Source organism: Artibeus jamaicensis, unplaced genomic scaffold (assembly GCF_021234435.1).
Source record: "Artibeus jamaicensis isolate MK-2021 breed Jamaican fruit bat unplaced genomic scaffold, CSHL_Jam_final contig_402, whole genome shotgun sequence".
NCBI classification, from domain to species: Eukaryota; Metazoa; Chordata; class Mammalia; order Chiroptera; family Phyllostomidae; genus Artibeus; species Artibeus jamaicensis.
The window spans coordinates 17,483,807-17,627,985 of record NW_026521818.1 but is presented as its reverse complement, the minus strand read 5'-3'; positions in this window follow the sequence as shown (position 1 = coordinate 17,627,985).

The following is a 144,179-nucleotide window of genomic DNA, read 5'->3' as shown; positions in this document are numbered from 1 at the left end:
TTCCAGTTATAGGAACTAAAAACATACTAAGCAGAGAAGCAGATTAAATAGGAAAAACTACACAACCTAATAGCCTACATGATACTACTCAGATACTAACTTTTCTATCATTTTATGAACTCAGACCTTACTTGAAAATAATAGCTTCCATAATAATTTGTCTTTTCATCAGGGTACAAATTCTTTCCCCAAAGATAACTTTATATGTTTTTATGGATGTATGAGAGTATGACAATGGAAAGAAATTTTGAAGGCTATACTCTAATACATGGTATTAAATTTCTTGGGTGGGTGTCAGAATGAGACTGGAAATTATACAGAAAAGAAAGACACACCAAAAAGTTTTGGATTGTATTCACCTTGATAACTATATTATAACATTAACTGGTGGACACTGTTGATTCAAATTTGTATACTTAGGGTCCATGAATACTTCCAGAAAGAAGAATATACTTTTAAAGTTAATATATTATTTAATTTAAAGTCTTATGTAAAAGAGGAGGAAAGTTGTCAAAATGGAGCAGTAATCCACTATGTCGAATTGGTTTTTTAAGGGAAACAGGTGAACCGGGCGTGATTAAACAAGAGAGGCCTTGGGACATCTATGTGGTTTTTAGCTTTGTGGAATTTCCTAAAGCAAAACTGTCAACCATTTTTTACTTGGGTTCTCTATGATTAAATGTTAATGACTAATTTATCAATAATCAGTATAACTTTTATTTTTAAGTATATTTTATTGATTATGCTATTGTAGTTGTCTCATTTTTTTCTCCCCTTTATTCTTCTCTGCCCTGTACCCCACCCCCCACCCCCCACCAGCATTCCACCACCTTAGTTCATATTCATGGGTCATATATATAAGTTCTTTGGCTTCAGCATTTCCCATGCTATTCTTAACCTCCCCCTGTCTATTTTGTACCTACCATTTATGCTTCTTATTTCCTGTGCTTTTTCCCTGATTCTCCCCCCACCCCTCCCCACTGATAACCCTCCATGTGATCTCCATTTCTGTGATTCTGTTCCTGTTCTAGTTGTTTGCTTAGTTGCCTTTTTTTTAAGGTTTATTTGTTGGTAGTTGTGTTTGTTGTCATTTTACAGTTCATAGTTTTGGTCTTCTCCTTTTTCTTAGATAAGACCCCTTAACATTTCCTATAATAAGGGCTTGGTGATGATGAACTCTTTGAACTTGACCTTCTCTGGGAAGCACTTTATCTGCCCTTCCACTCTAAATGAAAGCTTTGCTGGATAGAGTAATCTCAGATATAGGCCTGTGCCTTTCATGACTTGGAATACTTCTTTCCAGCCCCTTCTTGCCTGCAAGGTTTCTTTTGAGAAATCATCTATCAGTCTTATGGGAAATCCTTTATAGGTAACTGTCTCCTTTGCTCTTGCAACTTTTAAGATTCTCTCCTTATCTTTAATCATGGGTAATGTAATTATGATGTGCCTTGGTGTGTGTTTCCTTGAGTTCAACTTCTTTAAGATTCTCTGAGGTTTCTGGACTTCTAGAAATCTATCTCCTTTGCCAAATTGGGGAAAGTTCTCCTTCATTATGTTTTCAAATAAGTTTTAAATTTCTTGCTCTTCATCTTCTCCTTCTGGCACCCTTATCATCTGAATGTTGAAATGTTTAATGTTGTCCTGGATTTTCCTCAGCCTCTCCTCGTTTTTCTGAGTTCTTGTTTCTTCATTCTGTTCTGGTTGAATGTTTATTTCTTCTTTCTGCTCAAAAATGTTTATTTGAGTCCTGGTTTCCTTCCCTTCACTCTTGGTTCCCTGTATATTTTTCTTTATTTCACTTTGCATAGTCCACTTTTTCCTTTATTTTGCAACCATACTGAAGCATTTCTGTGAGCATCCTGATTACCAGTGTTTTGAACAATGCATCTGATAGGCTGGCTATCTCTTCATCTCTTAGTTCTTTTTCTAGAGTTTTGATCTGTTTTTTCATTTGGGGCATATTTCTTTGTCTCAGCATACCTAGTCACATTATAAGGGGTGGAGCCTTAGGTATTCACCAAGGTGGGGCAACTCATATCACTCTGTTATGGTGCTGTGGGGGCGGAGGGGTCAGAGAGGGAACAATGCCAGTTGCTTGGTCTCTGCCAGCTTTCAGTCACTTCCCCTGCTACCCACAAGCAAATTGGGCCCTTCTGATGCTGATTCCCAGGTGGTGGGTGGGTTTGTGTACATTCTAGGACCCTGTGGATCTGTCCAATGAACTCTCCTGTGAGGCTGGGAGTTTCTCCCACAGCTGCAACCCCTACGGAGTTTTACAGCCAGAGGTTTTGAGGCTTTCCTGTGCTGGAACCCTGGGTTGACTGGTCTGTCTTGCTCCCCAGTTGTTCTTCCTGGTTTATCTGCATGGAAATATGGAACTGCCAGTTGCTGTTTTGCCCACCCAGTCCTCTAGCTGCTGCCTTGTCACACATCCTCTTTGCCCCACTGCTTGTGTCTGCCCCTTGTACCAGTCTGGAGAAATGTTTCTTTTTTAAGTCCTTGCTTGTCAGACTTTCATACATTTCAATTTTCTGGCAGTTCTGGTTGTTTTTTTGTATTTAAATTTGTTGTTGTCCTTCTTTTGGTTGTGTGAGGAGGCAAACTATATCTACCTATGCCTCCATCTTGGCTAGAAGTCTAATCAGTATCCCTTTTTAACTCTTAAAAGTATGTTGTGGTGAACACCTTAAACAATGATTTAATCAGAGACCCATTGATGAGAGTACCACACACTCTCACAGTTAGTGGAGGCAGTTTGTGTAGGAGACCAGCTGTCCCAGATAGTGGGTAGATTGAGAATTTCATATGAGGATATTTAATGTTTCCATTAGTGTGTTTGCTTAATACCAGCAGTTTGCCCTAAAGTGCATCTTGTTCTCCATTCAACACAGCTTATTTGTTTGTCCTGTAGTATTTTTCACTTTCTTTTCCAAAGCCTTTCTCATTCTTTGATGTTCTCAGTCCATATTCATTGCCATATAATATATTATATTTGGTCATTTCTTGTATGTTGTATTAGCATTTCTCTGTCTGTTTCTCAAGGTAATGCCATTTGTTTGCTTCTTAAAATGTGTCAACCACTGATCATATAAATAAATGCTCAAATGTACATAATGTTTATTGATTAATATCACCTTTCAATCACATAGAATAGAGTTATATCATTTGCTTAGGTTAGGTGTTATAGCTGACACATAATGAAAAAATAATTTATAATAAAATTATTTTTGAAAAAGTTTTAAAATCACCCTTAAAATGCAGTGTATCTGGTGTTTTGTTTGGAAGAGACTGCTATTTTCTTGGCTGAGTTTAGCCACTGACTTAAATGACTTAAGTATTATAGATTTTGTGTGTGTGTGTGTGTGTATTCAATAGATATAGAATTATATGTAGCATCTATATTATACTTACTACATATACATATTCAAAAGGAGCTTACTTTATGGGAGACACTCAAGAACAACGGAGGCCGACTGAGAAGACAATCATGTTTCCTATCTAAAACTTACTCCTGGGCATGTGTCAGTGAGTGGAATGGATGGGAGTCAAACACACTATTTAACTGTCTTTCTGTGTGTGTTTTTCTCATTGATTGTGTTTCCATCCTTTCATTCTCCTGGATGCATAAAAATGCACATATGACATTCATACAAGGCAATTTACTTAGATAAAATTCTGAATTATTACATGTATTGAGTTTATTACAACATAAATAGCAAGATTTTTAATTTGGAGATTAACCTGGAGATCTCCAGACACAGAAATTTCAAGCTCATGTCCATATAGATGGAGTAAAGAAAACTCAGATACATAATTCTTAATCATCTGCATCCACATTTATACATGAATATGTGTACTTTTCATGTGGTTTTGGGACACCGACATATTTAGTATTTGATGCAATCGTCCAGGAATTACCTCCAAATGAATCTTGGAGAAACAAACATGGATGTTTTTATTTTCTGGAAGAGTTTGTAGAATTGATGTTATTTCTTCTTAAATATTTTGTAGAATTTGCCAGTACACAATCTGGACCTGAAATTTCTTTTTTTGGAAGGTTTTAAACCATGAATTTAATTTCTTTAATACTTTTAGAAATACTTAGGCTGTCTAGTTCATCAGTGATGAATTTTAATAGCTTGTGGTTTTTGGAGAATTGGAACTTTATCTTAGTTGTCAGGTTTATGTGCATAGCGTTGGTTGCAGTTTTCACTTGGTATTCTTTTAATGTCTGTGAGATCTACAATGATATGTTCTCTTTCATTCCTGATATTATTAATTCATGTCTTCTCTCTTTTTTTCTTTAGTGCTAGAGGTTTATCAATTTTACTGATGTTTTCAAAGAATGTCTCTTTTGGTTTATTGATATTTATTGTTTTTGTTTTCAAATTCATTCATTGCTGCTCCTATTTTTATGATTTTCTTGCTACTGTTTGATCTGAGTTTATTTTGATAATTTTTTGAAGTAGTAATATAGGTTATTATTTGAGATATTTCTTCTATTCTAGTACTAGGACTACTTATATAAATTTCATATGTGTACTGGTTTAACTGTATCTAACAAATTTTGATGTTATATTTTCATTATCCTTTGGTTGAAAATATTTTCTAATTTGTCTTGAGACATCAAATTTTTAAAAAAGATTTTATTATTTTTAGAGAGATGGGAAGGGGAGGAGAAAGGGAAAGAAACACCAATGTGTGGTTATAGTTCATGTGCCTCTCTACTGGGGGCCTGGCCCACACCCCAGTCATTCACCCTGGTTGGAAATCAAACCAGCGACCCTTTGGTTTACAGGCCTGTGCTTAATCTACTGAGCCACACCAGCCAGAGCAGACATCAAATTTTTAGGGAATAGTGAAAAGACAGCAAACTCACAGTTATTAACAACCACACCTAAAACAAAAGCAGACTAAGTGAACAGCTAGATCAGGAGTGGAAACATAGAAATGAAGATCACAAGGAGGGTTAGCAACAGGGGAGTGGGAGAAGAAGAAGGGGGGAGAAAGTACAGAGAATAAAGTAGCATAGATGGTAGGTAAAAAATAGATGGAGGGAGGGCAAGAATAGTATGGGAAATGTAAAAGCTAAAAAACTTAAGACACATGGACATGAACTAAAGGGGGGGAATGTGGGTAGGAAAGGGTGTGCAGGGTGGAGGGGAATGATGGGGGGGAATGGGACAACTGTAATAGCATAACCAATAAAATATATTAAAAAAAATTTTTAGGGAATATATATTTGGTAAAATAAAATGTATTTTTTATTTTTATTTATTTTTATTTTAAAGTATATTTTATAGATTATGCTATTACAGTTGTACCAATTTCACCCCCTTTGCTTTCTTCTGCCCCGAACTTCTCTTCCCTCCAGCAATCCCTCACCCCTTAGTTTGTGTCCATGGGCCATACCTGTAACTTTTGGGCATCTCCATTTCCTATACTATTCTTAATATCCCCATGTCTATTTTGTTCCTACAAATTATGCTTCTTAATCCCTGTACCATTTCCCCCATTCTCCTCTTCACCCCTTCCAGCCGATAACCCTACAAATGATCTCCATCCCTATGATTCTGTTCCTGTTCTGGTTGTTTGCTTAGTTTGTTTTCTTTTTTAGATTCAGTTGTTGATAGTTGTGAATTTGTTGCCTTTTTAATATTCATGGTTTTATTCTTCTTTCTTTTTCTTAAATAAATCCCTTTAACATTTCATGTAATAATGGTTTGGTGATTATGAACTCCTTTAGGGGTTCATAATTTTGTCTGGGAAGCACTTTGTCCTACCATTCTAAATCATAGCTTTGTTGGATAGAGTAATATAGGTTGTAGGTCCTTGCTTTTCACGACTTTGAATACTTCTTACTAATCTCTTCTTGCCTGTAAAATTACTTTTGAGATATCCACCAAGAGTCTTATGGAAACTCCTTTGTAGATAACTGTCTGCTTTTTTCTCACTGCTTTTAAGATTCTCTCCTTATCTTTAACCTTTGGCATTTCCATTGTGATGTGTGTTTGTGTGGCCCTCTTTGGGTCCAGCTTGTTTGGAACCCTCTCTGTTTCCTGGGCTTGTATGTGTATTTCCTTTGCCAAATTAGGAAAATTTTCTTTCATTAGTTTTTCAAATACATTTTCAAGTTTTTGCTCTCCTTCTTCTTCTTCTGGCATCCCTGTGATTCAGGTATCAGCACATTTAAAGTTGTCCCAGAGGTTTCTAAGCCTATCTTCTTTTTTAAAAAAATTCTTGTTTCTTTTTTATTTTCTGGTTGAATGTTTATTTCTATCTTATGTTCCAAATTGTTAATTTGAATCTGAGCTTCCTTTTCTTCACTGTTGGGTCCCTGTGGATTTTTCTTTATTTTACTTAATATAAGCTTCATTTCTCCCTTTATGTTTTTGCCAGACTCAGTGAGTTCTCTGAGTATCCTGATCATCAGTGTTTTGAACTCTGTACCTGATACATTGTCTATCTCCATTTTATTTAGTTCTTTTTCTGGGGTTTTGTTCTGTTCTTTCATTTGGGCCATATTTCTTTGTCTCCTCAATTTGGCATCCTCCCTTTGTTTGTTTCTGTGTATTAGGTAGAGCTGCTTTGACTCCCTCACTTAGTGAACCTGTTAAGTTGTATGGGGTGGAGCCTTAGGTGTTTGCCAGGGTGGGGAAACTGCTTCCCTGCTCTGTAGCTCTCTGTGTGGGGGGGACTGAATGAGGGGACAGTGCTGCTGCCTGGCTTCTGGAGGTTTGCCCAGCATTCACCCTGTTTCCAGTCATTATACCCACTTCCTGTATGTAACTGGTGTCCTTCCAGCTGATGCCCTGTTGGTGAAATCCAGAGCGGATGGGTTTGCATACACTCTAAGTCCTTGCAGGCCCTTTAAGTGGTCAAAATATGGCAGTTCCTTCTGTCTCCCCAACCCCTACTGGTTTTTACAGCCAGTGGTAATGGAGACTTATCTTCCCAGTGCTGGCACCCTGGACTATACAGTCTGGCCTGTGGCTGGGATTGCTTGCACGAAAGTATCCCTCCTGACTTTTATCCAGCACACATGAATGTGGGACCATCTGTTCCACCACTGCTATGGCCTCTTCTGCTACACCACATTGCTGGCCGTCTCCAGGACTCTCCCCTCCTATATGTCTGAATGAATGTGGCTTCTTTAAATCCTTGATTGTCCAGCTTCCATACAGCTCAATTTTCTGACAGTTCTGGGTGTTATTTGTTTTGATTTCTGATTGTAATTTTTTTCTGTGGTCGCAAGAGGAGGTGAAGCATGCCTGCTTGTGCCTCCATCTTGTCCAGAAGTCATAAAACATATTTTTTTTAGATATGTTGATCAATTTCTCTAAGAGTTTAGATATAGGGTTATGTTAATATGAATTAAAACATGGAATTGCATTTCTTGATTAAGTCTTCTGCCATCCTTACATTTTATGATTTTGCGTAAAATGGCCCCCTAAAAGAATTGCTGTATGGTATTAAACATTCTCTCCATAGGTGAAACTGCTCCACTCTTATGCAGATAGATTGCAAATTGCCTTTCTATTCATGATTCAAAAAAAGGCTGTTCAATTTGGTTTGTGAGAAACCATGTTGCAACTCATACACACTGTATTTAGAGAAATTGAATACTTTATTTATATAGAATATAAAATGAATATGAAACATGCCTCATTTTAGTAACATTATATAAAGTATTTTTGTCTATAAATAAAAATATTCTCTATTCACATGAAAAGTGAAATATTTTTCAAGCCACCTCAAATGTTTTTATAGAGAATAAGCATATGTGAGATCAAAGCCTCACTCTAAAAGTATGCCTCTTGATGGGGATATTATGTTTTTCCCTATTCTGGCATTCTTTCTTACCTTGTGGTTTGAAAATGCTATGTTAGCTATTTTTGCTTTCTAAACTAAAATAAAGCAATTTTACTGGTTAAAAAATGAAATAAATTTCTTGATTAAATCCCCACACATATCTTGACAGGTAAAATAATATTGAATTACCAAATGTGTCAGAGAAAAATGCTTTTTGTTATGGAATTTGTCTCATTTAAGATGTTGCACATTAGGGATTAAAGAATTCCTCTGGTCATGTAATAATTGTTTGAAGATATGAGGAATTTAATGTTGATGACTCTTTCCTGAAAGTTTTTATGATATACATTAGTACCATTTTTTTTTATTGTGAAAAATTCAGCAGCCTTAGTCTCTTCATAGAGGAAAAAGGTTGAGTATGTTACTATTGTATATTGTTTTTTCACTAGCATATTCAGCATAGATATCAACTCAGACTGTATATCTATATACTTAGAAAAATAAAAATGGTCAAAAGCTAAATTGTAGGTTATTTGCTTATTCAGTGCAATTCCTAGGTTTTGTCTTGGTCTCCATCACTGACTATACAGAAATGCAAAAACTCAATTTGAGGATCATTCTGTTGTTAGTTGAATAGAAATAGCAAACTTATGACCCACTTGTCAGTAGTAAGCTTCTTTTCTTTGTCCTAAAACAGATTTTTAAAAAGATTTTATTTATTTATCTTTAGAGGGGAAGGGAAAGAGAGAGGGAGAGAAATATCAATGTATGGTTGCCTCTCATGAGTCCCCTGCTGGGAACTGGCCTGCAACCCAGGCATGTGCCCTGACTGGGAATCAAACCTCAATCCTCTGGTTCGAAGGCCCATGCTCAGTCCACTGAGTTACACCAGCCAGGGCTAAAACATAGATTTTTAAAACTCACATTTATAAGTACATTTTTGTTAATTGGTTTCTTTCATACATTTGCTGAAGTCAGATTACTAAGCTTTAGAATTTTGTGACACTTTTAAAGTTTACTTAATTTTTAGTGGCTTTTAAGGTTATTCTTTAAGCAAAACCCATTTACCATTTGAAAATGGAATCATGCGTGAATAGGACACATGTAATATGTGTACTAAGTAGGTCTAGTATCTCTTATATGTTCAGTGATGACCTATTTATTTATTTACTTAAAATTTATTTTATTTATTTATTTTTAGGAAGAGGGGAAGGGAAGAAGAAAGAGTGGGAGCGAAATACCAATGTGTGATTGCCTCTCATGTGTCCCCTACTGGGGACCTGGCCTGCAACTCAGGCATGTGCCCTGACTGGGAATCGAACTGGCAACCCTTTGCTTCACAGGCCCATACTCAATCCACTGAGCTACACCAGCCAGGACCCTATTTATTTTTATGCAAAGAGAATCAGTGCATCTTCTTCCACCTAGTTTATAGAAAAACGTCATGCTGTGGCAGAAACAGATTTCCCCAGAGAAGGTAGTATATATCATAAATTTTACAACCTTACATAAACAGTAATCTTACCTTCTTCAGAGAGTAGAAGTTATATCTACAAAATGTTCAACTACCTGGATAAGAATAGGACATTCCATCCACTGTAAATTCACTATGGCTGTAGAGGCACCAGGCATATGGATATGGCAAGAACTAAAAGGTGAACACTAAGAATTTTCCCGTTGCTGAGATGGTGGTGTTGATAAAGATGAACCCAGATCATAGTCAGTTAGGAAGTGTGAAACAAAAAGAGCAAAGCCAGACAAGTATAACCGAGCATTCACGGACAGTAGACCATGACGAGGAAATCTGAAGTAACAAGCAAGACTGGGAATATTTTCCTATGCTCTTCTGTGTTGTGAGAGAGCTGTGGTGTTAGCGGTCGTGCAGTGGAACAGTGCTAAATGTCGACAGCAGCAGGTGCTCAGCCTCCGGAATTGAAGGTTGGATGAATATCACAGACAGTCCCTCTCTTTCCACTTTCAATTCAGAAAAATCATTTTTTGAGGGAAGTGCCAGCACCTCATGGGACACTTAGATTGTTAATATAATCTAGGCTTCCTTTATTATTTTTGGTCTGACCTGGCAGGTAAGGGAGGACGTAGCCTTTAATTTTGCTTTTAATTACAAGCTCTTGACTTTTATCTTCCTTCAAATTCTGAGACCCCAAACAGTGGCATTAGCTTTCTTGGTCTTATGTATTCTGTTTTCTTAATTGGATTTCAGAGAGTTCGAAAGGCACAGGATTGTGAAGACCTCTGGACAAGCATGGCATCAAGATTGCTTTAAAACACACACATACACATGTACACGCATGCACAGAAACAGATGGAAGTATGATATAAAATGAAAGTATAGGTAACTGAGCACTTCTAGTGGCTCCAAAATGCTGTAGAGCAGAAGGCAATAGCTAATGTTACCCAATGGTAGTGTAATTACAGGCGTGGACGACAGAGTGAAGCCCTTTGGGCTGGGATGTTTGAAGTATCAAAGTATTCTTCAGTACACTTCAGTATACTGAAGTATAATTTAAGGGTGCCCAAGAGTAAAAACACACACACAACATGACCAACAAACTTGGAGAGGGAGGAGCACGAAGAAGGAATAAACAGGAGACATTTAAACCAATTAGTCTCCCATCCCTCTGATGAAATGTGGGTGCCCCTAGCACGCCGGGATTCATGGGGTGAAACGGGACAGCCTGCCAGCAGCACTCACGGTTCAAGTGTTTCTTAAAACTGGCAGACGGTGCAATTGTACTGAGATGGTCTGGGGGGCAGTTTTCTCATCTGATCTGATATTTGGCATCCAAAGGGCCAATATGCTTGGAAATGAGAGTAGATTTCCCAGTTTAGGCGGTTTAACATGAGGTTTTGATGGAGCCAAAGTTTCCACCCTCAGTGGGATTCTCCGGGTGCTTGGGAAGCTGTGAGGTTAGATGACTGTGTTGCATGCACTCCGTGTTCCTCTGAGAGCCGGTGGAGGAAGACAGACTCTGGGGCAAAGTGGATAAAATTTGGTTAACCAAGAAGCCTTCATTTACATGTATCTCCCTGTTTAATATTTGACAAACTATAGCCTAACATTTTAAATTTTGGAATTGTAATGAATCTCATTATTAATGTACATATACTTAATGTGGTGCCATTTTTGTTTTCCTTAGAAAAACTGTTATCTTGAAATCCCACATATACAGTATACATAACTGAAAAATCCTTATGTACTCAGAGTTGTTGAAGGTGAACACAAATGTACTTCTGTTCTCCATAAGGATGTCTACTGTGTGGATTTTTCTGAATTTATGCAGTGAATGATTATTCTTCTTATACTTTTCTCAGAAAAAATATACTTCCTTGAGATTATAGAGAAAGAGAATGGCAGAGAGCAGAAATGAGACTCAGGTGTTTCTCATTAGGACGGTCCTATTCATAACAGGATCTCTCCTGCTCCTTGATTATGTTATTGGAGGCTGATCTTCTGTGATTTGGATACAAGCTGCTTGGGATCACTGTGTGTGGTGGATTACTGGGAAGGGGGTTTGCTGCACAAGAAGGATGGGACCTCCATGGTTAGGGACTTGTTATGACCATCTTCACGTGTTCCCTCAGTGAAGATGTGGTTTGCGAGATGGATATTTGGAGGAGGAGTTGAAGGAACAAGACCAAGGACAAGGAAGCAAGTCTAAGACTGTGTGCACCCTCAAGGGGACTGCCAGTGAAAGACTTCATGTTAAGCGAAAGACTTAACATTTTAAGGTTTTTTCCTTCACTAATAGAAATGATTTTTTCATTGTCTACATTTACGTTTCAATTATTATCTCTTTAGCAAAGTCTCCTTTATGTTCATTCACTCATGTATTGTGGTATTAGGAAGAACTCAAAGTGGTGTAGAGCAGGGAGGTAGATGTTCCACATTTCCCAAAGCTTTTCATATTGAGTCTGGAATGAGAAAAAGCAATGCCCTATTAGGCTACTTTAGCACCCTAGTTTAGTGATCAACAATGAAGTTAACACTGGCCCAAGTAAAACCAAGAGTCTTCAAAATATGAGATTTCAGCAAGCAGAATTATGAGACCATTTTGGACAGATGCCAAGAAGCGATTTCAGGACAAAGGCCTTGGCCGTCCTCTCTGGGAGTCTCCTGATACAGTGTTGCCACAGGCTGCCATTGCTTTACCCTTGTTTCCTTCTTCCAGTCAGAACCGAGATCTTTCTGAAAGCTCCAAATTGTTTCAATAACGACAATTGTAGTGTTGCCAGCGTTGGATCCAGGGGTGGAAGATGGACATTAGGGAGCCGCAGGAGAGGGAGGCACAGGGGAAGGCAGCAAGCAGGGTGGGTCATGATTGCTGTTGAGTAATTGTAGTGCAAGGCCATGCGAGGCCTCCCGAGACAGAAAGGTCTCCAGGAAATAGCACTCCAGGGACAGGTGAGGCAAATGAGGTTTGGAATTGAGAAATTAAAAGACACACTCGAAAGTGTGGCTATTTAGTGGAGTACTCAAGTTTCTGAGTCCTGGAAACTTTGGTGTTTCCGGCCTCTCCTATCATTGCCAGTCCAAAGCATTAATCACTTTTATCTAATCAAGGCATCAGTTTCTGGGAAGGAATTTTATCTGGAAACGTTGGTTAGGCTGAGTGTTATTTTGTACTCTCAGTGATGGGAAACATCATGTAATGTTTACACGGGTCTGTTCTTCAATCATGCTTGCTAGATTTCCTCATGTACCGAATATCTTAAACCATTACCTAAAATCTCTCAGACTGGCTGTCTCCATTTAATTATTCTACTAATAACAGCAAAGCACAGATTCTGTCAAATTCAGTACCATTTTGGAGAGCCAAGGTATCAAAACTCTATACGTGTGTGGAATCTTCTCACCCCCAAACTCCAGTATGTGACTCACTATAAAAGTTTTTTTTCTGTTTTTATTTATTTATTTTAATATATTTTATTGATTATCACTGTGAAAGTCTTTCCACACGGTTCTGATGCACAATGAGGATAGAGAATGGCTGATTTACTGAATTTGATGGGACACATTTCAGATATTCTAACCCAAAACAACTGACCTCCCAAAAGTTAGACTACTCAATATTTTAGGCTAACACATTTCTGAGGAAAACATATCTACTTAGAACATGTAAAATATACCGATGTTTTGGTTCTATAAATAATTCTAATCTGAGAGCCTTGAAGTGTTTAACCTTTGCCACAATTCTATGCAGAAGAAAGAGATATCAGAGAATTGCTTGACACGTCTGTGAGCCACAGGCTTGAGTGTTTTCTGTCTCAGTTCAGTACTTACTCTTACATAAAGAAAATACTTGTTGATATCCTTGGTATGTGTGTGTTTCTTCTGTTGTTTGTCTATTTGGTAAGACTTAAAATCATTCAATCGCCCTGACCAGTGTGGCCCAGTTGGTTGGAGCATGGCTTGTAACCAAAGGTTTGTGGGTCCAATTCCTGGTCAGGACACATACCTCATTTGCCAGTTGATCCCTGATTCCTGGTTTGCAAGAGTCCTGGAAACAACCAATCAGTGCTTCTTGCATCAATGTTTCTTGCTTGTCCCTTCTTCTCTCTCTAAAAGCAATGAAAAAATGTCCTCAGGTGAGGACAAAAAAAAAAAAATTTAAAAAGAAAAATAAAACCATTTAGCTGCTAAGAAATTCTGAGATATTTTAAAAAGTCGACATGATGAGCTTAAGTCATTCAACTTTAATTTTCTTTTTTCAGGCTTTACTGTGAATATGCAAGAGTGGGCAAAAGTAGGTTAATAATAATTAATATAATGTAATAATTAATAATATAAGAATAAACATTTGTGTACTCAAAACCATAAACCTACTTTTGCCCATGCCTGTATTTTATTCTTAGGTACCCAGTACATAAAGCAAATTCAACCTATCAGTCTAAATTCAATTAGGAGATGCTAGTCACATACTTAACTACAGTCTCTGAGTTGGTTATTTTCCTTGGAAAGGTGGTCCCTGCATGTACTGCCACGGTAGAAAATCATCTGCTTCGACAGGAGCCTTCATAGAAGCTGCCCCAGAGGTGTCAAAATAGAGAGATTCATTGACCAAATTAACACCTTGGAATCCAATTGTTTATTTAATTAGTTTCCAAAATGTAGCAAGAATTAAAGGCAAAGTGCAGGTATAGGTTTATATACTTAATAGTAGGGTGCATCCGGAGTGCCATAACACACCACCTGGCTGGTTTGTCCCACGCCACCCGGCCCCTCACCTTCCAGAGACTAAAGTTGCTTCACACCTTTACACTTTTTCTCTAAAAGACTGCATGTTTTCTATTGGCATTTTATCTACCATGCAAGGTATCCCCTATCGTCTGTCTTCCGTATCAAAGTCCTAAACACAGGTAACTCACACTATGCTTTACCTTTTCTAAGTTTTGAATTTCCTTTAGAATGTGTCAGCTTGTTTCATTCTTTAATGCCTTCAGGTAGTTATTTATTGGTGTTCTCTAGAATTTACAGTTAGCTCTGTAAGAGTAAGTCTGATGGACACTTACTCAGCTAAACTGTGAGTAATACTTGAGAGTTTAAATCTGTTCCTATGCAGTTTTCCAATCCCAAGGAAAGTACCCACTGAAAACTTGAGTATTTTTGTTAATTATAGATTCTAAATATAGATCTATAAATATTATAAATACATTATTTCTGAGTGAAGGCAAGTGCATTCAACCTTGGATATATAAAACTAATGACATAATCAACAGAGATTAGGACATAGAATGGAAGGAGTACAGATATGAACATTCTGTAGAAACATAATATCTTTATATTACAAAGGAACATTTAATCAATTGCAAATATATACAATCAAAATAAATTTGTCACTGCCACTTCCAAGGAACTGCCTTACAGACCTTAGTCTTCAAAGTGTGGGATGTTTAAATGGGCAAAATAGCCTTGGACTGGGCCAGACCAACATTGTATTTCAAAATACAATGTTTGCAAAGCTAACAGAAAAGTAAATATTCTGACTCCTGGACTAAAAGTTAAAGCCATTCTGTAGAACTATCTCAATTTTGTGTAGCCATAGAATAACTTAGACTTTTATACCTATAGAAATCTCTTCCTTGCACCAATAGAAATTCCTTTCTTCTTTTTAATTTCTATTTATTGTGAAAATGTCTTGGTTTTGACCGCCAATTGAAACAGTATTTGGGTTTCTGCCTGAATTAGTGCTTCCCGAATAGCTGTTCTGTTGTATCTCAAAATGCTTGGGCCTCTCACTTTGGCCTTTTAACACAATCTAAACAGAGAATAGTTGGTTTAAAGCAGATTGTTTTCTATTTGAGGAATGGATTCCATAAAATTAGAATGCTGAATGATGTTAATGATTAAATAAAAATGGATTTTTTTCTCCCAATAAGAAAGGCAGTGATAAAATTCATGGAAAGAAACTCATATATCTTATTTTATATGATGCTCCTCAAAATACAGTTCAATTTTGAGAAATAGCATGTAAGAAATGTTGAATACTATTTATCTTAGGAATATTTCAATAGAACAATTGTATATGCAACCATAGACAACTTAACTACTAGCTTATTATTAATTTTTGTGTATGATATTTACATGTTCCTGGTAATATAAACACTGGATGTTTTCAACTTTTAGAATCTAATTATAACTTTTAATAATAAAATTATTTTTATACTTCTAATTAGGCTGTTATTTTTTCCAATATATTTTATTGATTATGCCATTACAGTTGTTCTATTCCCCCCTTCATTCCCCTCCACCCTGCACACCCCTTCCCCCACCATTCTCCCCCCTTTAGTTTATAACCACATGTCTCAAGTTCTTTAGATTCTATATTTCCCATACTATTCTTACCCTCCCCCCTATTTTCTACCTACTGTCTATGCTAGTTGGTTTTTGTACCTTCTCCCCCCTTCTCCTCCTCCTACTCCCCTGTTGCTAACCCTCCATATGATCTTCATTTCTATGGTTCACTCCTGATCTAGCTGTCCTCTTAATTTGTTTTTGTTTTAGGTGTGGTTGTTAATAACTGTGAGTTTGCTGTCCTTTCACTGTTCATCTTTTTTATCTTCTTTTTCTTAGGTAAGTCCCTTTAATATTTCATATAATAAGGGCTTGGTGATGATGAACTCCTTGAATTTGACCTTATCTAAGAAGCACTTTATCTTCCCTTCCATTCTAAATGAAAGCTTTGCTGTATAGAGCAATCTTGGATGTAGGTCTTTGGATTTCATGACTTGGAATACTTCTTTGCAGCCCCTTCTTGCCTGTAAGGTCACTTTTGAGAGATCAGCTGACAGTCTGATGGAAACTCCTTTGTATGTGACTGTCCCCTTATCTCTTGCTGCTTCTAGGATTCTCTCTTTCATTTTAATCTTGGCTAATGTAATGATGATGTGCCTTGGTGTGTTCCTTCTTGGGTCCAACTTGTTTGGGACTCTCTGAGCTTTCCTGGATTTCCTGGAAGTCTATTTCCTTTGCCAGATTGGGGAAGTTATCTTTTGTTATTTGTTCAAATAAGTTTTCCACTTGTGGCTGTTTTCTTCCCCTTCTGGTACCCCTATAATTTGGATGTTGGAATGTTTAAAGATGTCCTGAGGGTTCCTAAGCCTCTCCTCCTTTTTTTGAATTCTTGTTTCTTCATCCTTTTCTGTTTGGTCATTTTTTTCCTCTTTCTGGTCCACTCCTTTGATTTGAGTCCCAGTTTTCTTTCCATTACTATTGGTTTCCTGTGCATTTCCCTTCATTTCAATTAGTTTAGCCTTCATATGTTCCTCTAATTTGTGACTAAAATCAACCAGTTCTGTGAGTATCCTGATCACCAGTGTTTTGAACTGTGCATCTGAAAGTTTGACTATTTCTTTGTCGCTTAGACTTATTGGCTCTGGGGCTCTGAGTTGTTCTTGAGCCATGTTTTGATCTGTTTGTGCCTGTTACATATGAGGAGCAGAGCCTTAGTTGTTCACCAGGGCGGGACCACCCAGGTCACTGGTTTGTGAAGCTGTATGTAGGGGTGGGGTTAGAGAGGGACAATGGTAGTTCTCTCTGCCACTTTCCACCACTGGGGCCTGCACGGTCTGTCTCACTGCTTGCTCCTTCACCAGTTTATTGGTTTGGCTGAGGGGTTCCTTCTTGTCAGACTTCCGTATAGTTCAATTTTCTGTGGTTTGGCTGCATTTTTGTTGCTAAAACTTTATTGTTTTTAAACTTGGTTGTGCGAGAGGGTGCAGTGTTTCCACCTATGCCTCCATCTTGGTGGAAGTCCTAACTAGGCTGTTCTTAACCTTGCAATAGATTAATAGAATCACAGTCCAAAGGAGAGAGAAGAAGAAAGAGAAAAGGAGAGGCGGAGTGCAAGATAGGAGTGTTTATAGCTTCACATGGCATCATGAGGATTCAGAGATACATAAGAGAACTTTCAAAAGTTGATGCAGTGATAAAATGAGATGAACACATTGACATATTCAAAACAATCATTAGAAGAACAAAATAATAACTCACAAACATTGGAAAGAAGAAACATGGCATGTGGGTAATGTAATATTGTATTTCAAAGCAGAGGTTCTGTTTATAATTTCTCAAATTTATGTCAGATAGTAGTGTCAATGCAATACTTTTTAGAGTCAGAAATGCATCCTTAAAAATCACCTAAATATCCAAAAAAGTTAAAAATAATTATTTTTAGAAAGCAGAACTCAGGGTATGAAGGGTAATGCATGAGTCACTCCTTTACATGAGGAACACAAGATTTTATTTTTAGAAATCTGTTTATGTTAAAAGGGAATGATAGGATTTTAAATTATGTAAGGAAATGGTAATATAAATACAACTGCAATTACTGCTCTTAGTTTACGATAGTCAATCAGGATCTACCACAGAGTTCCCCACACTATTACCCCGTCTGGTTTATTTATATGTTTCAGAATATTCCCAGCAAAATTTGGTATGGATGTGGCTTTTGGGAGAATCAGAGTTCCAAAGTCAGTCAAGTAGGATTTAAACTGCACACCCTAAATTTATTTTTCTCTTTCCATTGTGTTTAGTACCATCCTTTGCTGTACCACCCTGACTGAATGTGCCAGATCTCGTCTGTACCGAGAGTCATTTCATCATATTTTCATACCTAGTAAAAATTCATGAGACTTTGGAAGCAGACTCTTTATTAATCTTGATTCAACTAATTATTAGTTGTAGGGGTTTCTTTTTTACAGTTTTTCTGATTCTTAACATTTCCATTTATGAAAAGCAGGCTCTACTTTGAACTCCATGGGGATTTGCTCAGTATTAACCCAAACAGCACGTGTGCAAAGTGTTTGGCAGAGTGCAGATCCCTGTGCATAGTCTGTGCTTTCTGCTACACTTCTCTCATTCCTTTCTTCTCAACATTTCTTCTCTGAAGAAACACATTTTCATTTAACAGATACACTGGCCACAGAAAACATTGGAATAGTGCTGGAATTTCTAGGCTTAAAAGAAGTCAATGTACATTTCTGACCAAAAAGTGTATGATTCAAAGAAATGAATTGTCCAAAGAAATCATTATGCCAAATTACACTTAACTTCTCTCAGGATCAATGACTAGTTTAAGCTTTAACGGGAGTACTTGGTCTTTATGTTTTATTTGTCCTCATTGTTTCAACTTTATAATACAAACTTTTATTTCGTAACAAATGCAATCAATCCTAAAACACTTTTACGCTTATATATAAGTAAAAAAATACCCAAAATTGGATTTTCCACTAGCATATTTGGTGGTCTGTCTTTGCTGCTCTCGTGAGTTTTTAAAGAGATTCTTCTGGATAGTATTTGTAACTACTTCAGTAGTAAGAGTCGCCGGAATAACACAGCTGCTTTGTTAAAAGTGCTTGGTTCCCTTGACCCAGTTTCCCATTTCACGTCTCTTGTGAATCACCTCGGAGTGAACGTGACAACCATGTCGAGCGCGTGGATCTCAGATCTGGTTTAGGCGGATGAAGAAGAGTATCTCCCGCTAAGCTCTCCTAAGAAGCTCTACATTTCTTGCCCAATTAGGAGGCAAAGAACAGGAGACTTTTAATCTAATGCAGAACTTCATGTTTTAGCATTAACTATGCATTGGCTTATCATTTAAATAAAATAAGATTGTTGGTGGCCAAATATATTAGCAATTAAAAATATTGCCTAGTAGCATGAAGATTCATCTCAAATCACTTAGAAAGAAGGAAAATAAATATAAGTATTCATATAGGTAATGGATAACTGTGCCTCATAAAATAATACAAATATAAACATATAATCCCAACCTAATTTATAGTTTTTTTTCTCTGTATGGGAGCCTGACAACCTTTTGATTAAATGATTACTTGTCCAGTCAAGGTAGGCTAAATCCTAGTCACTAAAACTGCTTGCAGTGAATCAGAGGCAGCTGGTCAAATTCAAAGCTTAAAATGACATTTATGTCTGCTCACTGCTTTTATCTGTTTGACCATGAAATTGGAAATGGTCAACTCTTCTAGCTATGAGCATAGACACCCAAACACTTTTTATTTTCTTAAGAACTAAGTAGCCATTTAAATCTGTGTTTCCAATTCAAGTCAAGGAACTGTTTCCTTCATAGTATCAATAGTAGCTGTAAAATAACACTTAAATAGAGTTGACAAATTTGGTGAAACTCAGTTTTCACTAGATTAACCTAAATTTTTAGTTATGATGAAAATTATCTTTGGAAAGGAAATAGACAAATAGTCAAATCTTATGATACAGTACATCTTTGTAGCTCAATTAAACCATTTCCATAAAGCTAATGATAGTCTTAACCATGTGCAATTTCAAAAATGCACAATTTAAAAAAAGTAATACTGTGTGTTAGAAAGTAATAAAGGAGAGATTTTTGCTGAACAACAGCAAAGTAATTTTAAATAATTTAAAATAATTTAACTCTGAGTCGAATTTACTAGAGAAATTTCCTACTCACTGCTCTTGTTTTACTTCCTATAAGGAAAATGAAGATGGGTGGAGTCAGGGAGCTCTCCTCTCTGGAGAATCTGAAAAGAAGGTGCTTCAGGCTCAGAGATGGTAAGAATGGCAGGAGGGAAGGGTCAGGCACAGCAATGAAAAGGGGGCTTAAATGCAAGTCTGTAAGCACAACAATCAAACCCCAGCCTCCGCATTTCTGCCCCAGGCATGAATAACACCAGCAGCGGTTCTGTCTACTGAGCAAGATAGTAGAAATTCTTCCTCTAAAGAAAATAAAAGTCCAGAAAGAAAAATATCTTTATGTTGACACCTTGTGGTCCAAAAATAAAACTAGGTGACTTCCACCCACTCATTTTAATGGTAACAGAGTCAGGGTTGGGAAAAGAGAAACACAGAAAACACAAATCCAGAACGGCACAATGACTAATATTAGTATCAAATAAGGTGTACTTTACAACTAAAAGCAGCAAATAAAATACGGGTTTTTAAAAGGGAGTAGTATTCATAAATCTGTATCTAACAACTAACAAAGAAATTAAAACACATAAAATGTTAACCCCCCTGGAATATTGCTTTTATATCTAGGAAACAGAATGTATTTTCCTGGCTTCCCTTAAAAGCATTGGTGGGATGTAAGCAAAAATATTCAGGTGGGGTTTGAGGGAAAATTCTTTAAGGTAGGCCTACTCAGATGGCATGTACATTCTAAATCCATTTCTTGAATCCTCCTTCTTGACTGGAATGTGGGTGCGATGGCTGTAGCTCTAGCAGCTATCTTGTGGAAATGAGGTGACTCTGAGATTACCCTGAGAATGACAAGATGGCTGTGATGATGTGGTGACTCAGGAGATGAAAGCCATCTGCTAAAGATTTCAGTGTAGAAAGATAGAAGACACCAAGTTTCCCACTGATACATTGTACTGCTCTGCGTATTTTAGATCATAGGTCTGTGAGAAAAAATAAATGTATACCTTGCTCAAGCCTCTGTTATTCTGGTTCTCTGTTTCCAGAAGCTCAGTATAAATTTAACTGATATACAAGGAAATTTGATAAAATGGGAGGTTTTTAAAGCTCTCTGAAAATATAAACAGATATGGCTCAAACACACAAAATGCAATAATTATATGAAAAATCTGAATAAAATTAATTTAACATATATAAACTTCACTCAGCAATAAATGTGTATGTATTGTCAATGCATTGCTTTGAGCAGCAGGGCTTTTATTAAATCACGAACTTTATCTGATATCATATAATATTAAAATATTTGTGTATGCCATACGACCTATACTGAGCACATATAAGAGATTTTTTTAAATGATTTAAAAAAAAATTATCTTTAGAGGGGAAGGGAAGGAGAGAGGAGGACAACCATCAACGTATGGTTGCCTTTCATGTGTCCCCTGCTGGGAACTGGCCTGCAGGGAACTGGCCTGCAACCCAGGCATGTGCCCTGACTGGGAATCAAACCGCAGTTGTCTGGTTTGTAGGCCTGGGCTCAATCCGCTGAGCTACACCAGCCAGGGCACATATAAGAGATTTTTCATATTAATTTAAATTTACAGGACACTAGATATTGCTTGTTTGCTAGTAAAACTGTTCCTAAGTCTTTAGCATGTAATTGGTACTGACTTCCCAGTGTTAGGTCATGATATCTTTCAAGCAGCATTATATCAACTATTTCCAATGAAACATAATAACCCCAAATCAAATCTCAAACTCTTATAGTTCATGGTAAAGCACATTTTCTTGGGTTTTAATAATGGCAATAATGTTAAAAAGGTTTTGTGTGACATATTTGAAAATATTTTATATGATGTTAGGTAGATGACATGCAAAAATGATGAAACCTAAGTTAGTTTTAGCACTTATGATGTTAGGTGAAGTGCATAGAAGATACATTTTTCCTTGCCCTTTTGCTTTTTTTTTTTAAATCTGATTTTCACATAGATTTGTGTCTCATTGTGTCCTGAATATAATATAATTCAGAAGACATCTAGTGGTTGATAACCGGGCATCCATTAAAAGATTGGAGGCATTAAACAGTGTGAATGTACATGTTTGTAATAGCTGTCTGATGCTTTTTTCCCCTTTAGTAGACTAAGTCATACTGTATATTTTCCATCCCACTGAAATATTATGAATCACTTTTTAATATCTTTTTATCTGAATAAGAAAAAAATCATTTGTATTACAGACATGTAAATTTAACTTAAAACTACAAAACCTAGTTTGAGGCTTGATACTGGGGCCATAAATCATATACAATAACATTGTAAATGAGATAACTGTAACATTATATTCTCTGGGCAAGGTTAATAGATTCAGTTCAAGTCTAGCAAGAAATTGTAGCTGACATTTTCCCATTTCTTTCAGAAAAGCCTTTATAAATCCTCAACTTCTAAATTGGACTGGATTAGGTCCCAGTGGAGAAAATCCTAGATTTAGTGTTTTTAATTTCCTAAGTTACTGAGTAGGAACCAACTTTATAACTGTAGTCAAATATGGCTTGGGGACTTTAACAGTCAGGTTATTTTTGTTATTCCCACCCAGTTCCAATAATAAAATTAATCATATTAATAATAACAAAGGAAAAATAATGGTAAGAATAATAATAGTTCTAAATTTTTCAAAAAGCCTGTCGATTTGGTTAACCTGGGGTAACTGTGGAAAGACAGATAAATGAGAGTTCCATTCGAGCCTTCCCTGGGTGATTAAACAAAGCACATAAGGTCTGCTGCTTTCATTTTCAACTCGCGGCACTGCGCCCTGGTAACAGAATATTTACATTCTACCGCCCCATGTTTCTTGCTGCGGTCAAACCCTCCTCTGAAAACTGGTCCAGGGGGTGAGCTGAATCTCCTTCTGCCGTGGGAAGAAGTGTCTGCACCATGGTCCCCAGGCCCCGAGAGCTCAGCTGCCCCAGCCTGGGCAGGGAGAATTTCCGCAAATGCGATGTGGTCATTGGGCATTGGGTTATTCCGTCTTCGAGACACTCTTTCCTGAGATAGGTGAAACGTGAATGATCTTCAAGGTGGGGGAAAATCGTTGGTGTAGAATTCTCTATGACGTGATGTTTCTTCTCCTTTCCATTTGCCAGGACCTGGATTTGCTTTCTTATTCCCAGACACAAGATTATTTAAATGGTCTCTTTGCTGTTAAAGACTCTGTGCATTCATGTTTTCTCCTGTGCGTGTTGGACTGCCCTTCTCAGAACTCCGTTTCATCATTTCTCTTTGCTGCCCAAATCCTGCCAGGCCTCTTTGTCCTTCTGGGGTCAGGCGCATGCCTTGGTCCTTAAAGGCTTTCTCACGATGAGTCTACTTTAGCGATCTTCTGTTCTGCATTTATAGGTAACTCATTCCTGTCTTAACTGTGGCTCTTCGCGTAGCTTGGGCATCTGCGAAGTGAAACCACGCACTGTGCCATAGGGGGACATGTGATTAACACATGGCTCACAATCTAGTTGAAAATTCACCTGACCCCTGAGACTTGCTGTAGCTAATTCTATTCTACAATGACTTTCTCTTATTTTGAATTTCCCATTAGACATACAACGAGACTATATGTCACATTTAATTTCCTGAAAGTAGTGTTCCTGTCATTCCTTGAGGACTATTCATATTTCTTCAGCTAGGCTCCCAAGTTACTTCAGGTCAAGAATAACACCTTTTACCTCCTCTTGCAGATGTAGGTATATAGTAACTGATAATTGAATTTAATTTTTTTAGTAGGTCATAAGCCTTCTTCTTAAAACCTTAGCTGTTCTGAACATATTTCAACTAGAATATCTTGCCCCCTTGTCTGCCATAACCAGGTTATGTGTTAATACAGTAAATCTTTCACTTGTTCTTTAACTGACTGAATTACTTCTAAAACACCTTGGAACACTGTCGTATTGTTCTCTTAGGGTGATTTGGGAATCAGAGTGGTGCTATCTCAGAACATCCTTGCTTTCTTACCCAGCAATAATTGTCTTTCTGGGATGTGTCTCCAGCTCTGTGATTAAAGGAATATGTGTTCTCTCAGTCTTTGGTGCTGTTCATGGTATTTTGTTTTCTCTTATATTTGGTGACTCAAACACTGCCTGTTTTAAATTCTCAGCTCCTAAAGGGTAAAGATTATTTAGTCATAACTTTTACTATTTGAGCAGCACGAACAACACAATAAATGTGGGTATTTAATATTTCAGTCTCTGGTGCAGGGATTCCTGAGTTATAATTAGATACGTGATGCCCTGAACTCCTGGCACTTACTTCCACAAAAAATGTTGCTGAGAATGAAGGAGGATGTTAATATCCACCTTACAAAATAAAATGTCACCATCCATCTTTCCAAGATCAGGCTCCGAAAGTAAGGAGTATTATATCTCTGGTAATGTGAATTGCACCTCACTCTTGAGAATTAGAACTGTTTTTAGGCCTGTATTTCTAAATCCTTATCATAGATATAATAAATCGCCAGTGACAAACAGATTAGCAGAAATATCTACTAGGTTCTGTTTTTTAAATTTCATTCTTTGTTAAAATTAATTTAACAAAAGGGTAGGCTTTCTGTAACATGTTTTGTGACTGACTATAAAGCATCAAGCAACGGGTCAGTAATGTTTTAACTAATTGTGTATTTTTATGATTCATTTTATGTATTTATTGACTTATTAGCTATGCATTTTGTGCATGTGTGGTTGCTTTAGCATTTATATAATACATCTTTGATCACAGTGTAACCCCCCAAAATGTTATACTATTATAGCACTTCACAAATAGTATAGAAATCTGATAATGATACGCTTTCATTTCACACCTTCTGCTTGGCGTCTCCTATTGTCATATGTTTTACTTCAACACATGCTATCAACTCAACAATAAAATAGCTTGCTATTATTTTTTGCTTGGAATAGTAAATAACCTTTTACACAATAATAAAAATGTGTTTTATAATTTCAGATTTCCATTTGTTACAACTTTCCTTCTGTCAGAAGGACTTCCATGAACATTTCTTGTCATGCAGCTATGCTATTAATTAATTATTTTGAATGCCTGAAAACTTTTTACTTTTCACTGATTTCGAAAAAAATATTTGGTACAGACTTATATGTTGATCAAATTTTCCTATAAATAATTTTGGAAAGTCTGCTGTCTTCTAGCCTACATTATTTTTTACCAAGAAGTGTACTATCATTTTTATTTTAGTTCTTCTGTATGTAATGTGCCCTTTCCCCTACCAATATAGTTGCTTTCAAAGTTTTCTCTTTATAATGGTTTTAAGCAATTTGATTAGAATTTACTTTGGTATAGGTTTTTTAAAAATGTTACTTTTTAAAAATGTTAAGTGTTCAGCTTCTTGGATCTGTGAGTTTATTATTCATCAAATTTGGGGAAAAATGTAGCCATTATTTTTTTAGTTATACACATATTAGCACACATGAAGTAATCTCAAATCTCATTATCCTCTATTTGCTTTTAATTCATTCTTCTTCCTCTGTTTTATTTTGCATGGTTTCTATTGTCATATCTTTAAGATCGCCAACCTTTTTCTTCTGTGATGACTTATCTGCTGTTGATTTTATCCACATCTCAGGTATTTTAATGTCTTCTCAGGTAGTTTAATGTGTCTTCTATGTTTCTTAACATGTTCACACTTTCTCTATCTCTTTAAGCATAAGAAATGTATTTTAATAGTTGTTTATAATCTTTTGTTCCTAATTCTATTATCTCTGTAATTTCTGGGCCTGTTTTTTATTGATTGATTTTCTTCCCATTACCAGTGGCATATTCAGGCTTCTGTGCATGCCAGATAGTTTTTAGTTTGATTTAAGCATTGCTAATTATAGGAAGTTAGTCCTGGATTTTTTGTACTTCTTTATATGTTTTTTTGCACTTTGTTATATGCTTCAGTTTAATTACTTGTAAGCACACTTTATGTGTACATTTTTAGTGTATTTGTATATCACATATTGCTTATTGGCTTATCATGAGAGTGAATGATTTTTATGGAAGGTGAATGGATCCTTAGAGGAATAGATGGGGGGTTGGATAGTTTGTGACAAGGTGTGTCTGGTAGTGCTGGAGACATCTAGTCTCTTCTTTGATGCGTCAGTCAGTCCTCTCCAGTTGAAGAAATTCCCTGAAGGGGATTTATGATAATTGAGTTCCTTTTGGGTTTTCTGTTTTTAGGCAGATAAGGGAAGTTCATTGAAAGGTTCTTACTACATTTGCTATTTGTCCAAGTGCCTACAGCTCAAAATAGTCAATATAACAATGTGGAGTATTTTGGGGTGGCATGTTCTTCTACTCCTAAGTATTCAATTCTTTTATTCAGTATTGTTATTTATTTCAAACAGGAAGGGGGAATTTCATCAGTAGCTCCCTCTGACATACTTAATTCTCAGTTCCCTGCAATGTGGTGGTAGGCTGAATCCCTCTGTAGATTCTGTTTTTATTAAATTCATGAATGTATAAAGACAACAACTTGCCTTCATTCCTAGAGTTGGTAGCTAACTCCTTTTTGGCTTCTGGGATATTATCACTTCCTGACTTCCTACACTTAGAGGTATTTTCCTGTTCAATCTTACCTCTGGCATTGCTTCCTAAGACTGCCAATTTATTTTCCAAGGTCAGTCCTTGACTTTTTTTTGTCTGCTCTCTCTGGGTAATTCCATGGCTTTAGGCTATAAGCTGATGATTTAAGAGTTTATATTACCAGAGATCTCTTCCCTAAATTTCAGAATGAATAAATCTGACTACTAGATATCTACAAAGTATCTCCTAGTTTATAAGTAACATGTTTGAAACCACTTAGATCAACATGTTACAAAACAAATTTTTCACCTTGTTGACACGGGCCCACCCTGAAAATTCCTGCTTCCCACTCCCTTCCCAGTAGCTAACTCAACGTGATTCTTCTTGACTTTTTAATTCTAGGAAATGGCACTCCATTCATCTACTTACTCAAGCTACGTCCCTGGGAATGTCTTCACTTTCCTCTCTTTCTGGCTGCGTCTTCAAGAAATAATGCATGTCATGTCATTTTTCTCCCTTAAAGCTCTGTAATTCATCAATTTCCATGTCTATTCACACTACTTAAGTAAAGGCCATCTTTCTTCTCACCTTGGCTCATGGTAAGATTTTTCTTACCTGTCTCCAGTGCTTCAGTTTTGCCACTCCACGAAAAAGTAAAGTGTTCTTTTTAAAGGAAATCTTTTGCTTAAAATCTTTTATACCTATTGCTACCCCAGCCTGGGATATCTTTAGGACCCCTTCTCTTCACCTGGAGAATTCCTCTTTGTCATTCAATACCTATGTTACCAGTCATTCCAGATGCTTTCTCAGCCCCACCCTCAAAGGCTGACCATATCATGTCATGTATTATCTGCAACCCTAACTACCCAGAAAGCTCTTTGATGGACCTGTATGCACCCAGTACTACATACAGGGTCTCGCACATAGCCCAGTGAGTAAATATTTGTTATATTCCTTTTAAAGTTCTTTTAATTTAATTAAATTAATTTATTTCTAGAGAGAAAAGAAAGGACAGAGAAAGAGAGGGAGAGACACATCAATGTGTGGTTGCCTCTCATGTGTTCCCAGGTAGGGACCTGGCCTGCACCCCAGGTATGTGCCCTGATTGAGAAAACCAGCGACTCTTTGGTTCACAGGCTGGCACTCAATCCACTGAGCTACACTAGCTAGTGCTATTTGTTATATTCTTTTTTAAAAAATATATTTTATTGATTATGCCATTACAGTTGTTCTATTCCCCCCTTCATTCCCTTCCACCCTGCACACCCCTCCCCCACCATTCCCCTCCTTTCATTTATGTTCATGTGTCACAAGTTCTTTAGATTCTATATTTCCCCTACTATTCTTGCCCTCCCCCCTATTTTCTACCTACCATCTATGCTACTTATTTTCTGTACCTTCTCCCCCCATTCTCCTTCTCCCACTCCCCTGTTGCTAACCCTCCATGTGATCTTCATTTCTGTGGTTCTGTTCCTGATCTAGCTGTCCTCTTAGTTTGCTTTTGTTTTAGGTGTGGTTCTTAATAACTGTGAGTTTGCTGTCCTTTCACTGTTCATCTTTTTTATCTTCTTTTTCTTAGGTTAGTCCCTTTAACACTTTATATAATAAGGGCTTGGTGATGATGAACTCCTTGAATTTGATCTTATCTGAAAAGCACTTTATCTACCCTTCCATTCTAAATGAAAGCTTTGCTGGATAGAGCAATCTTGGATGTAGGTCTTTGGATTTCCTGACTTGGAATACTTCTTTCCAGCCCCTTCTTTCCTGTAAGGTCTCTTTTGAGAAATCAGTTGACAGTCTGATGGGCACTCCTTTGTAGGTGACTGTCCCCTTATCTCTTGCTGCTTCTAGAATTCTCTCCTTCATTTTAATCTTGGCTAATGTAATGATGATGTGCCTTGGTGTGTTCCTTCTTGGATCCAACTTCTTTGGTACTCTCTGAGCTTTCCTGGATTTCCTGGAAGTCTATTTCCTTTGCCAGATTGGGGAAGTTCTCCTTTATTATTTGTTCAAATATTCTTAAAGAAGAAGAATAGTCTCAGTGTCTATGTCATTGTAACCAAAGCCAATAAAATATTATTTTGGCCAAAAAAATCCCCATTCCAAATATTGTTAAAAACAAAATGCATGCCATTTAATGCTAATTGTTGTTCAGCACAGACTTAAGAGTAGTAATGAAAGATAAATATTTTATACTTGCTATAGGATTTATTATATTTTCTCTTAAAAGGCTTCATCAGTTGGTCAGTTATATATTAGCAAAATCTGCTGGATGGAATGGTCTTTGTTCTATGATTTTTCACCAAAATACTTGCTGTTCCATAGATTCTGCTTATAGACTCTGCCAAAGAATAATAACTAAAGTTATATACCTTACTATGTAATGCTCCAACATAATTGTGTAAATTGTTAAGAATCTGATTGTAAAGTGCTATTAGTTTATTTCTGACCATTTTAGAAATTTATATGAGACTTTATTTTCATGAATACTATGATTTCAGAAAGCAATGCTTTATCACAGTGTAATATTTAAAATGATCTTCAGAGATATGTCATATGGAAAGATGAATTATTTATATATTTTACTATGGCAACCATGTGTCAAAGTATAATAAGTATGACTGTACAATTCTTTTTCTCCAGACCTTCAAATGAAAGTAGCATTGAAATTGTTAATTACAGTGTCATATAAAGAATATCAGAACAAAAGTAGAACAAAATACAGAGGATGGCAAAAGTAGGTTTATAGTTGTGAGTATACCAAGCACAGTTTATTCTTAATTATCATATTATTTACTTGTATGACAAGTGTAAACCTACTGCCAACTCCTGTATTTTAGATAAACTTAACAATTTTTTCTATAATTTATTCCGTATGGCATTATACTGTCCATATGGACTATATTAATACCAGAAAAAATAGGTTTTGAGACATATATTACTTGAGACAAAAAATTTATTTCATACTAAGAGCGTCCATATATCAAAAGATAGAACAGTGATAAGTGGGTACACACCTGGAAGCAGAGCCCCACAATACATGAAGCAGAGAGGGAAGGAATCGGAAGGAACAGTAGACTGTTTGGCAATGATAAAGATTTTAATGCCCATGCTCAGTAATGGAAAGAACAACTAGCCAGAATACGAGCAAGTGCACAGAAAGCTTGACTAATGCCATCAACCAACGTGACCTACGTGACATCTTCATCTGTAGAGGGAGCCTCTCAGAGGACAGGAGAGTGCGTGTGTGTTCAAGTGCACATGAAGCATCCTCTGGACCACAGGCTCTGCCACAAAACAAACTTCAGTAAATTTTAGAAGATTGGGAGAAACAACAATAAGGCAAAACTTCCTTCTCAAAATGAGTATATAAATCAAAATTCCAAAATCTGTGAAATCATGAAATGCCAAGAATGAAACAAACAAACAAAAAAAAGCAATTGGGCATAAGTTAACTGCAGATAAAGTTATTGATAAAGAAGAGTCAGACTAAGATTTAAAATACTTTTATTTAGAATAATTAGTGGCCAAAATGAAGTAATAACAGCATTAAAAACAATAGAAACATAAAGCAAAAATTCTAGAATAAGTGGAAACAAAAATGAATGGCATGAATTGTTGAGAAAAAAATTATAACCATTAAAATATAAAGTGACATTTGTTAAAGGTAATTGAAAAATAGTATTAAGCAGTACATCTAAAACAGTTATGTTTCCCTTCCCATTCATTCTTCTAGGTTGATTGAGAATGTCCAGAAATGTTTCAAGGTTTGCTCATTCATCCATTCTGTCACTCAACAGATATTAATACACATTTACTGCTCCAGGTAGTTTTTTAAATGCTTTCATGGAGCTAGAGTGTAGTAGGAAGAGACACACACTAGTTTAAAAATAAGATAATTTCATTGCATGATAAATGATGTTAAAGAAACAGCCCCTCCTTTCTGAGTTTGGTATGACTTTTGACTACAGAGTATAGTCAGAAAAGACTTTTGGAAGCTTATCTAAGTCACCAAGCCAAAATTTGTCTTTGGTTGGTTATGTAGCAAGGAAGTTCCAAATGGCTCTGGGTAGTGAGTGTAGCCCAAGACCTGTGCTGGCTACAGGTGGAGCATCATTATGGTAGTTAGAATGCCATTGCATCCATTAATGTTTCTACTTTAGAAAGCACTAACTAGAAATACAAACTTCAAAACCAGCATGGGAAATATATAAATATAGGAGCTAACATCTGTTTAACACTATATCTGTACATAAGTTTCTTAATACCCAGTGCAGATGAAGAATTAATCCAGGACACAAGAAAACTCAAAGAAGAGGCATGGACACAGAACAGAGAGAATGGGTTGGTTAGGTTGCTTTGCTTTCCTTTTCCTTTTATTTTCTTCATCTTATGTAAACTGGTAATCTAAGGTCATAGATTTCAAGAATGACTGTTACATATCCAGGTGTATTTTACTGTACCATATATACATTTGAATCACTGTTTTCTTATTTTGGACTTCCCTAGCTTACAAACTACCCATTCTAACAAGCACAGTGACTGTTAGTGCCCTTGCAAGCCATGAAGTTTCTTTTAGAAAAACCTCACCTTTTATTTCTTAACATTTATTAGCTGCATTTCCAACCAAAGTGCACAAAATGATTTTTATAAGGCCATTAAAAATAGCTTGTATCACAATTTACTAGACCAAGTGAATTTGTTTGAATTAAATTTAAAACTTCCCAAGATTCAGGTTGAAGTCCAACCCAAAGTAAATATCATTATCCAACTTAATCCTGGAAGTAATGAATTGTACCACATTTACCGTAGTACATGTTATGTACCTCAATCAATATGCTAATATTTACAGAAAAATGGACATTTTAGAAGAACAGAATTATTTGAGGGAAAATTACCATGTCTGCTAAAAATAGTATATCAACCCCAAGTGATTAATCAGAATAATATTGTTTTTCCTTTGAGAGAGATTTGATGGTCTTGGGAAGAGCCAGGGAAGACATCTAAACACATCGACTAATGCTTAACCTAGAGCATCGTCACATGTATTCAGTGATCTTACTCATTCCCTTAGAGAAACTCATATATTGGGGAACATCATTGCAAGAAAATTATTTCCTGAAAAGGATGTCATCCCAATGGCTTCTGTATTTTACATGTCTGATAAACAAAAGTAAGAGCATGAGTAACTTGGTGCTCTAAGTCAGAGACTAAAGGAATGACACTAGTTCTAGTCTGACACGAGAAGGCAGTTCAAGTTCAGACCAGCAGACAGGGAGGGAGGAGAAGCAACACACTGGGAAGGTAGGTCTACACTCATTACTACTCACACCAATATTATTTGAAGGAATCTAATGCAACTAGTCACACATCATCCAATGAAAAAACACTGGGTTAGGGTTAAAAGACTTAAGTTGTTTCTGTGACTCTACTGTGGTGTGACTTCAGAGAAATTACTTAACATCTGGGCTCCTGTTTTCCCCCTGAATTCACTGTATTGTTAAGGAAGGTAAAGTAATGACAATAAAACCCATGATGAAGTTAAAACTTCTACAGAAATGTACTCTAATGACCCAAACAGGTGAGCTCAATAAAGGTTTTACAGGAATCAGTGAAAAATCTTCCCCAAGTTAATATTTGCCATCTGTAGATGCTTTATGTTTGCAAGTCTCTTTCCTGTTACATCATTAGCACTCAGCACAGCTCTAAAGAAGAATTGTATCACAAATAAGAAGTAAATTAGCCAATCTTGGCTAATTAGTACCCAGGTACTTTGAGGGATACCCACTCTAGCATAAGAAATTCAGCATATAGAGGGGTGGGTGGGTTTTTGCCACAAACTCATCTTATTCCTGAGACCTTATGAATGGGAGTCTGCACACCTGAAAGTCTTTAGCTGTGCTGTTTCCAGATCCTAGTCTGAGCTGCCCCACCACTGCTAACCTGAGGGCCCCAGGTGCACCTGTTCTGTTCTTCACATGGAAAAGAATCATGAATCAGCTCTTGAGAGTTTGTCAGAGAGGTGACAATGGAATCATTTTGTTTTAATAAAACTGTCAGGGTCTGCTGGGGCCTTGCACTTGTCCAGTTGTCTTGATCTTCAGGTCTATCAGTTTCCCTTCACCTCCCATTCTGAACTCTCAACATCCACTGCTAAATTTCTATAAGAATGTTAAGTTATGGAAAATACTCTTGATAAGTTAAATCCCTAAGCCTTCTTCAAAAATTCTGCACAAGTTTTTAGCACAGGAAGTTGTTTGTCATGAAATCTTTTGTGTGTAGCTTTTTTCTAGGTAACATTTCAAAACTAGATTAGAAATCAAGGGAACTCATTTCAAAGACTACTCTGCAAAAAGCATCAATGATACCCTCTGAGAAAGATGTACTCATTCTATAGAAAACCGCTGCCAGCTCAGTGAGAAAGAATATAAACAAATTATCATCCACATGCAAGCAGAAAGAGAACATATTTTCTGAAGGCTTAGCCATAATATATTTATTCTCCTAATTTGAAAAAGTATCATTGACCTATATTCTTATTCTTACTTTTAGAGCAGACTATTCTGCTTGAAAATTGCCACACTGCTAGTGGCTTGCACAGTAAAGTTTAAACAGCCAGATATTCAAGGTCCCCCCTCTTGATTTAGTCCAAGCTATTTTCCTGGTCTTAAACTTCCTGTTTGTTCTCTGTTCTCCAATGCACTGAGTTACTACTAATTTCTTTAAAAATGCTCCTGCCTCAAAATATCCAAGTGTATATTTGCTCACATATTGTCATCTAATGTATTGTCCATTCTTGCTGCTTATTAAAATCTTCCACCCACTCAAAGCTTAGGTGGGTGTGATCTCCATGAAACCTCTATCATTTTCTGTAGTTGAAATATAATTGCACTTTCCTCTCTGCTTGCATGTTCTTTTGTACTCCTGTCATGAAACTGTTGTATATTTAGATAGTTATCTACCTTACAGTCCAATCCAATAAGTTGCAAGAGATTCTGATTCTTTCTTCTCTGGTTACTAGTAGTAGCTAACAGAGCCTTGAATATTTCCATGTGGAAGTTGATCAAAGGAGACACTTATATAAATGAGTCTAAGACAGAGTTTCACAACAATGATCATTCTGAGATTATATGGTGAGACAGAATATTTTCTCTGTCTCATCATTCATGCTTTACCTTTTAGTTAACTAATTGTAGTAAAGTAAGAAAACCTATGAAGCACAGATAGCCAGAGAAGTATTGTGGCCCAAGATGATTATAAAAATTTTTTTGATCAGAATGTACTCTCAGCAAATATTTGTCCATGAATGTACTCTCAGCAAAAATGTAAGGATCACTAGAGCTCAAGGTCATTATCTACCTTCTTAGGATGGCATTTTCATCACTACAATCAGTTGCCTTTGATGGTTTCAGCCTACAGTTCTCTTGCCCTTATTCTGCTGTTTCTAAAGTAGCACTTGAAGATCAGCTCAGACCAAAACTCTAAGATCACACAAAATGAACTAAGGCCAGAACTGCTGAGCAAGGATATTTCCAGCAGGATCACCTCTGTTACTATTGCTTTAAGGTTAGTAATGAGTGATCCTTTCACAACAGGATAGCTACCCCCAGCTCTAAGGTGCCTTAAGGAGATGCTTGGAGAAACATTAAGAAGGCAATAGAAAAAAGAATCCATGGGGAAAGCTCCACAGGAAGGCTTTCCACTATTTCTCTTTGCTCCATCAGAGGAAGGCAAACCCCAACAGGGAAAGTAGCTTGGAAGATGTGAATACAATTGGTTTTGCATCTTGTTTTTGAGCACACGGCATTCTCCCTGTCAACCAGAGTTATCGATCAGTCTTGTAGTGGAGAGGTAGATGGGAGTGATGGATTGGGATCGTTACAGGTAGAATGCGGAGAGAAGAAGATAATATTTTGCTTCAGTCATTCAAAATAAGATTTACGGCGTGATGATAGATTGTAAGCCAGATATTTCAGAAAGTGCCTCCCTCTCCAAACCCAAATCTCTATATCTCCTGCTTTGCCTGTCAGTAACCAGGTCAGGTGAGCCATGTAAGTTAAAAAGTAGATTCTAATCAGGCTGAAAGTAGGTTGCAATCCTTAGTTTTGGCCCCAGGATACTTGGGGATAATGAAAGACAAAAGTCTCTACTTTAATTGGTGGATATGTATGTGGGTACCAATTTCCCCAATTTAAGATATAAATGTTAGGGAGAATTCCTAGAAGAAGAGGCTGTGGTCTGATTCATAGTTAGGAATATGGAAGGAATTATCTTCAGCTGCCCCTCAGCTTTGCCTGTCTGGGAAGTGACTGTTAATTGCAGACAGTGGCATAGAGTGATATGGCTGAAGGAGGGCTGGAATTTGGTGTTCTGAGTAGCTCTAGGATCCTACAGTTCACGAGGAGGACTCAGGACTTCCTGTTCGGATTTTAAAGGGTTGTAATCCTGCTTTGGAGACTACTTGGTCAGAGGAGAGTTGATCTGACACCATAGCTGGGAGTGAATCTGTAAGTTATGAACTCAGCGGAAGATGTGACACCCGACAGCCAAAGTGATACCAAGTTAACCAGACAGTATCACTCAGAGAGGGAGGGAGAGGGAGAAGAAGGGGCAGGAGGCAGGAGGAGGGAGAGAGAAGGGAAGTTAGAGTCTTGGGCAATATCTCTGAATGGAGAGAAATCCATACCCTTTGGTTTCCACTTTTATATTTTATCTCTTTACTATTTCCTTCATTTTTCTTCCTCTTTTCTTGGAGAGACATCATGCCATTACATTCATTTCTAAAGGCGGCTATGAAACGATACATTTTTAGGAAGTGTACTAGCTTTTTCAGTTTTTACTTGCCAATGTTGTAATTCCTTCCATGTTTTTAACACATATAAAGAGACACAAAATCAGGAGCTGTAAGATGCAAATGTAATTTAATTATGTAATTTACTTATACATGAAAATTATTTCATTGAGATATTAACTCATGAAGTAACAGTATTTCTAGTAATGTTTAATAAATGCATCTGTCTCATGTAGTTACCAGCTAAACAAAGTTCTTTGAAATCTAACATACCTTAAGAAGGCTTCATTTTTTTTTTAGTTTAAATATTGAAAAACCTTGCAGTTTATGAGAAACTGTTAACAGATGACTGAAATAAAACATAATGTTCCTTTTTGTCATGCATGATCTATCATGTGCAACTGTGATTTTGCCTTCCAGCCTTTTAAGACAAGCATCTAGAAGCATATTTTATCCAACAGCAAGTTTTGTGTTTATGAAAAGTATTAAGGATCAGTCCTCTGGGCTATTAACATAGGAACTGTAGCCATGACCTGAAGGCTGATTAAAACATTATACACATAAAGGTCCCAACAGGCCAGAAAAGTTTTTTTTCTTCTTCTGGAACCTTTTCATGCGACATCTTCTTTGCCTAAAATTGTCCCTATACTTTTATTTCTTTACTTCATTTTCATTAACAATTATATATATTTATGCTGTCTACACATCTTGAGTATTTGGGCTATGGACCCACTGGTTTATGTTATGTACAGCCTATATATATATAGATTTTAAAATAGCAGTTAAATTAATATGTACTTTTATGCCCATCATATTATTCCAGATAACCAGAAGAGCAACAAAAGAAACCCAAGTTTGTAATGGATATAATAGACATTCCAATGATACAGTATTTTACAAGTATATGATAAAGTTGTTAAAAGCAATGGCCAATATAATCCAAACATTGGTGAGAAAACACACAAAAAAGAGGGAAAACATATAGGATCTGAATCAATTTCTCTGCACAGGATAAAACATATGATGAATGTCAGTCTTCAGGTCCCTAATTTTGAGCTCTGAACTTTGATAGTACCAAATTTTTATCAATCCATGAATCCTTCACAATGATCTCAAAATCTCTTTAGACAAAGATCATGAAGTCGATTCAAATCCAAGTCTCAACTGACTAACACTCCGGCATATGTACACCCTCACATGTAAGTCAGGATGATCCCACGGTCACAGTGCATGGCTAGGGAAGGGTCTGAAAGAAGCAAACAAAAAGAGAGTGATGAAGTGCCCAGCCTTAAGGAAACAGTCATTCTGGCATGCAGAATTCCCACTTCAGTTAAATTTGCAAAAAAAATGAAGTTTCTTGTAATTACTGATTATGTTTCTGGGACTATGTTGAGATCTGCATCTTTTTATTCTATTTGTGCAGATAAGCTGGAGCCTGAACATTTTTTATATTTCTGAAGTCTGGGTACATATTGGATTAGTTCTACAAGAATGTTTCTGAAGTCTGCACTTATTTTACCTTCATCCAAATGTTCTATCCTGTACTTTCAACTTCAAGTTCATTAACTTCCACACAGATGTGTGTCTACTTGACATATGTCTGACCCTGCTTATCTTACTTACAGGTCTGCTTTTTTGCTAATGTGTGCCCAAATCACAGAGGTGTTGACAGGCCATTTAGGAGCATTCTTTCTAAAACACACCGGCGAATCGAGACACCAATGCTCAGAGAATCTTAATCATAAGGGGGAAAAAGTTAAATCAATACATAAATTAGTAGTATTTTTATCTCAAAATACTATATAGCTTGAGATGGCATAATGTGTAAGTGAATCTCACGGTCCACTGAAGATTGCCCATCTGGAGTCATTAGCATAAAGAAGAAATATGCCTTTAGGGGAAAAATAACTCCATATTCAAATAATCCTTCAAATTGTTTACAGTATTTCTTAGCATATACCTAATATTTATAAAACTATCTCCTTATTTTCAAATCATAATAATGTAGATGATTTGGCAAACACCCTGTGATAGAATGAGTACGAGCCCTTTCTACATGCATGAAAATAAACAGAGTGCAGAGAACGTCACATTTCTCTGAGTGGTTTAGTGATAGTTGAAGATTTTTGACCTTGTGCTGTGAGTTTCATCTTCTCATGTCCTGATACCTAAATTTGTTTGCAACGAGTCTGTCTCTGTGTAATGCAAGTGTGCTTTTTCCTCCTGACTTTCTTTGTTGAAACTTTTGTTAAGTGTACATTTGTTGTAAACCTAGTATATGTAAGCAAAGATTCTCCATAAATTATGAACCCGTCAGTGTGCATAGGGTGGGTCTGTCCACCTGTTCTTGGTGTCTTTCCTCTGATAATGCCCTCGTTAGAACTGAAAATGATTGCTGCAAAATCCCCTTGCTCTTTTTGCTAACACTTCCAGACTCTGGTTTCCCTGTACATTTTATTATAATTTCCCCTTGGCAGTGCTCTCAGGCGCGTTCATGTACAGTGCTCCCATGTTCCCTAAAACACAGTCATGCGCCACTAGTGTCTTGTGAAATGTTAATAAAGGTTTCAGTATTTTTTCAAAACAATATTTTTTGAGAAATCAATTTGGAAAGTTTGGGTTAACAAAATTAAATAAAAATCTTGACAGGACTACTTGGAATATTTAATATGTTAATGTACTATATGGTTCATCAAGAGGCAGATCTCTTATATTGTTTTCCTCAAGTTATTTGAGTTAAAACTCAGTTTTTGAGGAATATTTAAGGGCCCTGGATTTCCATAGCACCCATTTTGGGGAAAGCTGCTAATAGTTCTGATTCACGTATTAGTTAGACAATTCTTTCTTCTCCAGGGTACAACTATCATTTTATAGAGTTACATCCACAAAATATTTTATGATTACAGTTCATATTATATTAATTTAAACTCATTCTTGGAGCCCTTTGTAGGTTCATTCTTTGTATTCTTTAAACACACACGAAAAGAAATATATTTAGAAAGAAAATATTTAATGTCAATTTGTTTATGATCTCCATTCTCACCGGTGTGAAGTGGTATCTCATTGTGGTTTTAATTTGCATCTCTCTAATGGCTAGTGAAGGAGAGCATCTTTTCATATTTCTTCAGGCCCTTTGTCCTCCTTGGAGAAGTGTCTGTTCAAGTCCTTTGCTCATTTTTCAATTGGGTTGATTGTCTTCCTGGAGTGGAGTCCTGTGGGTTCTTTGTGTATTTTGGAGATTAAACCCTTGTCTGAGGTATCATTGGCAAATATGTTTCCTCATACTTTTGGTTCTCTTTTCATTTTAATCCTGTGTTCTTTAGCCATGCAGAAGCTTTTTATTTTGATGAGATCCCATTTGTTTAATCTTTCCTTTAAACAACAAGTGTTGGAGAGGATGTAGAGAAAAGGGAACTCTGCTACATTGTTATTGGGAATGCAGATTGGTGCAGCCCCATGGAAAACAGTATGGAATTTCCTCAGAAAACTAAAAATGGAAGTGCTTTTTGATCCAGCAATTCTGCCGCTGGGATTATACCCTAAGAAGCCTGAAATACCAATCCAAAAGGACCTGTGCACCACTATGTTCATAGCAGCACAATTTACAATAGCCATGTTCTGGAAACAGCCTAAGTTCCCATCAGTAAATGAGTGGATCCAAAAACTATGGTACATTTACACAATGGAACTCTATGCAGCAGAAAGAAAGAAGGAGCTCTTACCCTTTGCAACAGCAGGAATGGATCTGGAGAGCACTATGCTAAGTGAAATAAGCCAGGCAGTGAGGGACAAATACCATATAATCTCACCTTTAAGTGGAACCTAATCAATAAAACAAACAAGCAAGCAAAATATAACCAGAGACAGTGAAATTAAGAACAATCTGACAGTAACCAGAGGGGAGGTGGGAGTAGATAATGGAGGAAAAATTGGGAAGGGTTTTCAGGAACATGTATGAAGGAGAGATTGGCAAAACCAAAGGTGGGTAGTGTCAAGGGTGGGAGGTGGGGATGGCTAAGGTTGGGTGGATGGTGATGGGGGAATGGAGACAACTGTACTTGAACAACAGTAAAAAAATTAAAAATGAAAGAAAATATTTCATGTCAATTCAGGGAACATACCAGAATTTTATTGATATAATCTTATTTAATGTTTATAAGACAATATGCTAGAGTGGCTTAATGATTAGGGAATGGACTTAGATTCAGATAGACCTGAATTTGACTCTCACATAACAACTTAATAAATATAATTTGTATAACTCTCAGGTTTTTTATATGTAAAATTGAGATAATTTTACATATAAATGTAAATTTATATGGGTTTTTTTTGAAACCTATAAATTGTATAACCTAGGACCTTCCACAGAGTTAGCAAATCTGGTAGGAATTCTTATCTTATGGCCCATTCTACAGAATTTCTGTGATATCAGAAACAAACTCAGAGTATTTGCAATACTTCTTTTACCTTTCTTTGAGAATAAAGGTGGCCTGGTGATTAAATACTGCCCACTCAAGGATGGGGGATTAGGGACTGAATGAAAAAGCTGAAAGAAAGTACAAATTGGCAATCACAAAACAGTCATGAGAACGTAAAGTACAGCATAGGGAATACAGTCAATAATATTGCAGTAACTGTGTGCAGTGTCAGGTGGGCACTGGAAACAGGGGGAGCACTTTGGGGAGTATATAATTGTCCAACCACCACGGTGTACACCTGAGACTAATACAAGTGATATTGAGTGTGAATTGTAATGGAAAAATAAAATCTGGAAAATTAAAATAAAAAAAATAACTATTCTCCACTGAGAGAAGATAAATGTTTCATTCTTGCTTGCTGTGTTACTTTCTCTCAGGAGAGAAGAGTTTCTGCCCAAAGCATCTGAATGAATGGGTGAATGAATAGGTAAAGAAACAAAAGCAAAACAAAGAAATATTAAGAAATTAGACGAGTTGTAGTCTCTCTTAGTAGATGACCTTGGCAGCTTCATCTTTGGTGGGATACCCACTGGTAGCAAGAATGATCCTTTATATGTGTACAACATATTAGCTTTCATTTCAATTCAACAATTTTGTTGTGTAAACCAAAATTAACCTCAGACTGTAACAGAGGATAAACATTTATTCAAGCTGTAGCCAGGGGGACAGATTCAGGTAGCAACTTAAACTGTTTTCCACTGAGAAAAAGGGAAGCTGCTTTTTGTAGGGAAAATTCTCACCCAGATTGTCAATTAGGTTGGTTTTATGTAAATGAGGTATCAAATTATGCAGTTATGATTGGACAGGGCAGGTCTCAGTCTGTTGGTAGAAAAACAAAACCAGAGTTTCCCTGCAAGTGGTTGGCTCAGCCAGCATAAACAAGTGGGACACAGTGTGGGAAGCCCGGAGTTCTGTCTGGGGTTCTCTGGCATACACGGTAGTGAGAAGCCCGCTACCCAGTGGCCCCTAGACTCTTATTATTCATAAAATTTGGGCCCTCTCTAGACCCTGGGGAGACCCTCGCAGCATATAAATTCCTTCTTGAGGCTCACTTTATCTTTATTTATTTTTTATAACTTTTTTATTGTTGTTCATGTACAGTTGTCTTCATGTTCCCGCCACCACTTTTCCTCCTACAGGCTCACTTTAAATTTCTTCTCAGGGTCCACAGTTAGATCTACAAAAAATAAAAATTTTCATTAGTGAGGCACAGGTACACTAAAGCAATTGTCTAAACCCACACAAATAGCAAGACAAGCAGGACCCAGTGTCTGACGCAGTCCTTTGGACTCTCCATCGCGAATTGGTGTAGGACACCCGCGCTGCCCCTGGTGTCAGCTTTCCTGTGCGTGGGCTCACATCATTCTTTGTGCCTCTCTCATGCCCAGACTCTTTCAAATCTAATGCAGTTAAAGTACGGTTATTGTTCTTTCCTGCAAAAGTGCATGTTTCTTACTTATTTCCTAGGAGCAAGGGATTTTTAAAGAATCTTTCATACTGCAGAAGGTAGAGCTTAATAATTGTTTGCTAAAAATTGAATGAATTAAACCCCAGGGGACCTGGACTGCATTTATTTACCTCAGGACACATCTTAGAGAAAGCTAAGCAATGGACTGGGGTGTTGTTGGACTAGCTTTATTGTCTGGTGTGGGAATCTTAAACCTTAAACTGGACTAGCTGTTATTTTGACCCAATATCTTTTTTCCTTTATGTATCCCAATAAGCTGATAAATTCATGGAGGTCAGGTCTGGAACACAGCTAGACTATCCAGCGAAGAGACTAGAAATACTCACAGTAAGTTCTTACTAGATGGTTCATCTCAATGGTGATGATGATGCAGGGTTTATCGTTTACATGGAGCTTCTTGCAAGAGGAGGTATTTCATTATGACAGAAATTGCAATGAAAGTAAGGACTAGTGTCCTTGTTTCCTGCCTGGCACTAATCACTATGATGCCTAGATACAAGGCTATGCCAGTGGCTTGCAGGCAGGAATTAGCATGAGAACAGTCCTTCTGTGAACATGCCGAGAGGTCAATAAGTACATGATTATAAATTAGCTTGGTGGACTAGTGTGGTCATTAGCTGGGTCGAGTGTTCCTATTTCATATAATTGTTTTGCTGCACCTGAATTAATTTGAGTGTTTAAATCCTGCATATTAATTCTGTGCTGCAGGATGTAAAGCTTTGGACTAATCCCTTTAATACTCTTTAGTATAAACACCTTAATCAAGCAACAGCTTTATAATTAGTTCTACTTACAGGCTGGATATAATTTACCAGGTTTACAGCTCATAAGTTACCACAACTTTTTAATCATAGTAATTATGCTTTAGAATGTAAGCGTAAACGGACTTTCCTAGTTTATTCCAAGGATGAAACTAAGGCAGTCAAAATCAGAAGATTAATAAAATCCAATATATGGATACTCTTTGTGTTTTTATGGCAGCTCAAGATCACTCATCCTTGGAATTTAATCACCAGATTAAGGTAGCTATTGAGCTAAGAAGGTGATTTTTTTTCTTGAAAAAGAAGTACAGTTCTCTGTGTATTACGTATTTCTTTTGTCCAGTGTGAAAGATGCTGATGTGATTTAATTTTATTATGGCAGTGAGCACTCCGACAAAATCCCTCTCGTGTACTAAACCTAGTAAGTAAATAACGGTTTAGCGACTAAGGATGTGCTGATCCATTTTTCTTTTTATTTGTTTTCTCCCTGAGGATATTAAAGTACAAATCATTCCTGGCATTAAGAATTTGTATGGTCCAGCTATGCAGTTTAGAGAGCAGAACTTTAAATTAAGTCTTAAATAGGCACTTAAATTTGTTGAGATATACTTATATTAATTTAAGTAAAATTATTTAAAATACTCCATTGAGATTTAGTAATATTATGAGGTAAGAATCTATATTACCATTATTTTATTTATTTTTAAAATATTTTGTTTATATTTAGAGTGAGGGGAAGGGAGGGAGAACGAGGAGAGAAACATCGATCAGCTGCCTCTCATAGGCTCCTTCACTGGGCACTGAACCCATAACCCAGGCATGTGTCCTGACTTGGAATCAAAGCAGTAACCTTTTTCTTTGTGGGATGACACCCAACCAACTCAGCCACACCATCAGGGCTAGGGATCTATATTATTGCTAAACTTCAATGAATTCACGTTACTGGTTGATCTACTTTAAGTATATAATCACTGTTTTCATATATCTTGCTGAAATATTTGTTTGAAATTGTGGTACAAATTTAGTATGTAGACAATTTTTCTAAGAAAACTTCACTAAAAGTAGGCTAAAACCTTTTGGGTTCAACCATAAAATCTGTAATTATATGAAATAATAATTGTATATGAAGGGGGCCCCCAAAAAAAACAAAAATATCTTTTGGAGGCCAGGTCTTTCATAATGTAGGCTTCCCCCACTAGGTGAGTGTTCTAGGAACCCATCTGTATTCAGTGTGCCAGCTGGCGTTGTAGTGAGAGGCGCTGAGAGGCTCAGTGAATTTTTTTTTCTGGAAGACTCTTTGAATGTATTTGCTGATTTCATGATGGATGATTTACGAGTGCGTCTGCCCACTCTGTGCTGAGTGTTCAGCAGTTTTGACCAAAAAGGGGATGACCCTGTGCCCCGCCCTCCCTATTCACCTGATCTCACCCCAAGCAACTGCTGTTGCTTCCTTGGATGAAAAACCCTCAAAGGGAAACATTTTGCCAATGTGTAAGAGGGGAAACAAAATACAGCAGAAGCAATAAAAGGCATCAAAATCGACGAGTTCAAAAACCTTGAGTGGTGGAAAAGACATCTCAATAAGTGTATTGCATCAAATGAAAAAGAATTTGAAGGCGACTGAAGTTTAAACATGTAAGAATAAATACACATTTTTTTTGTAAATGAATTCTGGTTTTTTTTTGGTCCCCCCTCACATGCATAGATAGAAATATAATTTTGTGATAAAATACATGCATGATGTGGATATAAATGTGAGTGTAAACAGTCTGGCTTTGTTATAACATGATGAAGCATAAGCAGTGGTTAAATGTTTCAACCCTTCTCACAAAAGGTGTTGATTATCCAGTGGTTAATTTGGTCATAGTGAATTGTACTGACTATAAAGATAGGCCAAATGTTGTCGGCCAGGTCAGAGGTTGCATATGTAAATGGTTACTTGAGGAACTCTAAGACAGTGATTTAATAAAATACAGAGGCCAGCAGAAGTAATGCCATTGAGGTGGTGGGTAGGTATGTGACTGTCTCACATGAGATGGACAGCAATTTGAACACTTCACCTAAAATCTCATACATAGACACATTTGAAATATTAAACACATTTGGTTTTCCTTATTTATTAAATCATTATTAAATATTACACACATTTATTATGGGCATTATTTGTGCTGGACCCCTGTATATCTTACTAAGCATAATGATGTTCTTAATGTGGTTTGTAATTGATTGGTATTATATGGACATTAGGTTTGCTAAACATTTATACTATTGTAACTCAGAACTCTTTCACTTTGATACAAATGTATGAGGAGATTTTTAAGAAAGTGGACAACAAATTCTTTAGGATGGGGAGCAAAGTGGAACATTACCAAATTCTGGGATAAACAGCCTGGCCAGTGACAAGCTGAAGCTAACTAAACTAGAATCGTAGAGATTGTAGAAGGAAGAAGGGACCTGCAAGAACAGAGACATGTGTAAGTTCATCAGAGGAACTTCGGGTGGACAGTCTCCGACTGTGAGGAACAGGATCCCCGAAGAATCCTTGAAGTCATCTGTGCAAGCTTTGAACCTGAGACAGATGCACTACACCAACATTCTAGCTCTGAAGGCATCATCCCCCAAAATTGTTATCCTTTGGGAAATATAGTGAGCTAGAAAGAGGAAAACAATAGGGCCTCTCACCTCACCTTTTTAACCCCAGTGGCAAGCCATAGTTGGGGGAGGGTGAGAAATCTCATGTTTCAGTGAAGATTGAAGATGAGATCATCATATAGATCATAAAATAAAATATATGCAGAATTTCTCAAAGTGAAGTCTGTACATTTTGGGAGTCCCCAAGAGACCTTTCCAGGGGATCAGAAAAATCAAACCTTTTCCCCATAATGATACTAAAGCATTGTTTATCTTTTTCACTATGTTGACATATGCACTGATGTTACAAAAGCAATGATGGGTAAAACTGCTAACTCAGTCTGAATCAAGGCAGTAGTGCCAGGCTGGGTGAGCAGTCCTATTCATCATCACTGACTTATTAGCATTAAAACATGCTAATAATGCCAAGTCATCTTTCCTTGGATTGCTCTTATGGCTAACACATTTCTTATAGCCAGATTTAGCACTTATCTTTTTCAATATGTCCTTTCCCTTTTTGTCACCAATCTAGCTTTCTGTCCATGCAAGTTGTTCCATTTCTCTGACTCCCTCTTACCTCCAGTTCTCTTCTGCCCGTTTTTGAGAGATTTTACCAAGCCTTAATTTAATTGGACAAATGCCTAAGATTCTGGACCATTCTCTTGTTTCTTTCAAATTACGTGAAGCATTGTCCAGTTGCTTCTGTATGCTATTTTCTATTTTCTCTTTTAAGTTATATATTATTGGTTATGCTGTTAACCATTGTTCCAAATTCTCCCCTTTCTCCCTTCCAACCAATATTCCTACTCCCTTAGGCAATTCCCACCCATTTGTTCTTGTCCATGGGTCACATGTATAAGTCCTTTGGCTACTCCATTTCTTGTACTATACCTTGTATCACTATGGATATTCTGTGACTATTTGTACTTCTCAATTCCCTCACCTCTGCGCCCATTCCCCTAAACTCCCCTCCTACATGGCAACCATCAAAATGTTCTCTGTGTCAATGATTCTGTCTCTATTCTTCTGGTTTGCTTCATTTATTTTTAGATTCATTTGTTGATAGATATGTGCTTATTGCCATTTTATTGTTCATAGTTTTTATCTTATTTTTTAAAATAAGTCCCTTTAACATTTCATATATGGTTTTATGATGATGAATTCATCATAATATTTAGTATTTTCTGGACTGGGGAGCTTTCTATCTGCCTTTCATTCTAAATGATAGCTTTCTGGGTAGAGTAATCTTGGCTGTAAATCTCTGCTTTTTGTGACTTTGACAATCCCTTCTAGCCTGCAAAATTTCTTCAGAGAAATCAGCTGACAAACTTATGGGATCTCCCCTGTAGGTAACAAACTGCTTTTCTATTGGTGCTTTTAAGATTCTCTCTTTATCTTTAACTTTTGGCATTTTAATTATGATGTGTTTTGGTGTGGGCTTGTTTGCATCCACCTTTTTTGGGACTCTCTGTGCTTCCTGTACTTGCATGTCTATTTCCTTCACCAAATTAAGGAAGTTTTCTTTCACTATTTTTTCAACTAGATTACAAATTTCTTGCTCTTTCTTTTCTCTTCTGGCATCCTAATAATGAGAATGTTGGACCTCTTGAAGTTGTCCCAGGGGCTGCTTACACTATCTTCATTTTGGGGGGGATAGTTTTTTCTTCTTGTTGTTCTGATAGTTTTTTTGTTCCCTTATGTTCTATATTATTGCTTTGATTCTCAGCTTCATCAACTCTATTGTGGGTTCCCTGTAAATTATTCTTTATTTTTATTAGCATATCCTTTATTTCTGCCTGGGTCTTTTTTTTATCCTGCTGCATTCCTCACTAATTTCCTTGAGTACCCTTATAAGTAGTGCTTTGAATTGTGCATCTGATAAACTGCTTATCTCCTTTTATTTAGTTCTCTTTCTGGAGTCTTGATCTGTTCTTTCATTTTGACCGTGTTTCTTTGTCTCCTCATTTTGATAGCCTCCCTGTGTTTGTTTCTGTGTATCAGGTAGAGCTGCTATGACTCCCTGTCTCGGTAGCGTGGCTAATGTAGTAGGTGTCCTGTAGGGTCCAGTGGCACAGCTTCTCCTATCACTCAAGCTTTGTACTCAAGGTACATACATCCTTTGTATGGCTGAGTACACCCTCCTGTTGTATTTGAGCCTTGATTGCTGTAGGCAGGCCAAAGGGAGGGATTTAGCCAGGCCAGTTAGCTGCACGAACAGGCTGTGACCACTGACCACCATACCTCCACCCTCCATGGAGGATCAGCTGTTCAGGTCCAGCTACAGACTACATTGGAACCTCCACCCTTCATTCCAATGTAGTCTGTAGCTGGCTCTCAGGTTTCCCAGGGGGTGTAGACCAGGGTCAGCCACCACCTGTGTTCTGCCTCAGGGCCACCCAGCAATGATCTACAAAGCGACCTGTAGGTGGTTGCTACCTGTGCTGGTCCTGGAGTTTTCAAGGCCAAGCCAAACTGTGATCCAAGCTGGTTGCTTCTAGTGCCAGTCTTGGGGCCGCTTTGCAAGAGGTTTGTGGGCTAGGGGCTTGCTTAGGCCAACTGTTGCTTGTATGATACTATTTAGGAAGGTGTGAAGCCTGAGTGGAGACCAGCCATTCATATGAAAAAACCTCTATTAACAGCTTGGGTACACTGTAATAGCCGTGGGGCAGAGCCTCAGTTACTCACCAGGGCGGAGCTAACCACGTAAGTTGATGGAGTCTCAGAATTAGCACCCGCCTGCTGGCTCTGTGGCTCTGTGGGAGGAGGACTCAAAAAAGGAACAGTGGACTCTGTCTTTCTGTCTGGGAGAAAGCTGTCCACCAGCTCTTGTCCTGATGCCAGACACTTTATTTCTTCCCTGTATGCCACTGGTATTTTCTCAAACTGTTACTCTAATGTTGGAGCTTAGAGGGAGTGTGTCTGAGTAAGTCTGCATGTGGGCCCTTTAAGAAGAACTGCTTGGGAATGCAGTAGCTCCTTTCTCTGACTCAAATTATACTGATTTTTACAGCCAGAAGTTACGAGGGCTTATCTTTTGTCACTGCAACCCTGGCCCGGGACCCCTCACTCCTAAGATATCCCTTCCAAATTTTTATACACCATATGTAGGTGTGGGCATAGCCCATTATGTGTCTCTGTGTCTTCTACCAATCTGGATGGGTGCGGTTTCTGCCGGACTTCCATTCAACTCAAATTCTGATGATTCTGAGTGGTAGTTACTCTGTAGTTTAGCTGTAAATTTGATGTGGTTGTGCAAGGAGGCAAGCTGTGTTTACCTATGCCTCCATCTTGACTAGGCATCTTGAAATATGCCTGCTGTTTTCTCATTGGTGAAATGACAGCAACGGATTTTGATAATCAAGGTAAAGTATTGAAAGTTACAAAATAGTTTTGGAACTATTTGAAACTTTGATTCTTTGTACTCTACTACATACCCTCCTTTCTTGTTAGATGGAAGATACGTCAAGTCATTAAATAATTCTTAGGGCATGACGTTGCTGACTTATAATATTTTCATGGGTTTTGAGACATTTTGCATAAAAGAATGGTCTCCAGGATGAACAATACTCTTAGGCCTAATGCATTCTTCTCCTGACACACAATATTCAGGAGTTTAAAATTGCGAACCATCTAAGATTACACAGTAGTTTCCCCTTATCCACCGTTTTGTTTTCCACAGTTTGTTACCTGTGGTCAGCTGTGGCCCAAAAATATTAAGTAGAAAAACCCAGAAATAAACAACGCATATGTTTTAAATTGCACACCATTCTGCGTAGCATGGCAAGATTCTGCAACCATTCCCGCCTCTGTCTTGCTCAGGATGTGAATGATCATGCTGCCTGGAGTATTCTCACTTTACACACTACCCGCCTATCAGTTAGTCACTTAGTAGCTGACTCCATTATTAGATTGAAGGTGGCAGTAGGTACTACAGTGCCTGTGTTCACGTAACCCTTCTTTTACTTAACAGTGGCCCCAAAGTGCAGCAAGCAGTAGCTTTACACTGTGTCATAATGCCTATGCCATTCCCTTCACTTCATTTCACCATGTAGGTGTTTTACCATCTCACGTAATCACAGTAAGGAGGGTGAGTGCAGGGAAATAAGATACTTTGAAAGAGAGAGCATATTCATATAACTTCTATTATAGTGTATTTTAATAATATTTCTATTTTATTATTGTTAATTTCTACCTGTGCCTAATTTATAAATTAAACTTATCATGGGTATGTCTGTATAGGAAAAATAATAGTTAATTACATGTATAATATAATATATTTGGTACTATCCATGGCTTCAGGTGTCCACTGGGGGTCTTGGAACATATCGTGGGCAGATAAGGGGGAGTATTGTACTATCAGGCACACAGAGGTGCTTAGCCCAGCAAAAAGCAGACACAGTGAGATTCTAGTAGGTAAGTAGAGTGTTGATGTACAGTCTTGTGATGCCTGGTCTATAGTGGGTGCTCAGTTAATGCTTTAATAAGTGGTGAGCAAGCATGACCCAGGCCTCTAGATCTGCACACAGCTACTGGGACTGGCATTGGATGGGTAGACTTTTTCTCTTCTCACTGACTACCCAGGTCTAAGATTCCCCAATGGTGTATTTAATCCCATTTTAACACAAAATCCTAAATCCATAAATAATTTTGTTTTTAATAGATAGAAACAGAATACTGAAACTAAAGAAATGAAGCAGGAATTTCTTGTGTGTCTGAGGCCAGAAGTGAGAGAAGCTTGTTTAACCTAGTGTAACGACCCTTGGTTTTAATTTACAAACTCCATCCTTTTATACATTTTATAAATTTAGGTTTTTGAATGTTACACTTTTCTGCTATGGTCTCTCTTTGTTCCTACTATGTATGAACTATGAATGGGAAATGAAGTAAAAGAGACAAACTCCTAAAATTCCATTTTTATCTCTTTTGATTTTCTTATTGGCAAAGCATTACCTAGTTAAGAAAGATCTTCTGGCAGCCTTTTGGGTGGTGTTCTTTGTTACAGGAAATCTTTTATTTCATTCCAGCAAAGAAATGAACCAATTTGATATGATCCTTTTATCCCAGAGAAAGGGCACAACTTCTTTATTTTCAAGGTTGTGCATTTTTTAACTGTAAAACATACTCCACTATTGAAGCCATAATTATATGCACTTGTCAATCAATCTTAACCTACTACACTATGGTTATGGCATTTTATCTAAAAAGAGAAGGATTAAAGGCTTTGCATGAAATGAAAGGTACACACAGTCAGGGAAGTATAATGCATGTCATTAGCTATCTGGGAAGAGAAAAATGGACAGAGGCAGATTACCAATATTTGATTTCTCACAGGCATTGAGAAGTCTTTAAGGCTACATACAAAATAATGTTAGGGAATTTGACACTTTGATTCCTATTTTGTTCTCTCGGCAATTATTTAAAAGAGCTCCTTCATCCCACAGCTACATAAATCAAATTTGAAAGGGATAACATTTTAAAGTGAGTCTAAAAAAAGAAAAAAGTCCTGTTCTAACATTAAGTGCCACAACTCCAAGAGAGGATTTTAAATGTTATTTCTTTCAAACACATTTTATTTCGTTGGGTACAGTTTCTGTCCTGGCTGGGGTGTCTGGAACTGTTTTCAAGTATGTTTGCTGCTCTGGGTCTGTGAGCAGCACCATGGCTGTTGAGAAGGAAAAGCAACTTGCAGAAAGACAAAGAAAAGGAAGCCAAGATGAGTGAGGCGACTTTATTTTTCAGGAACACTGATATAATGGTACATACCTCTATGTTCAACATTGAAATATATTGAGAAGACACCGGTCACAAAGACTCAAGAATCAAAATTGGATGTGATGATCTCACACATTGTGTTTTTAAAGTGAGCCTTGCTCATCTAAAGAACAATGAAATTGCATTTAGAAAATTAGAAATTACTACTAAGAATGTTCGGGGCAAAAGCTGCCAGTATAACTCCCAAGAAATGTACTTGGTTGTTGACAGAATGTGTTCCACACTGGGGAAAAACAATCAATCATGAAGACTGTACTTGAACTTCTGCTTTTAAAAGTACTAATGGTTACTTGCTTTGTCATCTCTCTGTGGGCATTTTAATAAAAACTTCAACAACATGATCCAGAAAACTAGTTGTGCCCAACTCTAAGGAGGTGTTCCAAGTCTAGAAAAATCCGATGGAAATCATGACCTGAAAAGACAGACAAATGACCAGAAGAAGTGTTAATAAGCTGATTTTAAAAAGCTGGGCAGGGGGGATGACATAGAAAAGGCTGGTCATTGGCTTATCTTCTCCACGAAGTGCTGGTTCAAGGTAAACTGTGAAATGGTCAAGTGCAATGGTCAAGAAACTTCCTGGTGAAGGCAGTGGTATGAAAATCCTTTGTGGATAACAACGAGATGCTCAGGCTGAACAAGTTGACAGATATGAGTCCCAGATGTAATTAAAAGTCAGAAATTTTAAATGATCGAAAAAATTCTTACCAGCAATAATAATATAATAATTATCGCTATATGGTTTACATGCAAATAAGAAGCTACAGGGAGATTTCATTGACGGGCAAATTCTAATTAAAGCCTGTGTATCTGTTTACACTGCAGTTGAACTAATGCACCGGTATCAGCACACCTTTTTTGTTACTTCATTTGCTTTGCTAATTTTCTTCAGGAACAAAAAGGATGTATTTTGGATAAAGCTGAAGTCTTTCCTTTATTAAAAAAAAAACGTGGGCTCTATAATTTATCCTCCCTTTGGCCTTATAGAGGAGCCAAAATAACCTTCTCCCTACCCATCTGAGTTTTTGTCTGAGGGCCATGATAAAAAATTAACAAGAGAAAATTCAAAGTTTAGTTGCATGTAAGCCTCGTGTACACAGGGGAGAAACCCAGGAAAAAATGAGTATCTTGAAGAAGTGGCTTTATAATTCAGGATTGAATACCAGCCTAATAGAGAAAGGGAGGGAGGATTTAGGCCTGTCGGGGGAGAGTAAATAATTGTTTTGAAAGAAGGATGAAGGTCCTTTAGAAGAGAAAATGAAAGGTCTGACAGTTTGTGACAACATCTGGGAGTGGCATCAACTTCTAGTGTCCTTTCCTGTGATAAGTGTCAGTCTTTCCTGGTTGATGAAACTCCGGAGGGGAGAAGATTTATGACCACTGAGCTCCTTCTGGAAGATGTATCTTTCAAAATTAAATGGATAAGGGGAAATTGGAGAAAGCCCCTTTTTGCCTTTGCTATTTTTCAAGTGCCTACAACTCAAAATAACATATCAAAGTGGCATATTTTGGAGGGGCATATCCTGCTACACTCCAGCCTTTGGTAAGTTTGTTAATTAATGTCTTTACTCTTGAAGTCCCACTATTGTTGAATAGCTACTGTGTGTGCTTAAGTCAACTCTCTGAGCACTTAAGCATGAATCTGACTTTTCGTGCAATTGTAGAATAGGATTGCTGTAACTGCAATCTACTGATTCTTCTTTTACCGTTTGAGTCGAACTTTCCTGTTTTGGCTATTTATAGCATTAGAAAATTTTTAGGGTGTGAAACCACATGAAGTGTCAACCAGAGTAGAATTTATACCCTGGTGGGTTGTTGGCCAAAATTTGGGCAAGAGATGCCTTTGTTTGTTTGGCTTGTGCAGTGCTGGCTGGTGTAATTTTTCATACTTTAAAAAAAATGACTTGTCAACATTCAAAATTTAGGAGATTTATATAAAAATGGAGATTTATGGAGCACTAAAAGTTACAAATAGCTTTCCATTCTTCTTCCTTTCTTGTTCTTCATAGTATTCACTTATGTATATTTTACATACTTGTTTCCTATCTCTTCTCACTGGAAAGGATGTAGCTCCTCTTTCTGTAAATCAAGATGGTCTTTCTTTGCTGTCGAGAGAGAAGCAGAGTGCATGGAGGTGTTATAGGAGTTATTGGTAATAACTAATGGGTAATAAGTAAGGTTTCTTCTTCATTTTCCCCTTTGGTTCTTGAAATGCATTTGGGGACAGAGTCCCTCATTCTATCATTAGAAATAACCTTGAAATTAACTTACTAATTCATATTGAAAATGAGATGAAAATGACTGATATGAGATCCTGTTGCTGTTAATAATTTAAAAAATGACCTTAAAGAACATCTTTGATCTTCAAATATGTTACATTTTAGTTTCATTCTGGTTATGGACAGCTGTGTCAACTTTGCTTCAGTAATGAACCTGGTCTGGGAACACTATAGGAAGTGGTCAGAATTTCATATTTTAGATACAGTCTTTTGTGATTGCTGCTCTAACTTTTAACTTCAGATACTGTGTAAAATTTATGATAAAATGAAAATGTTTTGACTCTTCTATTTGACTTATTTCATTCAAGAAATATTTACAGACTTTTCTAAGGAAATATATTCAGGAAAATGTTGCTAGTACCAACAGGTTAGAGCTTAATTTTCAAATTGTCTATTTTTAAATATTATTCCTACTACTTTAAAGATTTAAAAATATTGTATCAAATAAGTTGTTAATAAGAGTAGAATGTGTGTTAAATGTTGATTATTGTATTTCTCTTTTTAAAACTATTTACAAATATTCCCAACTACATTTTAAAACTGATAATAATCAACACACAGTGGTTTCCAAGCATTAAATTTATAGGGGTCCACTGAGGGTGGTATACATGTATGTGTCATGTATTAATACAGGAGGCCTGGAGTGGGGCCTGGGAATGTGCAGTTACACAGAACCCCAGGTGTTTCTTTCTTGTCTTTTATTTTTTTCCTTTGCCCTACGCCCTCCCTTGTGGCAACCATCAGCTTGTTCTCTGTATCTAGGCTCTATGTTTCTATTTTTGTGTTACTACTAATTTTTTTGTATTTCAGATCACAATATAAATGAAATCACATGGTATTTGTCTGACTTTCTCTGTCCGACTTATCTCACTTAGTGTAATACCCTCTAGGTCCATCACTATGGTTGCAAATGGCAAGATTTCATTCTTTTCTATTGCTGGGTAATATTCCATTGTATGTATATACTGCTTATTTCTTATCCATTCATCTGTCAGTGGACACGTAGCCCCCTTCTATGTCTTGACTATTGTAAATCATGCTACAATGAACATAAAGGTTCACCTATTTTTTGCATTTGTGTTTTTGTTTTCTTTTGGTAAATATCCAGAAGTGGTATTTCTGGGTCATATGGCAGTTCTATTTTAATTTAAAAAAATCTTCATACTGTTTTTCAGAGTGGTAGCAACACTGTGAAACAATTCTAACAGTGGTAACAGTCCCACCAACTGCATGAGGGTTCCCTTTTCTCCATGTCCTTGCCAACACTTGTTTTCTGTTAGTTTTTGGTGCTAGCCATTCTGACATGCATGAGGTGATATCTCTTTGTGGTTTTGATTTGCTTATTTCTGATAATTAGTGATGTGAAGCATGTTTTCTTATGTCTGTTGACCATCTTTATGCTTTCTTTGTAGAAATGTTTATCCTCTACCCATTTTTAATTGAATTTTTATTTTTTAAGTGGTATAAATTACTTACATATTTTATATAATAATATCTAATGTATATTATACATAGTACTATATTACTAATTATCCTTTATTAGATATACCATAATGTGAAGATAGTCTCCCATTAAGTAGGGTGTCTTTTTTTATTTTGTTGATAATTTTCTTCACTGTGCCAAAACTTTTAGCTTGTAGTTCTATTTTTTAAAAATTTTTACTTTTGTTGACTTGCCCGAGGGGACATACATATCCAAAAGATATAGCTAAGACCAATCTCCAACAGTTTATTGCCTATGTTTTCTTCTAGGAGTTTTAAAGTTTCAGATCTTAAATTTAAGATAGTAATCCATTTTGAGTTTATATTTGTATATGGTGAAAGAAAGTGGTCCAGTTTCTTTTTTTTTAAAATATGTATCTATCCTAACATTGGTTTTCCCAACACTACTTATTAAAGAGAATCTTATTGTATATTTTTGCCTCCTTGTCATAGATTAATTGACCAAAGATATAAGCAAGGCTTTATATCTGGGTTCTCTATTCTGTTCCATTGATATATATGTCTGTTTTTTTGTGCCAGTACCATGCTGTTTTGATTTTTGTAGCTTTCTGATGTGGTTTAAAATCAGGAGCATGGTAACTCCTGCTTAGTTCTCTCTCAAGATTGCTTGGCTATCTGTGGTACCATATACATTTTAGAACTACTTGTACTCACTTTGAAAAGAATGCCGTTGGTATTTTAATAGGAATTTTAGTGAATCTGTATGCTTTAGGTAGTAAAAATATGTAAAAAAATATCAATCCTCCCAATTTGTGAGCAAGGTATATCCATCCATTTATTTGTATCTTTCTTCAGTATCTTACAGCTTTCAGAGTACAGGTCTTTTACATCTTTGGTTAAATTTATTCCTAGACCAGGGCTGTCAAACTCTTTTTTACTGGGGGCTATATCAGCCTTGCAGTTGCCTTCAAAGGGCCGAATGTAATTTTAGGACTGTATAAATGTAAGTATCACTTAACAGTTAAGCGAGAGCTTGGCGCTGTCACCGGGTAGAAACAAGGTGCTGGGCCAAATAAAACAAGGTGGAGGGCCAAATTTAGCCTGCAGGCCTTGTGTTTGCCACCTGAGTCCTAGATATTTTTATGTTTTTTGATGCAGTTTAAATGAGATTGTTTTTTAAATTTCTCCTGATTTTTGTTATTAGTATATAGAGATTCAATAAATTTCTGTATATTTTGTATCCTGCAATTTCATTGAGCTAATTTATTAGTTCTAATAGTTTTTTTTCAGACTTTAGGGTTTTTATATATAGTATCAAGGTAAATAATTTATTTAATGTATTGTTAAATTAGGTTTGCTAATATTTTATTGAGAATTTTATCTCTATATTCATCAAGGTCAATGACTTATAATTTTCTTATTTGTAGTGCCTTTGTTTTTTTCTGATTTCAATCCCAGGGTAGTGCTGGAATTATACATATAGAAGCATTTCTTTCTCTGCAATTGTTTTTGGAATGGATTGAGAAGGATAGGTAATAATTTTTTAATGTTTGGTAGAATACACCTATGAAGTAGTCTAGTCCTGGGCTTTTATTTGTTGGTATTTTTTCTTAACATTGCTTCAATTTAATTGCCATTAATAGATTTGTTTAGATTTTCTGTCTATTTGTGGTTCAGTTTTGGAAGACTTTTTTTTTTCTTAGAAATTTATCAATTTAACTAGGTTTTTCTATTTGTTGTCATATATATGTTTTTTGCATTTTTTAATGATCCATTGTATTTCTGTGGTGTTGGTTGTAATTTTATTTATGATTTTATTATTTGTGCTTCTTTCTTTTTTTTCTTGATGAGTCTAGCTAAAAGTTTGTTAATTTTGTTTATCTTCTCAAAGAACTAGCTCTTCTTAGTCCTGGCTGGTGTGGCTCATTTGGTTGGAGCATCACCCCCTAAATCAAAGGGCTGCAGGTTTGTTTTCCATTCAGGGCACATACTTGGATATAGGTTCAGTCCCCTTTGGGGTACATTTAGGAGGCAACCGATTGTTGTTTCTTTCACATCAATGTTTTTTTCTCTATCTCCCTTCTCTCTCTGAAATCAATGATATGTCCTTGGGTGAAGATTAAAAAATAATTAAAAAAATAAAAAAATGTGCAGTTCCTTTAAAAAAACAGCTCAGATTCATTGATCATTTCTACTTTCTTTGTAAATCTTGATTTCATTTATTTCCAGTTAGATCTTTTTTATTTCCATTTTTTCTGTTTATTGTGGGTTTTGTTTGTTTTTCTTTTTCTACTTCCATTACATGTGAAGTTAGATTATTTGGGGTTTTTCTTATTTTTTTGATGAAGGCCTTTATAGCTATGAATTTCCCTCTTAGAATTGGTTTTGCTGCATCCCATAAATTTTAGAAAGTTGTGTTCTCATTTTATTTGTCTAAAGGTAGTTTTTGATTTCCTGTTTGATTTATTCTTTGATGAATTCATTATTTAGCAGCCTGTTGTTTAGTCTTTACATGTTCATGCTTTTTTCCAGTTTTCTTGTTATCATCGATTTCTACTTTCCTATCTTTATGGTCATAAAAGATTCTTGGTATGATTTTAGTTATTTTCTATTTACTGAGTCTTATTTTGTGTTATAACATGTAGTTGAGGAAAATTGTTTCACTAAATTTGAAAAAAATGCATGTTCTGTTTCTTTGGGATGAAATGTCCTAAAAATATCTATTAAATTCATGTGGTCTAATGTGTCATTTAAGGCTGCTATTTGCTTGATGATATACCCATTGATATCATTGGTTTGATAAATTCCCCTACTATGTATTACTGTCAATCTCTTCCTGTATGCCTGTTGATATTTGCTTTGTATATTTGTGTGCTTTTTGGGGTGCATAAATGTTTACAAGGTTTATATCCTCTTGTTGGATTGATCCCTTCATCATTATGAAATGTCTTTTTTTTGTCTTTTATTATAGCCTTTGCATTCAAGTCTATTTTTTTCTGATACAAGTATTACTACCCTAGCTTTTAAATTTTTATTTTTTATTTAATTTAATGTTTATTGTATTTTTCCATTACCATTCAGTCCTTTATAATCCCAGCAATCACCCAGCTTTTTAAAATTTTCATTTGTCCAAAATATTGTTTTCCATCCTTTTAATTTCAGTCTATGTGTGCCTCTCGATCTGAAGTAGGTCTCTTGTAGACAACATATATATGGAACTTTTTAAATAAAACAAATAAATCCATTAAGCTTTTGATTGTAGTATTTAGTCCTTTTACATTTAAAGTAATTATTGATAGGTATGTAGTTATCACCATTTTAGTAATTGTTTTCTGATTATGTAGTTCTCTGTTCCTTTATTATTTTCTTTTTCTCTTCTTTTGTATGTTGATGACTTTATATAATGTCATGTTTGGATTCTTTCTCTTTATTTCTTATATAGCTGTGTACCTTTTTGGTTTATGGTTACTATGTGTTTCTTATACACCAAGCTATGTCTGCAGCAGTTTGTGTTAAATTGATGGCTACTTAAGTATAAAAACATTCTTAAATAATTACAATTATATGTACTCATTTCACACTTATGTTTTCATCACAATTTTTTACTTTTTTTCTTTGTGTGTGTGCATATCCCTTAATTTATTGTAATTATACATGATCTTCCCACTTTTGCCTTTTAACCTTGTGCTAGCCTTAGACTCAGTTCATCTACTCTGGAAGTGCCTTTTGATTCCCTCTCCCCATTTGACCCACCCCACCCCCTTTTAGTAGCTTTATTAAAATAAGTTTTTATCTGATATCATTTTCTTTCACCATGCTTTTACGAGTATCTCATATGTATCATATGTATCTCACATGAGTTTGATGATGAATTATCTTAGTGTTTGGGAATCTGAAAGATGTAGTTTAATTTTCTCATAGATAATTTTACTGAATATATAATTTTTATAGTTTTATTTTTCTATCCTCACTTAAAATTTGTTATTCCATTGTTCACTGGCTTTTATTATTTCTGTTATCAGTTACCAGTTTTATTGTATTTCTCTTAAATATAATGGTTCTCTTTTCAAGGGCTTTTGTGTGTTTTTCTTTGGTTTCAGCAGTTTGACTTTGAAGGTCTTAGTTGTGGATTTTCTTGTGTTAATATTTTTTGCATTTTGCTGAGCTCCTCCAAATAATATGGACTGGTATTTTGATTATATATGGAAAAATCTTCAGTAATGTTCCTTAAAATATTTTTTCCTGTTTAATTCCCCCATTACTCTTTTTGAAACTCCAAAAACACTCTTGATAGATCACTTAATGTCCTTAAGTCATAGAGGCCTATTCATTTCTTTTCAGTTGTTTTCTCTCTGTGTTTCATTAAGGTTCATTTCTTTTTATGCTTGATGTACTATTGGTCACATGTATTATATTTTTACTTCAGATACTAAATTTTTTAGTTCAAAGATTTTCACTGAGTCTTCTTTTTCTTACATTTTTAAATATCTGTCCTAAATTTTCTTATCTCTTCAATCTATTTTTTTCTATTCTTTCTTTAGCATATGTATAATATTTAACATTTTTGCCTAATAATTTCAAATTATGGGTCATCTTTGGATATGTTTATAGTATACATTTCTCCTTTTAATATTGGTAATATTTTCCTATTTTATATGTGTATGTAATAATAGTTCATTAATAGACACTGTAGATAGTAGCTAGTAGTACCCTGTTTACATTTTTTTTTCCTGAAGAATGCTGCATTTTATGTAACAGGCAATTAAATTACTGGTAGATCACTTGGTCAAAGGGAGGCTTGGTGTAAGCCTTTAATGGATGGGTCTTTTAAAAAATATTTTTGTACTAGGATATCTCCCTTATTTCTGAGATATAATCTTTACTTCTAAGTGTGGTCTTAATAGGATTTCTATGTATTATCAAGCCTTTGCCACTCTGATTAAAATTTTAATTCTGTGTTTCAAGTGTCAGGCTGCTTCAGAAGTCACCAGTTAGCTCCTTTAATCTTTCAGCTGTTTTTTCCCCTGGACCTTTTAGGATTTGTCTCCAGGTATGTATAGTTCAAGAGTCAGCTAAATACTTTAGAAGTATATATACTCAGATGTTGGATCTTCTTTCTCTTTTGAATCCCTGTTTTACAGGATTTCCCCTTTAATTTCCTACTGTTCCAGAAGCCTTGAACTCCATCCTCTAACTATTCGATTCAATACCAGTACAGTGTTTTGATGAAGTTCTGCCATCAAGCTCAGTAGAACTGGAAACTCCCTTCAACAGGGGAAAAAGAGCTAGCCCCGCAAGAAACATAAATGTGGATCTCATCCTGTATTACTTATTTTTTTGACATTTCCTAACTCCTCTAGTTGCTACCATGTCTTTAGCCCTTTCAAACAATAGTTCTATAATATTTTATGTAGCAGTTTAAATTGTTATTGCTAGGGTTGTTTTCTATAAGCTACTCTGCTGTTACCTGGAACCAAAACAACTTTATTAGAGTTTGGAATGCAATTTTTACTGTTGTCTCAAAATTGTGGTTAATGTCCCAAAGTTGATGACAGTATGTGCCAAGTAATCTCCATATGTTCACCAGACCCAACATGGGTAGCAGAACATTTAAGTCAAGGAAGAAAATCACAAGAGAACTACTAAGAGATTGAGAGTGACTATAAGCAGGAAAAACCGGTCAATCATTCCTGGCTTGAATATCTCCTTAGGAGATATAATTGCTGATATATCTCTGGGCTGTTTGTACATAAAAAGAAACAGGACTGAGAAAACTGTGATTGAATTAAAATATAACAAGTTCAAATTTTTGCCTTGGTAAATTCAGACTGTTCAATTTACTGTTCAATTTACATTATATTCATTGAGTCATGAAGATCTAAGATAATATATGTGTAAATGAAATTTGCAATTGTCTCAGACAGGAAAGAACTTGTTAAAACAGAATTCTAGAATTAGTACTGCAATTTCATTGTTTCTGCTGTGAGCCTGCTCACTTGAACAATACACGTTAGGCATTTGTAATGTAGTTAAGTACTCTTTAACAATTGACTTTTATAGAAAGCATTGCTCCATTCCTCAGACTCCTCTCAGATTGTTAGCTGTCTACTGTATATGGAAGAAGCTAGTTCTCTGACCTCTTTCTTCTAAGTCTTTGCTATATTTACCCCTCACAGGAAGGTAAAGTCAAATTATATACCAACATATGGAAGTTATGTTGAAGCAGGGCAGTGCTTCACTCTAAAAAACTGAGAACATTGGGCAAACAATTTCTTGTCTTTCATTACAAAGGCGTCATGGGTCTCCCTGGCCCTCAAATCAGTAGGTGGTAACAATTTGAACCAAGCCCTTGGCTAGGGCAAGTTAAGAATAGGAAAAATAAAGGGAGGCCAAAATTAAAAGAATTTCAGAAAGTCGATCTTAGGTAAACTTTGTACAAACTGAGGATGAACAAAGAGAGTGATAAAGACATATTTAACACAAAAAAAATCTGAATTCAAGAAAATTAGTGACTGACATAGAGATCTCTCTAGTAATTAAATGAATAACTTTCTTTTTAAAATTTATTTATTTTAATTGTTGTTCAAGTACAGTTTCCTGTCTTTAACTCCCATCCCAGCCCACCCCCCAGTGCTCTCCACCTCCCTCCCATTTCCATCCCCCTTAGTTTTTGACCATGTGTCCTTTATAGTACTTCCTGTAAATGCTTCTTCCCCTTCTCCCCTGAAATTCCCTCTCCTCTCCCCTCTGGTCACTGTCAGCCTGTTCTCTATTTCAGTATTTTTGGTTATATTTTGCTTGCTTGTTTGTTTGTTGTTTAGGTTTCTGTTAAAGGTGAGATCATACGGTATTTGTCTTTCACCACTTGGCTTATTTCACTCATCCATGCTTTCCAGTTTCATCCATGCTCTTACAAAGGGTAGGAGCTCCTTCTTTCTTTCTGCTGCATAGAATTCCATTGTGTAAATGTACCATAGTTTTGGGATCCATTCATTTACTGATGGGCACCTAGGTTGCTTTCAACTCTTGGCTATTGTAAATTGTGCTGCTATGAACATTGGGGTGCATAGATTCTTTTGGGTTGTTGTTTCAGGGTTTTGAGGGTATAATTCTAGCAGTGGAATTGCTGGGTCAAAAGGTAGATTAATTTATAGTTTTATGAGAAAATTCCATACTGTTTTTCATAGTGGTTGTACCTGTCTGCAATCCCACCAACAGTGCACTAGGGTTCCCTTTTCTCCACAACCTCTCCAACACTTGTTTGTTGCTTTGTTTATGATGGCCATTCTGACTGGTATGAAGTGGTATCTCATTGTGGTTTTAATTTGCATTTCTCTGGTAGCTAGCAATATTGAGCATCTTTTCATGTGTCTGTGGATTCTCTATATGTACTCCTTGGAGAAGTGCTTGTTCAAGTCCTTTGCCCATTTTTAAAATTGGGTTGCTTGTCTTCTTAGAGTGGAGTTGTGTTAGTTCTTTATATATTTTGGAGATTAAACCCTTGTCTGAGGTATCATTGGCAAATATGTTTCCCTATATGATTTGTTCTCTTTTTATTTTAATACTGTTTTCTTTAGCTGTGCGGAAGCTTTTTATTTTGATGAGATCCCATTTGTTTATTCTTTCCTTTATGTCCTTTGCTCTAGGGGACATGTCAGTAAAAGTGTTGCTGCATGAAATATCTGAGATTTTCCTGCCTATGTTCTCCTCTAGGACTTTAATGGTGTTATGGCTTATATTTAAGTCTTTTATCCACTTTGAATTTATTTTGGTTATGGTGTAAGTTGATGCTCGACTTTCATTTTTTTTTGTACATAGCTGTTCAGTTCTCCCAACACCATTTGTTGAAGAGGCTATTTTTACTCCATTTTTATGTTGCTGCCCCCTTTGTTGAATATTAATTGACTGAAGATACTCGAATTTATTTCTGGGATCATTGTTCTATTCCATTGGTCTATGCACCTGTTTTCATGCCAGTACCAGGCTGCTTTGATTACAGTGGCCTTGTAATACAGTTTGGTATCAGGAATTGTGATCCTTCCTACTTTGCTCTTCTTTCTCAAAGTTGCAGCTGCTATTCAGGGTCATTTATGGTTCTATTTAAATTTTTGAAGTGTTTGTTCTATGTCTGTGAAATATGTCATTGGTACATTAATAGGTATTGCATTGAATCTGTAAATTGCTTTGGGTAGTATAGACATTTTGATGATGTTAATTCTTCCAATCCATGAACACGGTGTATGTTTCCATTTGTTTGTGTCTTCCTTGACATCTTTCCCCAGTGTTGTGTAGTTTTTGCATACAGGTCTTTTACCTCCTCGGTTAGGTTTATTCCTAGGTATTTTATGTTTCTTTTTGCTATATCTCATGAGATTTTTTTCTTGATTTCTGCTTCTGCTTCATTTTGGTTTCATTGTTGCTGTACAAAAATGCCTCTGATTTCTGGATATTGACTTTGTATCCCACAGTTTTACCAAATTCATTTATTAGGTCGAGCAGTTTTTGGGTGGAGCCTATAGGATTTTCCATGTACACTATCATATCATCTGCAAACACTTTTGTTTCCTCCTTTCTGATTTGGATGCCTTTTATTTCCTTTTCTTGTCTGATCCCTGGGGCTAAAACTTCAAATACTATATTAAATAGAAGTGGTGAAAGTGGACAACCTTGTCTTGTTCCTGATCTTAGTGGAAAAGCTTTTAGCTTTTGCCCATTGAGTATGATGTTGGCCATAGGTCTCTCATATATGGCCTTTATTATGTTGAGGAATGCTTCCTTTATTCCCACTTTACTGAGCGTTTTTATTATAATTGGGTGCTGTACCTTATCAAATGCTTTTTACTCATCTATTGATATGATCATGTGATTTTTTTCTTTGCTTTTGTTTATGTGATGTATTACATTTAATGATTTGCGAATGTTGAACCATCCTTGCATTGCTGGGATGAATCCCACTTGGTCATGGTGTATGATCTTTTTAATGTATTGCTGGATGCGGTTTGCCAATATTTTGTTGAGGATTTTAGGGTCTATGTTCATCAGTGATATTGGCCTGAAGTTTTCTTTCTTTGTTGTGTCTTTATCTGGTCTTTTATAGATTAGGATGATGCTGGCTTCATAAAAAAAGTTTAGGAGTCTTCCATCATTTTGGATTTTTTGAAATAGTCTGTGAAGGATAGGGGTTAGCTCTTCCTTAAATGCTTTGTAGAATTCCTCTGTGAAACCATCTGGTCCAGGGCTTCTGTGTGATGGGAGTTTTTTTATTACTGCTTCAATTTCATCTGCTGTTATTGGTCTGTTCAGGCTTTCTGCTTCTTCTTCATTGAGTTTTGGAAGATTATATTTTTCTAGAAATGTGTCCATTTCACCTAGGTTTTCCAATTTCTTGGCATACAGTTCTTCATAGTAATTACTTATTATCCTTTCTATTTCTGTAGTGTCAGTTGTAATTTCTCCTCTTTCATTTCTGATTGTGTTTATTTGGGTACTCTCTTTTTTTTCTTGATGAGCCTGTTTAAAGGTTTGTCAAATTTGTTTATCTTTTCAAAAAAACAGCTTCTGGATTCATTGATTCTTAGAATTGTGCTTTTCGTATCAATGTCATTTAATTTTGCTCTGATCCTGGTTATTTCCTTCTTTCTAGTAGCTCTGGGCTGTCTTTGTTGTTGTTTCTCAAGTTCTTGTAAGGCATAGTGTTAGGCTGTTTGTTTAAATTGTTTCTTTTTTAGGTAGGCCTGTATTGCTGTGAAGTTCCCTCTCAGTACTGCCTTCACTGTGTCCCATAAATTTTGAGTTGTTGTGAGTGCATTTTCATTTGTTCGCAGAAACTTTTTGATTTCTTCTCTAATTTCATTCTTGACCCATTCATTGTTTAATAGCATGCTACTCAATCTCCATGATTTTGAGTATTTGGAGTTTTTTCCCCTGGGTTTGGTTTCTCATTTCAGTCCCTTGTGGTCAGAGAAAATGCTTGGTATGATTTCAATTTTCTTGAATCTGTTGAGGCTTGTTTTGTGTCCTATTATGTGGTCTATCTTTGAAAATGTTCCATGTGCATTTGAGAAGAATGTGTATTTAGCTTCTTTGGGATGAATAGCTCTCTATATATTAGTTAAGTCCATTTCATCTAGGGCTTTGTTCATTGCCACAATATCTTTGTTGATCTTTTGTTTGGAAGATCTGTCCATTTTTGACAGTGGAGTGTTAAAATCCCCTACTATAATTGTGTTGCTGTCAATATCTTTCTTGAAATCCTCCAAGATTTTCTTTATGTATTTGGGTGCCCCTATGTTTGATGCATATATATTTACAATGTTTATGTCTTCTTGGTGGATTCTTCCCTTGAGTATTATGAAGTGACCTTCTGGGTCTCTCTTTATGGCCCCTTTTTTGAAGTCTATTTTGTGTGATATGAGTATTGCTACCCCAGCTTTTTTTCCTGTCCATTTTGCTTGGAAAAATGTTTTCAGCCTTTTACTTTTAGTCTGTGATGGTCTTTTGTCCTGAGGTGGGTCTCTTGTAGGCAGCCTATGTGTGGGTCATGCTTTCTTATCCATTCAGCTATTCCATGTCTTTTGATTGGAGCATTTAATCCATTTACATTTAAGGGTATTATTGATAGGTACTTATTCACTGTCATTTTCATACCTGTGTTCCTCTCTGTCTCTCTCTCTGTTCTTCTTCCTTTCCTTAAAGCCATTCCTTTAGCATGTCTTGCAGAGCTGATTTGGTGGAGGTGTATTCTTGTAGACTTCTTTTGTCTGGAAAGCTCCTTATTTGGCCTTCTATCTTGATTGAGAGCCTTGCTGGGTAAAGTAGCTTTGGTTGCAGGCCTTTGGTTCTCAGTACTTGGAATATTTCTTGCCATTCTCTTCTTGCTTGGAGCATTTCCATTGAGAAGTCAGTAGCTAACCTTATTGGGGCTCCGTTGTGTGTTACTTCCTTTTTCTCCCTTGCTGCCTTTAATATTCTCTTTGTGTGTTGAAATGTTGCCATTTTAATGATTATGTGACTTGAAGTGGGCTTCTTTGGGTTCCTTTTGATTGGGACTCTCTGTGTTTCTTGGATTTGTGTAATTTTTTTCTTTCATCAAATTAGGGAAGTTTTCCCTCTTTTTGAAATAGGTTTTCTATCCATTGGTCTTCTTCTCCTTCTGGTATCCCTATTATTCGGATATTATTATGTTTCATATTGTCTTATATTTCTCTTAATCCCTCTTCATTCTATCTGAGCTTCTTTTCCCTTTCTTGCTCTTTCTGGGCATTTCTTTCTACTTTGTTCTCCAGTTCCCTGATCTGATTTTCTGCTTCATTGATCCTGCTTTTGATTCCTTCCACTGTGTTCTTCAGTTCAGAAATTGTATTCTTCATTTCCTCTTCACCCTTGCTGTTAGTTTCTATTTCCTTTTTCATGTTGATATAGTTTGCAGTGAGTTCATTGTAGTTCCCCAATTGTGAGCTCTTTGAAGTTCCTGATAACCAGGTGCTTTGAACTCAATATCTGATACCTGACTTGCCTCTATTTCCTCTAACATTTTTTTCTGAGGCTTCCTCCTTTCCTTTCATTTGGGGATTGTTTCTTTGTCTTCCCATTGTTTGTGAGACTCTTCTTGTTAGCTTCAGCTTTTTAAATGGATTTGTTCTGGCTCCCTGAGTTTATGGTGTGAACTTCTGTGGCATTTATACCTGTGCGATTCAGTGGTGTAGTCTCCTTGATCTCCCAAGCTCACTGGTCTTAGGCTGTCCTTTAAGTTGGCTCTGTGTTTGTCTTTGGGTTTTGATTGTTTTGGGTTTTTTCTTCAGTGTGTCCTTTCCACCAGCTGGTTAACTGGGGGTCACTCTGTCCACCACTTCTTGTAGTTTGTTGTGCTGGTGAGGGCAGGTTGTGTTGAAGCTAGTTCTGTGTGTACAAGGTTTTGAGGATTCTCTTTTGCTTTTGTTCAGTTGTTTGCACTGGGTAGTTTCTCCACTATTTAGTTGTGTTTCCAGATAGGTCCTGGATTGAGGTTTGTATGGTTTCCACTCCCTCCTTCACCTTCTTCTGTTGTTGCCTGTTGGTGATTCCTTTGTTGTTGGGTTTTCTCTTTTAGTGGGTATCCTGGTGTTCACCACTTTCACTTACTATTTTTTTTGTATGTGTGATCAGTTGGAGGGGAAGGCAACATGGTTTATGACAGCAGAAGAGTATTTTATGATATTTACAGTAGCAGCCTGTACAGAAGAGATAGGAGATCCTTTGGCTAGGTATAGTATTAACGGTGATCTTCAACTCAACTAGCTACTTTTATGAAAGGATATAAAGAAGGTAGGACTCTTGTTGGGGAGGGAAAGATTGTGAGTTGGATTTAGAAAGCAGTGAGGTTGTCGGAGGTCAGATTCTGAGGTAAGGTGAGAGTAAAGACAGTCAATAGGTGTAGTGTGTGAGAGCATAGAGTTAACCACTACAGTAATAGAGTTTAGGAAACCGTGAAGTAGGCTGAGATCTAGGAGGAGTGTTGTGAAGTATTTACAATTGTATGGAACAGCTATTATTTATAATCATATTAGAGCAACAATCATATGGAAGAATCTATGTGTATGGATAACATAAATAGGGCATACAGAACTTTGAGTAGTGTGCTGAAAGAACACAAGTGATGTGAAGGATAGTAAATTAGCAATACTCTGTGGAAGAGAGAACAGGGGAAACATGTAAAATAATACAATGTAACCAGCCAAGCAAAGAAGACTATACAGAAAGAAGAGGAATACAAAAATACTATTAAAATAAAAGATGTAAGAATAATGAAGAAAATAATAATACAAATATGCAGTAGCTTGTAGTTCCTCTGCAATAGCAAAGTGAAATTTGTCTCACTGTCTCAACTGTTGGGATTCCCCCTCTTTGGGTCAAACTTTGGTCCTTTCACAATTCCACGTTTTTTTGTCTCACTTGTGGGTAAAAAAAAAAAAAGCAGGAGAAGGGAGGAGGAAGAGATAAGAGTAGAAAGAAAAAAAGGAGGAATAAAACAAGAAAGAAAGAAAGTAAAAGAAAGAAAGAGCAAAAATGTATTGAAAAATAAAATAATATCAAAAATTAAAAAAATAAAAGATTACTAACCCCCCCCCAAAAAAAAAGTAACAAAACAAAACAAAACAAAACAAAACACCTCTTGTTGGTTTCAAAGTGGCCAAACTGGTTTTTCTGGCCTTGCTGGCTGCAGCAGGCTGAGGGATGATTGGTGTGGCCTTTCTCCCTTCCCAATGTGTACTGAGCCAGTCTTGCAAGCACTCTCCCAAGAGCTAGTCTGGCGCCTCTCCCCAGCTACCCAGGTTGGGGATCCAGGTCTTCTTCAGAGAGCTCCTTCCTGGGGGTTTTCACTGTGGGCTGGGGTGCGGTTGCATGAGTGGGCACCCGGCCAGGCTGCCTTGGTCCCCCATAGCCTTCCCAGTCCTATGGGGGAACACGGTCTTCCTCACAACCTCGGGATTGCTGCCTGGCTGGGTGGGGAGTAGGCCCAGCAGCTGTCACAGGAGAATCCCCCCCAAAAGTTTTACTTTTTGAGAAATTCCTCCTAATCAAGGCTGCCGCTCAGTACAGCCCAATTCTCCAGCCAGACCATGACTATTGAGTCACTGTGCAACTCTGAACTCTCCTAAGCCAGTGACCACAGACTTGGCAGGCGATCACGGCCCTTGTATGTTTGCCTCTTTTTCCTTATTCTCCTCTCTGCAACTTCAAGCAACCAGGTCTCTCCTGGTGCTGCTCAAACCCTTCTTGGCCAGGGAGGGAGGGAGCAGTTGACCCAGCCCTCTCCCAAGGACTTTGTGGCAGGACTATTGCTCCCAAGGAGTCTGTGGTAGACTCAGTGCCAGCACCAGGCACCAGGCCCAAGCCTACAGCCACCCCTGTCCCTGAGCTGGTCCCTGGGACCTTATTGTCCTACAGCAGTCTCCTTACCATCTGGATTTTTAGTGTCCGCTACAATTTTTGGTCTCTTATTTTCATATATGCTGGGGTATTGTTGGCTGTTTGCTCTGTTCTTTGGTAGATCCGCCATGTTTTTCTCCCGTGTGTAGGGGAAACTAAAATCTGCTCCCTCCTACTCCATTGCCATATTCTAGGATCTCTCTAAATGAATTACTTTCATAGCTACTACTTACACGCACAGAATTTCAGTCAAGTTCAGAGACTTTTATCAGATAGTAGTAGTGTGTTCTAATTTAAGCTCTGCCGTGAGCTAGCTACATGAAGTGAGAAATTCTTGATTTTTTCTCATTTGTAAATGGCATTAATACTAGTATTTGGGTCATAAAGATTTTATCTAGAGTAAATGAGATAATAATGTAAAAAATTAGCACAATGCATAATTGAGTAACAAATTATCAATAATTATGACCTATAATTATTTCACTGTTATAAATATAATCCACAAGACTTTCTCTTCTACTTCTTTCATGTCTTTCTTTAAACAGTTTTATTTCAGATTAGGCCTTTTTCTGGCTGCCTACTTAAAACTCTAATACTTCTTAGTCTTTTATTTCATTCCCTGCTTTATTTTCTCTCAAGTTTTTTTTATTATAATAATAGAAAGTTACTTTAATTTTAATTGACAATGAAATGGGGTATTGTATTGAGATAATACTTTTGAAATAGTAGTTGGTGGCTTTTCCTTTTGTATATCCTGTACAAACTTTGTACACCTTACCTATTTCCCATTTGGTCAGGAGCCAGAACTTGTCATATCTATGTCTTAGGAAAATATTGTTACAACAAAAATCAGAGTAAGTGTTTAGGTTTCAAAATCATAGGACCCATGGGAACTCAAAATGATGAAAACATGTGGCAATTCCAAGCAAAGTTTCCTTCCCCTTCAACTAAAATAAATACCCTGAACTATGGGGACTTAGAAAGTTGGAGGTGGAATCAGCAAAAATGGTTCTTGAAAAAGGAAGGCCTGCACTCAGAAGTTTACTCAGGCTCTCTCTTGGCATTGGGAAAGACAGATAGATTTGATGATTCAGGTATAGAGAGATCAAGTGATTAATTTCCTACATAGCAAGGAAGCAGAAAGTCTCTAAGGTAGAAATGGCCACTTGATGGACCTAAGAACCTAACCCCATCATGACGTGACTGTGATCTTGGCCAACGTTCTTGTCTATATTCCACACATCCTTTGTAGCTGCTTTTAGGAAGGCTACCACTCTGCCTTAGCATCATCAAGCTTTTGTGAGCTGCTGCTGCCAGTCTCTCGGGGGGCCCAGCGAGGCTCCCTCTCTCCTATGGGTAAGGAAAATGGTCTCCTTGTCCTTAGATAGAAAATCCCATCCTTGACACCAAGAATTATTTCTAAAAGGCACTTCCATTTTATAAAAATCTCTCATTAAAGTCAATGTGGTCTTATTTTTCACTCATGTCCAGTATTTATTTCTTGACAAGAAAAGTAGTCAGCTACTTTTAAACATTGTTGGGATTTTGACTATAATATACTCACTAGCTATGAGCTTTTCTGCAAGGCTTTGTCTCCTGATATACCAGAGACAGTGTGAACCAGCAAGCTTTCCATGTATATTTTATATTCTATACTCTGGAAAGTTTTTTACTTCCAACCAAAACTCTTTTGGAGTGATTTTTTTTACCTGCATTGTTAAAACCTGTCCCCCTCAGAGAATTACTTAGCAATCCATGTCCCTAGCCCAACTTCAAAGCCTCATTTGGTTTATTACCAGCTAAAATGGGTTGTAGATCTTAGGATATGGAGGAAATGGCTGATTTTCCTCTCAATTGTGTCAACACATCCTTTCTTCATTTTCTGGTTCATTGCTCACTCCCTGCCTTGTTGCCTTCCAATTGGGCTCAGGAGCATCCGGACAGCCAGTCATTTCAGCGGTTTGTTGTGACTGGATATGACACATTTCTGCCAGAATGCTGTGTTCTGTCTATGTTCCTAGCCATTGCATCTCTACATGGAAGCTGATTTTCACTTGTTGGCTAATCGTGCTTACTGAGAAGACCCAAAATGTTTCATGTCCAAACCTCCATATCTGAGTGGTAACAGTGAAACTCCCCAGTTGACAAAATAGCTGCATCAAAGGAACCAGGCTCCAAACATCTGCATCATAATAATGTTATTTCTTGCCAGTAATGGAGTTAAATACAGTTCAAAGATTTCCAAAAAACAATGGTGTATGAGTTAAGTAGGGGGCCCAGAAATGGAAGAAATACTAGAGATAAAAACCAAAAAGGGTTTTTATTGGATAGGAGTAGTGAGGGTATAAGGTTGACTTGTTAAAAAGTTTATAGATTTATTATTTTATCCTTATCACTGAGGTGACAATTTAGTAATATTACTAAGTAAATGGAAAGAAAGGGTTGAATTGGTATGTGTTGGGTTAGAGAAAATGCAATGTTTTAGTTCTGAGCCATACTCATGTGTACATAGCAGTGGTGGCCAAACCAGAGTACTTCCATTTCCATTTCCATAGGTTATCTAAATAACTGATTAGAATAATTATTTAGAGCACTGGAGTTTGTAAATTATTTTAAATGTACCTGAAAACACATGAATTGACTTGGCAGTGGTGAGTTCAGGGGTCACATTCAAGCACATGTGCTGTGACATTTTATTAGGCAGAGTAATTTAGATATAGTAGAGTTGACCTCTAAACATCCCTGTGCTCTCTTCAGCTTTACACTATTGATGTAATATGAACAATATTAACAGCTTAAAAAAAAAAGCTCCTTTCTATGAACATATAAAATCAATAGAGCAAGACAAGTGAACAGTTTTATCTTTGATTTGGACTTTTAAGTTCACATTCTCTCTTTTGAAATTCTACAGAGCTGCTTAGCTGAATGAACTCCATGCACAAAGAAAGACAATTTAAAACTATCAAAAGGTCCAAAGCATTCATCTTCCTTAGGCAAACTTTGCAGTGGCCTTTCTGAGTAATAACATCTGTTTAGGTGACAGAGGAGCATGATCATGCCTGTGTCTGTTCCTACATCTGCTTACTTTTCTCTAAACTCTCTATACAGGTCTTGCTACCCATTGGGAACTATACATTTATGTCCATTCATTATGATTTAGATGTGAAGAAAGATTCATGTATCAGCAAGTCAGACAAGGATGAGAGGGGCAGTGAGCCTTCTCTACCTCACTACTTTTGTGTGACTTCCATAAGTATTGCAAGAGTCAGAAGAACCTCTTTCAAACTTCCTTCTCCATTCTTCAAACATACTAAAAGAAGGCTCGGGTCTACTTTACATTTCTTTATTTTATATAAATTTAAATGGAAACTAGATGAGGTAATGTGGCTCAATCATAAAATTCTGTGTCGTTTAATAATAGAAATAAAAGAGAGGGCAGATGTCAGCCAGTGGAATGCATTCATTTCAGTCATTCCACAATATTTATAGAGCAACTACTCTTTGCAAGCACTGTCCGACTTGTCTGAGACAGATCTGTGGACAAAGCATGCAAAGATTCCTGCCCTTGTGGAGTGTACCTTCTAGTGATGATGAAGTGTGAACATAGCTGCAAAGTTAGAGAACAGTCCACAAGACTGCCCTCATCTCTGACATTGAATGTAAGTTTGGGGGACCCAGTACACGTTCAGATTTCATAATTCCCCAAGACCCAAAGAATTCACTGGAAGCTGTTATGCTCATGATTTTTGTGATTCATTAGACTAAAAGGAAATAGTTTGAAATCAACAAAAGGAAAAGAAGCATGGGGCAGAGTCCACGAGGGCCCTAAATGTGGAGTTTCCAGTTGTCTTCTCCCAGGGGAGTCATGGACACCATTAACTCTTCCCAGCAGTGGTCTGTAACAGTAGTTACAGTGGACTGCCAACCAGGGGAGTTCATTTGAAATGATATCGAGAGTCTCTGTGGGGGCCCCATTATGTAGACATGGTCAGCTACTGATGTAGCTCACCTCATTCTCTAGCCATTGTGGAGGTTGGGCTGATATTGTGTGACTCAAAGTCTCTACCATCAATCACAGTGTTAGACACAATATGGCACAGCTCACAGCCCTCAGGTGAGCAGATTAGACAGGACATTCCAAAAGTTTATCTCCCAGGAACTGAGGGCAAAGGCCAGATCTCTGCTCAAGGATAAATTCTTTACTACACAATAATATATAGGTATGTTGTTATATTGAGTAGGGAGTTTCAGAAGATGATAAGTGATAGGGAAAGATTTTTTAAAAATAGAGCAAGGTAAAAGGAATTGGGAGTGTGAGCATTGGGGATGGGGGTGAGGGGAGTTTGACTTATTGAATATAATGTTAAGGACAAGCCTCATCAAAATGGTGACATTTGAACAAATAGTTGACACACATGATTTTTAAGATAATGAAATCATGGCCCAGAAAGGGAGATGACTCATCTAAGGCCAGCTGAGATCTCCTGCTTGTTACATGGAGTTGAGCTAAGACACCCAGTGGAGTGCTATAGAAGTTTCCAGCTTGCAGGGTAACAGGTCAACTTTTGTCCACAGCCACAGAGGCTTTAGCATAGTAGAATCACAGAGATGTCAGTGATAGGAATCAACACAAAGTCAGCAACTGGTCTAGTCAGGAGCTGGTCTAAGATAAAGTTCTGAAATCTATGAGAAAGCAAGACAAGGAGATGCAGGAGCAGGTAGGCATCAAACACAGGAGAATGGCCTGTACTAGTTTATACAAAGTCTAGACAGTTTTATGCATCGATGTGAGGGTGCATCTGCACATCAGTCAGCCTTCCATGCCCACCTATGTGAAGATAACCATGAATGTCATCAGTTCTTTCCCTGGAATGTCCTACTCTCCTCTTTACTTTGGCAACATCGTATTCTAACAAGACCCTGTTCACACATTTTCTCTGATAATTCCTCTTCTCTTCTTCTTTAGCACTTGAACTCACTTCTATAGTGCTTACATCACTGTATTATGGTCTTTTCAGACTTTTCCAATGGTTGAACTGTGAGCTTATAATTAGTAAGAAAGGTATTTTATTTATATCTTTAGCACCCATTACTCAGGAAGTGTTCGGTAAGCGTGTGTGTAAGTTGACTAAATAATGGTATGCTTGAATCTATGAAGGCCCTCAAAAGTAATTGTTATTTGTTATATACTCTGGATACAACTTTAGAAAACAAACAAAATTAAATGGTATGAACACTGCGTGGTGTATAAACATATGGAATCAGAGTAGAGACGATGTCAACGTGGCAAGAATAGAGGTTTATAAACCTGGCAAGCTAACAAGCCCTGTGGTCACCACTGCAGTTAATTTCTTATTTACAGTTCTAGAAGTAATTTTGGATTGGATTTTTTAAGTCTTTTGTTTCATCTTCTAAGAGTAATCAATTGTTTTTTAATGCAATAATGCATTTATTTATTTATATAACTATTTTTTTTCCTGTAAACCTGGCATTCTGTTAGGTGCTGGCGATACAAAAATGAAGACAACACAACCCTGGTCATTTCAAAGAGAACATTTTAGTCTTGGATTTTGAGGCAGCACTTGACACAAAGTCAGGCATAATATAGTATGATATGTAAAAAGTGAGCAGGAAGTAGGTGTCATTTCACTCTCGTTTTTTTCCATAATGCCTATGGAACAGTCACATCTAGTCACATAAAAATAATGGCTCTGAGTGCAATGACAGGAAGCATTCTAGCTCTTTTAATCTAGGTCTTTTCATCCAATTACATTCCACTAAACTGAATTTTAGCTCCTCTGTACCAATTCCGTGATTGTGAGCAAGTGTTCTAAGCCTTGCTTTCCTGATTTATAAAATAAAAATAGTAAAGTCTATCTCAAAAAACTTCAGGAAGAATACTTTTGAAAACAAAACATATATATAAAGCTCCCAGAGTATGTCTAACAAACTCCAAATGTTTATTTGGTAATGTTTGTTATACTTCACATTAACTTTGATAATAAAATGTTCAAATGAAGAAATTGCCAACCACATCTAATTGTGAAAAATATATTCATTTTAATAATGTAGAAACTTCAAACTTCTACTGTACAAAAGAAAAGTGGATGTTGTTTGACAAAGAAGATTAGGGTTCTTGTGTTTAAAGTAAATACGCTGATTGTAATCCTATGCCTAGCAGAATCTCTTTCTATTAGTGTAAGCCTTTGTTCTGACGATGTGGAAAATAACATTTTGGCTTTTCTATCATCAGAATGCATTTCTCAAAAAGATTTCTCAGAGGTCAGATCTCTGTGGACAATGTCATATTTTACGTGTTCTTTCAGTTAAGGTACACAGGCCTTGCTGTATATCTGACTCTATTTTTTAAAAATAAAGTAGCCCTGTTTCATCTGTGAACTAAAAGAAAACAGACATGCAGTCAATTTTCTAAAGGTTATATAAAAAGAAAAATGCCACATTAATGCTAGTTCAGTGAAAATGTATTTTTAACCCACATGTCATGCATTTTACTGTGGGACAATTTATTTAAGCAATATATCCTTAAAGGGTGCTGCATCATCCATTGTATGTTAAACCATGCAGCCAGGTTGGTTTTATGAAACGCTTCTGTCATTGGCTTTTAACTCTCTAAAACCCCAAGTTTATTAGCTTCTCCAGCTCCAAATTCACAATGCTTGAGCAACAGTTATATCATGTAATTATGCAATTTATATAGTGGTTTTAATGAGAATATTCATATATTTAAAATATACTTATATATTTACATAATCAAATTAGAATACTGCCTTAGCAGATATTATGTTCTCTCTGTATAAAAGCCAGAAATAAAACATTGAATTTAAACTAGGCAGAGACGCATTATTTCATGAAAAGAAGCAGTTTATTTGGAAGCCTTCCAAATAAACATATTATTTTTGTTAAAATGTTCCATCTGTACTTTTTATGAGTACTAAACATAGCTTTCGGATATTCACGGGGCTTAGTGGTGCGTGTCGTGCTGAGTATTGTTTTTCAGTGTCTGTTGCATCACAAAAAGCTTGAGTTGATCCTTCCATGCCCTGTGGTTTGTCACTTTCCAGCTCCCAGACAACAATAACCTCTCATCATGATTACAGAGTCTCTTGCAGAAAGACGGGTCTAATCCTGGTGCTCCATCAACTCAGTAATCTATTCCAATCAGTATTTGATGCTTTTGACAGGCCATCTCTAGCCAAGTGAGACAGACTCAGGCAGGTCAAGCAACTTAGCAGTCTGCTGCAAAATATTGAGTAAAATCTTTGCACTACATCAGAAGTTGCATACACTAAAATTCTCTCCTACTGTCTTCTCTTTGATAGAGAATGGATCTGAAAAATTTCCAGGTCCACAGTTCAAAGGGGACAGATTAGCCATCGGGACAAACTCATTCCAGATCAAAACCTAAAGATAAATAACCTGGTATTATATTTAATGAACAACAATACTTCAAGTTATTATATAAAGTGTTTCAATGCATACATTTGGCTTAATATTTTGATTTTCCATAAAAAATCTCTGACTTCTGAAAAATGAATCAATTCTCACAATTCAAGTTTGAAAGGCATATATAAGTAAATAAACAAACATTTAAGTTTGTGTAAAAGTCTTCTTCCATTCTGGAGGCTGGGGAACATGGCCAGAAGGCCTTCCCTGTAACATGTCACATTGAACGTTCCATTTTAACCAGGGAAGGCTGGTCTCGTGTATTTCCCTTTTTATATCAGCACTTACAAGAGTTGAATTTAGAAACCTGTACTTTCTCACTGCATGTTTATTGCTATAGCTGATAATAGTAATAATATATATTTTTTTCTAGGAAAGACAGAATCAAAACTTAAAATTTACAGATTAAGCAGTGTTTCATGTTTTTGTCCTAGGGACAAAACTAAGATGTGAATTTAAAGTATTTCCTAAGACAAAATAGAAATGACATATGATAGTTAAACATTACTTATCCTATTTCAGAAGGTTTTATCCTTTTTTAAGTATACACCTTAGAACTTTAAGAGTGTTCGATTCAACTGCCATTTGAAAGATTTTAACATACTCTATATACTAGAATGAAAACAACTTCCTAAACATACTCTTCTTTTAACGTCTGATAAAAGCAACTTTAGGGAAACTTTGAAGGGATGCCAATTTAAAATGCTTATATTTCTTGCTCTGTTCCCCCAGAATACCTCAGCTGGCTCCCATGACTTCACAGCAAGACTTACATAAAAAAGAAATTCTAATCTTTCCATCCTTCTCTGCCTTAGGGCCAGACTGTACACAGTAGCTGTTAATCTAAATGTTTTATCTAAGATTTCTAAAAGTATTTTCGCATGTGATGTGAAAATAGCATAGCCTTAAAGCACTGACAGGGATTTCCCTTTTCTCCCTGAGAATGTAACTCCCAGAGGCAGAATTCTTTTTTTTTTAAAGATTTTATTTATTGATCTTTAGAGGGGAAGGGAAGGAGAGAGGGAGAGAAATATCAATGTATGGTTGCCTCTCATGCGTCCCCTTCTGGGAACTGGCCTGCAACCTAGGCATGTGCCCTGACTGGGAATTGAACCCGCTATCCTCTGGTTCTCAGGCCCGCGCTCAATCCACTGAGCTACACCAGCCAAGGCCAGAGGCAGAATTCTTATACAAATGTATTTTGAGTCTCCAGTGTCCACTAAGTGTAAGAGTGTTCATCTAATTGGAGCCTTTGTTCCATTTCGGTCCCCAGCACCAAGTGGATGGACTTGCTTGAAGCACCTGGAGGGTGCTAGAATGGCGTCTAGTTACAAATGCATTGGAAACAGACTGTATTGTAGCAGTACTGAAATGGACCTTTGTTGTCATATACCTCATAACTTTTTTATAGGTTTAATGTCCTTTATTGTTGGACTTCTGCCCAGGACTTATTCTACACCAGAAGTGATTAGAGACCGTGCTTCGGATTGGGTCGGGTTTGGCAATTTCGTCACTGGAGTATGTAGCCAAATTCCTTGCTGCCCATAAAAAAGGAAGTCATTGGTTTTAAAGGAAAGAATCTTTCAGTAATAAAGATAAAACTTAAGGAAGACAATAATATGTCTGCTTTGGTAAACACCAAATAGAATTTGCAGTGATTCTGAAAGAAAGAAGATGTGTAGAAGCTGTTTAGCAAGATACGTGGGAGACAAGCATGGAAAACAGGAAAACGCCACAGTCAACCTGTCAGAGATTTGCTATATCCTTTTTATCTCCTTATGACAGAAAGAAAGAGGAAAAGGCTTTTAAAAACTTATTTTTTTAAAAAAACTGACAAAAAGACATAACTTCTTCCCTGGATATTTTACCCATCGTTCTCGTGTTCATTACTTTTCATCATTTCACAAATGCAAATGGTAGAATTCTTATTGAAACACATATTGAGCTAAAGTTTGGGGTAACTCCTCAGGTTACAATTAACCCCTTAACAGATGCTCAGAAGCATTTTAGGTGGGAGACAGCAGCAGAGAAGCTGGCGAAGGCCTCTGGGCCGTGCAATTCCACCCCTGACTGCACGCATCATTGCCGCCTACCTCCCCCCCCCCCCCCCCCAAACCTTGACCTGTGCCTGGCAGAAAGGCACTGATCCACTGCTTTTCAGGAGGCTCCGTGGGGGAGCAAAACCAAGATTAATATGTGCTGAAAAATAAAATGCTCTTACCACATTTTTGTCTGACCTTTGCACAGTTAAATAAAAAAATTTCCTCTCTGGGAGTTTTTGGCTTCGTGTCAGGTCTGCAGGAGAAAAAAGAAAGTCCTCACAGCTAAGGAGAAGGGAGTGCTCCTAAGTGAACCTTGAGTGGTGATTCCAGTCAGGTTTCTCTTCCTTCCCCCCTCTGCATTTGGTGCTCTACCCTGGGGCAGAATAACTGATAGGAAATTGCATCTGTAGCAGAGTTGAACATTGCTTTAAAATGCCAGTAAGACAAGCGTGGGAGCAGACAATAGAAGCTTTATTTTATTTCATTTTATTTTGCTCTGGAATGGTTTATATGCCAAAGTTTTGTGGCAGAGCTGGATGAGTAGGAGGAAATCAGACTTGTAAAAAGTCAACCTTGAACAAAGGAAATACCAAAAGCTTCATGTTGTCTCCTACTGAAAGCTTTTTCAGGGACAAAGCTGAATCAATTGCCATGAAGTATGTGGCCAACACAAATGCAAGAAACTCTCCTCACTTTCCTCCCTCTGCAGAGGTTCTTCATAGTCTATTTATTTCTTCATTATTTTGCCAAACTGACTGAGGGAGGTAATGCCTGGTAGCAAGAGACTTGCATTTCCTTTTGTCTGTGAACTCTGCACAGGCTTAAGAGCTAAGCTGGATCCACCCTAGTGGCTTGGCTGCTCCTATTTTCTCTGTTCAGTCTCTCACTGGTGGAATTTGGGTGGGGGGCTCTGTTGTCACTATTTTCTGAGGGTGGTTTTAGAAAAGAATAAGCAATTAATGAAGATAGCCATGCATGGAAGCTAAGAGGAGAGAGGTCTGAGATGCAGAAAAATAAAAGTCCAGGAAACAAATTGTTGATCTGAGAGAATGTAGCTCTAAGGAGCCAGAAAGGATAGGTGGAGTGTTTCATGAAGCATTGGGGAATCCAGTCCCACTGTGTGTGGCTGGGTAGAGTTTACCTCTGTCCAGCCTGCTGACCTAACCTTGGATTTGTGCAGATCATATTACCTGAGCTCAGCAAGAAGAAGTGAGGAGGTAGCCCAGAGTCAGTGTCCTGTAAAGAGATGGGGTGGGGGGAAAAAGCAAGAAATACCTGTCAGTGTTAGGAAAAAAAGCAATCTCATTTTGAAGAGAAAAGCTTTCAACTTGTTTTGTCTATTAGGAAAAATCCAAATAAGAAAAATAAATTTTAGTTTAACTTTCTCTCCTTCCTTTCTCCTGTACCTCTCTCCCTCCTTCTCTCCTTCCTTCCTTCCTTCCTTCCTTCCTTCCTTCCTTCCTTCCTTCCTTCCTTCCTTCCTTCCTTCCTTCCTTCCTTCCTTCCTTCCTTCCTTCCTCCCTCCCTCCCTCCCTCCCTCCCTCCCTCCCTCCCTCCCTCCCTCCCTGCCTTCCTGCCTTCCTGCCTTCACACCTTCACACCTTTTATCCTTGTCTTTTATTTTTTAAAGTAATAGAACAAGAATTGTACTTTTTCTAGTAGAGAAGGCAGTTGAATATATTTGACCTTTAGAAATTCAACTCATTGTCTTGTTCTCTCAAAACATGGAAGTGTTGGGGAATCAGTTTTGTTGGTTATTTGGTGTTTCAATGTGTGTGTGTCTTTGTTTTCCCAACAGTCATCATAGGATGCTTCAGCTGAAAACACATTTGCATTGTAAAACATCCCTGAGATCTTTTGGTGAGTCTTGAGGATAAAAAATAAGGTGATGAGATAAGCACTTCCCTTGAATTGATTTACTTAAACAGTTGAATTAACTATTCTGTCAGAAGAGTGGAAGCTGTAGCCACAAAACATTATTCTAGCAGCATCCTGAAGAGTCATTTGACATATTAGGATCATTAATAATAAGATGTCCAGCATTGGTTTTTGGGTTGTTAGGCAAGGTGAAGCTTATTTAGTTTGAAAAACACCAATTTCCCATAGATGGTTGTTTACTGAATTAAAAATGGTTTGTTTTGTGAAAGTAGTCTTCATCATTAAAGTAATTCACATAGCCAACACACCTTTTAAAGATTAAATTGAATATACTTTGGGCTATTAAACAGAAGGAATTACTTCATAGTCTAGAGATAGAGATTCTTGTGCTTTCTCTTTCTTTTCAAACTTGAGTGTCTTCTAAGGATGTGAGGGTGATCTGACTGCAATGTCTGTCACCCCATTGAATGCCAGGGTTGATCTGGCTGACCTGGTTGGCTAGGTGGGTGTTCCCTTCCCCCCTCACTGATCCATGTGCGTCCCTCCCAAAGCTACATACTCGGACAAAGAGAACAAACCACCCTACCGTAGGAGAGGACTGTTCTTTGGTCTAGGGTACGTGAGCAGCTGTGCTTCCCTGCTAGAACCTCCAAACAAGCTCTCAAGGTCAAACCTGAGTGTCTCCTAGAAAGGAATGACTCTGTCAGCCTGGATCAGCATCCTCTCATTATATCTCCTCAGCTCGAGTCAGGAGGTAAACTGAAGTTCCAAGAACAGTCTAAGAGAGTTTCTAACCTCTAGTTTGGGGAATTAAATACATACATTAAATGTGGAAGGTTAGTCACCAGGGCAATGGGATAGGAAGGACATTTAACTACATTCTGCTAAAAACAACTACAGGAATACCTTGCAGATACTGTGGGTTCAGGTCTAGACCACTGCGATAAGGTGAATATTGAAACAAAGCAAGTCACACAATTCTTTTGGTTCTCAGCACATACAAAAGTTATATTTACACTTTATTGTAGTTTGGTAAGTGTTCAGTAGTGGTATGTCTAAAAAAACAATGTACATATCTTAATTAAAACATACTTTGTTAAAAAGAACTGCTAACCATTATCTGAGCCTTCAGTGAATTATAATCTTATTGCTGGTGCAGGGTCTTGCCTCATCGTTGATGGTGACTGATCAGGTTGGTGGCTGATTAAGGTTGAGGTGGCTGTGGCAATTTTTGAAAACAGTGAAGTTGACCACATCAGTTAATTCTTCTTTTCATGAATGATTTCTCTGTAGCATGCAACATTGTTTGATAGCATGTTTACCCACAATACAGCTTTCGAAATTGAAGCCAATTCTTTCTAAATCCTGCTTCTACTTTATCAACTAAGTTTATGTAATTTTCTAAATCATTTCTTGTCATTTTAAAATGCTTCACCAGAAGTAGATCACATCTCAAAGAATCACTTTCACTGCTCATCCTTAAGAAACAATTCCTCATCTATTGATGTTTTATTATGAGATTGTTGCAATTCAGTTACATCTGGAAACTCAGCTTCTAATTTTGGCTCTCTTGCCATTTCCACCACATCTGTAGTTATTCTTCCACTGACGTGTTGAACCCCTCCAAGTCATTCATTAAGGTTGGAACCAACTTCTTCCAAACCCCTGGTAATGTTGATGTTTTGATCTGTTCCCATGAATCATGAATGTTCTTAGTGCAATCTAAAATGGTTACTCCTTTTCAGAAGGTTTTCAATGTACTTTGCTTAGATCCATCAGAGAAATCACTATTTATTGCAGCTATAGCTTTATAGAATGTATTTCTTAAAGAACAAAATTTGAAAGTCAAAATTACTCCTTGATGTATGAGCTGCAGAATGGGTGTTGCATTAACAGGCATGAAAACAGCTTTAATCTCCTTGTGTATCTCCATCAGAGCTCTTGGGTGGCTATTGCATTGCCATCATAATATTTTGAAAGGGATCTTCTTTGATCCATTTTGAATTTATTCTTGTGTGCAGTGTAAGAAGGAGATCTACTTTCATTTTTCTGCATGTATCTGTCCAATTTCCTCATCACCATTTATTGAATAAAGTATCTTTAGCTCATTGTATGTGCTTGCTTCCTCTGTTGAATATTAATTGAATATAAAGCTGTGGGTTTATTACTGGGCTCTCTATTCTGTTCCATTGATCTATGTGTCTGTTTTTATGTCAATATCATGGGGGTTTGATTACTATGGCCTTGTAATATAGTTTGATATCAGATAATGTGATCCCTCTAGCTTTGTTGTTCTTTCTCAGGATCACTGTTGCCATGCAGGGCCTTTTGTGGTTCCATATATATTTTTGAAATATTTGTTCTAGTTTTGTAAAATACATTATTGAAATCTTGGTAGGAATTGTGTTGAATCTGTAGGTTGCTTTGGGTAGTATGGACAGTTCAATGATATTAATTCTTCCTATCCATGAACATGGTATATACTTCCACTTATTTGTGGAATAAATATTCCACTTCTATTTCTTTCTTCAGTGTCTTATAATTTTCTGAGTACAGATATTTTACATCTTTGGTTAAATTTATTCCTAGGTATTTTTAGGTATATTTTATTTATTATGCCATTACAGTTGTCCCAATTTTACCCACTTTTGCCCCCCTCCACCCAGTACCCCCTTCCCTCCAGCAACACCCTCCACTCTTAGTTCATGTCCATGGGTCATGTATATACATTTTTGTTGTCTTCATTTTCTATACTTTTCTTATCATTCCTCTGTTTTGTATCTACCAATTATACTTCTTAATCACTGTGCCCTTTCCCCCGTTATCCCCCTTCCCCATCCCCACTGATAACCCTCCAAATTATCTTCATATTTATGATTCTGTTCATGGTCTAGTTGTTTACTTAGTTTGTTTTTGTTTTTAGATTGAACTATTGAGTGTTGTGAGTTTGCTGTCATTTTAATATTCATAGTTTTTATCTTTTTCTTAAATAAGCCTCTTCAGCATTTCATGTAACAAAAAATTGGTGATGATGAGCTCCTTTAGCTTTGCTTTGTCTGGGAAGCACTTTATCTGCCCTTCTATTCTAAATAATAGCTTTGCTGGATAGAGTAATATAGGTTGTAGGTCCTTGCTTTTCATCACTCTTAATATTTCTTGCCAGTCCCTTCTTGTCTGCAAAATTCCTTTTGAGAAATCCACTAAGAGTCTTATGAGAACTCCTTTGTAGGCAACTCTCTGCCTTTCTCTTGCTGCTTTTAAGATTCTGTCTTTAACTTTAACCTTTGGTATTTTAATTATGATGTGTTTTGGCATGGTCCTCTTTGGATGCAACTTGTTTTGAACTCTCTGTTCTTCTTGGACTTGTATGTCTATTTCCTTTGCCAAATTAGGGAAGTTTACTTTCATTTGAAAGTAAACTTCAAATGAAATTTTTTCAAATAAGTTTTCAATTTCTTGCTCTTTCTCTTCTCCTTCTGGCATCCCTTTGATTCAGATGTTGGCACTTTAAGAGATGACCCAGAGTCTTCTCCTAGTATCCTCATATATTTTTTAATTCTTATTTCTTCTTTCTGTTCTTGTTGATTGTTTATTTCTTCCTTATGTTCTAAATAGTTGATTTAAATTCCTTTCCTTCACTGTGAGTTTCCTGTGGATTTTTAAAAATTTCACTTATTGTAGCCTTAATTTCTTCCCTTATGCTTTTTCCATATTCAATGAATTCTCTGAGCATCCTTAGCATCAGTGTTTGGAACTCTGCATCTGATAAGTTGGCTATCTCTGTTTCACTTAGTTCTTTCTGTGGGGTTTTGTTCTGTTCTTTCATTTGGACCATATTTCTTTGTTTCCTCAACTTGGCAGCCTCCTGGTGTTTGTTTCTGTGTATCGTGTGAGAGCTAGCTTTGACTCCCTATCTATGAATACCTGTTAAGTTGTATGGGGTGGAGCCTTAGGTATTTGCCCAGGTGGGGCAATCTGCTTCACTGTTGTGGCTTTGTATGAAAATAAAACTGTATGGAAATCTGACAACCAGGGATTAAAGAAGCCATGTTCATACAGATGGGTAAGAGGGATGGTGATGAAGAGCTGGGGCAGAGAGGATGTGGTATGGCTGCAGTGAGGCTGTGGTGGTGAGGTGGCTGGTGGAGTGGGAAATCCTACATTTATGTGTAGTGGATAAAATCAGGAGGGATACCTTGGGAGTGAATGACCTCAGCCCAAGACCAGACAGCACTGCCCAAAGTTTCAGTGTTGGAAAAATAAAGCCTCATAACTTCTAGCTGTAAAAACCAGTGGGTGGTGAGGTGGCAGAAGAAACTGCCAATTTCTTGGGAGAGACCATTTAAAGGGCCTGCAGGGTTCTAGAACAAATGTACCTGGAAACACCACTTGGACAGCAGCTGGAGGGGTTCCAGCTGCATTTGGGAAGGAGGTGAAGTAACTGGAAATACAGCAAGTGCCAAGCAAGCCACAGTGTCATTGTCCCCTCTCTGACCCCTCTCCCACATATTCCTAGGTATTTATTCTTTTGTCTGTTAGTTTGTTATTGCCATGTAAAAATGCAACTGATTTCTGGATATTAGTTTTGTATCCTACTTCACTCAATTCATTTATTCGTTCTAGTAGTTTTTTGGTGGAGTCTTTTGGGTTCTCTTTGTATAGTATCATGTCATCTGCAAATAAAGACAGTTTTACTTCTTCCTTTTTAATTTGAATGCTTTTTATTTCTTCTTCTTGTCTGATTGCTGTGGCTATGACTTCCAGTACTACACTGAATAAGAGGTAAAAGCAGATCTATCTGTCATGTTCCCAATCTTAAGGGGATGCTTATAGGTTTTGCCCATCGAGTATCATGCTGGCAGTGGGTTTGTCATATATGGCCTTTACTATGTTTAGGTATGTTCCCTCTATTTCCACTTTCCTGAGAGTTTTTTTAATCATAAATGGGTGCTGGATTTTATTAAACATTTTTTAGCATATATTATATGATCATGCCATTTTAATCCTTTCTTTGGTTTATGTGATGAATCACATTTATTGATTTGTGAATGTTGTTCCAACTTTGCATTCCTGGAATATATTGACTTCATGTTAGCTCCAAAACCATAAAAATCATAGAAGAATACATAGGCAGCAAAATTTCAGACATTGCCCATAGCAATATTTTATCAGATATGTCTCCCCAGGCTAGGGGAGAAAATGAAAGAATAAACAAATGGAACTACATTAAACCTAAAAGTTTTTGCATAGCAAAGGAAATTAACAAAATGAAAAGACAACCTACAGAATAAGAGAATGTATTTCCTGATACACCTGATAAGGGGTTAATATCCAAAATTTACAAAGAACTTATAAGACTCAACAACAACCCGCTTCCCCCCAAATAACCCGACTAAAAAATAGACAAAGGGCCTGAATAGGCACTTCTCCAAATAGGACATGCAGATGGCCCATGGACATGTGAAAAGATGCTCCAACATCACTAATCATCAGAGAAATGCAAATTAAAACCATAGTAAGATACCATCTCATGCCTGTCAGAATGGCCACCAACAATAAATCAACAAACAAGTGCTGGCGAGAATGTGGAGAAAGGGGAACCCAGGGCACTGTTGGTGGGAATGCAGATTGGGGCGGCCACTGTGGAAAGCAGTATGGAGATGCCTCAAAAATTAAAAATGGATCTGCATTTTCACCCAGCTATCCCACTTCTGGGAATATATCTGAAGGGACCCAAACACTAATTTTAAAGAATATAAGCACCCTTAGGTACATTGCAGCATTATCTGCAATCACCAAAATATAGAGACAACTGAAGTAGATGAGTGGATAAAACAATTGTGGGGGATTTACACAACAGAATACTATTTAGCCTTAAGAGGAAGAAAATTTTACCCCTTGCAATAGTATGGATGGACTTGGAGAACATTATGCTAAGTGAAATAAGCCAGTCAGAGAAAGACAAATATCATATGATTTCACTCATATGTGGGATCTAATGAACAAACTAAACTAACAAGGAAAATGGGGACAGAAAATGGTGGAGAGTTGAGGGGTTGGAGGGTTTGAGGCAAAAGGGAAAAGGACTCATGGCCATGGAGAACAGTGTAGGGACTGCTGCGGGGGTGCGGTATAAGGGGACTAAATGGTAATGTAAAAAATATAATAAGGATGAAATCAAACAAAAATGAAAGAAACCTTTCTTTTCTTCCTCTTTTGAGCTATAGGTGTCAACAGTGGGCTTGTTGTAAACAGTTGTGCTGTCCTCCAGGCTTTGCTGTTCTATTTATAAAGCACAGGCAGAACGTTAATGGTCCTAAGAGTTTTAGGGTGGGAAGTGGGCACTGGCTTCAAACTGAAGTAACCAGCTGCATTAGCCCCTAATGGGAGAGTCAGCCGGGACTTTGAAACTCTGAAGCAGGCACTAACTTCTCTCTAGCTGTCAAAGTTCTTCTAATACAGGCTGTTTCATCTACATGGACAATCTGTTGCTTAGTGTAGCCACCTTCATTAGTTATCTTAACTAGATCTTTTGGATAACTTGCCGCAGTTTCTACATCAGCACCTGCTGCTTCACACCGTACTTTATGTCACGGAGATGGATTTTTCCTTCCTCACGAACCACCCTCTGCTAGCTTCAGAATTTGTCTTCTGCAGCTTTCTCACCTGTCTCAGCTTTTACAGAATTAAAGAGAGTTGGAGCTTTGCTCTGGGTTAGCCTTTGGCTCTGGGGAATGTTGTGGCTGCTCTTCTATGCAGACCACTAAAACCTTCTCCATATCAGCAATAAGGCTGTTTTACTTTCTTATCATTGGAGTGTTCACTGGAGGAGCAATTTAAATTTTTCTCAGGAACTTTTCCTTTGCATTCAGAACTTGGCTGTGTGGCACAAGAGGCTTAATGTTCCAGTTATCTCAGCCTTCCTCACTAAGCTTAACCATTTCCAGCTTTTGATTTCAAGTGAGAGATGTGTGATTTTCCTTTCACTTGAATATTTAGAGGCCATTGTAGGGTTATTAATTGGCCTAATTTTAATATTGTTGTTTCTCATAGAATAAGGAGGCCCAAAGAGAGGAACAGAGATAGTGACAAGCAATCAATGGAGTAGTCAGAACACATGGAACATTCATCAATTAAGCACACCATCTTATATGAGCGAGGCTGTGGTGCCCCCAAACAAGTGCAATACAGTGATCACAGATCATCATGAAAATTATAATAATAATGAAAAATTTGAAATATTGAGATAATTACCAAAATGTAACATGAAATGAACAAATGCTGTTGGAAAAATGGTGTCAATAGACATTCTAGAAGCAGAGTTGCCACAAACCTTCAATTTGTAAAAAACACAATATTTGTGAAGCGCAGTGAGGGAAAGTGCCATAACACAAGGCATGCCTGTACTCATTTCAAACATACTGTTTTTTAAAAATATTATTTATTTATTTATTTTTAGAGAGAAGAGAAGGGAGGGAGAAAAAGAGGGAGGGGAATGTCAATGTGTGGCTGCCTCTCGCACACCCCTAGTGGGGACCTGACCCACAACCCAGGGATGTACCCTGACTGGGAATCAAACTGGTGACCTTTTGGTTTGCAGGCTGGCACTCAATCCACTGAGCTACACCAGCCAGGGCTCAAACACTCTTGAGAGTATGGTTGTGCTTGGCTTCTTCCATACTTATGTTAATTCACCAATTTTTTTTATTGTTTGTTATTTTGTATCATTTCTAATGAGTTTGGTTTTAGTGCCTCCTTAAATTCACCACTGTTCAGTACCAGCCTAATATCAGAAGGCGTGTACTATTGACTAAAACAATAAGAATGTGTGAGGTTTGAGTGTCACACACAGACCTTTATTATTCATTGAACAACACTGGCTTTGTTAGCATGTGACTGCCTCGTGTGTGCTGATTTCAGTGCACATTTCATAGTCTACTATGAAAGCATGACTCACAGTACAATTGCTAGTTTTAAAAAAGTCTCCATAGTATGGGCTTTTGGTAGTAAATATTTAATAAAATGTTTGCCAAGTAATTCTTTCCTATATTTACCATAATTATACCAAGAAATATTGTATGATATGAACACTAGTGGTTCTTTCCAAGTATAAAGTGAGATATCCAGGAGTATCATTTTCAACATTTAAAATGAGTGATATTATATGACAGACCACAATCATTTAATTTAGGAATCTTGCCAATATTCCAATCTGCTTTCTTTCAGAGGAGGACACTTTTCATTTAATTAGTGGATAGTTTTGCTTTTTCATATTCTTATGAGCAGCACAACTTTGGATGATGTCTCTCTAGTTTTGATTTTTACCTCTTTTTTTAGTGATAGAAGTCATAAATTTCCCTTTAGAAAGCTATATGTAGGATTTGTTATATAAAAAGTTCTTCTGGGAAAAGCTACATGATTTAATTCTTTCAAATGAGTTTTAAGATGCTAGGCATTAGTTACTTTGAGAATGGTGAGTGATATACAAATGGTCCCTATCTTTGGAGAAAAAAATATATATGAAAAATCCTGCATTTTTATAATGAACCCATTTGTTAAAAGATAAAACAAACTAGAGGTACATGTGTTGTTACCATTAGCCTTTGCAATTACTCTCACACTGTGATTTTCTTAGTTTCTTCTGAGTGAGACAATCTGTAGTTGCATGGGCCAGTTTTTCCCAGAATTGGTTCATGGGAGCTCCTGGTGTCTTTTAACTGAAATGGAGTAGCAGCATTGCTGTTTCAACTTGGCCCTGAAGGAGTTCAGAACATGCCACCCCAAAATATGCTACTCTGGCATTTTGGGTACTTGAGTTAAAGGCAACTGAAAAACAGCAAATAAAAGAAAACACTCTGACCTTCTTTCTTTTCTTGGAAGCAAGAGATGAAGTTTCTATATGAAAGATGTCCTCCCTATACCAGAAGGCAAGTTATACTCTCATCATTAAGGACAAGAAGATTGAGACAGAGAATTCTATACAAACAGACCTCGTTAAAATCATTCTCATCTTGTTTAGCCTCTCCACCTTGTTCAGTCACTTTTTCCACATTTGAGTCTCTTCTTTGAACCTAATATAAAAAGCAAGTAGGTTTTGCTATTTCTTATTTTAAATTTCTTAATGAATTCATTGGGATGACATTGGTTAATGAAATTATATAGCTTTCAGGTGTACAATTCTGAAATACTTCATTTGTATGTGTATTGTATTGTGTGTTCACCCCCCTAGTCAAGTCTCATTCCAACATCATTTATCCTCCCCTTTACTCTGCTTTTCCTCCTCCAGCCCCTTCCCCTCTGTGTCTCTGTCTGTGAGTTGTTTTTTCTTTGCTTAATCCCTTCAACTTTTTCACCCAGCCCCAACCTCCTTCCCCTCTGACCGCTGTTTCTTTGGGTCTTTATTCCTTATGAAGTCTCCTGTATGAAGTAAAACTTTTATTAAATACTCAAACATTTGCATGCTTTTCTCCTGTTGATCTAGCTTAGCTCAATTTAATTCTCAGTTCTAGCCAAAGCAAGGTAAAAGTTTGCCTCCCCTCCTGGCCCAGCTCTACTGTGGGAAGGTTGAGTGAAAAATATACAAAAATATCATAAGCCCTGGATTGGGAACTTGAGTTAGTTTGTAACCCAATTTAATTACTTACTGTGAATTTAAATACATCTCTTATCTTTGTATTTATAATGACGATAACCACACTTATCTCAGAGGGTGGTTGTAAACATCGGCTGCAAAGTAAATTTCGCCCACTCCTGCCACACACAGGTTCTAGAAGGACTGATTTGCTGAAAAGAGCTAAGCTGACATGGAATTGTAATTTGTCTTGTGAATATATTTGTATGTTTTCATTTTGTGAAGAATTCCACGAGGAAGCTCTAAAAATAAATACCACGGGACATTTATTTTTGGTTTATGACATTAATGTCACCAATGAAAAGATAGGATTGCTTAAATAAATTGGAGTTAGAGTAATAACAAATCTTTCAGCTGATGGGAACATACTGATTTAAGAAGGTATCTTGTTTTTAGCCAGAGAGGACATTAGAGAATATAGTATTTAACTCACTTATTTTACAAATAAGGAAATGAAGGCTGGAGATATTCACTGACTTGCCAGTCCTAAAATAGTCATTCTTGGGTGGCAGTTCACCTCAGTATTCTTTGGTCATTGCTGTTCCGGCAGGGCTGTCTAGGGAAAAGTTAAAGAGGTGCTATTACTTGTACTCTCTTTGAAAGAGTGGAGAAATCAAAATTGGCAAGTGAACACATGAAATACACTTTGGATTTTAATAAAATCTATTTATTTTGTTTTCATTTAGTTATCACTTTTTGTGGAAGAGACAGTTAACTCTTATCACATATCCGCATGTTCCCCAGCACTTTCCAGCCCCATTGCAGATGGAAAGGAGGAAACAATTGGTTTGACCAATAGCTTAGGAGGCGAAGGGACATGAATTACCCCAGGTGAAGGCAGTGCAAAGCCTCAGAGAGCCCCCCAGCTCACTTTCCCTCTATGAACATCAAGAAGGCAGGGGTAGCTTCACGATGTGAACAGACTCTCATCACTGCTGGGTTACAGAATTTTATTGCTCCCAAACTAGGATCATATATACATATAATTTTAATCTCCTTTTAAAATTTATGTTACATTCCATATATGTTCCTAATGGTATTATTCATTCTTTTACAACATTTTATAGCATCTGTTAATGCTATACTATTAAATAATTTTCCAACCTTCTATTAATGGATTCTTGGATTGTTTATTTGTGTGTATATGTGTGTGTGTGTGTGTGTGCGTGTGATTTTTAACAATAAAGATAAGAACATATTTAAAACTAAATCTTTGCATACATATATGATTGTTTTCTTAAAATAAATTCTCATGTGTTAGATTTCAGAATCAAAAGATATGTGTGTTTGTTTGATTTTCTTTAGATTATTGTTAAATGTCCTGCAGAAAGGTTCTTATCAATTTAGATTCCATCAGTCCTCTATAGAAGTGCATGTTTTCCAAAAATCTTACCAACACATTGCTTCTTTAATTTAAACTTCATTTCTACCCTGGCTGGTGTAGCTCAGTGGATTGAGCGCGGGCCTGTGAACCAGACAATCGAGGTTCGATTCCCAGTCAGGGCACATACCAGGGTTGCAGGCCAGTTCCCTGCAGGCCAGTTCCCAGCAGGGGACACATGAAAAGGCAACCATACATTGGTTTCTCTCCCTCTCTCCTTCCCTTCCCCTCTAAAGATAAATAAATAAAATCTTAAAAAAAAAAAAGAATAGTTAAGATGGTAAATTTTGGAAAAAAAAAACTTCATTTCTTTGGCTATTTTGTGATGTTGACTATTTTTCTAATGCTAGTAAGCTATTTGTATAGCTTCTTAATTAATTTTGTATATATGTTCTTTACCTACTTTTTAGAGGTTAACACATATTTTGAAAATAATTATTCATATGTCAGGCTGTATGACAAGCTATTCCATCCTTTGAAGTGCTAATATGTATCAAGTTTCTGACAGTTATATAAAACACTAGCTTTTAAATTTGTGGAATTTTGGTCCTTTAATTTATATTTGTGGCAACTGCAAAATGATTAAGTTATTTTTGACAAAGTTTTATGCTACCAAATACCCTCTAACTATATGACCTTGACCAAAACAAGTGTGTCAGCTCTAACTCACGATTTGCTTCAATTATAAAACACAGGTGATACACTTGTGAAGTACCTTGAAGAACGTTTTATAGTTGTGGTAGAGATGACACCTCTAAACTCAGTTTCCAGTTTGGGCAATACTTCTTTAAATTTTAAGCTGTGCTCCCCATGTAACATAATTCTCTCAATTATAAAAAAGTCTAAATGGTTTAGTGAATATGGGAAATTTGGAGTGAAGGATAGAAACAAACTTTTGGAGGAACATCGTAGACAGGTTACATATATGATACTTGTAGTTATGTAGTATTTCCCTTTCCCTTGATGGTGTTATTTTTACCGCAGTCTTCTATGTCAGTTCTACAGATGTCTGCACACACAGTCAAAAAGAGTAGCTGTACTTCAGTAGTGCTGAAAATTACCTTTCTTTATTTGGCAAAGTAAGAGACTCTTTAGATACGGTTATGCAAAAATGCTAGAACTTTGAAAACAAACATGCCATTTTAAAGTCAGCACATAACTATAATAGGGTGTAGGTAGCTAGATGTATAATTTTGTAAATGACAATTTGCCCTGCTTAACTTTAAATCTCAGGTATCTACATGGTCTTACATACTAAACAAAATTTAGACTTGGCTTTTAGAACACATCTATCTGGACTGAATACATGTTATCTTAGTATGTCAAGGGAAGAGTTCTTTCTGTTCTTAGTTTTCAGCTCTACTGAGATGCAACTGACACATACCATTGTGTAGTTCAAGGTGTGCAATGTGAGGGTTTGACACACTTTTGGACTGTGAAATAATTGCCACAATAGGCTTGGTTAACACCTCTATCACTTTGCATCACTTCTAGTTCTTTTTGGAGGTGAGGACATTTAAGATGTCTATTAGCAACTTTCATGTAGTTAATACAGCATTATTAACCATAGCCACCACTCTGTATGCTGGATTCCTAGAGCTTATTTACTGTATAGCTGGAACTCTGCACCCTTCAACCAGCCTCTCTCCATTTCTCCCACCCTGGAGTCCCTAGTAGCCACCATTCTACTCTCTTTTTCTATGAGCTTGGCTTTTTAGATTTCACATCCATGTGATATCATACAACATTTGTCTTTTTGTAACTGATTTCTTTCAGCATAATACTCTTGAGGTCCATCCAGGTCATTGCAAACGGCATGATTTTCTTTTTTCTTGTGGCTAAATGTTAATATTTCATTGCATATATGTGGATATATATGTTATATATCCAAGATATAGAAATAACCTTTTTGTCCAACTACAGATGAATGAATAAAGGAGAAATGTATGCATATATACACACCATTAGACAAGGTTTGGCGAAAAGAAGTCCAATCATTGTTAATATAACATGAACAGTTTGTGCGACATTGATGAAACCTGGGAGCCAAGGGGAGTGGACTGGAATGCGCATGCGTGAGCAATGACAACTTCACTTTACTGGTCATTGGGGGCAGTAGATGCCATTGAGTGAGCACATGTACTGTGTGGCCATCACATTCAAAGCGACTGAGCCAGTAGAGCAATGAATCTGCATCAAATTTTGTGTTAAGTTTGAACAATCCTCCTCAGACACTGTTTGGATGATCCAGGAGGCCACAGCTATGGACAACTGGTGATCCGCATCTTCATCACAATAACGTGCCTGCTCACACATCAGGTCTTGTGCGGCTTTTTTTGTTTTTTTTGGCAAAACATCAAATACCCTAGGTGACTCAGCCCTGCTACAGCCCGGGTTTGGTGCCCTGTGACTTACAGTTTTCTCAAAACTAAAATCACCTTTGAAATGAAAAAGATTTCAGACCATTCAGGAAAATAGGATGGGGCAGCTGATGGCAATTGTGAGAACTGTGTGAGGTCCCAAGGTGCCTACTTTGAAGGGAACCAAAACATTATTGTCTTTTGTACAATGTTTCTTGTATATTATATCTTCAATAAATATCTATATTTTTCATATTACATGGCTGTATACTTTTTGGAGAGACTTAATATATATCATTATATATATATACATCATATATAAACACATTTATATCTAAAATCTCCCCATATATATCTCTATTTACATATATCTCCATGTAGATGCAATTATACAGTATACATATCTACTCTGTGTTATCATATAATGCATAAATATGTCATATATATATATATGGTATCATATGGTGTATACACACTGTGTATGCGTGTGTCTGTATGTTTCCATACCTTTACTATTATGAATAATGCCACAGTGAACATGGGAGTGCAGATATCTCTCTGAGGTCCAGGTTTCATGTTCTTTGAATACATACCAAGTGTTGGGATTACTGGATCATATGGTAGTTATATTCTTAATTTTTTGAGGAACCTCCATACTGTTTTCCATTGTGGCTGAACCAACTTACATTCCCACCAACAGTATGCAAGGGTTTCCTTTTTTCCACATCTTCACCAATACTGGTTATTTCTTGTCTTTTTTTATTATAGCCATTCTAGTAGGTGCTAAGTGGTATCTCACTGTGGTTTTGATTTGCATTTTCCTGATGGTTAGTGAGGTTGAGAATCTTCCCATGTATCTGTTGGCTGTGTATATGTTTTCTTTGGGAAAAAAAGGCCTATTCAGTTTCTTCATTTTTAATTGGATTTTTTGCTATTGAATTATATGAATTCCTTATGCGTTTTTGATATTAATCCCTTATCAGGTATACAATATTCTATCCCTTTTTATAGGTTGCTTTTTCACTGTGTTGATTGTTTCTTTTGTTGTTTAGAAGCATTTTAATTTCATGTAGTCCCAATTATTTTTGCTTTTGTTGCTTGTGCTTTTGGTGTCATATCTAAAAAATTATTGCCAACACCAATGTCAGGAAGCTTTTAAAATATGTTTCCTTATAGGAATTTTATGGATTCAGGTCTTATGTTTAAGCTTTTTAAGCATTTTAGGTTAATTTTTGTGCATGGTATAAGGGTCCAATTTCAATCTTTTGCATGTGATTATTCAGTTATCCAGCACCATTTATTAAGAGACCGTTCTTTCCCCATTTATAAAGAGAATGTATTCTAGGCTCTTTGTCGAGTATAGTTGACCATCTATGTAAGAATTTATTTCCAGGCTGCGGGATTCTGTTCCACTGGCCTGTGTATCTATTTTTATGCCAGTACCATACTGTTTTGATTTAAAAAAAATTTTAATGTAGTTTCAAATCAGAAAATGTGGTGCCTTCAGCTTTGTTTTTCTTTTTAGGATTGCTTTGCTTATAGTTTCATACAAATTTTAGGATTGTATCTTCTGTTTATGGGAAAATTTATATTTGAATTTTGACAGGAATAGCATGGGACCTATATACGGCTTCGGGTAGTATGGACATTTTAACAATATTAATTCTTTTAATTCATGAACACAATATCTTTTCATTTATTTGTGTCTTCTTTCATTTAAGTCTTGTAGCTTTTAATGTACAAATCTTTCACTTCCTTGGTTAAATTTATATTTAAGTATTTTATTATTTTTGATGCTATTGTGAATGGGATTTAAAAAAATTTTTGGGGGGTGAATGGTACTTTTTTGTTAGTGTGATTGCCTTATAAGAGCTCCCTTTGTAAATTACAAGCTTCTTTTCTCTTGGTGTTTTTCGGATTCTGTGTTTGTTTTTGATTTTTGCAGTCTTATTATAATGTGTTTTGGAGAAGATCTCTTTAGATTCTTGTGTTTGGTGACTTGGGAGCTCTGTAAACTTGTATGTACAATACAAATCTGTCCACAGATTTGGGAGGTTCTCAACTACTGTTTCTTTAAATAAGTTCTCCGCCCTCTTCTCCTTTTCAGAGTCCAATAATGTGCAGATTGTTTCTTCTGATGGCATGCAATACATTACATAGTCTTTCTTTATTCTTTTTCAATTTTTCTTTGTTTTCCTTTGACTAGATAATTTTTAGGTTCTATCTTTGATTCACAAACTCTTCTACTTGATCCACTCTAATGCTGATGCTCTCTATTGCATTTTTTCCCCATTTCATTCATTGTATTCTTCAGACTCAGACTTTCTGGGCTTTGTTTTTTTATTTATTTTTTAATGATTTTGACTCTTTGTTAAACTTCTCAATTTGTTCATATATTGTTTTTCCTAATTTCATTGAATTATCTTTCTGTGTTTTCTTGCAGCTAATTGAAGTTTTTAAAAATCCTGTTTTTAAATTTTTCAGGCAAATTGCAGACCTCCATGTTTGGAGTTCAGTTAGTGGGATATTATTGTGAACCTTTGAATGTGTTATATTTTCTCATTTTTCCTGTTCCTTGAAGTCTTGTGTTGCTCTATTCATATATGATGTGTAGTCACCTTCTTTAGTCTTCACAAATTGAGTTTGTGGGATAAATTTCTGTCAGCCTTGCTAGTGATCCTGAGGGCTCTTCCTTCTTCCCTCTCCCCTTCCCTCCCCTCCATTCCCTCCCCTCCCCTCCATTCCCTTCCCTTCTCTCTCTCCTTCTTTTTTTCCTCCCTCTCTCTTCTTTCTTTTTGTGGTACAATTGTTGAACTTCTGTGCCTTCTTTCAGTTTTCCAACCCAATAGGCTGGGTGCTGACAGCCTCTTTTTTGCTTTTCCAAGCATGGAGTTAAATTCCAAGTTGGTGGTTTCTCTGGGCTGGCCAATTTGGGATGACTTTTCTCATTGCTCAGTAGCCATCTGCCAAAGATTACTTGTGCTGACATTAAGAGTGCATACAGAGAGCCAGCCACAGGGTTGGGTATTGGTGCTTGTGGGCCATCTGGGGGAGATCTGTGTGTGAGGTGTTTATAGTCACTTATGGGCAGACTTCTCGAAGGAGTCCTCAATGCAGTGAGTAAGATCTGTGTTCCTTTAATGTGCTCTGAGTGTCTTATCTGTTGTTCTCCCAGGCTGTTTCTGATCTCCAGTCACACAGCTTGACTCTGTCCTCTGGATGGGGCCAGAGAGAAATAGGTCTCTCTGACAGTGGTTTTCACGGCTGGGGACGCTGGGCTTTCTTTCACATACTCTCATTTTCTTCCATAGAAGAAATCACAGGCTGAGATCTCTCTGGGCACTGATATGAACCACCTGGGGGAGGGGTGATGTGGGTAAAGTCAAATTGTTCCTCTCCACTCTCCAGTGCACCCAACTCACACTCTTCTTTGCTCCCATGTTGTTCTGGATCTTTTCTACTGGAAACCTGGACTTTCTTGAAGGTTCTTTGTGGGTGATTATCTAAAATAGTGTTCTGCATGGGCTCCCTGACCACTACTGAGAGAGGCTGGAGCTGGTTCATAGGCCACTGCACTGTCCACAGCCAGGACCAATGTCTGTATGACTAGTACCCCACACATGGGTAGGTGAGACACTTCTCAGGTCCTTTGGCACATGACCATGTAATTGATAGCTCCCACAAATGCCCCCCTCTTTATTTTTTGTGGATCGATGCCAAATTGTTGAGGGCAATTTGGAGGATATTATTCAGTCACATTGCTGAACTCCAAAAAGTTGTTCTTGATTACAGTCTCAGTTGGAATGATCCTAAAAAACAGTTTTGTAAAGAAAATGTATTGAAGTGGCAATTTAAATCAAAATTTAGTTTCATTGAACACATCATTAGTGTATACATACTATGGCCAAAATATATGTGGAACCTCTCCTGGTATATTAAGTCTGATCAATTTAAAGATCCTCTAATTAAATTTGACTCCAAAGAAAGAAGAAAGAATGGTGACCTTTTGAGATTATAATGTAAACAAGGCTTTGATATCATACTAGCCACCTACTATATAACAGTTATAAATGTTATTCCTTTATTATCATTGCCCTACAGCATTTTTATTTTTAAAAATAAAAACACAAAAATAGGTTGTAGTTAGAATGAGGCTTCTGTGATAATCTTGTTCTATGAAATGTCTACATTAAATTTCTAACTGTTGAGTTCATATTTTGTGGTATATTTTCACTTGTAATTGCCTTGCAGCATGGTTCTGGCCATGAGTAAAGCACTTTTTTTCTAAAGAGTTATTATAGATTGAGATGTAACCTCTCACAGGGAAATAAGTTGATATGAAATATGAATCTTAGGTTTTAGTATATTGCATGCTTTAAGAGAAATCAGGGCTATAATTTTTTAAGATGATATATCAATTCAATTTAACATGTTATAAGGCATTTAAATTAGTATCTTTTTGAGAGAGATATAATGGACTTTATCTGAGATGAATGCAGTCTCCCAGCCAAACAGGTTGTGCTACTGATGTACTGATGTCTTGAAGAGCTAAGAGCCTATAATTAGTGGAAATAAGGTTCAGGGAGAAATGTAAAAAAAAAAAATCAGAACTCAGAGAAAGAAGAGATAGAGATTTCTATAAGATATATGTTTAGGTAAATTACCTGTTGTAAAAACCTGGAAGGCAAGGATCAGGAAAAAATAGGGAAAGCAAAATGCAGAGAAAAGACCACAGCGTATACATTCCAACAACTGAAAGGGGCTGATGGCAGAGATCAGAGAACATGAATCAAGGTGACTATTTAGCTATTATTTTAATACATTTTTATAGAGTGCCAAATATGCATTAGGTGAGAGGACATGTGCAGCTAATAAAGTGAAGGTCATGTTTTCTTCTTAAAAAAGCTCATAGTCTAGTAAGTAAAACATAAATAAATAACATTCACAGTGATAAGAGCTATGGTAGAAATACCTACCAACTGTAACAGAAGCACAGAGAAGGCACATCTAACTCTGCCAGGAGATAAGTCTCTTCCCGTTGGTGAAAGCTGAGGTGAATGTTAAAGAACTAGGAGAATGAGATTAATTAGAAAATATTGTAAAAGGTGTTTTAGGGAAGTGGAAAAATATGGGCAGAGGAAGACACAAGTATGTACACAATCTTCCAGGATCTTCAAGCATGATGATCTCAGCATGATGATGGCACCAATACATTAGAGGAAAGTGGTGGGAGAAGAAGGTCATGTAAGATGCCTGTCATGGTAGATTACATCTTGAAGGTAATACAGAGACTTGGAATGATTTTAGAGAATTGTGTTATTTGATCTATACTTTAGAAAAATCACTTTTGTGGCAGTGTAGGTAATAGGTTGGGGAGGAAGGAAAGGAAGGATAGAAGGAGAGATAAATAGGAAATCCAGGTAAGAAAAGATGAGGCTCTAACATAAGCCAAAGGTGGAGGTAGTAGAGAAATAAAATACAATGTTAGAATTGGCAAAATGTTGAAAAGCAGTGAATGTAGGGAAAGTAAAAAGTCTAAAATAACCTTTAGACATCTTGGGTGACTGACCATATGATTGTATAAGTCTCCAAGATAGAGACTTAAGATTTGAGAGTTATAGAGGGGTCTTATGTTGTTTTTGCTGAGATATGTTTGAAATGTTGTCCCAGTAGTATTTTTTAGGCAGTGGTTTTATGGACCAACACCTTGATTATGATGCTAAGCTAGAGATGTAGACAATTATCATGGATGTATGTCAGACCAACACACATGTGTGCTTTTATTTGATGAAAAAGAACTAAATATAGAATAATTATATTGCAGAAACAGACACAAGAAAAGGATCCCATGGGTCTCAGTAAGTAGCCGGAGAGATGGGAGGAGAACCAGAGAGTGTGATACTGCTGGAAAGTAAGAGAGGTGGACTTCCAGGAAAGGATGATCAACATTTTCCAATGCTACAAGTAAAGACTGAAAAGTGTCCTTTGGGCCTTACATAAGAGATCGGGGTGACCGAAGGGAGAATGATTTTAGCTTAATGAATAAATAAATAAAAGTGGGAAAATTGGAACACCAGGGTGGTTACATTCAAGTCAGTTATGAATGGAAGAAATAGCGGAGGATGATTTTTTTTCTCAAGATGATATACACTGAAACATGTTTATAGATAAATAAAAGGCAATCTAGAGAAAGAGAAAAATGAAAGGAAAAAGAATATTGAAGGAGTGAAATAATGGTTAAAATGGGGTAAAATAGGATCCCAAGGAGTTTCAGAAAGTAACTGTGGATGAGAAGGTGGGGATAACTGTTCTCTGAGGTATACAAGAATGGATTTGAGTGCAACAATGTTAATATTATAAGGGTGAGGGTGTGCTGGGTGGGAAATGATAGAGGTTAAAGTAGTTCTCTGTTCAGGTGATCAATAAAATGCAGTTTCAAGTCGCAAAGAGAAGCATAAGAGAAGTCACAATTTCTTAATAAGTAGATGAAAAAGGGAGCAACTTAACCTCTTTGTCAAATACTCAGTTGGCCAAAAAGTTGATGTGTTTTTTCCCATAAGATTACTCTAGTAGGGCCATCTTTAACTTCACATGAAACAATTTTGTTAGATTGTATTGTGACAGCTGTCATATTAGCATGCATTAAAAAACCCATCACAATGGGTGAATTTTTGTGTAGCCATTTTAATATTGAAGATAGAACAAAATAGACAACATTTTTTGGTGTATCATGCTTTATTATTTCAAAAAAAGTGAAAATGCAACTAAAAGGTGAAAAAGAAAAATTTGTACAGTCTATGGAAAAGGTGTTGTGACGGATTGGATGTGTTAAAGTGGTTTGCAAAATTTTGTGCTGGAGATTTCTCGCTGGATGATGCACCACAGTTGGGTAGACCAGAGTAAGTTGACGGAAATCAGATCAAGACTTTAATTAAGAACAATCAGTGCTGTACCATACGGAAGATAGCCAACACCCTCAAAATATCCAAGTCAATAAAGTTATTGGTGGAAATGAAAAATGTGTCTTTTATTTTAGGGATAAAAAACATATTGTCTTTTTTGCTAACCCAGTAGAAATAGAGATAATAATATTCTCCCCCAAGAGTAGAATCTAGAGCCAGGCTTGAAAAGTCAAAATGGAGATTATTTTCTCATAAATATAATAGACACCACTCACTTAGCACTTCCTACGTGTCAGATACTCTACTAAACACTTTGCAAAAATGGCTTTTATTTTAATCCTCTTAACAACTGTATTTAATAGGTATTATTCTTTGTGTTTTCATGATGAGAAAATTGAAGCTCATTAAAGTTAAACAACTTGCCCAAATTCACACATCTACAAAGTAATATCAAAGTCAACATTCTAAAACAGCCTCTGTGTCTTAAAAGCCTATAATTTTGAACAATATTCTATTTCATTTGGAGAAGACTACAGAGTACTATAAACTTTGGCCAAGGTAACTGGGTAATATGATAGTATGTGTTTTAACCTCAAATTCATATAACTCTAATTTTTGATTTTTTTCCATACATCAGTAACAATTACCTGTGACATTGCATGTGATAAACAGGTTGAGGGAAGGGGACTCAGTGGAGGAAAAATATGTGAGAAAAGGCCATGAACCCAATAATTTAAACTTTAATAGAGAAATCTCTCCTTTTTTAACACCCGAGGGAAGTCAGTAGAATAATTGCTGAGTCCAGAGGACTTTCTGTTTGGCTGTTGTCCTTCCAGAAGTCTCCAATTTCTTAATGGGTTTCATTACTTGGAAATCTCACTATTCTGAGTTCTCTTTCCAACAAAACTCTCCTTATAATTCCTAAATTACTTCATTTAGGTAACATTACCTATAATTTTTCTATTCTGATTTTCTTTGCAAGTAAAGAGTAATGTACTCTAGTTAGTTGTCCAGGAGGCCTATTGCAGTGACAAAATTATATTTATATATATATATATATATATATATATATATATATATATATATATACACACACACACACACACACACATATACATATACATATGATAGATTAAAACATATTAAAAATAATATTACACATAAATGTGCTACTTACTACATAGGAGACTATTGGCAGTTTCAAGTAAATTTAAATACTTGTAAAATTGGATGTGCAAAATCACCAAATTCCGCAGAACTTGAATTCCTGAATGATCTTTGCAATTAGGATAGATTTGGTTAACATTTTTCTTTTAATGGAGGAAGGAATTAGTAAGTAGATGGCTATTAATAAATAGTCTTAATAGTTTTTAACTTTTGAACAAAAATGATTTCTGATATTAATTTTCTTTAAGAAGTTTAGCCTCTGGAAGAAGCCCTAAGCACAAATTATTTTTAAAGATAAAACACATAGATGGTTGAATCAATCGGAACTTACTAAGCCCATTAGGCCAAGTCCCAGCATCTCACCTTTTCAGTCCAGAAGTTCCACACACAGACAACATGATTATTTTAATCATGGCTTTAACAACCACAATCACAATAACAAATCCTTGCATTATCTGACCATGTTTGCCATTGATTCAGACATTCCTCCTCAGCGCTCAGAGGCCACCATGCGCTCTAGGTGCTGTTGGTGAGTCTGTCTCCCCCATTAGTTTGTGTTTCCTGTGATAAACCCAATAGCACTGAATATATGTTGTGGGCCAAAGCTGTCAAGCAAAAGGAAGGAAGGAAGGAAGGAAGGAAGGAAGGAAGGAAGGAAGGAAGGGAGGAAGGGAGGGAGGGAGGGAGGGAGGGAGGAAGGGGGGGAAGGAAGGAAGGAAGGAAGGAAGGAAGGGGAAGGAAGAGGAAGGAAGAGGAAGGAAAAGGAAGGAAAAGGAAGGAAAAGAAGAAAGAAAGAAAGAAAAGAAAAGAAAGGAGAGAGAGAGAAAGAAAAAGAGTCAGTTAATCCCATCTATCTTTGTCACCTTTATTACACATAGTTACAGAACAAGGCAGTGAAAGATTTGGATTATTATACTTTGAGTATTTTTACATGTAATAAAAGTAGACTGATGAATTCGAAATGACTAGAAGGAAATCATAAAAAATGACCACTCATTTTACTCATATTAAATTCATAGCCTAGAATACTATGCCTAATAATTAGCTGTAGCTAATGAAACAAGGCACGTGTAATTGACAAGACTGTACCAGAGAGGCACACTCTATCATTTTCAGATACAGTACACTGCGTATGCCAGACTTTTATGAGAAGGAGAAACTTGAACTAGGCAGAATCTACAAAAGCAAAGGGAAAATAATACTTCCATTTTAGAAATACATGGTAGCTTTATAGATTCTGTGATTTTCAAGTGTCTGACATTTTTATTAATGCGTTTAAATAAATGTTTAACTTAGCAAGATTATTCTCCAGTATGTTTTGCTAAAAGTTCTCCATCACACATGTGTTTTACCTTTGGATTTTACAATCTGACAAATAAAAAATTCCAGAGTAGCATGTTGTGTACACAGGTTTACTCAAGCACAACTGTTCTAATCACCTGGGGCTGCCGAGATCTCAGTACAGCTGGTTTGCTGTAAATCAACTGCAGTCATTTCCTAAGGATTATGAATCACACTTTAAGAATGTACTCTTACGTGTCTTAATTTGTCGTTGGTAAAACTCCACTGGATTATAGGAACAATGTAGAGTTTCATTACAAGCCTGAGATCAACCTTATTAAAAGGCTAGGGTATTCATCATTCAGGTCATGTCCATACTTCATTAGAAGCTGTAATATGAATAACTCACTCATACTCAACACTGATTTTTATAACATCTGAAACCAAACATCAATACCAGTAACAAGATGGGGAAAATAATTTGTCCAATCCCTAGGTCACCCTGCAGAAACAGAACTCTGTAAAAAGTAAATAAACTATTTAAAAACTGAGCTTAGAAAAAAAAATTCTACAACTCTCAATCTCCTAAAACATACTCTTTCAACACAACTCTTTCAATTGTGTTGATTTCCTTTAAGACATATTTTAAAATATGAACTGTGTTTTAGATATCGTGTATTAAGTAAATATTGGGATAATAATAAAATGTGCCTCTTAACATTTTGGAAGGTATGAGAATGACAACACAGATATTTCTCCCCAACCCCCCAAGCTATATTGCAGCACTTTAAGCAAACAGAAAAAGACAAACTAAAAATGGGTTACAAAGAAATAGTGGCGCAGTGTTCAGGATGTACAAATGAGCATGGAAAGGTATGTTCAGAGCAACCCTGGAGAACCTTTTGCTTTTATAGCCTGACAAGGCAGAGTGTTGAACAAAGAAAATGCAGAGTACTCAGGGTGGGTCGTCATCTGCCTCACAGAGTTCAGCACCAATGTTTACAAAGAATCTTTGTTCCCCCTTTTTTCTTTCATGTATTGTCTTTTGGTATCAAGATATGTCTGAAAAGAATTCTAGTGAAAGCAAATGGCATACTTTTCTAGCTAGCATTCTTGGCCTGAGTTTCTTATCAATCTCCATGAAGTTGTTATTACTGCTTAGTGGTAATTTTAATTGCATATCTCATTTTAGTGCAAAATATAGGCAGTCTTCTGTCTGAGGCTTTTCAGAGTGTATTTTAGGATTCTCTTTTAGGCTTTATTAGGATGTATTTTAAAAAGAACTGCAGAAATGGATTATTTACTATAGACTAAATGATTACTGCTAATGAAACCACCACATGCCAAGAGAATTTCATAGGTCAACACATCAAAGGAATCCTTTTGACATTATTACATTTATAAACAAAAATAAAATGCTGTACGACTAGAATTTCATTCTAAGTGTGAAAAATAATATATTTAATTCAAATGTTGCATCTTTAAGTGACTTTAGAGCATTTTTAAAATTACAAGCTCTGTGGATACATTTATGTTCTCTTTTATCTGAGCTAAACTCTGTTCACATTCTGAATGCATTTTAACCTTAACAATGAACAAATGATAATGACCTCAAGAGCCTGTTTAATCTCCTTTGACCCAAAAATAAAGGGCTTGAGAAACTCGAATTCATGATTTTTCATGATCCATGGGATGCCAAGGACAGCAGCTGAGCAATTTCATCACCTTTAAAAGCAAGATATAGCCACACAAACTATTTTGTAAGAGTAATGTAGAGACTTTTGTTAGGTACATTAATTCTTTTGGATTATTAAGAAATCAATTGGTAAGTAGTCACTGTAGTATAATAAAATTTTCTTTTAAAACATTTTGTTAAATGTCAACATTTATATTAGTCTTCATCATTATGATCCTATCCTTTCAGTATAAAACCGTCATAGAATTAATTATCATGGAGCTCAATTTCACTCTTGGATCACAAATTAGAAAAAATAGTGGTACTAACAGTCATGACAGGAATACTTAAAAACAGGTTATTTTCTGGCTCTTTTAATAATGCTAAGATGTTTAAATCCTGGCTACAACTCCTTCACTTGTATATTAAAAACATGTACTAAATATCAAGGGGATTATATGAAATATTATAATTTAAAAGTTTATCTTTTCACAATCAAGATTAAAATTGTACATGGGGAATTAAAGCTATTAATGATATAGATTTGATAAACAATATTGAATTTATGTTTAAATTACCTATAATTTCTTAACTTTCATTAGTTCCTCTTACTAGAAATCTACACTTAGCATCAAACATAAATCTTTTATAATTCTGTTTCCTCATTCCCAAATCCACAATTTTTTCACTTTTTGTAATAGCACCAACTTCTATTTCTAAAATTTAGTCCTCATCTATGCTTTAATATTTATAGTTGATTTTGGTTTATATACTGTTGTGATTCTCTATGTTGACCTCATAAAGCATGCTCATTACCTGTAGCTCATTATTTCATCACTTTCTATCAGTATTTGTCTTAAGATTTCTGTCTAGCTTGACTCCCTGTGGCTTTACTTTCGTTATTGGAGAAGATGACACCAACTCCACCAACTTCTTTTTCCTTTGTATGCTTGTTGTCAAGTGTTCTGTGTGTGTTTTCTACTGCCTCTTATATTTCTTAAGTCTGAGTGTTCGTGTTTTTTTGGGGGGGTCATCTTTTTTTTCCATGTATTATTATACTTGGGTTCTAAGCTTCTGAGGCTTCATTTCTGTTTTGAATTTCAGGTGTTTTTTTTTTTTTAGAACAAATACATAAAAAATTAGGTGTAAGCATCAGTAGCATGCAGACAGGAGGAATAAAAAGTCTACAAAATTTTACCTCAAATAAAAGACATGGATGCATTAATTCAAGAACGTTTATCATTAAATATTTTCAACTATGTCTCCCTGAATTGCCATATGATTTTAAAAATATTGAAATGTGGTGAACACAGAAAAAATATAAAAACTAAAATAAAGACTTTGCATAATACTTATTGGCTTCAGAAACAGTGTTACTGAGAAGTGAGCTTTGGGCAAGTACTGAAAATGTTGGCCCCCTACGGATATTTTCCATGCACTTACCTTTGTTATGCTACCTATTTATGGAAAACTGATGAGACATTTTGACTCTGTCCTGTTACTGTTCATGAAAATCAGAGCTGGATGTTTTTCTTTCTCCAAAAAAAGTACTTTTTATTTGCTTTTAAGTCTATAAAATGGAGAGATTGGGGAAAAGGAAGAAAGGACTCACTGGCATGGACAACAGTGTGGTGATTGCGGGAGGTGAGGCAGGTATAAATAAGCAAGTTAAGTGGAAATGGAGAAAATACAATAAAAATTAAAAAAATAAAATGATATACACTATAAAATGTTTTTTAAGAAGACAAAACCAAATGTAGACTAGTAACCTTCCTATTGCTAATTTCCATTCCCTTTAGGCAAGTTGCAGAACCACCTCTCTTTAGACCATTTTTGTACACTGTCATCATTTATATATTTATTGTATGTTACATAGTATATTACACATCACATATATAATTATATATAATTTATGTTTGCTGTATATGTTCTGTATAGATTTACTCTATTATTTATCTAGTCTAGAAAATGTATATTACCTCTTTTTTGGAAAAGATACAAAATTTAACTCATACAACTTCCTGTATTTCTCTCAATTCTCCAATTTCTGACTTATTTATACAACTTTTACTTTCTCCTAGTGGTTTACATTACATTAAGTCAGATATGAATGCTTGATTTACCAGTAGTATCTATAGACTTCCGTGCCATGAAAGATGATAGAATTAGAGTACGTATTCATTCTTAAACCTGTCCTCTAATTTTTATATTTATCTTTTGAAAACTTAATTGCTACTTTTTAAATTATCAGGCCTTATAACATTAATTCTGCTTTAAAGTAATATTGTATCCTAACTTTATTTAGAAACTTCCTTTTAAAAGTTAAAAGCCAATACAGTGCCCTTATAATATTACATGTAAGACTTATTGTGTTTTCAACCATGTAAAGTGTAGAATTCATTTATTTTTAGTGGATTTGCAAAGTTGGACAACAGCTGTCATGATCTAATTTTAGAATATTTTCATTACCCCTTGTACCTGGTAGCTGTCACTTTCCATCCATAACCATGCCTTAGTCCTGAGCAACCAGTCACCTGTTTTCTGTGGCTATAGGTTTGCCTATCCTGAACATTTCATGCAAATGACATCATACAGTATGGGTCCTTTGTGACTGGCTTCTTTCTCTTTTAATAATGTTTTTGAGATTTATGCATACTGTAGGATATATTGGTATTTTATTTCTTTATATTGTTGAATAATCTATGGTATGAATGCACCATATTTTGATGTATATAATGCATACTTTTTTGCCCAAATTTTTGATGGAAAAAAAAGATGCACATTATAAGTGAGTAGTACTAATTGTATAACTATATAGATGTTTTTAATCTTTTATTTATGCTTACAAGGCTAACTCTAGAAAGCAATAACAATATCTGTATGCAAAATAATACTCTGGAATATGATCATTGGTTTTGTCTCTAAATATAAATAAATAAAAATTAATTAATTATAAAAATTAAAATGAAAGATTTTTTTCCCTGAAAGTTTGGGCCAAAAACATGGGTATGCATTATGCACAGCAAAATACGTACCACATTTGTTTATTCATTTATCTATTATTAGGCCTTTTGGTTGTTTCCACTTTTGGTTTATCACTTCATCTCTTCATATACATTTGTGTTGTTTCTGCCTTTGGCTATTGTAAACAGTACTGCTGTGAACATCTGTGTACAAGTGTTCGTTTAAACACCTGTTTTCAATTCGTTGGGTATATATCTAGAAGTGGGATTACTGAGTCATGTAGTAATTCTTTGTTTAATTTTAGAGAACAGATCAGAACGTTTTCCAAGTGGATGTACCACATTATGTTCCTATAAGCTGTGTGTAGGAACATCTCCACATCCTTGACAACACTTATTTTCCATTTTTTTAATGGCCATCTTAGTGAATGAGGAGTGGTATCTTATTTTGGTTTTGATTTTCATGCGCTTATTGGATATTTGTATATCTTATTTGAAGAAATGTCTACTGAAGGATTTTTTTTCAATTTTAAAAACTGGTTGATTGGGAGTTTTTGTTGTTAATTCTGTAGATTTTACCTCTTACTTTTAAGTGTATAATACACATTAATTTTTTTTGCGTGTATTGAGTGAGGTAGAAAGACATAATAATTATTTTACATGCAGATATCAGCCATTTGTTGAAAAGGTCTCTTTCCCCTTTGAATTGTCTCGGTATCTTAATGAAAAAAATCAGTGATCATAAATGTTAAGATTTATTTCTGGAATTATATTCCATTGATTTATATGGCTGTTCAAATGCCAGTGTCACAGTTTTGATAACTGTAGTTTTGAAGTAAGTTTTGAAATAAACTTTCCTCAGTTTATTCAAGATTTTCCTGAGTCCTTTGCATTTTCAAATAAATTTTAGGATTGGTCTATTTTTTCATTTTATTTATCCATGAAATTTTCTACTATTTTATTTCATTATTCCTTTTACTTTGTTTACTTTCTCTTCCTGGAATCCTTATTAAGTAGATTCTCACTTCTCAACTCATTAGGATTAGATGAATCCATCCTCTATTCCTGCTGACGTTGCTCTGTCCCCTTACTCTCTATCCCTTCGCTTTTTGTGTGTATTCTAAGAGAAGCTCTTAGTGTTTGTGTCTTTTCATTCACCTCTGAGTTATTTTTATTATACTATTAAATATCATACTTCAAAAATGCTATGGAATTTAAAATCTCCATGATTTAGGATGACTCTCTTGCTTTTCATATATAGATGTCATATCCTTTATTAATAATCTCCTCAACTGGGAATTCCTCTGTTTGTTTAGCTTAGTGCCTTCCTTTCATGGTGTTTTTTCAGACTTTTCTCCAAAAGTTTGGTAATTTGGTGAGAGGAGTTCATGTTTTCAGAACTCTTAACTCTTCTCTGTGGATGCAGCTTCTGAGGATAGAATCCACCATCTATTAATTTTGGTGAAAAAGTATGTTTCTTGTGTGTGACATAATTTTCCTGTTCATTTTGGTGTTTTAGTATATCCTATGAATTCAGTAACTCCTTGGGTAGATGCTTAGCATGTCAGGATTCCCTTACTCTCATATCTAGCTTTTGGTAATCAATACTATGGTCTACTCTATAGCTCAGATAGGACAGGGAAAGGACCACTGCAGTGGCTCTGACTATGGTTTTCTATCAATCATTGTTGTTTTCCCCAGGGGCCCTTTCTGTTCGTTTTATCCATTACTAGGATCTTGGATTGCTCCCACTGCTGTAGCAGTCTTTTATACTCATATATCAGTTTCACTGGGTTTGCTTTCTAGTTTTTCAGGAATTTCTCATCAATTCCAGTCCATTTATGGCTATTTTTTCATTTGTCAACTCCTTTATATTTTGATCATCTTAAAATACTTTTTGTTATATTTTAGATGGAAAATTATGTAGATAAGATGTAAGGCTTCTAAGTATACCATTGTGATACAAATTTGACACATGGACAGTTGTAAACATATTGCACCCTAGTAGTATTATAACAGGAAGTTATTCATTGTACATCTGTGGACTTGTATGTTGATTGTATTTTCTGTGTAAATCCCTGTATCCTCCTATAGGAATAAATATTATCTGTGTGCTTAAATGTGTATTTATGTGTTTGTATATAGTGTGTGTGTGTGTGTGTGTGTGTGTGTGAGGAAGGGAGGGTAGGATGGAAGGAGAAAGAGAGAGAGAGGGAGAGGGAGAGGGAGAGAAAAGAATTGATTGTATACCTGTTGTATACCTGATTGTCATAATTAAACTACCCTCTCTGGCTATAACTATTCAATTTAAGATATTTATATGTAAGTGTAAATATAAGATATTTATATGTAAATATCTTAAATTAAAACTATTTAAATTACATTGCATTTATGCTATTGAAAGTAAGAAAAGAATAAAATTAAAGGAAAAATAAGAGCCAAAAGGAGTATTTCCAGGACACATACCTACTTAAGAATAGAAGAGGTAAAGGTAATGAAAAATATATAGAAATACATATTCCTATGTCTCTCTATATGACCATGTGTGTCTCCATTGTACTTTCTGTTATATGTTTTCAATCCAAGTTTATAAATTAAAAAAAATCTACTCTTAATCTCAGAATTATCTCATGTTCATTTTTTAGAGTTGTTTCATAGAAAAATGGAGCTGTCCAATAAAGTTGTTTAGTTCTGATAGGATAAATAACATTACATTTAAGCTATATTGAAGTTTGTTTAAAATATCTTTAAAATATTAAAGGGGAAAATAAGTTTAAGATATCTCTTATAGAAAGCCAAGTTACAAACAGAAACTGCTGGAAGGCTCATCCCAGTGAGGGTATTTCTATCTAAATAACACAGTGATTGAAGTGGAAAATAGAAGGTAGAATGAAATGATAGTAAATAGAGTTGCCACAAAAATCTTTTTTTATTGGATAGATATTATCATCACTTGACAAAAACTTCATTAATCACCCTCTGGCACATGTTTCCCTTTATTTTCCATGAAAGGTAGAGCAAATGAGAACAACTAAAGAGCATTTCAGGAGTGAGTCACACAGTTCTTAGAAATGTGCGTGTTAAGAAAGCCAGGTTACTCCTTGGAGACAAATGGTTGGCAGTCTGCAAGAGTTGGGAGTTAATCCACAGAGTTCTCCAGAGAAAAGCCCTTCTTTTATGAACATAAGGCTGAAACCTGAGATTTTGGTTCTGATGCACAGGCTCAAAGAGCCTAGAACAGACCGTGTATCTGTGGTGTAAGAAAAGCAGGCACAGATACAGGCATGTGGCATTTGGAGTCTAAAGCTTAAAGGGTTGAACTCTAATGAGCTCAGTTCATAGCAAAATATAAATAGAGTAAAATAAGTAAAGCTTAATATAAAACTTGAAATTATATAGATCTTTGCATTTATTTTGTCTTCTGTATTTTAGGGCCTACATTATACCTATTGATTAAGATTAATTTAAATGTATATAACTTCGATTTAGTCAGTTCTTGCTATCTACCAAGCAGGTACTATGATAAATGTGGAGAACAGGCATGGTTACTGCATTCATGGAATTAACAGTCAGTAGGGTTTAGGGTATTAAACAATCAATTGAAAATAGACCCATAAATACCATAATAAGGGAATCCAGGGTACTGTCAAAGCATCTAGCAGGGGTACCTCCCTGAGTCCTGGAGTAGTATGAGGTATAGGGAAGGTTTCTTAGAGGAAATGATTAAGGATAAGTGAATGAAGAAAAATAAGTAGCTAGATAAAGAGAAAAGTTGGGAGAGGTAGAAAGAGGCAGAATATTGCTTAAAATAAAGAAAACAATAAGTGCAAAGTCTTTAAGAGAGCATTAGAGGTTCAAAGAGCTGAAAGAAAGTACTGTGGTTGGACTAAAGGGTGTGAGCAGGGAAGGGGAGGAACAATAGCCCAGGGTGCTCAAGGCTGGGTAACAAGGGCGTGGCCATCCCAAGGTATTTAAGCAATCCTAAAAGAAAAGGAAAGCTATTGAGCCATTCTAATGTGTGTATTGTCCTTACTAGGATTGTGAAGAAAGATCACTCTGTTTGTTACTTGGAAAATATGCAGGCCTGTTAACAAGCTTTTGTTGTAATCTATGTAAGATATGATGATATAATGGTGTCTCACACCGGTTTTGTAGCAATATGGATGGAATGACAGACAGATGAGGAAATGGAAGGTAAAACTCCAGAGGATTTGGTGATTCATTATACCTGGGATTGCGGGACAAAGAACAATCAGCCAATCATGTCATCTAGATTCCTGACTGGGGCAACTGGAAGAATGGTGGTATAATTCACTAAATTTGGACCCATTAGGTATCATCAGATGAATTATGTAATTCAGTGTTATATTGATTGGCTAGTTGTCTTCATTCCAGAAAGGACGTTGAGCCTTAGAGTGTTTGGATGACTGTCTTGCATGACATCCCTAGTTACTAAGTGGCACATTATGGTCTCACTCAATGTAATTTAGTAGGTATGACATTTTTATTTTCCATTATTTGCATCTCATGTTATCCTAATCATTTAACTTATTCATTTGATTGTCAGAATGTATTTATTGCCTTTACAATGGATAAGCACTGAGGATTAAAGTCAGTAAAGTGCAGGTCCTGTCTTTAAGAAGCTGGCCGTCTGACTACGCAGCAAGTGGTGACTGGAAGAGTCACCCTGGCTGAGACTTGCCTGACAGGTACATACTTATTTAGTGGGAAACATTAAGTTGTCAAGCATTGTCTGAGGAGCAATGTTAAATTTCAGTCTTCACATGTTTTCCTTTTTTCATTATATTGGGAAAATTTTATTTATTTTATTTTTTTAAATTTCTTTCTCTTTAGAGGGTAAGGGAAGAAGAGAGGGAGAGAAATATTAATGGATGGTTGCCTCTCATGCATCTCCTGCTGGGAACTGGCCTGCAACCCAGGCATGTGCCCTGACTGGGAATGGAACTGCAATCCTCTGGTTTGCAGGCTGGCACTCAATCCACTGAGTTACACCAGCCAAGGCATATTGGGAAAATTTTTTTAAAGGGGAAATGGGTACTGTGACAGAGTGAGTTTGTTACCTTTTAGTATTTATTCTCCCCTACCAGAATCCCAATATTTAGCTCAGCAATTTGACATGGCATTTAAAACCCACATTTCCTAGCCCATCTGACAGCTAGGTGTGGCCACCTGATAAGTTCTGCACAATGAGAAACAAGGAGAGCTATCCTGTGGGACTTCTAAGATGCCTCCTTAAAGAGAGGACATACACAGTTCTCCCCTTTTTCCTCTCCTGCCACTGGAAGTACAGATGCAGCAGCTGGAGCTTAAGCAGCCAGTTTGGAATCTGTAGGTAAGGGTTCCTAACTTATACTTCCCTAATCAACAAAGTAAAGAATCTGAAGATGTTCAGGAACTATTTTTGAGTTAATTAAACCTCAGCTAAGGGACTGTCCCTGCACTTATTAAATGGACAACCTTAGGGTAAACATTATAAGAACTCTTTTTGTTGTTGTTGTTAGGCAAGTGGAGAATCAGAACAGGAAATTACTTCCCAACCAGAAAGTTCACAGGGTGTGGAGAAAAGTTGCATGATATTATCTCTAATATACTTAGTGAAGCGGGTCACTAGTGAATTGGTCTACTCTTATGTGCGTGCTCTGAGGAAAACAGCAGCAGTGGTGAGCCCCAAGGGTACTAGGTCCCAGTTCACATGTAACAAAAGAAAACCAGAACCTTCTGCTCAGGTCTCTTCCCATAAGTTAAAGATACATCTCTCCTAGTCAAAGACTGGAACTGTTCAGCTAGTTCCAATAGTTACTAGCAATAACCCAATTCTTGCTCTGTATGTGTTGTTCTTCCTGTCCCTTTATCAGCTTATCTGTATAGGATGAATTGGTCAATTTGGCATAAAAATATCTTTGGCTTTGTTTTGTCATCTTGATTACTTCTGCATTCAGATCCCATCTCTATTTCTTCATATGAAGAAAAGTTGTATTTAAGGAAGAGACTTAATGTTTATTTCAAAAGGTTCATAATTAAGTGCTTATTTTAATAGGTTGATTTGAGCTTTCAAAAATGCTATAAATTTATCTAACTAAAACTTCTTTCCTACATAGAATGAAAAAGAAAACAAAAGCATTGTATTTCCCCCATATCCTGGGATGTTTCGATGTGCCAAATTTCATAATAAAACATGGCTATAAATGTGCATTTTTGATAGTGAAGATTCATGACAAATGATGTTTTCTACCTCATTACGTATCGTAGGAGAAGAGAGAGTACAACAGTTAATTTATGATTATATCATAAATCTCTTATCAATTGTGATCACACATGTATGGCCTAAGAATTAACTTTATGCTATTTCTGAGGAGAAAATAAATTGTTGATAAAACAGGAAATCACTCAATACTCAGGATATCTAACAGGTAATTGATTCACAGCTTTATCTTCTTTATTCCTATAAGGATAATTCTCCAGAAATGACAAACGTTGCCAACTATTTTTTCCCTAGGAACTATAATTGTGAAATAGCCAATTAGGTCTGGAGTTTCAGATCAATATTTTCACAGCCCTTCAAGAGGAAGCGTCCTTTTGATAGCCGCCAAAACCGAGGGCTCCATTAAGAACAAGATCTTCACTAAGTGACTTAGCACTCCAACCAACACGATGTAGTGAGTGGCATGTCTATAATACTACCAGAGTAGTAAGTGGAATTTACTGCTACAAATGCTGTTACATTTTCACTTCCTATTTGGTGATTTGCTTTACATGAATATAAATGAGGTCAAATTAACTCATAATACAGCAGCCCATTTAATTTGGTTGAATATGTTTTGACTGTTTTCAAGTAATAAATTTAGTGAAAATGAGAATGAGATTAGTTATTATTAGTAATTTCAGAACAAATAATTTTGTGTACACTTTTTAATTTCTTATCAATTCCTTCCCTTCTCTCAGATGCAAGACAAAGTATCTTAAATATTAAAAAATGTCAGTTTTTAATAAAAACTTTTTATCATGTATATTTTAAAAAGCCCTGGGGAGAATGCCATTTACTTTCTAGAAACACTATTTGGAAATGAAAAGCACCCCACTTTCACTGTCGCGAAGAGTGTGTCACTCTATTTATCACTAAGCATTCCTACTCGGTTTATTTCAGAAAAATAGAGTTTGCTCATTTTTTCCTATCATGTGCTTACAGAGAAGAGTGTGTACTTTAAATGGAGCCTGATACTAAACATTAGCAGTCCCTTGAAAGAAAGAAAGCGTCTTTGTAAAAACTTTTTACTTGAAGAGGGGTTGAGCACAAAATATTTACTAAAAGGAAAAACAAAATCCAAAATCTTTAAGTTAGCTTTTCTAAAGCAACAGAACGTAACGTAGAAAACATGGCTAAATTGATGAGCAAAAATGGATATGTGATGTTATCACTGGAGGAATTGATAAGTACAAGTGAAGAGGGTTAGGACAGTTCTGGGGAGGAGGTCTGTCTTGCAGTGATGAACATGGGTTCTGATCACAGTCACAGAAGTAGGCAAAGGGTCATAGTGGGACAGAAAGCTCAAATCATCCCTGTGCTTAATCATTAACATGTTTTTAAATTCCTCCCAAAAAACTAAGTAAGTATATGTTGCATTCTTTTGGGGAGCTGCAGCTGGGCAGCTTGGTTCAACTAAATATGAAAGTGTATGGGAACATATTCTTTCTTGTCTACACTTCACTATTTTCATTTTTATAGACCCGATGCCTAAATGTTCAACAAAATCGATGCACATTGGTTTTTTTTAAAAGATTTTACTTCTTTATCTTTAGAGGGGAAGGGAAGGAGAGAGGGAGAGAATATCAATGTATGGCTGCCTCTTATGGGTCCCCTGCTGGGAACTGGCCCACAACCCAGGCATGTGCCCTGACTAGGAATGGAACTGCGATCCTCTGGTTTACAGGCCTGTGCTCAATCCACTGAGCTACACCAGCCAGGGCGATGCATGTTGATTTTAACAAACAACTTTTGAAGGAACAGTGAAGGGAAACTAGGCTGGGTGGGGCAGGCAATTTCTTCGGAGGCATGATTTGCAATCTCATTTTTCTGGCATAAGGGCCAGATGAGGGTAAAGTCTCTAGTGTTTGGGTCGAAGGTATGTGTTATGCAACAAAGAACTGAGAGAGCTGGCATCCTTCTCAGGAAGGGAGGGAAATGTATACTACGGCTAATAGGCAGATCCCAGATGGAAGTTATACTCTGTTCTCCTAGGTTCTGAATGTGGCCTTTGGAGGCAGTCTGAGTTCATTCCTTGTGCTGTACGGGCAGGTGTGTGTACTATCCTCTGCCTACAGTTATTTCTCAGGGAAGTCTCAGAGGAGAGGGAAAGAGAGTGACCCAGAGGGGACCTTTTTGCTTTTCTTTGATTGGACTCTGGAACTTGGACTTTTGGCTGCAGACCTAAGACTTGCTTCTAGCTCTGGCCTGACCATGTTGGGTTGCTGGCAATGAGAAATATTGCTTTATTTAACCCCAAAACAATATCCATGGTTCCAGCATTCTCACCAGAGTATAACCTTGAAACTGTGTTGTAATAGTTTAAACAGTTTCCTGTGGAATGCTGAGTTCCATAATTTGAATTTTGTTCTGTTTCTCTTAAAGAAGAGATTAGACCAGCTTTTATACATGGAAACTAAGACTTAATTTCCAGCTAAACCCTCTTACATGTGGAAGTGATTGCACATAAAATAATTTTTAAATCCCATGCTATATTTCAAAGTAATAGTAGCAAAACAATAAGAACAAAGATACTTCTTTGTGTAAAAACTGCTATGGATTAAAAAACTGCCACATCTTTCTCACAGAAGGCTTAATGGCTTCTCTTTATTGCTCACCATTCCAGTCACTGTTAAGAGGATATTATTATCTACACAGAGACTGAACTGCCTTCTGCCCGACACATGAATAACCCCTGCCCACCCCCACCCTGAATGACGCCTAGACTCTGGGCTGTACATTTGCTTATTTTATTTTTTTTACACTTTTCTTGGATACTGACCCCAGATGATGCTTTTGACACTTCTATTATTATTTCAGGGAATGAGATTAATGGCAGGACATTATTATAGTAATGTCCATGTTAGGATGATAAGAATAGTGACTACGGTACTGTGGGTAGAAATGCAGGGAGGATTTAAAGGGCTTTCCCATAAAAATGGAATTGACAGACCCTGATAATCCCTGATGCAGAGATAAGAAGGCTCAAACCTTTCAAGCAGGAGTTTCTTAGGAAAAAACCAAACTGGTGACATTAAGGAAGTCAAAGCAGAAGCCTACTGGAAAAGAGAAATAATGTATGTTTTGTTTGTTTTAAGCCTGGTCCAGGTTGTGTTAAAATATCAAAGTCATCATTTCTAGGAGATAGTTGGGATGGTAAGCTAAGGCTGGGGCTGTAGAGAAAGTATTTGAGAACTGGTTATATGGACCCCATTGTGAGTGTCATGAGCATTCACTGAGGAGAGATGCGGAGAGAAAAACAGGAGTCTGGAATCTGACCCTTGGGTTGTGTACACACTTGCAGAGCAAGGAGAGGAATTACAGAAGGTGGCAAAAGAGCCATACGAGATCGGGGAGGAGATTCCTGTAACTTCTCCTTGCCTCCTGAAAGAGAACAATAGAGTGAAAGTGTAAAAACAGACACAATCTACCCCTCCCCCCCGCTTTTTCTTATCCATAGATTATTCATATGGATATTGTTTCTCTTCAGACTGTAACTCAACATCATGAAGTAATGGTGAAGAAGAAAATTTGTTTGACCGAGATGGTTTTTTCTGAGTTTTATAATATACTGTCACGTCCCTATGTTGTGGTAGTCATGGAAACGTGCCACTCAGAGCTCTTTCAAGAGAAACTGAGGCAAGAAGCAGAATGACTGACAGCCCTAGCTGCTGTCTCTGGTTCTACAACTGTGTTGTGAAAGGTGTTCTGTGGGCTGTTCCCAGGTTACAATCTGTGACTACTAACTTCGGGCTCAACATTCTCAACTAGGAAATTTGCTTGGAGATGGCTCACTGGCCTGGTGGAGATTTTCTCAGAATTAGACCATTGTTTGAGGCTTTTCTTTCCTCCTTCTCCCTCTCTTATTTCTTTTGCATGAATTGATCCTGCTGTTGCCGATGCCTCTTTTACCCTTCACAGGTGCTTCTCCTATTGTGTCTCTGGGTGACTGCTTCTCAAGACCTGATTGACACATGCATCGAACTAAGTTTAGTAGATAACCTGGGCAACTCCAATATCCCTGACCCCTCAGTAACAAGAGCCTGCCCCTGCCTCCTGAAAAGTTTATTTGAAATTGTTTCCCCTCAAGATTTTCAGACATTTGTATTCCATTTGGAGTAAGTTCTTTGCAGAAAAACCTAGACTAAACTGGATTGGATAATACGTGGTCTCGATTTGATTATATTTACCTCAATTGGATCATTGATTTGATCTGATTAACCATACCAATTTGGAAAAAATAGATGATCTGCATAGTTTAAATTTGCTTCTATCATTTTAAGAATTCTTTTCTTAAATTAAAAAAAATTATTGTTCAAGTACAGTTTTCTGTCTTTTACTCTCAAGCCCACCCACCTATCCCTTCTATCCCTCCCTGCCTCCCTCCTATTTCTACCCCCCCCCCCCAGTTTTGTCCATGTGTCCTTTATACTTGTTCCTGTAAACCCTTCCCCTTTTCCCCTGAAATTCCCTCCTCTCTCCCCTCTGGTCACTGTCAGCCTGTTCTGTATTTTAGTGTCTTTGGTCATATTTTGCTTGCTTGTTTGTTTTGTTGTTTAGGTTCCTGTTAAAGGTGAGATCATATGGTATTTGTCTTTTACCACCTGGCTTATTTCACTCAGCATAATGCTTTCCAGTTCCATCCATGCTGTTGCAAAGGGTAGGAGCTCCTTCTTTCTCTCTACTGCATAGAAATCCATTGTGTAAATGTATGGTAGTTTTTGGATCCATTCATTTACTGACAGGCACCTAGGATACTTCCAGCACTTGGCTATTGTAAATTGTGATGCTATGAACATTGGGGTGCATAGGTTCTTTTGGATTGGTGTTTCATTGTTCTTAGGATATAATCCTAGCAGTGGAATTGCTGGGTCAAAAGGCAGATCCGTTTTTAGTTTTCTGAGAAAATTTCATACTGTTTTTCATAATGGTTGTACCAGTCTGCAATCCCACCAACAGTGAACTAGGGTCCCCTTTTCTCCACAACCTCTCCTACACTTGTTTGTTGCTTTGTTTATGATGGCCATTTTGACTGGTATGAAGTGGTATCTCATTGTGGTTTTAATTTTCATCTCTCTGATAGCCAATGATATTGAGCATCTTTTCATGTGTCTCTGGATCCTCTGTATGTCTTCCTTGTAGAAATGTCTGTCCAAGTCCTTTGCCCATTTTTTAATTGGGTTGCTTGTCTTCTTAGAGTGGAGCCATGTAAGTTCTTCGTATATTTTGGAGATTAAACCCTTTTCTGAATTATCATTGGCAAATATGTATTTCCATACAGTTGGTTCTCTTTTTATTTTAATACTGTTTTCTTTAGCCATGCAGAAGCTTTTAATTTTGATGAGATCCCATTTGTTTATTCTTTCCTTTATGTCCCTTGCTCTAGGGGACATATCAGTGAAAATGTTGCTGCATGAAAGATCTAAGATTTTCCTGCCAATGTTCTCGTCTAGGACTTTAATGGTGTTACAGCTTATATTTAAGTCTTTTATCCACCTTGAATTTATTTTGGTTATGGTGTAAATTGGTGCTTGAGTTTCATTTTTTTTGTACATAGCTGTCCAGTTCTCCCAACACCATTTGTTGAAGAGGCTATCTTTATTCCGTATTATGGTGCTGTGTCCCCTTTGTCGAATATTAATTGACTGTAGAGAGTTGGGTTGATTTCTGGGCTCTCTGTTCTGTTCCACTGGTCCATGTGCCTGTTTTTATGCCTGTACCAAGCTGTTTTGATTACAGTGGCCTTGTAATACAGTTTGATATCAGGTTTTGTGATCCCTCCTACTTTGCTCTTCTTTCTCAAAATTGCAGCAGCTATTCAGGGTCATTTATGGTTCTATATAAATTTTTGAAGTGTTTGTTCTATGTTTGTGAAATATGCCATTGGTCCTTTAATAGGTATTGCATTGAATCTGTATATTGCTTTGGGAAGTATGGACATTTCAATGTTAATTCTTCCGATCCATGAACATGGTGTATGTTTCCATTTGTTTATGTCTTCCTTGATTTCTTCCTTCAGTGTTGTGTAGTTTTCTGCATATAGGTCTTTTACCTCCTTGGTTAGGTTTATTCCTAGGTATTTTATTTTTGTTTTTGCCAAATAAAATGAGATATTTTTTCTTAATTTCTGACTCTGCTGTTTTATTGTTGGTATACAAAAATGCCTTTGATTTCTAGGTACTGACTTTGTATCCCCTGTCTTGCCAAATTCATTTATTAAGTTGAGCAGTTTTTGGGTGGAGCTTATAGGATTTTCTAGGTACACTATCATGTCATTTGCAAACAATGACAGTTTTGTTTCCTCCTTTCTGATTTGGATGCCTTTTATTTCCTTTTCTTGTCTGATCCCTGTGGCTAAAACTTCCAATACTATATTGAATAGAAGTGGTGAAAGTGCACAACCTTGTCTTGTTCCTGATCTTAGTGGAAAAGCTTTTAGTTTTTGCCCATTGAGTATGATGTTGGCCGTAGGTCTCTCATAAATAGCCTTTATTATGTTGAGGAATGCTCCCTTTATTCCTACTTTGCTGAGTGTTTTTATCATAAATGGGTGCTGTACCTTATCAAATGCTTTTAATGCATCTGTTGATATGATCATGTGATTTTTGTCTTTGCTTTTGTTTATGTGGTCTATTACATTTAATGATTTGCGAATGTTGAACCATCCTTGCATTGCTGGGATGATTCCCACTTGGTCATGGTGTATGATCTTTTTAATGTATTGCTGGATGCGGTTTGCCAATATTTTGTTGAGGATTTTAGGGTCTATGTTCATCAGTGATATTGGCCTGAAGTTTTCTTTCTTTGTTGTGTCTTTATCTGGTCTTTTATAGATTAGGATGATGCTGGCTTCATAAAAAAAGTTTAGGAGTCTTCCATCATTTTGGATTTTTTGAAATAGTCTGTGAAGGATAGGGGTTAGCTATTCCTTAAATGCTTTGTAGAATTCTTCTGTGAAACCATCTGGTCCTGGGCTTCTGTGTGATGGGAGTTTTTTGATTACTGCTTCAATTTCATCTGCTGTTATTGGTCTGTTCAGGCTTTCTGCTTCTTCTTCATTGAGTTTTGGAAGATTATATTTTTCTAGAAATGTGTCCATTTCACCTAGGTTTTCCAATTTCTTGGCATACAGTTCTTCATAGTAATTTCCTATAATCCTTTGTATTTCTGTGGTGTCAGTTGTAATCTCTCCTCTTCCATTTCTTATTTGGGTCCTCTCTGTTTTTTTCTTGATGAGCCTGCTTAAAAGCTTGTTGATTTTGTTTATCTTTTCAAATAACCAGCTTCTGGATTCATTGATGATTAGAATTATGCTTTTCGTATGTATGTCATTTAATTCTGTTCTGATCTTGGTTATTTCCTTTTTTCTAGTAGCTCTGGGTTGTCTTTGTTGTTGTTCCTCGAGTTCTTATAGGTGTAGGTTTAGGTTGTTTGTTTGAAATGTTTCTATATTTTTTAGGTAGGCCTGTATTGCTATAAAGTTCCCTCCCAGGACTGTCTTCACTGTGTCCCATAAAGTATGAGTTGTTGTAAGTTCATTTGTATTTGTTTCCAGAACCTTTTTGGTATCTTTTCTAATTTTATTCTTGACCCCTTCATTGTTTAATAGCATGCTACTCAATCTCCATGATTTTGAGTGTTTGGAGTTTATTCCCTTGGGGTTGGTTTCCAGTTTCAGTCCCTTGTGGTCAGAGAAAATGCTTGGTATGATTTCAATTTTCTTGAATTTGTTGAGGCTTGTTTTGTGTCCTATTATGTGGTCTGTCTTTGAAAATGTTCCATGTACATTTGAGAAGAATGTGTATTTAGCTTCTTTGGGATGAATGACTCTGTATATATCAGTTAAGTCCATTTCATCTAGGGCTTTGTTCATTGCCACAATATCTTTGTTGATCTTTTGTTTGTAAGATCTGTCCATTTTTGATAGTGGGGTGGTAAAATCCCTTACTGTAATTGTGTTGCTGTCAATATCTTTCGTAAAGTCCTCTAAGATTTTCTTTATGTATTTGAGTGCTCCTACATTGGGTGCATATACATTTACAATGTTTATGTCTTCTTGGTGAATTCTTCCCTTGAGTATTATGAAGTGACCTTCTAGGTCTCCCTTTATGGCCCTTTTTTTAAAACTCTATTTTGTGTGATATGAGTATTGCTACCCTGGCTGTTTTTCTTGTCCATTTGCTTGGAAAAATGCTTTTAGCCCTTTACTTTCAGTCTGTGTAGGTCTTTTGTCCTGAGGTGGGTCTCTTGCAGGCAGCCTATGTGTGGGTCATGCTTTCTTATCCATTCAGCTATTCCATGTCTTTTGATTGGAGTATTTCATCCATTTACATTTAAGGTTATTATTGATAGGTACTTATTAACTGTCATTTTCATACCTGTGTTCCTCTCTGTCTCTTTCTCTCTCTTTTCCTTACTTTCTTCAAAGCAGTCTCTTTAGTATCTCTTGCAGAGCTGGTTTGGTGGAGGTGTATTCTTTTAGACTTCTTTTGTCTGGAAAGTTCCTCATTTGTCCTTCTATTTTGATTGAGAGCCTTGCTGGGTAAAGTATCCTTGGTTGCAGGCCTCTGGTTCTTAGTACTTGGGATATTTCTTGCCATTCTCTTTTTTGCCTGGAGCATTTTCATTGAGAAGTTAGCTGCTAACCTTATCAGAGCTCCCTTGTATGTTATTTCTTTTTTCTCCCTTGCTACTTTTAAGATTCTCTCTTTGTCTTGGAATTTTTCATTTTAATGATGATGTGTCTTGAAGTGGGCCTCTTTGGGTTCCTCTTGATTGGTACTCTCTGTGTTTCCTGGATTTGTGTGACTTTGTCTCATCAAATTAGGGAAGTTCTCTATCATTACTTTTTCAAATAGGTTTTCTATCCCTCGTTCTTCTTCTCTTTCTGGTATCCCCATTATTTGGATATTATTATGTTTCATATTATCTTGTAATTTTTTAAATCCCTCTTCATTGTTACTGCGCCTCTTTCCCTTTTCTTGCCCTTTCTGGGTGTTTATTCCTACTTTGTTCTCCAGCTCATTGACCCAATCTTCTGCTTCATCAATCCTGCTTTTTAAAAAATATATTTTATTAATTATGCCATTACATTTGTTCTCTTTCCCCCTTCATTCCCCTCCACCCTGCACACCCTTCCCCCACCATTACCCCCTTTAGTTTATGACCACGTATCTCAAGTTCTTTAGATTCTATATTTCCCCTACTATTCTTGCCCTCCCCATCTATTTTCTACCTACCATCCATGCTACTTATTTTCTGTACTTTCTCCACCCTTCTCCTTCTCCCACTCCCCTGTTGCTAACCATAGAAATGAAGATCACAGGGAGGGTCAATCCTGATTTTGATTCCTTCCACTGTGTTCTTCAGTTCAGAAATTTTATTCTTTATTTCCTTTTGACCCTTGTTGATAATTCCATTTCCTTTTTCATGTTAAGAATTCTTTTTTAACTGAATTTATAGTAACTGTTCTGAAGAACCACTGATTTTTAAAAAATAATTAATAAATTAAAATCTTTATATTAGAGAAACTTTTCCAAAAGTTAATAAAAATGTAATAAAGTTTTCAAATTAGGAAAAATATAGGGGCATGTCATATGTCAAATGAACAAACCCAATTAATGAAATTGATTATGTTCTTAAGGAACAACTAACTACTTTCTGGGAATGGGATGGGTAATTTAAAAATTATTTTATCAGATAGTTTCTTGAATGAGTGGATGAATGTAGGGGACTGGTTTGTCTTGGCCTGGCAAATGTGACTCAGCTCTGTATGGAAAACCTACAGATGGAAAGTGGTGGGCAGAATGCAGACTTGCAAACCAAGTTTACCCACGGGAATCAGGCCTAAAAAATGCTTACAGACTGTTATGGCTTGCTCTTGCTAAAAGTCCCTCACCCTGGTCTAAAGCAACAAATGTGTATTGTCTATCTTCAAGGTAACTTCCAAAGCCTGTGTGAGCTCTCCCAAGGACAGAGCCAATGAGCTCATTGCCATCCCCCTCTGCATGCTATTTTTATTTCCTTGATTATACCTAGAATGTAGACAATAATGTTCTGTGTGATAGATAATAAATCTTTCTATGATGTAAGACCCCAAGAAAATAATAAAAGCCTGTCTAGGCAAGGGTCGTGGTGCTCCCCTCTTGAGGGAGTGGCCAAGGCACCATAGACACTCTCCCCTTGAGAGAGTAGTTGTGCCTGTTCCCTTTCTCCACACAGGATTGTTGTCGCCTGTGCATTGATTCTCGTTGTAAACCACAACAGGTGGACTCTGCTGGACAGGGTCTGCAACAGATGAAGTAATTGATTATGCAAAATTGAGAAAAGAAGTTTATAATCCACAAATAGTTTGGCATAAACTTAAGAATTTCCAAATAAATTGCCATGTTAGAATAATAAATGACAATATAACTGTGTGAGTAAATGCAGCTTTTCAATAAATATCATATGTTCTGTTCAAAAGAGCTAATTAGTTGGCATACAGGAATCTGGCTTTAACTCCTAGCTGTATATGTAATATTGGAATTTCTTAATCTCTTTGTTCCTCAAATTTCTGAACTGATTGGTAAGTCCCTCAAAATTTAATCTCTTTATATTTATAGTTTTGGTTCTTTTGTAGGAGATTTGCCCTAAGCAAAGCTCTCCATTTTTGTAAAAGTTTGGTGAGCATACATTCAATATCAAATAGATACAAAAGTCATATTACAATGTTTGCAAATTGTGTACAGCTACTTCCATGTTATTTCAAATCCATTTTTTTTATCTATTTCACACTTGCATTTGGAATTCCTTTGAAGACAGTGCTCCTCTCTTATTTTCTGTAATGTCTGCTATAGTAGTTGTTAAGTAAACATCGTGGAATTGGATTGACTATTTTGTATCAGTAGAAGGACTGTGAGGAATTTCAATCATGACTGCATGCAGAAACATTTTTATAGCATCTGTTATAAATATTTGGATAATTGGATTGAATATTCCATATCACTGGAAGGATTATAAGAGGTTTAAAGTCATGATTGCTTATAAGAATACTAACCAAAGGTTAAGATTCATTTGGTACTAAAGGTATATGAATTCAGTCTTATAAAAAAAATCGCAAGCTGTGTTCACTCTCCAAAGCAGTCATAAAACATGAAGCATTCATTTGCATGTATATTTTCTTAACATATGTATAAACAATAGAATGTATAACTGTCCAATAGTGATATAAATGGCATTCTTTGTTTATGAAAAATGGAAGAGTAATAGTACTTAATCTTCTTTAATATGTATATGACACTATTAGGAAATTTATAACACCATTTCAATAACCTCTCACAATGATTCCAGGTCTCATCCCTTCTAATTTCAGTTGATGAAACTCAGAGGGGTTAATAAATTGTCCCCAAACACAGTTATATTGAGAGGCAGAGCCAGGCCCTTACTGGGTAGCTTACTTGGTTAGACCATCATCTTGATACACCAAGGTTGCAGGTTCAACCTCTGGTCAGAGGACACACAAGAAGCAACCAATGAGTGCATAAATAAGTGGAATGACAAATTCATGTTTCTCCCTTTCTCTCTCTCAAATCAATTAAAAACAAAAAGAGGTGGAGTCAGGATTCAAATTCAGTGGATCTATCTCCAGAGCTAAAAGGTTTTCCACCAAAACAAAGAAATATATACTTACAGTATTGGCATCTGAAAAGGAAACAAATTAATTTTTTAATTAATTAATTAAAGCAAATTAATTTTTGAAAAAATAATAATATTTGACATGCCAGATTTGAAATCAACTACAAAACTCTACCACTGAAAAGAATGTGAGATTGGTGAAGAAACCGATCATTGAAACCGAGGGAAAATAGTGCTATATATGTGTAACAACTTTATTTGCAATAAAGTTGGCATCTCTAATCAATGAAAAATGATATATTGCCTCAGCAAACAGTACTGGGACATTGAAAATGAAGCAGGAGGATGATGAGTTGGGTATAGATTCCATCCTGTGCTCACACGTACATGTCACAAACACAACTTTCTGCTATTTTAAAGGCTGAGTGCAAGCAAACAAATTTCTAAAGTTTGCAGAAGGAAGCAAGTTGCTGAATAATCTTGATGTTCCATTATCTTGATTTGAAATGTGTGTGTCAGTGTGAGGACATAGGGTGAAAGACTGACAGATTTGACTTGGGAAAAATTTTAATCTTCCCCAACATAAAATAAAAAAAGCAGCATTAGCAAAAGTGTATGACTAAAGGCTGACAAATATATTTACATCCTCTGTACGAGGGCATTGGGGAAAAATAACAAAGGCAAGAAAGAAGTCATTTGAGGGAATTAAAAATATGAAGATATATCCAACTTCGCTAGTTGTTAAGGAAATGGAATCAAAATGAAATACTTCCTTTTGGTCACACGTTGAAGATGATTCAAAAATTTATAATCTAAGATTTTGACAAAGGACAAAGAAAATATATTCTAACCAACTATTGATGAGGGTGTAATTTGGTAAACTTTTCTAAAGGATACTTTTTAATATCTGTCAAAACTTAAAATGTTCCTGCTGTTAGAGTTATGATTCCACTTTTATGAGTTTGTACTGTAAACATTACTGCTGGTTTTTAAGTGGTCAGGGCAGTCAAGTCTCAGCATTCAGTTTACATGTGAGGCACCAGGAGGAAGGTTTGGTATATTTTCTATGTAGGAACTTAGGAACCAGGTAGCTTAAACTTGGGATAATAACAGAGGATCCCAGTGATTTGAGAATAAATATCCACTTTAAATGAAGACCAGATATAATGGACCTCATTTAATTAGGAAAACTTCTTGAGAAAACAAAATATTATAAGAATAAATTTTATGTATGTGATAAAATTTAGATTATAATTGCTCCTGTGGGCTATTTCTTAGCACAAGATAGCACAACATATGTTGAATAGGTCCTCATTTTAATCTTACAAACATATGCGTATATTTGTTTTATCTGTTATTTTATATTTTATTTATTTTTTTAAATATTTTTTTTTTTAGAGAGAGGGGAAGGGAAGGAGAAAGAGTGGGAGAGAAACATCAATGTGTGGTTGCTTCTCATGTGTCCCCTACTGGGGACCTGGCCTGCAACCCAGGCATATGCCCTGGCTGGGAATCGAACCAGTGACCCTTTGCTTCACAGGCCTGTGCTCAATCCACTGAGCTATGCCAGCCAGGGCTATATTTTATTTTTAAAATATATTTTATTGATTATGCTGTTACCGTTGTCCTATTTTTTCTCCCTTTTATTCCCCTCCACTCTGCACACCCTTTCCCACCAGCATTCCCCTCCTTAGTTCATGTCCATGGGTCATACATATAAGTTCTTTGGCTTCTCCATTTCCCATATTATTCTTAACCTCCCCCTGTCTATTCTGTACCTACCACTTATGCTTCTTATTCCCTGTACCTTTCCCCCCATTCTCCCCATACCATCTCCTTGCTGATAACCCTCCACGTGATCTCCATTTCTGTGATTCTATTCCTGTTCTAGTTGTTTTCTTAGTTCATTTTTGTTTTGTTTCTTTTAGGTTTGTCTGTTGATAGTTGTGAGTTTGTTGTTGTTTTACTGTTCATAGTCTTGATTTTTTTCAGTTTCTTAGATAAGTCCCTTTAACATTTCATATAATAAGGGCTTGGTGATGATAAACTTTTTTAACTTGACCTTATCTGGGAAGCACTCTATCTGCCCTTCAATTCTAAATGGTAGCTTTGCTTGATAGAGTAATCCTGGATGTAGGTCCTTACCTATCATGAATTCAAAGACGTCTTTCCAGTTCCTTCTTCCCTGCAAGGTTTTTTTTTTTTTTTTGAGAAATCAGCTGATAGTCTTATGGGAACTCCTTTTTAGGTAACTGTCTCCTTTTTCTCTTGCTGCTTTTAAGATTCTATCCTTATTACCCATGTTTTATGTGTTTTTTATAGTAGAAAAAAAGAAAATAAAATAAAAATATATATGAGAAAGGGAGCTTTGCAGTGAGGTGTGAGGGACTACTAATTTTGTTTTAGAAGTTTTGTATTCTATGGTTGTTAATATAAATGAATTATTTCTGTAAATACAGTGACCAAAATTATGCATATGTATATGTATTTGTATTACATATATATTTATTTTTTTGTGTGCGTTTTAAAAAAATTTTATTTTATTGATTATGCCATTACAGTTGTTCTATTCCCCCCTTCATTCCTCTCCACCCTGCACCCCCCATCCCCACCATTCCCCCCTTCCCCCCTTTAGTTTATGACCACGTGTCTCAAGTTCTTTAGATTCTATATTTCCCATACTATTCTTGCCCTCCCCCATCTATTTTCTACCTACCATCTATGCTACTTATCTTCTGTACCTTCTCCCCCCTTCTCCTCCTCCCACTCCCCTATTGCTAACCCCCCATGAGATCTTCATTTCTATGTTTCCGCTCCTGATCTAGCTGTCCTTTTAGTTTGCTTTTGTTTTAGGTGTGGTTGTTAATAACTGTGAGTTTTCTGTCCTTTCACTGTTCATCTTTTTAATCTTCTTTTCCTTAGGTAAGTCCCTTTAACATTCATATAATAAGGGCTTGGTGATGATGAACTCCTTGAATTTGATCTTATCTGAGAAGCACTTTATCTGTCCTTTCATTCTAAATGAAAGTTTTGCTGTATTACATATATATTTAATTTTGAACATACTGAGTTTTTGCCCATAGTCAGTTCATGGTTTGTAAATTTGCAGCTATAAAATTATTTTTAATATTACAATTTTCAATCACAGTTGAATAAGAATGAATAATTCAGTGGAAGTCCAAGCACCTCATGAAGTCCAGGGGAAGAAACATGGGTTGCTCAGGGAAATGTAAGTGGCCTAGATTAGGACAAAAAGAATGACTGGTGACACTAGCCATTATAGAGCAGGGCAGGAGGGTGGCCATCTGTCGTTATTGCTGGTTAATCACAGTGAAGCCCAGTTAGGGTGGCGTGCATCAGGTGAGAGGGAAACTCTTAGATCAACTTCAGGGTGAAGAACAAAGAGCTGGGGGAGGGGTAGATAATCTGGAATTAATTCAGTTTAAGTCCAGTATTAAACATGTAAATCAGGAAGCATTTGGGAAAAGTGTGTGCACACACTCACACAAACACATAGACGCTTAGCATGACAGAGGGAGCAAGAAAGAGAGGCCGGAAGTGGAGAAACAGAAAAAGGGAGAAAGAGTGGGAGTGACTGGCTGACGGCAGGAAATAATTTTTGCATGGGCGTTTATTGACTGCTGGACAATAGCAAGTTACATTCACAGATTTAAGAGTTTGATATTTGTAGCTTGAAATTAATTTTCCTTTTTGCAGTTTTTCCGTGATTTTATTCCAAAGGGTTATGTCAGTTTTTATTCAGGTAAATGAATAAATAATTGTGTTTTCAAAGGAATTAATGTTATGTAAAACATCCTGGTTGACTGAAAACTGTTCATTGATTTTAAGTTCATTAAATTTTGATGTTTATATTTTAGTTTAAAAGCAGTCTGCTAATAACATACAAGAAGATAATTTCACAAATCCCTTTTCTTTGTATGTATCAAAAGACCAATATTATTCTTCAGCATTTTCTGGTTATTGGGTATCATACACACATACTCATATAATGAAAAAGAAAAGCCGTTGTTATATAAATGATGGGATAAACTCAAAGGGAAATGATGAAAATACATTGAAAAACAGCTCTAAGCTATGTTTGCTCTGCAGTTCATGCAGATTGACATTTCAGATTGTAAGTAGAGAAAATAGGAAATAATTGCGTTTGGTGTTTTACAAGCGTACGTGCTGGTGTTCCATGGAATGACGGTTTGGGCAATGCATCAGCAGGGATCCATTTACAGAGATTCTTCTCTCCCTTTTAATGGCATTTGCCAGTGGCAATTTCAGACCTACTGTCTACAATCCAAGCTCAGAGGGAAATCCTACTGTGCTACAATGATCTTTTTTATTTCTATTGTTATATTTCCATCAGTCTTTTTATTCCATCTAATGCGACAAATTTATGTCAGCTAGCATTATCTTAAACTAACACGACTTTGCTAGAATTTTCTTAACAGTTTAACAATTTGCCAGCTGTTGCTTTTCATTTAAAAAAAGAAAGAAACGTTATGTCTATTATTCAGCTGGCTGTGGTTCAGGGGAGAAAGAAAAGTATGCAGTGGAAATTGCAAATTTCCAGTGTCCTCATCCAAGGTGTCACTTCCCACGTTTCAGTTCCCTATGGTCAACCATTATCTGAAAAGATTAAATGGAGAATTTTAGAAATAAACAATTTCTAAGTTTTAAATGTTACGCCATCCTGAGCAGTGTGATGAAATCTCACGCTGTCCTGCTCCATCTCACATGGTCCCATGTGAGATGGGACCATCTTTTTCCAGCATATCCCCACTTTCTAAACTACCGCTGGCTCGGGCACTCGGTAGTTCACTTATCAGAGTGATTGTGTTTGTGTTCCAGTAACCCAAAGCACAAGAACAGTGATGCTGGCAATTTGGATGTGCTGAGAGGTGATAAGTGCTTCCTTTGAGTGCAAATGTAGGTATGCACAGGGAAAACAGTACGTATGGGGTTCAGTACTATCTAGGGTGTCAGGCATCAACTGGGGGTCTTGGATCATGCCCCTTGTGGAGAAGGGGGAGTTACTGTAATTTAAACCTTGCCTATGCTTTCAGGGACCTGATACAGGGTGGAATAAAGTCTTGTCTTTCGTGAATATACATACACAGAAGCATATGCATACATATACATACCCTCAGTGCCCACCCGGAAGCTTTCCTTCTGTTCTCCTTCTCGGCTGACCCCAGATGTTCTTGGCTGACCCCAGATGCTTACACACTCCCAAGAACAGGATTAGGGGCAATTCAGTTATTATGTACTTGGTGGTAACTAATTGCTCTGCTAAATTATGATAAAAATCTATTAATTCAAGCAGCAACTACCCTCTATTGGCTAGTTCTCATGGAGTCACACAATTATTATGCCCTAAATTCCACAAGTTTCACTTATTTGGAGGTAGAACATTACTATCTTTGAGACTTTATTTATCCTTACCTGAGGAAATTATTTTTCGAATTCCACTTAAAGAGAAAGGAAGGGACAGAGATAAACAACGACATGAAAGAGAAACATCAAGTGGTTGCCTTCCATATGAGCCAGGACTGGGGACCAAACCTGGAACCTAGCTATGAGCCCTGACTGGGAATTGAACCTTCAACCTTTCAGCGATCGGATGGTGCTCCAACCAACTGAGCCACACCAGCCAGGGCTATCTCTGGAACTATTTAGATATGTGCTTTGGGATTTGAGGAGACGCAGCAAAATGTCTATTTTGGATAGACAAATACTTGCCATTAGTTTGAAATTTTTATGACTGACATACAGAGATTGTACTCTAATCACTACACAGATGCTAAATGTTCACATAAAGACAGTGAGTATCTGTTCTGAGAAACGATATGGCCAATCTGTATTCATATTTGAAAAATCAAGATGGAATACTCATAAAATACTAAGAATTTATGTTCATATAAGAATATACCAGATATAAATGCAAGGTTCAACAGCTCTTTAAAAGCAGAGGGATAGAGGTTCAACAGATGGAGAAAGAGATTACACATTTTTATCAAGTTATAAATACAGTCTTGTTTAGAGATTATTGAATCAGATAAGCAGAGCTTCATTGAGGTCTATAAGAACCAGAATTTTATTATCATCTAGTCAAGAAGCAAGGGATAGTAAATTTAGAGATTTTCAAAAGGCAAGTTAGTAGATTTTTGGTATTCTAGAAGTTTATCTATTCATAAAGAGGTTTGGTTGTCTTTTTTTCATTTCTCACTTTACATTCTTCATTTCAGCTCTGCTGATCCCATGGTTGATTTTATTGTTCCCAGAATTAAATAGGCCATAGTAATAAAAGAATGAGAAGGTTGTCTGCTTGATACAACAATTTCTTCACTTTAAGATCTTGTTTCTGGCTCCTTGCTACCCACACCTCTGACTCTGGCCTTTGCTCGGGCCTGAGACGTTCTGCTGTTTCAGGGTCCTCATTTCTGATTCAGTTTTTCACACCGGGTTACATTTGTGCGCTTTCTGTATGAACTGGATTCCTGGGCCTGATTTACTTCCTGACCCTTTCTCTCATCCTCACCTGCTCTTGGCATTCTTTTTTGTCTGCATGACCTTAAACGATATATTTTAAAAAGTAAAAATGTCAGAGTAAAAACTAGTTGGAGGCAGAGGCTGTCTTGTTCCTAGCAGTTTATAAGCAGTTAGGATGGTACTTATGATACATAGTGGTAGGCTGAACAGTGGCCCATAAGCATACTTCATGTCTGAATCCCTGGAACTCCTGGGACCTGTGAGTATGTTATCTTATATGGCAAAGGGACCTATTAGATGTGGTTAAGTGAGTATCTGTGTTACGGGAGAAACTCCTAAGAAACTCAATTCTTCTTGCTGATGCGGTAAAGAATTACAGGCCAGGGAGCTTACTAGCATGCAAGCAAAGTTTATTAGTGCTAAGTCCTAATGGGAAAGCAAAGCAAGGGTGGCTAGAGCAGAGGTGGTCAAGTAGGGTGGCCAGAGGCCAGTTGGCCAGCACTCAGATGGCCAGGACCCAGGTGGCTAGAAGCTGGGTAGCCAAAACAGGTGGCCATGGCCCCCCATAGTCCCAGAGACTGGCTGGCCAGGGGTCACCCAAGTGGCAAGAGAGTCTTAAGACCAAGAAAAGAGAGTCTTTTGTTCTGAGGACTTATATAATTGGTGGGATAGGGGTGAAGGAGTTATATTTTCATTGGTGGGTAAAGGTGGTGCCAGCTTTCTGGGGGAGACATGACCACCTGAATTTAGGTATGGGTGGGGGTCTCTTAGACCAAATCCTGGTCTTGCTCCAGATTATTTGTTCATTTTGCACATGTGACAGGGCCAGGCAGTTGACCAAAGTTGTTTCATGGGCCCTTTCTCTGGGCACTGTAGACCCCTGTCCTTTCCCCCTTCCAGGCCTTGGGATGAATACACACTCTCAAGGTTTTCCTTTTCCCAGCTGGTGGGGATGACACACACAGACTCCCAAGGGCTCCCCGCCTCCTACACTAACACAGTTTCACTTGCTGTTTGAGATGCCTAGCAGCCTTATCAGACCAGGTTCAGGACTGGTGAGCTTTTGCATTTAGCCTCCTGTATTAAGTTCTTTGTTAGATTGTAACGGTGAAGTTCCTGCCTTTTTTCCCCCTATGGCGGCTCATTCCACCGCACCATCTTGAGATGGTAAATATAATATATCCTGGATTATCTAATGGGGCCCCTAATATAATCACAGGTATTCTCGTAAGAATAATACAAAGGGAGGTTTGGTTCTAATAAAGAAGAAGACAACGTGACTAAGGGACAGAAATTGGGGCGATATGACCAGGAGTCAAAGAATGCCATCAGGCTCTGTAAGTGGGGGAGGCAAGAAACAGATCCTCTCCCGAAGGCTCCAGAAGGAACCAGCCCTACTGACACCCTGATATTTGCCCCACAACACTAATTTGAGCTTTCAGACTGCTGAGTTATAAGAAAATACATTTCTATGTCTTTAAGCCACTAAATTTGTGGTAATTTGTTATAGACACAAGTGTCAATGAATACTGATTTTGGTCCCTCAGTGTGGAATGCTGCGACAACAAGTACCAAAAAATGTGGAAGAGACTTTGAAGAGTAATGGACAGAGCCTGCAAGAATTGTGACGAACATGACCGAGAGGGTCTTGATGGCCTTAAGCAGACTTGTTAAGAAAAAATACGGCATTAAAAATAACACTGGTGAGGGCTCAGAAGGAACAAGGAATGTGCTACTGGAAACTGGAGGAAGGGGAAATCTTGTTATAAAGGGTCAGGAAGCTTATCTGAATTGTGTCCTCTAGTTATGTGGAAAGCAGAACTTGTAAGTATTGAATTTGAGTATTTAGTTGAAGATAATTCCAAGCAAAATGTTGAAGGTACAGCCTGGTTTTTCCTGGAGCCCATTTATCTCTGTCCCTGGGAGAAGAGATAAGTTGAGGGAAGAACTGTTCATTGAAGGGAACTAAGACTTGGGGATTAGGGAAATTCCTAGCTTATTTAGATCGCAAAGGATGCTTAAAGTGGAAGATACACCATCTGGAATGTGTGTTGTAGAGGGAGAACTCAGGGTGTTGTTGGGCAACATTTTGTTAGTGCTAAAGGGATTAGGTACATCGCTCCTTGATCACCTCAACCCACTCTGTCAAAGCCAGGTGTAGAAATGACACTGTCCAGGAAAAATCTGTGGAGCAGCATCTTGCTTAATGGAGTGAATACTTGGGATATACATTGGAGACCCACAAAAACTTGAGGATGTTTTGTCAGCAGAAATACTGCCAGCTTGGACTAAAAGGGACAGAGAATGGACAAAATGAAAGAAAGTTTTCAGACTATCAAAATTCTGGAGACATAAGATGGACTGATTACACCACTCAGTTTAAAATATGTACCACCTTTGAGAAAAAAGAAGGGCGACTCCAAAGGCAGATTCTCTCTCCCTCCCTCTCCCTTCCTTCCTTCCTTCCTCCCTCCCTCCCTCCCTCCCACCCTCTCTCCCTCCCTCCCTCCCTCCCTCCCTCCCTCCCTCCCTTCCTTCCTTCCTTCCTTCCTTCCTTCCTTCCTTCCTTCCTTCCTTCCTCCCTCCCTCCCTCCCTCCCTCCCTCCCTCCCTCCCTCCCTCCCTCCCTCCCTCCCTCCCTCCCTTCCTTCCTTCCTTCCTTCCTTCCTTCCTTCCTTCCTTCCTTCCTTCCCCCCTCCCTTCTTCCTTCCCTCCCTCTCTTTTACTTTGATGTTCCATTTGTTTATTTTTTTCTTTTGTTTTTCTTGCCTGAGGCAATACATCGGACAAATTATTGCTACAAGAAATGTCTGAAATTTTACTACCTGTGTTTGCTTCTAGAATTATTTTGGTTTCAAGTCTAACAATGAAGTTTTTACTCCACTTTGAGTTTATTCTTGTGTGTGGTATAAAAGATGGTCTAGTTACATTATTTTTTTGCATGTATCTATTCAAGTTTTCTAACCCCATTTATTTTTACATATATTTTATTGATTATGCCATTACAGTTGTCCCAATTCTATTTTCCCCTCTGCCCCCCTCCCCTTGGTATCCTTCTTCCCTCTAGCAATGCTCCCCTCCCCTTAGTTCATGTCCATGGGTCATGAGTGTGAGCCCTCTGGCTTCTCCCTTTCCTATACTATTCTTAACATCCAGATGTCTAATTTGTTCCTCCTAGTTATGCTTCTTTAACCCTGCACCGTTCTCCTCCTTCCCCGTCCCAGCTGATAATCTTCCAAATGACCCCCGTACCTATGATTTTGTTTCTGTTCTGGTTGTTTGCTTTGTTTGTTTCTGTTTTTCTAACACCATTTATTGAATAGACTGTCTTATACCCATTGCATGTTCTTGTTTCCTTTGTCAAATATTAATTGACTGTAAAGGCATGGTTTATTTCTAGGCTTTCTCTTCTGTTCCATGGATCTATGTGTCTGTTTTTATTCCAGTACCGATTTTTAGGGTTCTCTATATGCTGTTTTAATTCCTGTGGACTTGTAGTGTAGTTTGATGTCAGGTAGTGTGATTCCTCCAACTTCATTCTTCTTTCTCAAGATTGCTATTGCTTTTCAGGGTTTTGTGGTTCCATATAAATTTTTGGAATATTTGCTCTAGTTCTGCAAAATATACATTTGGTATCCTGATAGAAATTGCATTAACTCTATAAATTGCTTTGGGTAGTATAGACATTTTAATTATGTTAATTATTCCTATTGACGTTACAGTATATGCTTCCAATTATTTGTATCTTCTTCATTTTCTTTCTTCAATGTCTTATAACTTTCTAGTAACAGGTCTTTTACATTCTTAGTTAAGTTCATTCTTAGGTAATTTTTGATACAATTGTAAATGGAATTGTTTTCTTAGTTTCCCTCTCTGGTAGTTCATTGTTGGTGTATCAAAATTCAACTGATTTCTGGATATTTATTTTATATCCCACTACACAATGAATTTATTTATGAGTTTGAGTAGTTTTTTTGGTGGAGTCTTTAGGGTTCTCTATATGTAGTATCATGTCATCTGCAAATGACAGTTTTACCTCTTCTTTGTAATTTGAATGCCTTTTTCTTTTTTGACTGCTGTGGCTAGTGCTTCCAGTACTGTGTTGAATAAGAGTGGTGGAAGTGGACATCCGACATCCCCGTCTTGTTACCCATCTTAAGGGGAACATTTGAAGTTTTTGCTCATTGAATATAATGTTGGCTGTGGGTTTGTCAAATATATATATAGCCTTTATTACATGGAATAATGTTCCATCTATTCCCACTTTGCTGAGAGTTTTTATCATAAATAGATTCTGGGTTTTATCAAATGATTTTTCTGCATGTATTGATATATAATTATGTGGTTCTTATCTTTCATTTTGTTTGTGTGCTGTGTTACATTTATTGATTTTGTACAAACCTTGCCTTGGGACTGAAACTAGCCCCAATTAGCATTTTACAAATGAACAAATGTGGACTTAGGAAAAATTCATAACAGTGACTACCAGTACTGAAAAAAGTGATAGCTATAACTGTTTGAGTACATACTATAGGCCAGGTAGTATCCTAAGCACATTATATACACCATATAATCTTTTCCAAGGAGAAATTATTCTTCTCTTATACATAAGACAGAGAAAGATTAAGTTATTTCTCCAAAGGCATGCATATATATTCACTAGGCAGGCTTTCAAATTCTGTGATTCTTCTGTTAAACACATCTGCACACATCAATGCCCACAGAGCAATATTGTAGAATCAGCAGCAATGTCTTCAGATAGGACATTGTACATGATATAAATATATGTTTAAATAAATGCTTGTTGGATAATAAATGACATTAACCCTGAAATAGTATAAATGTAGATTTGGTGCTTGGTCTTCCACTTTTTAGGAACAAGGCTGAAATGAAAGGGGACAAAATAGTAGGGAATGCTTCATTCAGTACTGTTTATATGGTATTTTATACATGGGCAGTGCATAAACTTATCAAAAGAAGGTGTGACTCTTTACCCTAACACAAGGCATAAGGACAGGAAACAACTATATTATGATACAAGCCATAGATAAATGTAAAAATAAGTGATAAGTATAAATGCACAGAAGAGTGAACAAAATAAAAACAGAGCAGATGCACTAGGAAAGGACTTAAGGGATTGTTTGATGTGACTTGAACCCTGAAAGTTGAAAGGGATTGCCACTAAAAAGTTTTGAGAAACTGGCATAAAAATTACTGAAATAATGATTGAGCATGGCTGTGATGTGAGGAGGAACCCAGAAACAGAAATTTATTGATAGAAAATCATGTATTTGTTCTTACATCTTTAGACGTTAGTCACTTTCAAAGTGCTCTCCATCTGATGAACTACACCTATTGAGATGTTTTTTCCACTACTCAAAACAGTTTTTGAACTTGTTGATTTTGATACCTTTTAGTGCTTCTGCCGTTTTTTTGTTCCATTTCTTCCACTTCAGTTTTTTGCTTTGAGGATTTTTTGCATCCAGGGAAACGAAATAGTCACTCAAGGTGAAATTGGGTGAATGGTGAGGGTGGGACATGGGGTCATGCTGTTTTTGGTCAAAAACTGCTGAACACTCAGTACGGTGTGGGTTGGTGTGCTGGTAAATCACCCATCACAAAATGGGCAAGTTCAATAAGTCTTCAAAAAAAATTCACTGAAGCCAAACACAGCCTCTCACAACACCACCATCTGGTACACTGATACAGATGAATTCCTAGCTCACCTAGTGAGGGAAGTCTGTACTACAGGGGCCTGCCCTCCAAAAGATAATTCTTAGGAAATATTTCTCTTTCTTCATCTTATGGTAGGATTACATTTTTCTGCCCTGGTAACGTTAGGCTTCACTGGGTAATTATTTTGGCCAATGGAATATGGCATGTGTCATTTATGGTGTGGCTTTAAGTGTGGCTAGTTCTGTTGGACCTCTGACTCTTCCCTGAAAGGGTAGGTAAAGAGGATATCTGACCTCTGGCTTAGAGCAAATGCACAGTCAAGCTGAAGTTTATATATAACTTGAATGACATTTCTTTAGTTTAGAAGTGGATGTCAGCATGATGAGAAAATACTGATTTTAAGTTTATCATTTTAAAAACAAACATAGGCAAAGAAACAATAAGAAATGAATATCAAGTAAAAATAGAATATTTTAAAATACAATAAAAAGGAAGCATATAAGAAAATCATGTTGGCAGTTCTGAGATAAAACCCATTTTTTATATTACTTAAGTTTAAATAAAGTGAATTCCGCTACTAAAAGAAAAATTGGCTGAAAAGGTAAGATACACATATACATGCATGCTACATGCATGTGCACATGCATATGAATGGATACATCTATGGAGTTTGAAAATACACATATCAAATAAGTTACCTATCTCAAAGTAACTCAAAATATTGCTATCATGTGCAAGGACCTGCTAAGAATATGTTAATTAAAGAGACAGGAATCATTTTCAAAACAGACAACATATTAGAAAAAGCCAAAACAAGTTATGTTAACCTAGAAAAAGAAAAGTTTGAATAATAATTAAAGAAAAGACAAAGTAAGGCTTTTAAGTAATAAATATCTTTGCACCAAATAAAAGTTAATGAAAACTCCTAAATTAAAAGCAATAAAAACAGAAACCCTAAATGGCTAGGAGATTTTAATTGATTCTTTTAAATTCAATAAACAAAGTGGATAAGAAGACATGTAAAACAGAGAAAAGTTTAATAATATAATAAACATAGTATATCTAGTTGACATACAATGAACTTTATATCTTAAAAACATTCCTTTCAAATATTCATAGAACATTTAAAAATAACTGTTTTGTTCTGTGTATTTATCAAGACACAAAGAAAACACTAGTCTATTCTCATAAGTAGACAATGCAGGAAGAATCAGTTGCAATAAAATAAAACTATCAATTGAAAATCGTATTAGTTATAAACTTCTGTCTAACAATTGTCCTGCAAACTTACTTGCTTAAAGCACACACTTGATGATTTCGCAGTTTGGGCTGAGTCTTCTTCAACACTGTAGTGTCGTCATCTTAAGGCTAAACCGGAGAAACAACGGCTTTCAGCTCATTTATTTTTTGGCAGGATTTTAGTTTCTTATGACATGTTATTGCCCACCAAAAACTGAAGGAATTCTTTGGAGTGTTTTATTTTCAGCAATAAAAAAACAATATAGTGAAGTGACTGGCTATAAGATAAATATACAAAACCCAGTATTCATTTTCCACTTTTGAAATTAGAACACAAATATAAGTTAAACATATCTGTAAAAATGCCACAATACACAATTGTTTATGATGAATTTGGTAAGAAGATCACGGAGCCTCATGGCGTCTTTACAGTTAAAATTATAATGTGTTCAGAACATAAAACAAGGTCTGAACAAATGAAAAATTATAACCCAGCTTTGATGGGAGGACACGTGATAAGATTTAACTGACCCAAAATGAGTACACGTGTTTAAGGTAATTCTCACTGAAATACTAATAGGAATCTCATTTTTCGTAACTACATACAGTTATAAGATATGTATATTTATAAAATGATGTATACTCAAGAAAAGCCACATAATATATGGAAAAGAACAGTAGAGAACATTTATCTTCCAGGAATTGGAGTGTATTTTAAGTTTGCTGATATTAATAAAAATGTGGTATAGGAAAAATAAGTAGATAGGTAATTCAGCAAAACAAAATAGAGAATTAAGACATGGATCCCAATATAAGTAAATTAATATATTACTATATTTTAATAAGTATAAATGATTTTAGTATATAAAGAAACATAAATTCACATGTTTGTGGAATCATTATTTATAAAGGTAAAAATCTGAAAGCAAAGTAAATGCTAGAATAATTGAACAATTTATGTTTGTATCTTATATAGCATGTGAAAAAATAAATGAAAACTAAGCCAATAATCTTGGAGTTATTATTAAATGTAAAAAGCAAGACATAGACAGTGACATAGTATGATCACATTTTTGTAAAACTAAAATGACAAAACTATATATATATATGTGTGTGTATATACATGCACGTGTGCACACACACATGCACACACTATCTAGACACATGTTCTGGTGTGAGGAGGATAAAAGGACACAGAAATTGTAGGAAGGGCCCCCCTCGGCCGAGGTGGGGTGACTTTGTAAGTGAAGGGAAAAGGAGTAGGCGCATAGGAAGCTTTGCTCATTTTTTATATTAAAAAGAAAAAATGAAATTCAAATTCAAGTTAAAACTAAAAGAGATACTTCTTTTCACCTTTTAAGTGAGCAAGGGTCAGGATATTTGGGACATAGCAGTGAGAGTTCGGGGTAAACACTCATCCACTGATCATGTGGGTCAAATTTGACAGACACATCCTCTCTAGTTCTGACTAAGTTACTTAACAGCACTATGAAAATTGACAGCAAAGACACTCGTCTACCCAGCAGTTGCAGGTATAGGAGTCATCTTAAAAATACACCCAAATGTGTGAAATGTAAAGGGATATTGATGTCAACAGTGGCACTACTAGCAAATCATTAGCAATGACCTAAGTAAGCAAGGAGGACTTACTTAGGAGGACTAGTTAGGAGTCGTGACACACTCCTACAATACAATACTTTGCAGCAGTTTGACAGAATAAGGCATTTCCATTTGTTCTAAAGTCATTGTCAAAGTACGTTGTTGAACAGAAAGTACAGGTTTCAGGAAAGGTATGTGGAGTCTACCACGTGTGTTCACAGGTACATGAGCACGTGTGTACACGGACTACCTCTGGAACCTCCGTGTAACACTGGAGACAGTGGGCTGTCTCAAGATAGAAGGGTGGAATGGCTGAGAGACTGAGTCAAATGAATTCTCTTTTATTTCTTTTGAATTGTGTACTTTGTGCTCACATTATGCATTTGAAAGTAAAATGCCTCAGAAGTTATTTTAATTGATATATACAGAAAGAACAAATGTAGTATAATCAAACACTCTAGTTTTAAGTATCAGAGAGTCTCTATTGTAATAATATATTGGCATGACCTTGTAATATTCCCACATAATTTGTATTTATAATACTTACTTTTCACCACAAAACTTTGAACATTGTATTTAAAAAATCACCTTATTGCAAAAATAATATTGGAAACCATTGGATGTTAAAAGCATTCTTTTATAACTGACACAAAGAAGACTACTAGTGTATTAAAATGATTAAAAGAAGTATAATAATGGATTTTGTGGAGCTCATAGGAGTATGTGCTTGGTTTGACGATCTTAGCTGAGAGTGAAGTAGGAAAAAGATATCATCGTGAAAGCTTATCTCCATTCTTAGCTTTCTTTCATCAAGCTGTAAAACACATTGGTTTAACCCTGACATCCCCAGGCAAGGAATGGCAAAAAACAAACAAACAAACAAACAAACAACAAAAAAAACACTCGATAAAAATTTCAGTTAAAAAAATTTTCAGTTGTTTTCCAGAATGTAAAGATTTTTCTTGTAAAACATCTTCGTTGCTTCCTAGAGTGCAACTTGATGTCTAAAATTTCTCTGTAACTGTATTATTTTTCTTCTTCCTAAGTTGTACTTACAGCCAAGGCAGCTGTACTTTCCGTAAGTTAATTTTCTGATAGGATGATAAATATGTCATTATACTCCTATACATTGGAATAAATGGTATGACAATAAAATTAGCTCTCAGGAAAATGTATATTAATTGTATTTACTAGTGGGATATTGTATCAATGTGTCACCTAAATTCTTGGAAGTGTCAATTAACATTTAAAGGTTTTTCATCTTAAAATTACTAATGATTAAAACTGCATTAATACTTTCAAAATATACAAAGTATATTATTCTTAAAACCATAATGTAATTTCTAAATTTCTTATTAAAAATACAATTTAAAATAGAAGAAACACACATTAGGAAAATGATTTCTTCTCCTGAACATTACCCAAAAGCAATAAGGAGAGTACAAAACAGAAACCTGAACTTCATTTTCAATGAAATTAGGAGATATGAGTAACCCCAAACAAGATAAGGTATAGTTACCAAATATGGTGAAGATTAAATACAGATTAGTAAGTATACTGAGTCAGGATGCTCTCAGATGTAGAGTTTAGACCAAGCCTGTACTAAGTACCACTACAGTGCAAAATCAGCCTTCACTTGTTTAAACCAGTGTGATTGTATTTTGTGGGTTGAGGTTAGAACTTTTTTCAACTAGGTTTGTCAAAATCTTGATAATCAGGAAACGAGGTAAAGGAAGAACACATTTGCAGCCACATTTGCAGGAAGTAAACTGTCCACTAAGGAGTGCAGAGACAAAAGAGGAAATTTTCTATAAAATACAAGAGTTTGAGTCACAAAAAAAGTATTCAAGAAAATGAAAAGAAGTGACATCTGAGTTTATAGAAACCGGATTCTTGAAATGAAAGAGCAGTGGTAGAAATGAATGCTAACTGAAAGCAGCCAGAAGGAGAGTGACTAGGGAGAACAGGCAGAGGCTTGGGACTAAGGCAGAGGGGTATAGGGAAAATTAAAAGAAAAAAATCGAATAGTTTTTATTTATTCAAATTTTTCTTTTTCTTTACAGCTTCCATGCAATACTATTATATTTTGCTGTGTATAAGATACACTTTTTTGCCCAAATTTTTGAGGGAAAAATAAGGATGCACATTATACATGGGTAGTACCTGAATCACCATATTTTTTAAACTATAATATGCACCCCCCAAATTGGGGAGGAAAGTGGGGTGCACCTTGTAGTTTGAATATAGCTTTACATTTACATTGGTGAAATATGTTATTGATGATATTAAATCTTTTACCACATGTTTTGCTTCAATTTTTTTTTGTTTTGCTGTCCTTTCACTGTTCATCTTTTTTATCTTCATTTTCTTAGGTAAGTTCCTTTAACATTTCATATAATAAGGGCTTGGTGATGATGAACTTCTTGAATTTGATCTTATCTGAGAAGCACTTTATCTGTCCTTCCATTCTAAATGAAAGTTTTGCTGGATAGAGTAATCTTGATTGTAGGTCTTTGGATTTCATGACTTGGAATACCTCTTTCCAGCCCCTTCTTGCCTGTAAGGTCTCTTTTGAGAAATCCGCTGACAGTCTGATGGGGACTCCTTTGTAGGTGACTGTCCCCTTAGCTCTTGCTGCTTCTAGGATTCTCTCCTTCATTTTAATCTTGGCTAATGTAATGATGATGTGCCTTGGTGTGTTCCTTCTTAGGTCCAACTTCTTTGGGACTCTCTGAGCTTCCTGGATTTCCTGGAAGTCTATTTCCTTTGCCAGATTGGGAAAATTCTCCTTTATTATTTGTTCAAATAAGTTTTCCACAGGTGGCTGTTCATTTCCCCCTTCTGGTACCCCTATAATTTGGATGTTGGAGTGTTTAAAGATGTCCTGGAGGTTCCTAAGCCTCTCCTCATTTTTTTGAATTCTTGTTTTTTCATATTTTCCTGTTTGGCCATTATTTGCTTTCTTCTGGTCTACTCCCTTGATTTGAGTCCCAGTTTCCTCTTCATCACTATTGGTTTCCTGTGCAATTCCCTTAATTTCAATTAGTTTAGCCTTAATATGTTCCTCTAATTTGTGACTATAATCAACCAGTTCTGTGAGCATCCTGATCACGAGTGTTTTGAACTGTGCATCTGAAAGTTTTGCTATTTCTTCGTTGCTTAGATTTATGGGCTCTGGGGCTTTGAGATCTTCTTGAGCCATTTTTGGTCTGTTTGCACCCATTAATTATGAGGAGCAGAGCGTTAGTTGTTCACCAGGACGGGGCCACCCAGGTCACTGGATTGTGACACTGTATGTGGAGGTGGGGTCTGAGCGGGGAAATGGCAGCCCCCTCTGCTTCCTCTTGACACTGGGGCCTGCTCAGTCCCATTGTCTCACCGCCCACTCCCTCACTGGTCTATCTGTGCACGAATGTGGGACCACAGTCAACCCGCCACCCTGCACCCTCGCTGGGTACACAGGTCTCTCACTGGGTCACTCACTGGGTCCGCCCGTTGCAACCCCATGCCTGGAATCCACGCACCTGAGTCCGTCTGACCGAGTTTTCCTGTGTAACCCCGCTCCACCAGCTGCTGGCTTCGCCCCTCTTACCAGTCAAGCTGAAGAATTTGTTGTTATCAGACTTCCGAAAAGTTCGATTTTCTGTGTTCTGGCTGTGTTTTTTGTTGCTAATATTTTGTTGTCTCTCAACTTGGTTGTGGGAGAAAGCACGGCGTCTCCACCTATGCCTCCATCTTGGCGGAAGTCAAAATGTTTCTTTATTTACCTTTTGATTTCTTCTTTGACCAATGACTTATTTATTATTTCATTGTTATTATTTCCAAATATTTGGAAAGATTTTACAAGTCTTTGTTGTTGATTTTTAATTTAATTCCATTATAGTCAGAGAACATAAATTGTATGACTTGAGTCCTTCTAAATCATAGCAGCATTATTTACAAAAGTCAGGTGCTGGAAACAGCCTAAATGCCCAGCAGTAAATGAATGGATCAAAAAACTGTGGTACATTTACACAATGGAATCCTATGCAGCAGAAAGAAAGAAGGAGCTCCTGCATTTGTAACAGCATGGATGGAACTGGAAAGCATTATGCTGAGTGAAATAAACCAGGCGTTGAAAGACAAATACCATATGATCTCACCAATAAGTGTAACCTAATTAACAAAACAAGCAAACAAACAAAATAAAACAAGAGGCATGGAAATAAAGAACAAACTGGCAGTGACCAGAGGGGAGGGGCACAGTGGGGGAAAAAAGGGGAAGAGTCAGAGAGCTTGTATAAAGGACCCAAGGACAAGCACAGTGGGGAAAGGAGAGATTGAAAGTGGAAGATGGGTGAGGGCAGGATAAGGGCAAGTAAGGGGAAAAAAATGAGGATAACTCTAACTGAACAACAATGAGTAAAAGTAAAAATACAAATTTATTGAGACTGGCTTTCAGGTTGGGATTGTGATCTGCCTTGGTTAGCGTTATTATGCACTTGAGTGGCGTGTGTATTTGGCTGTTGTTGGATAGCGTGTTCTGTGAATGTCAATTAGGTCAAGTTGGTTGATTACATATCTTTTAAATTTGTATTTCAAGTTATACCTTATTGATTATGCTATTATAATTTTCCCAATTTCCCCCTTTTCGCCCCTTCCACCCAGTACCCCCCATTCCCTCAAACAATCTCCACACCATTGTTCACATCCATGGGTCATGAATAGCTTCTTTGGC